Raw genomic sequence first — 112605 nt, 5'->3', positions numbered from 1 at the left:
AAAAAAATAATTCTCCTTTCTGTCCAGCTTCATAGGAGTAAAAATGAAGCAATCCCTCCAGGAGAGCTATTACCAGCCCTGTGCCCATCCAGCCTCCTTGCATGCCCTGTACCACTTGCTCAAGGAGGAAGGCAAACAGGGTGGGGATGCCTTGCGGTGTGATTTCCTTTACCACAGGTTCCGTTCTCAGCTATGCTTTTATTCTAGGGCTTAAAAAAAAGGAGAAGTAAATCCTGCTGTTGCAATTATTCAGAGAACTCAATCCCAGAGTGGTAAGAATGTACCAAGAGCTTGCAAATACAAAGTGGGGACATTTTTCAGAACAAGTTCTCAAAAAACCACCTGAAATACAAAACCAAATAGGCTCATTTCACTTTAAGCTTTTATGTCCTTAACAAAAGTGTTGTCCTCTGATGCCATATGCACAAGTAATATGAGAGCTTTTCCATCGTTTGGAACCTGTTGTTTGTTTTTCTAAACCAGAGATGCTCCAGTTCTAATACAACCCCATCACTGACTGTGCCACGGTCACCTGCAGTGCATGGGTTGGAACAAGTAACTGGGGAAGGATAAAAGCTTGAGTGCTGGCATTACCACTAAGTTTAGGCTTAAATTATCAGATTCCCTGGGACCAGGTGCAGGGACACATGGCCTGGGAGAGACCACCTAAGTCAGGACCAGTATCAGCAAAGGTTTCATAGAAAACAGACTGCTCTAAAACCAAACTACCTCACTGATGTCTCCAGCCTGGGGTGAAGCTGATGCCACACTGTCTTTGCTGTTACTTGTGTGAGCTAGACTGAAGTGATGCCTTTCTATAAAATAGAGGAAGTTCAAGGATTGGGGCTGTTCCAGCTCTTGAAGATATAGAGTCTGTGTTAATAAAACTTTCCCATCTGACCATTCAGATGCCACTCTGACAGTCATACTCCCATCACCTGAGACTTTAACTGCTGAGACTGAAACTCCTTCACAGGGGTAAGTTCCAGTGAACCAAGGGATCCCCCATTTGACTCCTTTCACACAACACACTCACACAGACAAGTCTTCTTTACCCCTCAATCCTAGGTTTCCCATAGCAGAGTCCCAAAAGTCTTTCTCCTTTAAGTAATTTCATTGCGGTGCCGTGACACAGTAACAGCTCAAGCTGGGTAAGAGGGATCCCAAACAAAGAAATCCCCAGAATTTTATACCCTTACAGTCAGTGCACCGGCTCTTGAAGCACCTTTTTGGCCCAATGGTGATTTGTGGTCTGGAGTCTTTTTGCTGGGTTCTGCAGAGTCTTTGTGGGACTGACCACCCCCCAGCCAGCCAGTACCGCAGGTCTGGTTTGCCCTTTCTTAGGATTAAAGTTCGGTGCCTCTGACATTTCCCATTGCACACACAATGTGCAGCTTGCACACCAACCCACCCGCATTAAATGTAATTCTAAGTAATATCTCAACATTTGGCAGAGAAAATCCTGCCAGAAAGGACTTGTGATTACCTTTCTGTAACACCATTTGGAAGCAAAGGCACTGCCTGAATTTCATACTCCTGCCTGCAACATTATTTGCAGCAGCAAGTCCTTATGTCCACCAGTCCCTGCTAAGTGGTGCTCTGCAAGAAAGCCACAGAATCTTGTTAAGCAGTAATTTGTAGCATTTTAGGGACTGATGAAAAGAATACATTGTAGACGAGGGGGAAACACTGAGACTTGGCAGTGTCCTGAGAATGGAAGCAGCTAAGTCAAACTGCCTTAGAGAAATGCATGAATGCTCCTTTGGGAGGGTCCAAGCCATCTCACAACTAAAGCTACCCATCTCACCCACAGTTTGCAGGAATATGAGAGAATGTCTTCAAAAAATGCCTTTGGCAGAGGAGAAAAAAACACATTGTCTTTCAAAATGTTTGGGATCAGTACTGTCAAGAACCATCTCAGAGCAGCAGGAAAAAACACTACTGATTGGAGCTGGAAGGAGCAGAGAAGACTAGGAGAGAAGGCCAACTCCTAAACTCCTTCCAGCAGCTGGAGAAACTGGAAGCACAGTGTACACAGTGAAGATCAGTAAAGTCCCCCAAACTGAATAGTCTACAAGCAGAATTATTAATGTGAAGGATAGGCATTTATCTACAGACATCATTTGTTTGACATTGTGACCTGAGAGTCTAAATTAAATGACCCCGGGCTTTTACTCCAATTCTAATAGTCTACCTAAAGGGGAAAAAAGGAAATTCATATATTTATGGAAATATGGCTAAATATTGCTGTGAATCATGTTGCGATATCCTTTGCCTGGGATGGAAGACATACAGCTGAACAATGAGATGAATTTCTTCCCTGTATTTACTCCAACACTCAAGAAAATACTTGAGTGTTGGAGGGGAAAAAATACTTGATTAACAGGTGCTACGGTAGAGAAAACTGGAAAGGTCTTGTGAGTTTGGCATAGGCATATTGTATAGATCTATTTGGTCAATCATACAATTTGTTTATATTGATAAAAATATTATATAATTGATGCGTATATAAGGTTTTGATGCTTAGCAAGATTGAGCATATCTGTTGGTTATGCTGAGGATAACATGAGCTAGCTTCCTTATTATTATGGTATGCAGATTGCTTCTCTTTAACAATTTATGGTAACAATCTGAAATACTTCTGAGAGAAACCCATGGGATTTAATCATCAAAGGGTGAAAAACCCATCATCTATTCTGTGCTGGTGACAATGACCTCACTGGATCACAGAGGAATAGGTGTGAAAATAACTAGGAAGAAAGAATGAAGGCACAAGCAACCAGACATGAAGATTTCTTATAGAAGGAGAAAGATGGTAGGGATATTGAATTCAGTTGAAACTGCAAAAATATTCCCATCCCAGTCAAGAGCCACTGGAATGTGCTGGACCCCTCAAGCAGTGAGAAAATTTAGCACTCAGGTATGTATCACTGAGAAATAAATCTAAAAAATAGAAATCCAGCATTACTCAATAGCTGCTCCAGCAAAACAGCATTGGAGTCTAACCTCAAGAGACCCCTACTCCCACTGCTCTCCCCTAAGGCAGAATCAACTATTCTTATATTATTCCCAATAGCTACTTGTCTACTCTGTTCTTCAAAAGATTTACATATACTTTGTAAGTTAAAGCAGCACTCTGATTCACTCAGCGCTGACTCACCCAAGCACTCTCTTTTGCTGCTTCATTGTCTTGACTGTTGGGTTTTTCCTAACTTGCTTCTCCCTAGTTTCTGCTAGTTTGCTACCTAATCTGCTGCCTAATTTGCTTCCTCCATTCTGCAGTCGTAAGTTCATGACACCTTGTGCTCCACAAAGGTGGAGAAGAGGACTTGAGTACTGCTCTTACATATTCATCCTCTCTTCCTCAAATGAAGTAGTTTCAGTTTCTCCAATCTTTTCCTTATTTTCCTGTTTCCTAGCCCTCAGAGCAGTTTGGTCGCTCTCCTCAGGACTGTAACCAAAGAGTCTCTATCCTCCTTGAACTGAGATGCCTGAAGGCCATGTCCTGCCTTGGCAGAGGCCTTATTAACCTCAAACACAGTGCCTGAATTACTTTCTGTCTCTCCCTTTGATCACACCTGATGGCAAGCTGCCATTTAGCTGCCTCCAGCCTCCTTTCTGAAAGTGTGATACTTCTCAGCCTGTCTTTGTGAAGATTATTCTTGCTAGAGCATAGAACTTCACATCTCACTCTCTTGCATTTAATTGTTTCCAGACTGCTTCTCCAGTTTGTCACTATTAGCTTGAATTTTGATTCCATCTTCCAGTGTATGTACACTCCTGGGAAGCCTGGCATCTGCAATTGTAATGAGCGTGATCATATCCATTGTAGGATATTAAATACCATCTAGGATAGTAAAGTATATGTTGAATAATATCAGATCCAAGGCCAAGCCCTGCAAAATCATGTTTGACCATTTTCTTATCTTTTAATGACAAACCACTTGGGAACTGTGCAACTGAGCGCAATTTTCAAGATTATATTCGTTCTGTAGGGGTTTCATCCAGGATGGTTTGCTTCCTCCCTTTGAATTGAAATAATATTTTGCTATGACAAGGTAATGGTTTATTTTCATAGGCCAAGCATTAATGGAAAGAAAAAAAGACTATCTTAGGAGGGGCCAAAGTCACCTTGGATGGGCTGGTGGGATGGGCTAAGTATTGTAGATTGTAGTGACATACCTGAATTGACGCAAATACAGCTCACCTCCAGGGCATACAATGCTCACAACCATGGCAGGGAACAAGAAGGGAGACCAGGAGAGCATCAACAACACGTGCTGTGGTCCTGCTCACTGACAATGTGCATGCGTGCTGGGGAATTGAGTACAATGTTGTGTGCAGAGCTCTCCCCAAGCTCCCAAACCAAGGTGTCCAAGATGGATGTGGACAAGAGCTGGGCTGGGGAAGCACCCTGTAGTTCTTTAGCCATCATGCCTTTTGTATAGCTCAAGTGCAGCGAGCTGCATCTTAAACTGGCACTGCAACCTGCCTGGCATAAGAGCACAGTTTTCCAACAAGCCAGCTCCTACACTACCTTGTCTCCACTGTCTAATGTAATACAGGGGAAACACTGTCCTCTCTGCTGCTTGAACAGTTCTTGGAGCCTGCCTTTTTTTTAGCTCCCCAAACTACATTTTACAGCCTTGTGAAGATTTGTGCACAGGGCTCCTAATGTCTGTGAAGCTGTGTGGAGTCAGTCATGTCTTCTACTGGCCTGGCCTGCTGACTCTCCTTCTGGACAGTAAAAGAGCAAAAAGAGCAAATTTCTCCCAAGTTTTCTCTGGAACTGAATATTCCTACAAAAAAAAAAAAAAAAAAAAAAAAAAAGTGTTTAGATTTTTGGAAAAAAAAAATGCAAAAAGTTTCAAGAGTTGGAAAGAAAAAATTGTACTAAGCTCTGTCAGTTACTGACACAGACTGTCTAAACATAGTCTAAGTCCCTGGAGTTCCTGTAACTTGCAAATGAGTTAACAACTAGAAGTTATTGTAATTCCGTTCTTCAGGTTTCTGAGGAGCATGTTTTGCAGGAGGACTGAAACTGCAGCACTATCCAGAGCTAAACTTCTACAACTACTTCAAATCCATGTGAACACTCACTTTCCCAAACTGACCAGTGTCAACCACCTTTTCCCAGGTTCTCTTTCATACTGTCTCCACTTCAGGGTCATCTGCCCTTCCTTTACCTCTTTTTTTTCCCTTCTTGTTTTCCAAGTAGATTATTCCCCCAAATGCAATCTCCATCTTCAAAGGAGCCCCAGAACAAAGCAAGGGACTGACTACCCCTCTGACACACAAATTTCCATATTGTGAGAATCCTTCTTGTGCTGGAACACCAGGAGATGTGAATAGGGCAAAACGGTTTCAGACACCTCCCTGATGCACCAGCACAGCAGGGCAGAAAATGGTCAGCTTGTCTCTCCCACTGCTTGTGGAGATGTTGGTAATTTAGGGTAGGGATGAATTAAAACAACCCCATCCAGCACTTCAAAATGGCACAATTTTTTACACTTCTTTTTCATTAGGAATGTCCTGTATCTGATGATAAAACATCAGAACACTTGATTTTTCTACTGGATCAGACATTCTAATAAAGTAATTTGCAGGGGAAGAAGAATAAGGTTGCAGTAATTTAAAGAAGCTGCTCTAAGAGTTACCTCCTCTTGCTTGATCCACCCTTGTTTTTGACATTTCTCCAGGCTCCACCACTTTTTGTTGACAGGTTCTGAGAGGATGGGTGGTGGCTTTTTCTGAGAGCAGTGTCAGATGTGGTTACATGAAAAATATGCACGTGAGAGCTCTGCAGAGGATGCAAAGCTGATTAGGGGCTTTTTTGCTGGTGAGTGGGGTTTCATTAACCACCAGGCAAAAAGAAAAATTACTGCATTTTAGAACAAGAAGCTCAATAAGAAAAAAATATTTTTGATGGAAAAATATGGCTTTGTTTATTTCACAGAATATTCTGGAAGGAATAATTGGAAAAATTTCTTGGATAAGAGTAATTGGAAGGAACACCCAAAGATCATTGAGTCCAACTCCTAAGTGAACGGCCCATACGAGGGATCTAACCCATGACCTTAGTGATATTAGCACCATGCTCTGAACAACTGAGCTAATGTCAGGGGCTTCTTCTGGAAACAGAGGGGAAAAAAATTGCTGGACATGTTACAAAACAAAGCAAGGAGGAAGGTACTTTGTTAGTCTGGATGCTTGAGATCAGTAAGCAGCAAAAGCACAGGCACACAGACTTCCAGGGCAAAATTATGCCGCCCCAAGGGCAAACATGGAGCAAGGAGAAGGGGGGCCTGGGCATCTGTGTGAGGTGGAGTGTTTTTGTCCATGTTAAATTATCCTGTCTTGAGGGAAAGAGCACCGTGCTCCCTGGGGGACAGGTTTCTGGAGAAACATCACATGCTGCGAGCAGTGTAGGTGAGGTTGCCGTCAAGGGACGATGTGGCAAACGGGAACGAATCAAAGCGACTCCTCTTTGTGCATCTGCAATGGAGGCTGAGTCATTACCATTCATCACCAGCCCTACTGGTGTGTTCATTCTGGTGACAGTTGTTTTCGGGAGAGAGGACAGCTTTTGAAGCCTTTTAATTCCTGAAAATAAAAGAAAAAAGGGCTGTCAAGGTAACAGGCATCCGGAGAGGCTGACTGAAAACAGTGGGTAAGGAAATAACTTTAAGTCCCAGGGAAATGCAGCACAAAAGGGAGCTGCCACAATAACCAGGACAGTGTGGTTTGCTCATTCATGTTTCTAAAGGAAGCAGTAAATGGCTAAAACTTCCCATGCTCAGTTTTCAAATAAGTTTCAATCACAGAACAACACTGGGAAGTTAGCATTACTGTTGTGGGATATTTTCTCTGTGATTCTTCCTAATAGGCTGTCTGTCTGGTTTGAGTGCTCACATCTGTATTTGTAGCATCATTCATTTTGCAGCTTATCCAAATCAAGCCCAAAAATCTTCCTCAGCAGACCAGGAGCCTTTTCTGGCTCACTGCAGTCCTCAGAAACTGATGTACTCCACAGCACCCTGGGGCAGTTTAGCCATTGACTTTACAGGGGCTCAAAATTTCTGCCAAGCACCTCCTGCTGTTTCAGGGAAACCATTCGGCAGCAGCTGCCCATTGCCAGGAGTGGCTTTTGCCGGGAAGCTTTAAGGCAAGATGCACCCTATGGCTGTCTTTCCTTTAGCACTTTTCCTTTCCCTCACCCCTAGCACCCACTTCACGTGCTGGCCCCACAAGGCTTCGCCAGCTTAGCAGTTCCCAGCTCTGAGCCTGGGAGGCAGTGTCTGGAGAGGTGCCGACCTCCTGTGCTGGCATCCCCTCCATCTGGATTAATTCTTTTCCTCTGCAGTTTTCATGTCTCCATCTCTTCTCACGCCTCTCTCCTTTTTCTCTGCTTCCCCTCATCACCCCATAATGCTGTTTCTGCCCTTTTATGACTGTCTCCATCTACTCAGCACCATGGCAGGACAACCTTACTGAGGCAGAGGGATGCTCCCGCGAGCACAGTAGGGAGCAGCTCTAATCAGAGATGGTCCTTTCCTGAAGAAATCACTTCAAATAAGCAGAGCAGGAAAAAGAGTGAGGGGGAAATTCTAGAAAGAAGTGACTTCCCCAAGCCTGTCCAATGGGGCCAGAAACAAGTCCTCTCTCTTACCCTTTGGGACAAACTGTCATCTTTACTCTGTGGGGCCTCAGTAAAGAGTAATTTTAAAGCAAAGTAAAAATCAAGGGGACCTTCCTAGAAACAAAGTTCCTCAAGGAGTCTTGCTGTTGTGGCAGAGAAACAACTGGCCAGTCAAGCCATACTGCCCCACTAAAAAGAAGCCCTAGGATGACCTTGGCTTCTACCACATCTACCTAGGAAAACGCACCTTTCCAAGCCTGGCAAGGCAGCAACTTCCAGGTTGTGCAGCCAAGGCACCTGATGTGACAGTGTGGGGGAGGCACAAGCTCCATGGGATGCAGCACCACTTTCCAGGGACTCTGCATGCAGAGGAAGGCTGTGCTTGAACTGGGAATTTAACTTTCCTGTGATGATCAAAGTGCTGCCACAGGATTTACTAATGAACGTGGCCTGGGCCGGGATTAGGTTAGGTGCTCCAAATGCACCTGTCCAATCTTTTGTCTTGTCTTCCCTAGCAGGAAACCCACTGCTAGAGCTATTAAAAAGCCCAGTATAATAACTAGAGATGAGCTCATTATATCTGCTTGTGATTCATCATCCGGAAGCTGCAGCGAACACAACTGCTGTGCTGGGAGTCTCACTTCCAAGGGTGTGGCGACACATGCAATTGCTAGACTGACTAATCACGGCTTGGTTCAGGTTTACTGTCATTACATTCTAACTTCTGGTAGCAGCGGTATGAGGGACTGCCTGTGCTAGGCTCCACAGCTGTATGTGGACAGACATACACATGAAATATCCTTGAGCGGACTGATGAAGACAGCAGGGCTATGCAAGGCTCAGACACTACACCTGAAGGCCAAGTGTATTTTTGTGTGAGTTTTGATTAAGTTTGTTTGTAGAAAAGGTCCCCTCATAAACTGAGAGACCTGACACAAAGGAGTCAACTTGATGTATAAAGTTCAGGAAACACAGTGACTGAATGGACCGGTGTGATGACAAATTAGTAGTGACAGAGACACTCAAATTATATGCCTATTATTGGCAGATAGTGAGTTTTACTCTGATGTTGTTCTGTTGTACACCTGATCAGGAAGATCCCTAGGTTTGGTAATGTGCCCCAGACTAGGATAAGTCTAACTGTGATAATCATGTCCCTGCTAAGGCATCTGCCCAAGGGACAAATGCCATCACCTTGGCTTTCCAGCTTGTCCAGATGCCCATTGCCATGGGTCACCCCAACATGGGTGAGAACGTGCTGTCAATGCTGCTGTGCTAAATAAAAAATTAGTCCCATGAACATATGGCACTGAGAGAGCCCGGGGGTTTCCTGTTCTCACATTGTCCCTGAGGTGAAATCGAGTTGCTCTGCAGACCCAGTATGGTGAGTTGTTCCCTGGCTCTATCTCTGCCACCAGGAAACATTCACATTCATATGCAAAACCTTTACACTCCGGGCTGACAGGGCTGCACTGTTACAGCATTCAGCAACAGGGCAGGGAGCATTTTAAGCCTGTCCTGCCTGCCACTGCTCTCAAAACAACTTCCCTCTCAACAGTAAAGATATCCGACCTCAAAGCTCATCTCTAAGGCTGGCTGTAAAAAACAAGAGGCGTTGTTTGTATGAATGAGATTGTTTTCGTAAGTGCAGATGCGGAAGCTGTTACCACCAAGATGTTTAGGCAGCTGGTAAAAGGAAATAGTCGAGCTGTAGCGTAGGAACCAGTTCAAGCACTCGAATCTGGCTGCTCCCTGAGCTGCGTCCTTTCAACGATGCAGCACGACCAAGAAGATTTAACTGCACCTGGAGAAGAAGATGATGCCTTTGAGGAAGGTAAAGTCATCTTTTATTAAATTAATCCTTCTCCTTCTCAGTCTAGAGGCCGGTTTCTAGCCTGGGTGGTATTTCTTGAGTAAATCTGAAGTTGTGTATGGGCTCCAAGGTCACAGGGTGACCAGACTTTCTTTTTCTCCTGAGACAATGGAGAACAAAAGGACCACAGATACAATAAAAATACCTCTCCTCAGCAGGGAAGTTACTGCAGAAGGGGACACCCAGTGTATTTTCTACAGTGGCTGCACTGTGCAAAGTAGCACGTTGGGCATTCGACACCACAGGTGCAGCTGTCATTAAAGTAGTAGGAGCTCTTTGCAGGGGCTAAAGGTGATTTGCTACTTAAATTATCTGAGCAAAATTAGCGTCCTCCTCTCCGACTGCCACAACCCGGGGTACAAAGCCAGTGTCATAGTTTCTTATCCCTAAAACTGCTTCTGCTGGTGCTTGATTCCTCACTGCTTGCATTCTGTGCCACCGTTTACATGTGTACTCGGTGCTACTCTGTCAAAATAGCAGAGACACAGATAAGAGGACTCAAAGAAGGAGAAAGAATCTGGCCCATGGTGTCTAATTTCTGCCCCTGCTCACTGCTCCCCTTTGCACTTGAGCAGGGGCCAGGGGGAGAACTAGCTCATGCAAATCTTCTCCCGGCCCCCAGCCCTCCACAGTTTCCAAGGGAGTGGAAGGCACAAAGAGCTGCCTGGATCCACTCCAAAGACTGTGAACCTTTAAACTTACTTTCAGCACAGCTTCAGCAAGCCTCATTTAAACAAAGCTCAGCTGCGGTTGGTATGGAAAACTTAGCAGTGAATAGTGCCAAATCAAGTTATCTGAGCCCCAGTGAAAGGCACCAACTCTGAAAAGAAAGCAGTTTCAATGATGTACTGTCTGTACTCTAATACATTTCTCACGTCTATATGCCCCCACTCCTCACCCTGTGTCCCGGTCTGGGCTCAGAAGGGCAATGAATTTGCAGAAAGGAGAGGGCAGAGCATTTGTGTTATGGAAAAAGTGCTGATAGTCCAGGGAGCACCTGATGCCATTGGGCAAATCAACTAGGTTTGAAAATAACCTGTTGCATTCCCTACAGTCTGCTCTCAGCACAGGTAAGTACTTCTTCCCAGGATAATCATCCACATGCTCTTACTTGATATGGACATTTTTAAGTGCTCTGAAGAGCCAGTGGGATTTAGGCTTCATTGCTGTTTCTGAAACATTTAGCCTATGTTCTTGATCAGAAATGTAGGAAGGAAGGAGAGAAATGTGTGCAAGTTATTTGACATATATATTGTGTTATCCGAAGGGAATGATACATTTGAAAAATCCTTTCCAGCCTCTCAGCTAAGTTGTTTCTGGCAGGGCTGATTCTGCAATAGCTAGAGGAGGCTCTGCTTTTCAAAGGCAGGAACATTTTAAAAACCTCTCTGTGACCCTGCTTGGAACAGAAGGTTGGAACAGATGACCTCCTGACGTCCCTTCCCACCTGAGTTATCCTACAAGTCTATGAGTTGGTGACAACCTCCTCAACTCACCTGCTTGTAACTGGGAAAAAACGTACCCCAGCTTCTCTCTCAGACAGAGGGTCTGTTGGCTCCCAAACCTGCTAGCCAGAGAGCCCAAACAACACAGGCACAGTGATGGCCCTCCCCTTCACCGCCCTCTCCTCTTTTTTGTACGGGTTAGCAGAGAAACATTAACATTTTGGCTGCTATTTTGGGAGGGCTGTTGACCTTGGACAACTCAGCTCTCTCCCCCGGGCTGGGTGGGGTCCGAGCAGGGAGGAGCAGTGCCTGTTTCGGTCATAGGGCAGCTCCCCCCTGCTCATGCTGCAGAAGCCCAGGCGGCAGCCAAAATGTAGTCACAGGCTTTTAGGCCAGGTGGAGGTGTTTGTCAGGTGTTGAACTCACAGCTCAGTGCAGACCACAGCTCTTAGAGCATATGCTATTTTTTATTACAGTCCACATCCAAATTGTAATAGCAGATCTCTGTCCACCTTTTGAACTTGTCCCAGTGCTTAGTTACTGTCATAGTTAAAGATAGCTGCATCTTATTTCTTCTAGCACTGATTGGTCTAGTCTTGAAGTTAGTTTTCCTTCTTGCACAGGGAGAGCTAAGATCTCGCTATTGTTTGTGAATATAAATATCTCATATACTATCTACAGAATGTACTCAGACCACTCCTATCCTTTGCCAAGCAGAATGTTATCATGACAGTTTCCTTATAAAGTTTCAATCTTTTAAGCATTTTCATGTTCTTGAGACCAGTCCCTTGGTGGAAACCACCACAGAGCGTAGTGCTCCCAAACTGCTAGAACAGGGACAAATCCAGAATTTACGTGATCTGTTCACTCATACTTTATAAATATATATATATTAGGATCAGTTCAAGGGCCTGCTTAAGTCTTTTCAGGTCCCAGCATCATCTGAGGGTCTGCTCTTCGCCAGATTTTTCTCTATAATTTCTGAGTCTTTCAGAGTCAAATTTCTCAGGACATAGTCAATGCAATAACTATGGCTTATCTCCTTTGCTCCCAGCTATGCCCTACTAGAGCCAGATGAATCATCCCACTTAAGTAGCCTGTTCTTGGAGTGATTTACCACTTCTCCAGACATCGTGCCATCTACATATTCAGTCAATCACTGTAAAAAATTCCCTTTCAGGTCACTGAAGTGAAAAGAGTTCAATCCCTTAGGGAAGAACCAATCTTTTTATATCCTCACTAGAAACTGGCATCCCTGATGATTTCTCAGCTGTGTTACATCTGTCAAGATCTGATGCAGTACCATGTCTTATTTCTTAGGGAAGCCCAAGTACACTATCAATGCAATTATTTTCTAGAAAATTCTAACAAGCGCCAATCATTGTATTCCATCTCCTTTAATTTTGCTTATATGACTCTAACATCAGGTATTCCATAAGAAGCCAGGACCACTGCCAGGCTATCACATCATTAGTGACACAACATTAACTCATAGCTCTCTGGAATTCCTCTGAGAAACATTAGAGGAGTTTTTTGAAAAATCAACAAGAAGTTCCTTGAATAACTCTTCTCAAAACTGCAGTTTAAAATTCTCCTTTGAGAAAGGTAAAGGGGGAAATACTTTCCCACTGATAAGACTGTAAGCTGGCTGGGTGTGACAAAGTATGCTAGAACTATTTTCAGCAAAAATCAGGTTGACTCTTGCAACAGGTATTCAAGGCTTCAAAATATTCATCCTCAAAGAAACTTTGCTAACTCTTCTAATAACAGCCTTGCACTGACATTGTGCTCTCTCCTTCAAAGGGTCTGTAGAGGCTTTGCAAGTGACTGTGCTTAGGTTCAGTGAAGCACAACTCCCTGTCCTCTGCAGCCTGGCCAGTGTTTAGCAGGTCACAGCTGTAGTATGCAAAAGTTGCGAGAAGAAACTCTTTTAGCCTCTTGAAAGCACAGTCAGTGATAGGTGGTGTTTCTTTTATGGCCTTACTCACTGTGCCAATTCAAGGCAAGTGTCTTCAGTTAGTCTTACATTTTTCTTAGGTCAAATCACCTACTCTGGGGAAAATGTTGTTTAATTTTTAGTGACTCTAAGTGCCTTTAGATTCTGAAGTTATATTTCATTAAAAAGAAATCCCTTCCTCTAGCAGGAGGCTTCCCCTCATCACTGCAGCCAAGCAGGCATGGATTTTCCCTGGCTCTGTCTAAGATGAGGAGCCAGGAACGCTCCTGTGTCTCCCAGGCCCAGAGAGGGAGGGAAATTTGGGCACAAGTCAGCCGTCTTGGCAGATTCTGGTTTCCACGGGAAAAGAACTGAGGGCTCACACAGAGGCATGATGCCATCACCCCAGCACAGCCTCTGACTGGGACTAGAGGTTTGGCACAGCAGGAGCTCCTAGGTCAAGGAGAGGCATCTATGCACAGAATTTGGAAGCACCCAGCAAATGTGGCAAGCGTATGGGTCCAAGTATCTCTTTAGCAGTGATCAACATATTCAAACTGAGAATGCACAGGAAAAATAGAAATTAGGCTGTGATTTATTGCAGATCTTTTCATGCACTTGCTCTGCACTGATCTCTCTTCACATCTCCACTTCTCACCTCCTTTATGTGCCCTCTGGTTGCACCTGGGATAACCACGACCTGCCTCTCAGACCATAGCTGGCACAAAATCCCATTCATGTTTCCAAAGCGTGGTGGAAAAAAAAATCAAAACTGTTCTTTTCCTTGTGTTCAGTAAAAAAGCCCATGCTCTGGGTTCAGTAGACCTGAGCCCCACTTTAGATGGTGCCCTGCACAGTCTCAGAGTCACAGGGCCCTTTCCTTGCCAAGGACTGATGTCCTGTTATGGCATTCCAGCATTGCTGTCCATCAAGGCTCCCAGCAGAACAGTAACTGCATCAGACTTTTAAGGTGTGCTTTAAAAATGTACCAGATGCCTTTACATCCTTGTAAAGCCTGCCTGCTCTCTGTAGGAGAGGAAGGAGTTCTAGCTCTGGGGTTTGGGATCAGCATTGAGGTTTAGCTGAAATGAAAGGTAGCTGCTGTACATGGTTGTATGCATTGCCTGCACATAATGAGGTTAGAGATGTTAGAGAAAAATGAGGATAAAGCCCTGAATGTTGACTTAAAGTTGAGACACACTCTTTATTCAGCAACAATTCAGGTTAAGCCACTTTTCTCTTCCCCTAAAGCAATACAAGACACTATGCTTCTCTTGGGCATACAACTGCAGTGACTTGTCAAAATGTCACGCAGGGACATCCATGTCACAGCTTGTCTGTGACCCATGGGACCAGGTTTTCTTTCCATGCCTTATCTAGCTCTGCTTTTGTGAGTCCCATCAGGCATGACCCCTCCCCACAGAGCACATCAAACTGGCACAACTATAAGGGAATTATATCTTCCAAGAATATGCATGTGTGCATAGCATTACGGGTATTCCAGCAGATGCCTACCTCAGAGATATACAAAGATACTGTTTTTCCCGTGTTTTCATCCCAAAGAGTTTGACATGGCTCATTTTTATCCAGCACACAAGTGCCTAATATCTCAGAAGGCTCTTGTAAGGATGAGCAACCTTGTGATGTATCAAACATAGGAGCTTCTCCTGCCTGACTGCTGGGAGAAAGCAGATCAGTGTCCTGAAAATGTTTACAGGTCCCATCAGCCCTACTTGTCCTTTCGGCTTATCTCACGTTCCTGAACATGGAGAATGCATGTGCTGTACTTGCTGCAGCTCAGAGGATGAGAAGTCTCATCACCAAGGCAACAGCGTCTGCTTCATCCAGATAGATTGTAGAGGGATTATTTGGCCTATAAACTCAGACTGAAGTACCTTTCTCCAAGAGCATGATCAGATCTATTTAACACACAGTACAAGGCCGTCAAGGAAAAGAGGGTGCTCTATTTTGGAGCATTTTTTCTTATTCCTGTTTACACTGAATGCTCCGCTCACCTGCTTCTCGCAGCTGCTTCTTTTTGGTTGTGATCTATGGGCGGACACAGAGTTATGCAGACTGGGGAGAGAGCTTTTTGTGGTTGGAGGAGTCAGTGCAAGACACCCATCCCCACCCTAGGCACCCCCACACTGACCCACCCGCAGAGCTCCGGCCCGTCGGCACTTCCAGCTGTCCTGGGCAGCTGGAGGGCTATTTTTAGCAGGGCATCCTGCTCCATATATGAAAGGAAGGAAAGTTTGAGTCCATGAGGCCCAAAATGAAAAAAAAAAAAAGATTAGAAAGAGAGACATGTTCTGCTTTGTTCTCTCCCTATTTTTTAATTAAAGATCTTTGAATTTCTGGGTGTTTTCTTCTCTGTTTCTTGAAGACAACATTTTTGGTTCATATCTGTTGACAATATTTCTAGATCGCTAATAATAACAACAGTGAGGGGAAAAAACAGGTCAAATAAACAAGTGGCATTTAACCAGCCCTCAGAGAAAAGAGGAAGGTATGTACAAGCCAGAGAGAAACCACTGATCAGGTGTGCTTGCAGCGTCTTCTAAGCTTGCAAAACAAGTGTCTTACTAAAGGCTGAAGCAAAATTGCCTTTCTTTTCACACATTTTTCCCCTCCTGTTTTTACATAGTGTCTTTACAAAGCTCTGTGAAACACAAGCTTTTTGTCGCTCAGTCCCATCATTAAATTCACAGAATAAGTGTGGCTTGGCTAACGTGAGCGGGTGGTGTAAACAACTTCACCCCTTTAATAATTCGAGGCACAGCTCAGCTGCCTGTGAAATGAGTTTCCGCCTGCCGAGATGCTAAAACCAAAGCCTTGTGGTTGCTGTACCAAGGGTGTGACAGGCACAAAACAACCGGGTCAGGAAGTGCAGAGTTAAAAGACGAGGAGTGAAAACAGTCTGAGGGCATATATTAGAGAGAAAGAGAGAGAAAGAAGAGCAGTCAAGCACTTGACAATGCTGCAGAAGCACTAAAAAGTTGGTGGTGGGAAGAGTTCACAATAGTAGGATTTCTCCTGTATCTCAGCACTGCTCGAGAGGGTGAGGGGTGTTGTCAGGCCCCACAGAATTTTAAGCAGTATGTTCTTGATCTGGTATCCAAGAGTGGAGAAATAGTTTGAAGTAGGGGTTTGTGTTTGAAGAGTCACTGGTATTCCTGTGTCTTTGGCAACTGGAAAACAGATGAAGCAAAACCGCTATGGAAATCCTGAGCATACTAGGCTCAACTCTGCATAACTTCCAAGGGCTGACGTTGGCTTACTCTGGTTTAATTGTAGATAGTAGGGGAATTGGAAAGTTAAGAGACTCAGAGCTTGGAAATGATACCTAGAGTTCAAATGGTTGGTAAAAAGATGGGAAGACAAAAAGTGAGGTAGAAAGAAAGGAAGCCACAAAGAGTGAGAAAATAAAGTGGTATTTTGGGGAAACCCCTGGCCTCTGCTGCCTATGTCACGGCATTGCATGAGCCTGCCTAAAATTAGTCACAACCCATCTCTCAGAGAGGAAAATATACTCAAAGTAGCCCAGCCCAATAAATGCTTAATCCATAATCCCAGGTGAAATGACCACCCTGGGAAGCAAAACCCAAAACTGCCCCAAAGACTCAGAGCTCTCTGAAGATAGCACTGCACACAAGGGCTTGCAACAGCTCTCCTTTCATCACACCAGGCTGCTCCCCGGGCCAGCCCTGCCTTCCTGCCTACTCCATATCCACAGGGGAAGTCACCTGCAATGATGAGCTTTTGTGCAATACCAGAGTGAAAAGCCCTCTGGTGTCCCCTGAGAAGTGTGCCTATGGTTCAGGTATGGCAGCAACCAAGCGGTGATCCAGGAGCTTTCCTGGAAGGGTGTCACAACCACCTGTGGCAGAAGAGAGAGGGATAGCCTTTCTTGGGGGGCTCGGTGGGATGGCTTAAATCTCTGTGATTTTATTGTCATTCACATAGACATTAAGTTTTCAGGGACTCCTGAAGGACCTCAGCGAGATGAGCTTATAAAATCTCACATTAGCCCTACGGCTCTCTAAAGTTTGTGATTAAGATGCCAGTGGCTAACAAGGCTGGCCAGTGCTCAGGCTCTACAGCATAAATGGAGCTTTGCTCACATCCTCCTCATTACATGGTAGCTCAGAGCAGTGGAAGGGCTCTGTTGTGAACATGGATGTGACTTACTTGACACTGTGTTCATTTTAGCAGGGTGGTTGTGATTGTGTAGAAGTGCAATTTACCAGCTGAGAGCTCCTGAAAGGTTTGAAGTCCCACTCACTGCATTTTCTCATGCAAGCAGAAGAAGAAAAAGTAAGGACAGGGCCCAGGTAATGGCACAGAGCTAACAGAGGTAGCACCGAGCAAATAAGATCTTTTTCTGCCTCGAACATCACCAGCAGACCAGATGTCACTGTGGTTTCTTAATGCTGGTAATGTAAAGAGCGGAGCAAGCATAGCCTGCTTCTTCTGGGGAACCCCTGAGTTCTGGAGTGTCATGTGGAGAAACTGTGCAATTTTTAAATTGAATGATTGGGGAACTTAGGTTTACATCAGGAATGAAGGATTGGGCCTTCACACTGAACTAACAGATTTCCTTTTCTTGAATGTCTTGGAGAAAAGAGAGATTTTATAAATATAGATAGATCTGAAACTAGATAGCATTTCTGAGATCCTCCTACAAACACATGCAAGGAGTGCCACGCTAGCAGTCCGAGCATACATTTAACAAGTGAGGCACTTTTTTCTTTTTTTTTTTTGAGAGGGGTGGGAATGTTGAAAAGAATCCATACAAAAATATTCTCAAAGAAAAATGAAGCCACAGGAGGAACAGAGCACTCCAGCACTGCTGAGCTCAGCTCTGAAGTTGGATGTCTATAGCTTTTTTTTTTTTTAATTTCCCTGTTGAAAAGCAAGCAGCTCGGGAGGTCCTGATGTGCTCTGCCTCTTCTGGCACTCTGGGGAGCTTCCTGCCCACTCTATTCCTGATGCCTGTTGTGAGCCAAGGAAGAGTTAGCTTAATCAGCAACACCAGCCCCTGATTAGTGCCAGGTTGTTGTCATTAATCACTTCAAAAATCACTGCACTGAAAATAGTTCCCAGGGTCAGATGTTCAAAAACTGGCGAGGTTTCTCTGGTGTCATTTAACTTTAGCCGCAAAGCTAGACCACACCCCGAAAGAAACACTATTTATTTGTTTTACATTACATATTGCTTGTGAATTCTTTTAATTCAAATTCACTCACAGCCCCAGTGACATGGTATGAAAAGCTGCTCTTCACCTTTCCTAGAGGAAAGGATTTCTCCAAGTGGTTAAACACTTCCAGGTGAAGGCAGGCTGGACCAACAAACAACCTGTACACCCCCAAGGCATGCATGGGGGTACTGCTCTCAGGGTTTAGTCGTGAGCTTCTCTGTGTTGTGGACCACCCCCTCTCCTTTGGAATCTCAGTCCAAATACTTGGCAGATGCACTTGGGGCTCATTACATTACAGAGGCAGCATGTTCATTGCGCTCCCCCGAAAGGCATTTTGTGTGTGCTGCACTTGTTTTATATTTGCTATATTTAAGCCACAGAAATATGCGCTGATGAGGAAAAGAGGGAAGTGGCGGGATCTTGGAGGCAGAAAGGGAATTAAAATAATTCCTCAATGCTGCAATCCTCTGTGCAGAACCGTGGACCAGGAGAAGGAAAGAGGAGCGTGATCTCTGACTGCACCAAGGACCTGGCTGGGTCACCCATACTGCTGTGTATCTGGGAATGATTTCAGGGCAAGTCTGGTGTTACAGTAGTGTAACTGAGGGTGGAAATTTCCTGGAGCCTTTGCCCCAGAGCCTCCTCCTGGGTTTCAACTGTGAAACTGCCATGTTAGGGACATTCAGGAACACAGGTGCACAGCACTGCAGGATTCATGCATGGGACTTGGTTTTTTAACTTGTCTGGCATTATTTGTTCCTTTTCCTCCACTCTCAGACTTTGCAGCCTTCTCCTACCTGACCACCATTTCCCCCAGAGCACGCCCATCATCCCTGCAACTTCTCCTTTCTTGACCATGACACGTGGGACAACCACTGAGCAGAAGGAAGGCAGTCCCTGTTTCTACACTTGTGCTGCAGGTCACAGCAAGGCAGGCCAAAGTCCTGGGTGCTCCCAACCTTTCAGTCATGGACTTAGGATACCTTTGGTGGTTGCTGACATGTCCCATATTGTCTTGTCCCATATAATAGAATCCTTCCAGGCCTGCTGTCTGCTTCATAGCATGGGGTGGACGAGTATGGGGCTGGAACAGCCATGTCTGAGACTACTAAGCAGAATGTGCTTGGACGTGTACTAAGAAAGATTTTCTCCTCCTCTGTGCTTCAGAGCTTGCCCGAAATTTGCCTCACAAGTGCACATGAGGGTGCAAGGGAGTCTGGAGATGAACATGGGGTGGGGTCACATTTTAACTGCAGTCCTGATGTAACCAGCAGATTTCAGGAGCAGGCATTACTGTCCGGTAACATGGGTAGAGATGGCCTCAGGCCCTAAGAACCCCAAACACAGTGGGGATCTCAGCCTATTGTCATGCAGGAAGATGAAGGTTGTGGCAAGAAGCCAGGTCTGGGCACTTGAGAGCCAAGAAACAAGAAAGAGGAAAGAGGCAAGAGGTTACCTAGTGATTCAAGAAGATCCAATGAGAAAGCTAGGAACATATTGACTTTCTGTCTACAAAGCCAAATCCATTCCTGGAGATGACCTTCTTGATCATGTTGGTTGTACTGGGACGGGCTGCCCTGAGCAGGTATCTCACATGCTGCAGACCCATGGAAAGCACTGGGTTCTACTCTCTGCCCTCCTCTGGGGGAGGTGGTTTCATGACTGTCCAGCAGCAGGACTTTAAGCCAGCACATCACCAACATGGATGGCATTGTCTGACAGTCAGGCTCCCAAAAAGTAGGCTGACAGCGCCATACTTGTCTCTTCAGATCTCTGATCCCTCCTGTAGCTTTGATCATTGCATAGTGTAGCTGACTTCCAGCTGTCCAGGAAAGCAAAAAATTAGTTCCCAGCAGTTTTTCGTGCGCCTTAGCTAGAAAACAAGGAATGCTCTTGAAAAACAAGAGCAGGAGAAAAAATATCGCTAGAGCTACTGTACTAGACGAGCCATCCGCACACTTGGTGTGCACTTAAGAGCTGCTCAGCCAGCTCTGGTTGCTAAGCAGTCTGAGAAACTGGAATGTGCTTCTCCCTCCAACCCTGCACGAACATTGCCACCCAAAACCTGCCCAGAAGAGGCACTGGGGATGATTTTGAAACAGGTTCTGGGGAAAAAAACAAAAACAAAAACGCAATTGGTGGCTCATTTGTCCTGCTCCCTCAACTTACATACGTGAGGGCAGGCAGGGTGTATGCTTGTGCATACTCCTCCGGAGCTTCAAATGATGCCAGAGGCACAGACCATTGGTGGGAAGTGTTTTTGATCTGAAGGCAGCTATCTCAGACCACCACAATTTCAGTAAAGTGGGACAAAGAAGAGATAAAAGAAGGATTACCTCTGGAAAGGGTTATCTCTTGCAGTATATCAAAAGATAAAGGTGACTCCTGACTCCCCTTTCTGTCCCTAGCCCTCTTCATCTGCATCTATAGCTGTTCCTCAGTATACCAAGTGTGTCCTGACCATCATGCTACAGGACACAACCACTGCATTATTCACTGATCACTCCCAAAGAACATCTGGCCAGAAGTCCCAGAGGATTGAGTTTGTTCCTGAACCACTGCAGAGGATCAGTGCTTGTAATTTTTTCCCACAGAGTGCCCTGGAGCAGCAGGTGGAAAGCTCTGCAAAAGCAACATCATGAGAAATTAGGAACTTGAGGGTGGAGCAGCAACACTATGATGGGAAGTAAAAGGGGGGAAATGGTTGCAGAGTGGTTAGAGGATGTCAGCAGTGAAAAACAACTGGGTATCAAACTCTTTTAGAAGGAGAGTAAGTGTTACAGGATGACAATGAATGCAAGCTAGGTGTATTGGGCAAGCTCAGCTGACAAAGAAGGTATAAAAACCGGAACAGAGTCAATAAAAGAGCAGCATGGGCAGGGTGTAGTAGGAGAATTGTGGCAACACTTCAGTATGTTTAGTTGGAAAAAGTAATGGTGAACTTGGTTATGATCAGCAAGTTAAAGCTTGCATCTTGCCCAGGTTGCTCATGGCAGGCCTCAGACTCTTGTCTCTTACCTGTCCCCTAAAAGTTTTCTAAATGATGGCTCCAGAACCTACCATGTTCCCCACTCTCAAATATGATCATTCACCTCTGGTTTTGGACCAAGATCCCCAGGTAAGAGCAGTCAGGTTTGCACCCTGTGTTCCCACAGGCAGCTTGCCTGGGGGTGATACCTGCTGGAGATGTCCTGTGGGATGTCCATCAGCAATATGAAGATGCCTTGTGCATCCCTTATGAGCATGGGACAGACACAGAAACACAGCATAAAGGAGTTACAACAGAAAAAATATATAAATTATCTTCCATGAAGGCTTGATCAGGCCTGATCTATCTCAGGCACCCAAAACTCAAAGTTGTGGTCTGCCCACCCATCTCCCCACTTCCTTTGGCCTCTTGCTGGTCCAAACATGCTAATGAGATACCTCCATGTGAATTCCTGTCTGCACGGTCTGCTGAGCATTGCCACCCACCACCAGTCCTTGCTTTGAGGTGAATGAAGTCACCCGGGACTGAGCTAAGTCCTTGTATCTGCATAACAGACATACATCCCCACAGCAAGCAGGAAAATTGCATCGATGTCACACATTTTCAAGTGGGTCCACATAGAGTCCTCCCACAGAGTATTTTATGGGGGAAAGAGGGTTTCCCCTACACCTCTGTCCAGAATACTGGGTCCTGCTCCCCTTTCCAAGTCTCTCTAGATACATCTGCAACAGATCTGAAAGCCTCCTGTTCTGTTGATTCAGGGGATTCAGTGGGCTGGAGCCTGCATGGCAGTGGGAAAAGTGAAGTGCTTCTTGTTATATCCACCCCCCAGAACAAATGTAACTGATGCATATCAGCCAGAAAATCCTGCTCAGCCCTTTCAAGAAGCCTTCTGGGTGCCTGGGAGGGGCAGAGCATTTAGATATCCTCTGACTGTAATCTCTTCTCTGATAATCCTGATTTTCTCTTTGGCCTGGAAGCAAAGGCTAATAGAAAGCAAAGTGCTATGGCAAAGCTCAGCAGGTAATTCAGTAGCTCTGGTTTAGTTGTCGCAAGTATAATGTGGGGTTACCATTCCTGGGAACCAGTGTTTGTGAAGGTGCACTGGAGCTGTCAGGGAGATGGAAGTGCAGCCTAATTGGCAATTACTGCTTTGGAAAGGTCACTGTTTTCTGGAGACAAAGCTAGAATCAGCTGTTGTCACTTAGAAATTTCACTGGGGAAACTCATGATGACCTATTTTTAACATAACAGAAGATTACACTGCAATACTGTGAATAATTTATAGGAGTAGTAGCATGATCACAGCCACAATACAATGGCAGCTTCAGTTCCTGCTTGATGATGGAGGGAGACAGAGCTCTCTGGCAATTTCCACTGAATTAGCAAAACAAGACACACGTGGAATGACTGACCCAGCCTTTCAAAAGCATGTGTGTCAGGATGAATATATGTCCAGTAGGCCTAAGTGGGGCAAAGATTTTATCTAGAGCATCCTTAAACCTACTCAGTCTCACAGCTGTTTCAACAAGCTACAGCACTGGGAGCAGGGAGGTGGGAATGTGTGTAGGGTTTGGGGTGATGGAGAGGAGGAGATTAGCTTTCTGTGTTTGCTATGCAAAACTGTATTGAGAAAACAAGAGAAACAGCTCAAGTGTATTTGCATAGGATAGAGGATATTTCCTTGAAAGAAGAGGCTGCAAAATGAATGAGGTATTTGCATCTGCAACCTTAAGTTCAAAGAATCTTCTGCAAGATAAGACCAAAAGTGCCAGAAGGAATTAGTAACAGTTGCCCTGAACTGTAGAAGCCTCAAGGTTTAAGTAAGATGCTGCAATTTGTCTATAGCACAGGAAATCTTTAACAAATTAACCAGGCTTCCACAGTGAGAGCTGCCACCCCCTAAAAGGCTGAAATGGACTCAAACGCATATTAAGTATGCATGATGAGACATTTATAGCTTTCAGCATTGCCACAAATATTTCCTCTCCTCTTCCCCTGGCATTCCATAGCCCAAAGCGCACAGCTGTTTTTTTCAGAAAGCAACTTCTCTGCCTTGGCCTCAGAGTTCATATCCGTAGTGACATATATGAAATGGGTGAATAGTTGATTCAGCCAGACATAGAAAGGTCACCCTTAAAATTTTGCCTCGGAGCTACAGCAATGGCACTATGTTGGCAGAAGCCCCCACACTTTTTCTAGTTGAGAACTGGGTGCCTCTGGAAATGCCACAGCCGTGATTGCTGTAGAACCCATCTGAACTCAGAAACCTTGGAAACAGCCTGTAGATCCCAGAGGTCTGCATACCAGGATGAAGAGCATCCTTTTCTGCTTTTACTGAATCTGGAGTAATTTTCTTTCATTTCTGCTTTTTAAGGCTACAGGATGCTGTTTATTTTCAGCATACAATATAAATAACTTGTGTTCATAATTACTGCTGAAAATCATTCAAGATGATAGGTCAGCTTGGATTTTTTATTCAGGGACAGTCTTGGTTTCTTTGTTTCCCCCCCCCATGCACAACATTCCACAAAAACCTAACTCTTGTAATTTCGTAATTTCTCCATGCAGTATCATCCTCTGTGTGACAGGTCTGTGTACTCCATGAAAAATCTTTGCATTTGAAAGGGTGAGTCTACCTATCCTGACCCAAATGGGGAAAGATACAGGCATATAGGAAGGGTATCCGTATTGCCTCCTCAAGCCACCTTCCAAGTTGTGTCTATTTACTAACCCACAGATTTGCCAGGGATACCCTCCGTTCCCCCCCCCCCCCCCCCCCCCCCCTAAAAAAAATGGCACTTTCAGCTGTCCAAGATGCACATGGGAGAGCTTGTTGAAGGACCCTCTAAGTTTTAAATGTTGGCAGAGGAACAGCAAATAGTATAGAAAATACAACATGGGTGTTTGGTACTTGTGCTGGTTGATGTAAAGTCTACTGTGGGAAAAAAAAATCACAGAAGAGAAATTAAGAAGTCCTAAGGGCAGCAATAAATACAGAATACTTACAACTATAGAGAAATGTATTTATAGTAAGTAGGACTATACATTTTGGAAGGACGATTGAATTGGAAGAAAATACCCCTCAGTCTCTGGGAAAATGTTGTATTCCTGCCTCTTTTTTCTCGAGGTAAGAGAGGAAAGATGTTCAAAGGAAGAAATGTAAGATCCTTTCATTGCAATGTTCTTTCATTTATATTCGCCTTTAACTGCTGTCTTCAGCCCGCCCAATATCCAAATTTAGAGCTCTCACATACACACACACTGCTGAAGGCAACGGAGGGTACAGCGAGTTACCCACAGGGAAGGCAAGCGGCGGCAGCCCGTTCCGTGCACCATTCCACGGGGGAAGGATGAGAGGTATTTTCCGGACGTCCCAGCTGTGGGACAAACCGCCCGAGAGGCCAGGCGCATCGAATCGAAAAACGGAAGAGCTCCATCACCGCCGCCGCTCCCTAAAAGGTGTGCAACCACTAGCACCACAAGGTTCGCCACAACGCAGCAGGTCGAGCCCCCAGCCGGCTCCGCACCCTCTGCCCCGCCCGCGGGGGCGGGCCGCGGCCGCGCAGCGCCGCGCAGCAACGCCTCCTCCTCCTCCTCCTCCCTCCCGCAGCTCCGCAGGGAAAAGCCGGCAGTGGCTGCGCTCGCTGCCAAAGCGGCGGTGCGCGGCGACCGCGGGTGGGCTATCCCCACTTCTCCTCGGTTTTATTATTTTAAAACTTTAATTTATTTTTTAAGACATTATTGTTTGCTGTTATTAATTTTTTCGGCTGCGGACGCTTGCCCCCCGGGATGGGGCACCGCGGTGCCCGAGGAGCGCTGGGCGGCGGGCGAGCGGCGTTCCGAAGCGGGCTGTGAGCACCGCCGGCAGCAACAGGTACCCGGCAGGGCTCCGACACGGGTGGAGGTCCAGGAACCCGCGTGGGGAGGAAGGGGCGCTGCCTGTGCCGAGCGTGGACGTGGCCGAGAGGAGCCCGAGGGCTGCGGGGCTGAAAAGCCGCTGTCACTGGAGCGGCTCCCGACTCCACTCATCCTCCGGTGGCGGGGAGTTAGGCGGCGGCAGGGTTCTGAGGAGGGCAGAGGGACTTCTGTGGGGCTTCCCATGCGTGGTTTTAGACTGTGAATGTGAAGAAAACATTGGTTGTGGGTGCTCGCTGAGGGACACGAAACTGGTTTCATGTTTTCTCACAGCGCGTGGAAGTGCTTAGCCCTGTTTCCATTAAAAAAATCACAGCGTTTCCTTAGGTCTTGTCTTTCTATTTGCAGTGAGATTTTATGGTATTACTGGTTGGAGGAGAGCTTAGACCCTCTTAAGTTCCCCTTTCTGTCTCTGGCTGATTCCCAAGGACTGATGCAAACGCATTAGACATTGGCGTTGCTCTTCAGTTTACCTCTGAATACCCTGGTTACAAAAGGTCATCCTAATCCTGTGATTGGTCTTTTTATTGCTGTGTTAACCGGGCATTTTGCTGTCTCTTGTTCAAAGTTTCAAAAAGCTTTCTGGAAACTGTGTGCTTGTGGCCATTCTGCCTTTGCCCCCTTTCATCCATCTCTCCAGGAAGAGCTGAATGTATTGCTAGTGTAGTTTCAGCATTCATTAATCTGGCCGTGCATTCAGCCACGCTCATCTTAATTACCGTGTTTGAGCTGCTGTCATGCAGCTGGAGCCCGGGGCAGGGAACACACTCCCAAACAGAAACATTACCTCCATCTTCTCCAGTAGCTAATTAGGTTTCACAAACATCCCTCTTCTGCATAAACAAAAGTAGGAACATACCCAAACAGGGAGATTGAGGAAGGAGACGTGGAAGGTCTTTTTCCTGGAATATTTCTGTGCTGGCTGCCCAGTTGTCTTCGAGGTCTTCACACACTGCCAGCATACAGTCGGATCTGGTTTATAGTGGCCAGACTCAGAAAGGTATCCACTGGGATAGGTTGGGAGCCCTGCTTTATAAACATAATGGGCAAATGTGGCAGATTGCTCCACATCTAAGTAAGTGTGGGTGGGTATATCTGTTACACAGTGGGAGTCTAAAGGCACCAAAGTTTATCTTTTTTACCATTAATTCAACATTTCTCAGCTAGCAACTGGAAGCAGGAGGACACCCACTTAAGATGGTGTCTGTGCTGCTTGCAAGTGCAGATAAGCACTTGTGCAGTGTGGACTTTTACAGTCACATCATCCATAACCTGAAGCTGGTTTAACTTTTGGTATCCAAGGAGCACTTCCTTTGCAAGGTGTGAGATTTGGGGAGTTTGTTTATTTGTTTTTGTTTTTAAGAAGCAGCATATTGGATTTCTTTCCGGGATCCTGCCTAAGAAGCAGAGCACTTAGCTTTTTCATGTCTCTATTCTTCTCTAGAATGACGGAACAGTTGTATCTTGGAGGGTTTTCTCTATTCTATTCCATTACTTCAGCAGAATTAATATTTTTTAAATGCTTGGGAATGTGTAAGGGGAGAAGTGTGTGGTTTGTGAAGAAGAATCCATAAGTGAGAAAGGTGCTTTACTACCCTTGACCTCTCAAGGCACATGACAGTTTATTCACCTGTATAACAGAACAAACAGTCACGGTAGGAGTGGTGGGAAGAATGGCCTAAAAACTCACAGCAGCATGTTTACAGGCCACACAGGGTTACCTTTTGCTCTTTGATATTTTTCAGCCTGAACAGGCAGAAAGGTAACTTCCAGACAAACCACACTGCTGGAAAAGGTCTGATTCTGGGGGAAGCTGCCTTGCTTCCCCACTGGGAAGAAGTGGGAGTGAGAACTAAAGGCAGCGTTGGCTTTTTCCAAAAAAGGGATGACTGGTCTGACTTTTTTTTTTTTCTTTTTTTTTTTCTCATGCTATACATGTGCCACTGACAAGCTGCTCCTAGACAACCACTTTACTGGGGTAGTTTTCATCAGGCAAGTTAAGCTGCAAGCAGCAGGAAGATAGACAGCCTGTGGCTGTTCAGCCAGCACAGAGCATCAGCTGAAAGCAGACAGGCAAGCGGGCAAGGAAGTGAGGAGAGTGGTACCTGAATGCACGCTCCTGGCACGGGCTTGTTAGAGAGGGCCAGGACATGAATTAGTATCAGATAGGGGCCTGTCACATCACTTTGAAGCTGTGTGGTTCCTGTACTACTCTATTAACGAAATGGGGGGAAAAAATTGTTACTGTCTCACCTATGAGGAGCTTAGAGGTCGTTGTTCTGTTCACTCGGCTTTCAGTGCTCATTGCTCTTCTTTCAGGGAGGTTGTTAAAGAAGTTTCTTAGTAAGATATTCTCAAAATTAATCAGCAGGAACGCACACTGACAATTTTTTTCCCCCACCAGTTTTGCAGAGATTGTGCCACTGATCCCAAGATGTGCTTGCCTTTTTAAAAGGCAGAGAGAAAGAACTGGGCCCACTGAATTTAAAGTCAAATGTAAAGTCCTTTGACAAAAGAAGCGATTTTGCTCTGGAGGACTTCACAAACCACGGTGGCTGCATTTTGGAAGTGTAACAGTGTCAATGAGAATTTGAGTTGCCAACATCTTTGTTTCCTGTGCTGTCCTTCAGACAGTTTAGTTATACCAGAGCAAAGACAAGGGGGCAGTCTGTGAGCAGAGGAGCCAGGCAGCTGGAGGAGGAATGGTAACATGGGCTTTGCCAACTCCCTGTGAGAGAGCTGGAAGGAGAGCAGCAGCAGAAGCCAACCCTGGATGCAATAAACTGGATCATATTATATCTCTCTGCCTAATGTCAGGAATGGCTTAGCTAAGGCTGGGCAGCCAGCTCACTTTGAGCCCCACGTCCGTCCTTCCCTACACACCCCAAATCAAAGCAGAAGCTCTGCATTTTCCTGGCCACAGCTGTTGCGCAGCTTTATTTCTGCTCCTCAGTGCAAATGCTACTCGTGCTCTCGCTTGTGGGCTATGTGGCTAGCCAGGGGCTGGCTTAATCCTGTCCTGTCCCATGTTGCAAATCTGGTGCTCTGGCTCTTGCTCCAGGCAGGTATTTCAAGGGCAAAGAAAGCAGTGGGTACCAGGTAATCCTCTTTGGGAGATGGCTTTATCCCTGTTTGGCAACTTAGGGACAGCTTCCGTGCCAAAACCTGGTCTGCTTCCTGGGACACCTTGAGCTCTTCTTTTACAGCAAGTGGGCAGCAATTTTATCTGAACTTCCATAGAATCATAGAATGGTTCAGGTTGGAAGTGACCTTTGAAGGCCATCTAGTCCAACACTCCTGCAAGAAGCAGGAACATCTTCAACAAGATCAGGTTGCTCAGAGATCCGTCCAGCCTGACCTTAAATGTTTCCAGGGATGGGTCACCTACCACCTCTATGGGCAACCCGTGCTACGGTTTCATCAACCTCACTGTAAAAAGTTCTTATGTCTACCCTGAATCTTCCTTTTTATAGTTTAAACCCATTACTACTTCCCCTATCACTACAGGTTACATCCAGGGGATTTGGATTCAATCCCCTGAGTTTTTGCTTTCGGCTCTAGCTTTGATGTGCCTTTGCTGCTGGATCTGGTGCTGTTGGGAAGAAAGAGGATCACCCTCCATCCCCTAGTCATATTCAGGTTAATTAGGGAGCTGTAGCGAGGCTCTAGGAACTGGGTTTATCCCAGCCAGGATCAAAAAGCTGGTCCCAGTACACACTGCCCCACAGAATTGTAGAAGGTGTGAAGAAGGGCAGATTCCTCAGTGGTCTTGAATAATTGCTTTTTGGCAGCCACAAGTACAGACCTTGCCTTGGTCTTTGCATCCAGACTCTGCACCCAGTGGCCTCAAGAAGAAGCAAGTCCCCTAAGCATGACACAAGAAATAACTGGCTTTTTTTCCTGAAGTTTTTTTCTTATGTCTTTTTATGTTACAAGGGTATCCTGTAATTTTTAGTTCCCAACCAGCACAAAAGAAATGACGGATTAGCACAGAAATATGTGAGCATCTTTCTTTTTTTCAATGGGAGGAACAAATTGAAGCTGACAGTTCCCTGGAACCAGTGCAACACATGAAGTAGTCACAATAATACATTTTATCTTCCAGCCCTTTTAAAGCATCAGAAGCTCTCTGGTCCCTGATGCCTGCAGTAAGCTGACCTTGGCTAGCAGAGCCAGCCACCTCATTACTGCTGTCCCACTGCTTGCAGCCTGCCCTCTCTCCTGGCCCTCAAACAGCCCGATTAGCTGCAGCAGCTATTGCTTCCAGGGTTGTGTGGCCTGCTGATAACCCTTCAGTGACACCAGACCTGTTTCAAATAATCCCTTCTGCATGAAACTTTTTGGTTTTTTTAACTACAAAAACAAACAAACAAACAACATTTAACTGCAACACCCAGAGATTTGTCAGAAATTATTTTGTCCTGAAAAGCTCACCAACAGGAAAACTTCAAGCCATCCATCAACTCCAAAAAGCAGTTTCAGCAGAGAAAATCTATCTGGTTATCACTGAGGTTCTATTTTTAGCTTGTGCCTTCACCTCTACAAAACACCAGGCTAGGCTGACCCTATCTTTTACTATTTAGACCTTTCTACTTGAGCTAACAAAAGGAAGGAACTCTTTTACAGTGAAATCTCTCCGAGACAGGCAAATAAGCACCTGTAAATAGCTGCAGAAAGCTCATGTTTCCACAGACAGGCAAGGTCGAACACCACAGCTTCCTTTCTCTTTCCCCAAATTTAACATCTTGCTGTCTGAGCAGACAAAACAGATTGATGTGTTCCTCGATGAGGTGTCTTTCTTCTTTGTCAAATTTATCTTGCATCTGCTATAAAACTGAAGCTAAACAGAGGAATAAAACTGTAGTGAATGCACCCCTTGAAGATGCCTCAGAAGTCTTGGGGACAAGGCTTTGCTTGGGGTTGAGGTTGCAGCACTGGTCTGTGGTACTGCTGCAGGCAGGCAGGTAGCGCAGACACTGTAGCTCTATATTCAAAGTCTGATGGACATTTTCGAGTTGTATAACACTAGGAAAAAGGCCTCTTCCATAATTAAGCAACTTTACCTTCTCTGTTGGTGTTTAGCTTTAAAATGTTTGGTTTTAAAACTTTAATTGTGGTACAGAAGTAGGGTCGTATGTTACAGCTTTGTGTAATAGTATCCCTGCAAGTAGCCTTTGGCAGGGAGTCTTCCCTGGCTATGGACACACCTTTTTCTCCACTCATCCCTGCAGGCATCCCTGGATCATGGTAGCGACAGCTATTCCTGTGCACTTTCCCAACCACACAGGCACATCAGTGGGTGATGATGCTGTTGAAAAGATGCTAATGCTCAATTAAGTGTATAATGTGCTGTCCTGCATGAGTGACTGCCCTTTCCTTGTCTTGTTCAGTACATCCGCAAAATGCTGTTAGTTCAAAGAAGGACTTGGGTTTTCACACAGATTTTATTGTGGGATAGGAAGCAATTGGCTCTGAGGCGCTCTTTGATCCATGAGGCTTTTTCCCTGAATTCAGTGTGACATTTGCAGGCCACATCTACTTAGATATACACAAAATCTTTTGAATAAGAATAGATGTCTGCTAAAGTAAACAGAAGTGAATGTTTAGTTTATTAGATGTTCAGATTAATAAAACCAAGAGCTGGAAATGCTCACTAAGTCATCTGTGCTTCACAAAACCGAACCAAAGCTATATTAAAAAAGCAAAGACTCATCAGAGGGCAGAGAATAATCAGCTTAAAATTCTGCCTGCATATACTAAGATTTGCTTTCTTTGAAATCAAAGGAATACATTGGCATCATCTCCCCAGATGGCAGCTGGACCACAAAGCCTTGTTTCCATCATGCAGGTGGCTGGACTGGAAGAGCTCGAAATATATTTGATTTCTGTGCCCTACACTGAAAACATAAGCTCCATGAAGGGATGGCTCTTCATCTGCAGTCATCCAGCAAGAGGTTGCTTTCCCTCCCATTCTTTCCTAGCTCTACCCTTAAAAAGAAAATCTTTCTTCCTGGTGGAGAAGGTGGCAGAAGTGGATCCAGTGTAACAGCTCCTATGTTAAACTGGATGCTGTATGCAGGATTTCTCCAGCCACTATATTTCTTGCAGGCATGTCATGCTGCTACTAGGTGAGGAAGATAATTGGCAAAACAATAAAATAGCCTTCCATCCTCATGAAAAATCGTGATATCCTCCTTTTCCTATACCCTGAATGATGGTCCGTTAGTCAATTGGAAAATGCAAAAATCTCAACAGAGCAGGAGAGGAGAAAGGAAGGGCAGTGGAGGCCAAGGGTCTTTCCTATAAGCTTGTCCTTAGCCTGTGATGGCTCTGGTAGGTCTTTCTTTTAAATGGCAGACTGTGGAATAATAGGGATGTGCCAAGATGTGGTACCTTAATTTGTGCAATGAAAAATTACCCAAGATAATGACCTTGTAGTTCAGCGACAATAAACACTGTCAGATCTGTTCAATTCATGTTCTGTTTGTCTGTAATGTCTCTGTGTCTAGAAGACTCAAATGGTAACTAATCCTCTAGCAAGGCTGGAGCATATGACATTTTAAACTCAAAATTTCTTTTTTTTAATGTCTGCTACAGATTACATTTACCAGTTTAACCTGACTAGATCTACATGCCATAGATTTAAAAGTTTCATCAGTTTTTCATTGACTTTGTGACAGTAAACAACAGGCATTTGGGAATGTTCTTGAGAAGTAGTGGCAACAGCAAAGACCAGCCTGTGTCTGTGGTATTAAAATTCCTTGTCCTTCAAAAGAGGAAAGCACAGCAAGACTGCTTTGGGAATGGTCCTTGGTTCATGCTGCTTCCCAAAATATGCACAGTAGTTGTGTAAGAGGGCGTGAACTGGCCTAAGACAAATCTGTGCCGGTGACTGCTCAGTGTAACCTCCTTTGTCCCAAGGAGCAGAAAGCTATTGCAGAATTAAAAGAGAATAGTTTTTCTGTACTGAGAAATTTAGAGTCATAGAATGGTTTGGGTCAGAAGGAATCTTTAGAGGCCATCTTGTCCCAACCCTGCCCCTGTCATGGTTGGGAACACCTTCCAATAGACCATGTTGCTCACAGCCCAATCCAAGTCAAGCTTGAATGTTTCCATTAATGGGGCATCTACAACCCCTCTGTTGTAGATGTTTCAGTGTTTCAATGCTCTCAGCAGCAAACTTTCTTCCTTGTATCTAGCCTAAATGTACCCTTTTTAAAAAACATTGCCTCTTGTCCTATTGCTGCAGGTCCTGCTAAGAAGTTTGACCCCATCTTTCTTACAAGTCCCCCTCAAGTACAGAAAGGCTACAAATGAAGTCTCCCTGTAGCCTTACCTTCTCCAGCTGAACAGTCCCAACTCTCTGAGCTTGTCTTTGTAGGAGAAGTGCTCCATCCCTCTGATCATCTTTGTGCTCCTCCTTTGTGCACTTGCAGCCCAGGATACAGTTGGCCTTCTAGGTTGCAAGTGCACATTGTCAAGTCATCTTGAGAGGTTCTGAAATGAAATGTGGTTTCAGAAAGTGATGGCAAGGAGAGCAATTCTCCCTAAAATTCTAGATATTTTTTAAGTGGTTGCTGTAAACACTTGTGTGTCTATAAAGCTGTCCTGCTGCTTTTGTGCTGGTAGGCTGCACCTGCTTGGTGTAAGAAAGCAGTGGGGATGGGGCTGAAATAGCTGTGCCTTCTAAACATCTGCACGTTGCAATCACTTTTTTGGTTTTGCTCAGCTGCCCCACTGGTCATCAAGTCTCCAGTACCAATGTCATTAACACAAGCTTTTTCAAGAGGGACTGGCTCCCTAGCATAGACTCCCCTTATCCCTTTATTCTCTTTCAGATGCTTCTTATAGATCCTTTAATGATTCTGGCCTGAGAAGATGGTGGTGTTTTGGGGAAGTTGAGGCCGTTTGGTGGTATTAGATATGTACTCTTGTCTCCTGTACCTTTAAGAGTTTTTAAAGCTTAAAATGCTGTAGCCAAAAGAATAATAACCTCTGCCATAACTTTAAATAAATTTTCTAAAAGTTGCATATGTAAGAATAGTCAAATTTTGAATTTAAATGAACTGAAGCCAATAAAGAAGAGAGTTGCATCAGAGCACACAGCCTCTCTGGGTTATGCATGGACAGTGTTCAACAAGCTACTTGATGTACTGGAAAAGAGCTATAGCCAAATATAAATTAACTCAGGACTATTATGGCAATGCTCTTGAAATGGTCCCACTGGTAAGGTGTCAAAAAGATTAAATGAATAGGTTTCTGCAATGCTTGTCCAGCTTTTAAGATCTTCTGTCCTAAGACAAGTAACGGTGTATCTTCAACAATATTTTGTGAGCAGTGTGCCATTATGACACACCTTGAAATAGAAAGATCCCATAAACATCCAGAGAGTTTAAGTCACCCTAATCCCACATACTTAAATAGGAGCGGCAAAGCATTTTTATCTCATTAGTGACTGAAAGGATTTGACAACAATGATGTTTTACTTTCCTTTCAGGGATGAAAAGCCTGTCTTACTTGTTTAATTTAGCTCGCTCATGCTTATATTAGAGCGCACCTGGAGTGGATACTAAGTACAGCTACAGTTTCTCTGTCTTGGCTAAAGCAAAACAAATAATCTCTGGACCAGCCCACTGGTTACCCAAATCATCCTGCATGTGTTTACTTTGATGCATTTACTTTGCTGCAGATGCGAAGAGAATGGTATCCTTAGCTTGCTGTCCTTGCCCATGCTGCTACAATTTGCATTAAATGAGGGTTGTAAGCAGCAAAAATATTGGTGCAAAGTAATTAAAGAAAGAAGCACTCTTAAGGATGATTTTTCTGTTAAGTGCTGCTGGGTCATTACTTTTCTCTCCTACCACTGGGAAGATTTTTATGTTCATTCCTTACACAGTCTGAGAAAGTGAAGCCACTCTGCTGCTTATACTTGACAAGCAAATTTAGGTCACTGCTCAGAGTCATCATGGATTTTGCCAAAGGACTTCCACTAGAGTTGCATTTGTTGGCAACAGGGCTGATTTACCCACTTGTGCTCAGATGCTACTCGTGGGCTTGCCCAGACGTTATTGTTGGTCAGTAAAGTACAAGGGAGACCACCAGCAGCACTCATGGGTTCCTAGCTGTTCCTTAATGCTAATGCTTTTAAAAGTGGGCAATAGGTTGGCCACTTTTTGTGACATGAGAAATTCAAATTCCACCCAATGTATACGGTCAACCAGTGTTTAGCAGCATATGCCAAAAGACGTAGAGAAGTAGCCAGGCTATTACTAGATGGAGGCATTCCCACAGCCTGTTTTACTTCCTGCTAGTCTGAATACTGCTCACAAGATTGCTCCTTGTAGGTTATCTCCTAATATAGGGGTAGATAACAGAGCAGCACAAAGCCTTCCACCTTTACTACTGTGTAGCACTGCCGAAATGAGATCATGATTAATTGTTTGCGCAGGTCACTCGTGCTGAACTGCTTATTAGAGATTTTGTGCAAGGTGGATTTAAAGCATGAGGAGACAGTTGTCAGTTGGGTTTCAGAAGTGCTTTTTCTTTAGATTATTTGCCAGCACTTGAATGACAGTGAGACTTTGTTTTTAATTAAATCTTGCATTGACAGAGTTATCGATGATGAGTAGAATTAGAGATGACTTCTAATCAAAGATAATTCTGCATACTGGGGTGGGTTTGAAATGAATGAATGTCAAATCTAATTAGATGGTCAGATTCTGATCCCTCAACCACGCTCATATGTACTGTTATAGACCACATTTTGCTCATTTACACTAATTCCAGCTGAATATGATTGCTCTGTGCCTCCAGTGCTGTACAGGAGCAACATTACTGAGGGTTCCACGTGGGCTCCTGTGCGCGCTCACCCCAGCCACGCACATGAAACAAATCTTGGAACTGAAAAAAAAAAAAAAAAGGAGGTCAGCTGCCATGAACCCATCTGTTGTGTGCAGGAGCCATTTAGAATCAAATTTATTTTCCTTGGGTTTATTACAGTGAAATAACTCATTTGCATTTCCTCAGGTTTCTGACATGTGTTCTACCAAGGGGAAGGAGCAGTGTAGGTCTTTTTCTGAGGAGAGCTTTAGCAGAGGAAAAGGCAGTTTGTGGCTCCCCTGGCAACAAAAATGAGGAAACGGGGCATGTACTGAGAGCTCTGGTAAAGGAGTAGCTACAAAAAGGGGAGGAAGAAAGCTAACCATGGTATGAGATGAAAACGGTGCTGCTTTCACCTAGCCGCTGCCAATCGTTATTTCTGCGTTCTAGTGAGGTGAGGAGAATTGGACCCAAAGGCATGTTTTGCAGTAAAAATGAGAGAGGAAGTTAAAAGTCCCAACACTGACTTTGTCACCTAGACTAGTGTGAAAGATGACTTACTGAATTTATCGAGCTATATTGCCATGGGAGCATAAGGTATCAGGCCCTATACATTTACAGCTGCGTATACTTTTTTTTGCTCTTGACCTGGATTGTTAGATTTTTTTTTTCTCTTACTGTTATTATTGCTTTTTGGTTTATGTACATCATCTAGTTTGGGTAGGAGGAGCAGAACAAACAAGACAAGCTATTCCAGATGGTAGACAATTTGTGTTTCTACTCAGGATGTCTAGTGATGAGCTAGCATTTGAGCTGAAAATGTCCTTACCTACAACATTTGAAGTGTTCTTACAGAAATGAGACCATAAAGTACAAGCCTTGCTATTAGTATCGAGTTTTGGGGAAAATATTATTTGAAACAAAAGCTAAAATCTGAAACGCTAACATTTTCAAGCAAATGTTTTCATTTATGAGAAATAGGTAATAACATCTTGTGCTCACTGGCAGAGAGTTCTGCATGAGAAACTAAAGCTCAGAACTTTGTGCTTAAGAAGAGCTTTACAAGATGCATGAGTTGCATAAACATTTCTTTGTGAATTGTAAAAACTGAATCCATGCAAACTGAAGGTATTAAAATATGGCTAATAAAACAATCACTGCAGGTGTCACTGATGGAGATAAAATTATCAGTGAAAAGTGCATGCAAGCCTTCAGAGAGATCCTGCTGGATAGTCAGTGCTGAGACTTGGATATCCATGATGGGGGAAGAGACCTCAGCAAAGACAGGATGAGCTGCAGTGGGCTAAACTAAGGTTCCTGTTGCTACAAGAGATGGGGCAGAAGTTTGCCTTCTTGTACTGGGGCAGGAATATGGGGCTGCCAACGGCTTTGATGCCTACCCAAGCATGTCCCAGGTGTTCCCACATCTCCCTTTTGAAGGAGAGGGATTGGCTATAGCTCCTTCTCTGTGCAATGCTGCTCTCCGCAGCTATGCTGGTAAGCCCACGTGGCTCTTTCTGTACACTAAAATTAACATCTGAAGCTCACAGATCTGCTGGCCTTTCACCGGCTGATACAGACTTGGGAAGTGTTCTTGTCAGTATAGCCATATGCTACTATTTAGGAATATCTCTTAGCCTTGGACTTTGATGGAACAAATGCACATGATTTTATTCCGGCAACCAAGAATAGTTCTTCAGATGGACACACTGTCAAATTTTTATGTTAAAAAACTTCCGAGAATGTCTACGTTCTTATCCAAGATGCATACCTCTGTACCTTCTAGGAGCGTAGGGAACATGGAAACCATAAATTCCAGGTGGTTATTTGGGCTGCTGGCCATGCTGACCTCATAGTGCCAAGGTGATTCGACTGAATCAGAAGGAAGGAGTTGGAAAATAAATGATAAAAATGACTAGACTTTCGACTATAAAAGCAAGCAACACCAACTGAAGGTGCACTGAATGAGCTTAGCATTCAACTGAGCCTGCACAGTTTTAGACTTGAATTGTGCTCTTTGGGTTTAGAAGTGCAAAGCAGAAAGGATTGGCTTTCTTGGAGGAGGACATGACTTCTGGAGTATAATTGGTTTCTCTAGGGTATATTTGGTTTTCTCCCTTATTTAGGTTATTCTTTAGGAAATACATGCTCCTAAATGTCATGTTATTGCATTTGAGAGTTGTTACCTTTGTAGACTGGCCAGTCAGCCCGATAAGCAAAACCTAGACCTTGACTGAAGATGATAACATCTTCTTTTGTTAGTCAAGAAGATATCAGCTCATTTGTCAGACATACCCTGGGTTTGCAGATAAGAAATGTTCCTAGCATGCAAAACACCATCAATTGACTTCTGACTCACATTAATTAGTGGGCCCCCTCAGTTTACCTTAACCTAAATAATTATCACCAATTTTTAACAGACAGACTGCAGACCACAGATCAGCAGAAGAATCAACATACCATCTCACTGTGGGGATTACAGCTCCTTGGATCCAGAATGGACGTTGAATCATGAAAATAGAAAAAAATTACTATCAAGGATCCTTTCAGTCATTGAGACCTACCCCACATTCTCATTTAATCAGAGATAATGTATAACCCCTAAGTGTCCTCAAAGCCTTTGTTCCTTGAACCCTCAGCTGCAGACAGCTCCCTAACACCCTACAGCAAGCCCTAGACCCATAACTGTAGCTGGGGGGTGGGAGGGAGCAGGAGGAATGAAGAGCACCATCACTATTGATACATTGCAGCTTTACGTGGTTGCTAGTGCCTGCCTAGCAAAACCAACTCCCTCTCATTCATGTGGTGAACAAAATATATCTTTACCAGAGTGATCTTGGGGAAGAAGCAAACAATAACGGACTGGACAAAAAGTCAGTCTAGATTTAGCAAATGTGTTTCTGACAGAATTTTCCTTGTCTCGGCTCAGTTCAAAGTCCACACTGTTTATCACATATTTCAGCATTGTGGGAGGTAGAGTTCTGTGCTGAGGGTGATGAAGAGAGGGCAGCTCTGTGGAAGTGATGGGCTTGATGGTCCCATCCCCTCTAATTAGCTCAGGCTCAGCTGTTTCCCTGTTTCCAGACTGAAAGGAGAGCTGAGATAGGGGACTTTTATTTCCTCAGGGACAGAGACATCATCACTTATCTGCCATTCCCTGCTGCAAGCTGTCAGTGAATAGGGTAGAGGAGAACTGATAGGATTTCACCTTATCCCTTGACTCACTGATGGGCTCATCATTCAACTGCCATGCACTTAGCACGAGCAGTGCTAATTACATTAATTATACTTTTACACAGGGCATGCTTATATTAGCAGTAAGGAGACTGGTGTCTTTTAAAATGAAGCATCAGTGGTTCATTAGCTATATAGATTTAAAAGTGTAAGAATACTCGTTGCATCCACTGCTGAAGCAGATCTTAAATCTCAAAAGAATTTTAGATGTGCAACATGCTTTATATTGAGAGCAAAATTTATACTGTATCTAGAAAACAGTAGCATTATATCACATAAGTGCTAAATATTGACTTACTTAGAAACTTGATCCCTGCATTGGCCTATCACCAAAATCCCTTAGTAGTGTTCAGCTGTGGGGATACCAGTCAGGTCAATAAGAGATCTGGGTAAGTCCTTGTGGGCTGAGCCTTACTGAAATTATACTGGCAGCTACATCCATGCATGTAATCAGGATAAAACTATTATTAAATTCAGAGGTAGGTTTATTTAGTCAATAGCACAGAGACCTGTGAATGATTTAAGAGGCAGGAAAATAAATCCCCCTCAACAAGGTATATCACAACAACGTGACCGATACTCATCACTCAAAGTGTATTCACTAGATGTAGGTATCGTAAATAATCCATCAGTGCTGTGCCTGCATGCAGCCATTGTCTGTGTGAATCTGGGCTGAGGGGCTGCTGCTGCATGGCAGAGTCAGTGCGATTTTGTGAGGTTGGTTGGAAATATCTGAGATGTCAGCAATGTAAGTTTAAATCTTAAGAACAGATTGTTTTTGTACAATAGAGTAAATATCTAACCTGACCAGTGGAAAATAATTGAACAGAACTGGGCGATTTCATCAGGTTTGACTCAGTTACCTCCTTTTATCTCAGTTTTGTTCTGTACAGAAATTAAAAATACATTATTCATCAAGATTATGTATAATATATAGGGAGAGGCCACAAGCCTATCTGGGCTCTTAGTTCTGACCATTTTATGCAAAAGCAAAGCAAAAGTAGCTCCAGGCAGGTCTTTCATTTGCATTTCAATTGCACTTCTTGAACATTTCTTTCTGGTATCTTGAGGAAAGTCTTAGCTACTAAAGCCTTGCAAAGCCATTTGAGTGCTTGAGCAAAATAAAGAAAATAAATAAGTGCATTCCTTTTCCAAAATTATTTATTTTTTAAGTTTTCCCAAAGGAAAAGAAAACCAAAACAGTTCAGTTGTGTATGCACCCAGTCACACACGGACACCAAAATTTTGTTCAGAGTGAAATGCATTCATCTGTTCACTTTAATACAGAAGAGACTCATCCTGCACAAAATGTTAGCATTTTGACAACAGTTTTGAACCTAAAGTAATTATGTTTTATAGTCAATGTGGTCATGATTAGCACCCGACTTCAAGTTTTGTTTTATTCCTCTTATTTGTTAAGGAATGGATGGTGTTCATGCAGCTAAATCTCCTCTAACTGTCAGTGTTGTTTAGCTTCTACCCTCATAGGTCTCCAGATGCTGTCAGGGTGTGTGTGTGTGTGTTAATCATCCTGTCAAGCCATGCAAGTGCTGAACACTTGCAGGGGATTTTCTGCTCCTTGGTTCTCTGGACATGACTTTTAATGCAAATCCTTGTGTGTAAATGGGAACATACAGATTGCAGCGTGACTGTCTTAAGGTTATTTGCAAAATCAAAGGGAAATTTGCTGCACAGAGCCCCAGAGTACTGTGATCGTGTTATTTGTGCTGTGTCTCTCAGGAGCTGGTTCTCAGTGGAGTTTGAGCTGTTAGGCATGAGCTGACACAGGGAGACCCTGTGCCGTGTATAGGGACATGAGCTTTGACCCTGGAAGCTGCAAAATGCCTTCTGGCAAGTGCTGTGCCAGATATTGGCAAGCCTGAGCAGAGCTCAGCCCTGCAGAGGTGTGCTGAGAACCTTACAAAGCTAGGGCTGAGTGTAGGGCCAGATGTGGGCTCTCCTTGACCAGACTCAAGTATCTCCAGCTGTGGCTGCTGCATGTTTATCCCTGTGTGAGTTAGCCAGAGCACATCCTCGCTGCGGTTTCTTCAAAACTCCTGAGGAGCAGCTGCTCCTGAGCCTCTCTGGCTCCCACCCTCTCCCTGGTCTCTCCTGCCCGTGGATTTCTGCCCAGTACATGTGCTTGTGATCCTGGTCTGCCTGAGAGGGACTTCTCTGTCCCAAGAGTTTAATCCCTGCTGCGGTTAAACTGAACCCTGAGCTGGATGGGCTACATCCAGGCTATGCTGGTGACAGAAATGGCAGAGTGGAGGAAAAAACTGCCCCTGACTGCACCCCAGGTGATATCTCTGAGGCTGTCTGGGGTGGCAGCCCTCACTTCCGAAACAGAAAGATGTGTGCTGGTTTGGTTGTGCAATAGAGAAAATATCTCAATAGCAGTAGCACTGGCAATGTTGAGACTGGAAGAAGTGTTCCTGGCAGAGCTCTTGCAGAAATATTCCTGACAAAGGCAATGGAGTCCCCTCCACAGAGCAGCAGTAGCTCACCATGCCGCCTGCTGCCACCTCAAAGAGTATTTGTCCAGCTCAGTGCTGCATATTAAACATAACTGGTCAGTGCACAATGTTTTCCCATGTATTTGCTTTCTGCAGTGAGTGTTTGCCGTGCAAGCATCACGTAGCTGTGGTGCTTATCTTTAATAAATACGTTCCATTGTGAAGGCTTACATTGCAAATCTGTGGCCTTCACAAGTGGCTTCTTTTTTTGGGCACTTGTCTGTGGGGATGAGAGTGTGGTTTAGACTCGCTGTCACCTCATCAGCCCTGTAGGTCACAGTTTCACAGAACATCAGCTCTGTCTAACCCCTGCCACACTCTACTGCTTTGGCACCAGCTGTTGGAGTGAAATGAACTGGGGCCATGGGGCAGGCTGGGTGCAGCTTTTAAAATAGATGGAAAAAAACTATAAAAAGCCCCCTTTTTCATTTCCTGTCAGATTATTTTTAAGCTGGCCTAGTTTCTCAGTCCATTTCACCGCATAATGGCGTCAGCAGCTGTGCTGACATCCCGGGAAGGATGGAGGCAATCAGAAGATTGGTCATGTGGGATGGGGGAGCCAGTGTCTGGCAGTGCCTGCTGACCGGTGTACTCTTCTCCACCATCCCCCTTCCCCTCCTGTTCCCTGCCCTGCTGCCTAGCCTCTGCTGGCCATGGTACTCCTCATGCTGATCAGTGAGGCCATTCCTCTTGCCAGAGCAGCACAAAAACAAGTCACCAGAAAAATCAGCTTAATTGTCTGCTGAGGGCAGAGGCAAGGAAAATGGTTGATTAAGGAGGAAATGAAGAGGGAGGCATCCCCCTTCCCCCTTCTGGTAGCTGATGGAGCTGCTGTGAACCATAGCACTTTTCTATTTCTTTGTGGGTGTGGATTGCAATCACCTTGCTTTGGTGCAGATGCCAAGCTGGGCATTGGAAATGAGCACACACAGAGGGCTTCCTCCCTGCTGAGGCTCCACTGGACACATGAAATGCAGAGCATACAGTGCCTGGAGCTTATTTACTCATCTCTTTTCTTGGTGGAGAGCATCCCTCTCTCATCACAGCACATCACGGCTGTGCATACAGCCACTGCATCTTCCTTCTCAGCAGCCAAGTGGGAACAACCACAGGGAAAATGAGCAAGGATCTGAAGGTAGCTGCAGCATTTGATTCATGCTGAATGAACCCTCATTTTTTAAAATTATTATACATAATCAGACTTTGCAGTGATAGCGAGTGCCCCCTAAGAGCACTGCATGCTCCCAAAATAACTTCCAGGACCCCCTGATGTAGCAAATGGAGACACTGGGGCTGGGGGTGAAGCATGCCAGGCATGGCAGAAATCAGGGATGGCATTGGGGTTATTACGCTGAAGTTGTTTCTAGTGCCACATCCAGACCCTCTGTGTGTCTCTGTCACATTTTCAGTAGACACTGTGCTGTAAGTCAGAATTAAAATAGGACCAATTTGTTTTTGAGCAGGGATGATTTGGCAGTTCAAAAAGATTCATGCCTTGGGTCACAGAACCTCGTGGGATTCAGTTACCCCTTACCATCACTGGTGGACACCAGGCTATCTCAGGCTCACTACCTGTCTCTTACTCTCTCTCCATTGTTACTGACATGCTTTCTGTTGTTTTTCAGGAATATCTTCCAGGCTCCCTGAAATCATGTCAATAGGATCACATTCATTCTCCCCAGGAGGTCCTAATGGGATTATTAGAAGCCAGTCCTTTGCTGGCTTCAGTGGGCTTCAGGAAAGACGGTCCAGGCAAGTGCCCTTGTTCTCTAAGGGGAATTTTGAAATCAGGCCCTAAGGGATCCCTGGGGTTTAGGCGCTGAAGGTGCACAAGAGGTGAGAGAGGACTTCTTTCTCTCTGACTTGCCAAATAAAGTGTCCTAGGCTTAAATGTCTCTGTATATTGTTTGTATAACTAAGCTGTTACCCTCTGCCTGAGCTACCAAGTGCTTGTTTGCCTCTCTCCCATTAATTCAGGGCTTCCTCACATGCCTCAGAGCTGTGAGAGAATTTCAGAGAATCATTTTAATTTACTAACTTATGCAGTGATCTTTTCAACATGTGAAATGTGCAGGAATATGAAACACTTCCCACTGCCCCCAGTTTAAGACCACTGCTACCTAAAAGACAGTTTTCTCATTGCTGCACTGCTATGAATGTAAAACAATGCCATTTCCCTGAGCTTGGCTGTGGAGCCTTTATATGTACCACCCTTCAGCTAGACAGGACTTACGGCTTTGAGTCAGGCACCTGCCGAATCGTTCAGTCCCTGATGCCCTCAGAAGCTGCTTTACAATTAATTTTGACGTGTGTAATTACCCAGTGCCAGACCACCACTTAGCAACTGAGGAGAAATGGAGGGCAAATGGTTGCCTCCCACTGAGAGCCCAAGTCAGTCATGGTTGTTAAATGCTGACCTACCCCCTAGTAAAGTCACCAAAGAGACACCAAGCGTCCTCCCTTTGCCATGCAGAGCTACCTATGGTCCATACTCAAGACCAGTGGTCTGATACTATCCTCCAGAAATGCTCTTAACCAAGTGCCAGACTTTCTTAGGAGTCCCTAGGCTTTACACCTGAGATTATCTGGGCTCCCCTTTCTTTTTAGCAGCTGGTTGTAGCTCAGCCCTCTCATGGCTTTGGCTAAGCAATGAGAGTTAGGACAGGCATGGTGTACGACAGAAAAATGTCTGATGAGATTCAGACTCAGCCTGGCATTTCCAGGTGAGCGTTTGTGTCTAGGGAAGGCAGTGGGCACATTAAAAGCTGGCAGCGCATGTCCCAGACTACTCAGACTATTAAACAGTATACAAATGCAGTCCTTTAACTGGCAGGCACAGAAGCAGATTCCTTTCTGCTGGCAGATATAATATCAGAAGATTTCTTCAAGCTATGCTCCTTTGAGATTTCTGTGATTTATAGGGATTTCTTCCTCTTTGATGTTCATTTTGCAGGTGTAATTCCTTTATTGAAAATTCCTCTGCGCTCAAGAAGCCCCAAGCAAAGGTGAAGAAAATGCATAATTTGGGCCATAAGAACAGCACCACACCCAAAGAACCCCAGCCTAAAAGGATGGAAGAGGTCTACCAAGCCTTGAAGAGTGGCCTGGAGTAAGAAACTTTACCCTGCTTGTTGATTGAAGCTTTCTGTGACATTTTAGAGCCTAGAGAAGCATATCACAAGAACAGGAATCCTTCCTCATGAGAGAGGAACATACACACCTCTTAAAGCCTGGATTGTAAGACTTAGGATCTGAAATATTTGTATGGGAAACAGGAATACAGGAGGCAGAATCCCATTTCCATTCACATTTCATGTAAAGCTCCCAAAGCCTATGATTTCAACATTAGAGGTTTTTTTGCCCTCCGAATTTCCTAGAGTCCTATGAAAGGCCTGTATCACCTTTAAGATAACATCACAGATGATAACAGGGCTTTTATTAGCCAGATACAAGGGCAGCGATTGGAAGGCACCAGCCCATAAACTAAGCAGCAGATTAGCTTACTTGAAACTGGTTGCTCAGTGTAAAGAGAAAACCGAGTTCTTATACACAATTAAATAAGTGGCTCCTATTTATTCCCAAAAAGGCAGCAGGGAGCTGCTTTTAAGACAGATCAATGTAAATGAGTTTTTGTCTGTAAACACATCCAGTGAGGAAAACCATACGTTGGGAAGATTTTCTCTTAGGATGGTCATCAGCCAGCTTGGTATGTGCTGCAGAGCTCATGCATCCTTCTCTGGTTTGTGTTTGCAGTGAGTATCTGGAAGTTCACCAGACAGAGCTGGATAAGTTGACTACTCAGTTAAAAGACATGAAAAGAAACTCACGCCTGGTATGTGTCATGCTTTGTCATCGTGTAGATGCACAGTGACCTTCTTGTGGTGCTGGAGCAGCCAGGGGATGGGAATGGGATATAGGGAATTTGCACTGGTGCTCTTCTTCTCTTCCAGCCGTGGTCTTGTTTGTGATTTCTGTTGACTGACAAACCTTACTTTTTTGTGGTGTTGCAAAATTAATAACAGTTTCATGTTTTCTGTTGCAGGGAGTCCTGTATGATTTAGATAAGGTATGTTACTCCCTTTGACACTCCTTTTGCAAGGAAGCGTTAGTAACCATACTGTGTACATAGCCGGCATGGGAAACCTCTCTCAGGCAGATCTACAAGCCATGCCAGCCAGCACTGTTGAGGAAGAAGTTACCTTGTTATTTGCACTTTCAAAGGAAGAAGTCCTACTCCCCTTCTCTTCTCAGGGGCTCTGATATTGCCTGGTACTTCCACCAACTAGCTGTGCTCACTAACCTGGCATCAAATTTACCCCATCCATCACCTTTCTGAGGACTGCTGGGTCAGGCTGGCTCTGAGATGGGCACAGGGAAAGAGGCAGACCCTAACCAGGGAAGGAAGGAAGTGGAGGAGTAAGACCTCCTGTTTCTGCCATCTGACAGATGTTGAATCCTTGCCTTTTGCAACCTTGCCCAGCCAGCTCCAGGCAGATGGGGGCTTGCAAGGGCACACTGGGGGGCCTGGGGGCTGGGTCAGGCCCCAGTTCATTCCTGCTTCTGTCATTTGAAAATATTGTTTCCCTGCAGGAAAATTTGGGTGAAAGAAAAGGAAAACTTTCAAAAATATTTCCTGAACAAGTCTGACTTCTTTGGTTTTTTTCAGTCAAAATGCCAAGCGTGGGTTTACGGTCAAAACCAGTTTGCTAAGGATGAGAATGGATTTTGAAATGCAGAACCTGATCAATTTTAATACAGGATTTCTGAGTATTGAAAATATTATTTTTTAGGCTAAAAAAACCCCCACCTCTGTTTTTTAATTTTTTTTTTAATAATTAGAAAAACCTAGAGAAATCTGACCAAATAAAAACTCTTTTTTGATTAAAAATATATGTTAGGTACAGAAGTCAGAGAGATCCATTGTCTGCAGCAGCTTAACAATAGCGAGGTGGGACAACTGATTCCAGATTCGTGGTATGGTGTGTTTTAAGGAGGAGTATCTCAGATCCACAGGGACTAGGAGATCTAACGTGACAGTGTCTTACTGATTTATTTAAATGTGCCTCACCCTCAGCCTTTTCCTTTCTTTCAGCAAATCAAAGCAGTCGAAAGATACATGAGAAGGCTGGAGTTCCACATTAGCAAGGTAATGAGCTCTCCTATCATCTTTCTTCTGCATCTGTTCCTATGTTATTAGGAAAACAAACCCTTGGCCTCGTGCTACCCCTCTGCACTGGGGAGGCCGTCTTGACAAAACCTCTCCCAGATTTGGTATTTTTTTCCATGATAGGCTGGTGGTTGGAGCCAAAGAAAGGGTTTTCACATGGTTTGTAAACCCCAAGGTCCAGCCATGCCCTGAGACACTCCTACACGCTTTTAGCTCCAGAGAGAACACAGGATTGGAGACTTGCTGGGAAAAAATCTATCTCACTGCATGCATATAGGTAGAAAGAGAGTTGCATCTGAAAGTAATTTAATTCAGCAGTTATCTCTAGCACACACAGCAGATAGTTTGGATTTATTACTGGATTCACTGCTAATGCTTATGCTGCATGGTTTGGGGCCCACATCCACTTGAATACATCGATGAGAATATTCGGTAGAGGTACTTGTGATTTACACTAATACGTTTTAAAGCTGGACAAAATCCATGGCATGTATTCTCTTATTATAAACATATCTGCTAGCATTTAGTTACTTTTCTGAGCCTGACAAAGGAATGAATTATTTTTGACAGATGAAATATCTTTTGAGAGTCATTTGAAAAGCGTTTGCGCAGCTTCAAGTGCTCCAATTATGACAACCTATCCAAACCTTTTAATTTCAGTCTTCTCTTACTCTTGGAGCCGAAAATAAAAATATAAATCATAAGGTGATAGACTAAAATTTTGTTCCCCAAGCCACCTACTCTCTTGCTGGCAACATGAATGGCAAAAATTAGTACTTGAAGAACATTTCCATTCAAGTCCTTCCCACTCCAGCCTGCTCAGAGCTAATGGTTTCTCGGCTTATAATAAGACTGAAAAGCTCCAAACACAAAAGGTTATGCTGGTCAGTATTACTCAAGCTTGTCGAGCACATTAGTTCACTTTCTGTAACCCACAGCAACAGAGACAAAAGGAGCCGACCTGTGTGGTATTAAAGCTTATAGGTTTGGGCAGATGAAGAAAAATCTTTCTAATGATAGAGAAGATCTTTTTCAGCAGTACATTTTCAGGGCCACAGGGATGCCTTCTGTCCTCTACCTGCTGCTGCTCTGTAGAGGAACCAAATTGAGGAGAATGGGATGCACAGCAGCAAATCCCACATATTTGGGGAGCAGATGACCATGCCCTAGCCATGCTCATATGGATGGGAGCAGGATATCAATCCCGGGCTAATGCTCCACTCTGATGGCAGAAGTAAATACCAAGTGACAGCTATTTATAGTAGCTGTTCTTAGCTTGCTGACTTGCAAGAGAAATAAGAGTGGGTATGACTGCAGAAAGCTTTTTTTATAACTTCAAATTGGCAAAATTTGCAAAGCATTCCCTGTTTTGGTTAGGGTGCCCTCAAGTCAGAGGCTTCAGCCACTGGGTATCCAAGACTGCCTTGTAAAAATCAACCTAAGGCTTTGAAGCCTTCAGGAAGACAAGTCATGTTCCAAACAAATTAGCAACAGCATTTTTTGTTAGTGGTTAAGCAGGCTTGGAAAATGGGATTTGGAACATGTCTGGATTGTCACATCAGGCTCATCTCTAATGCAGCAACATGAAGTCATAGACTGATGAAGTCAAGGCGCTGGATTTCATAGGAGAAATTCTGATATGAAAATCCACTGCTCAGCAGAAGCATCACGGGGCACAGGGTGATCTCTTGATGTCAGAGATAACAAGGGAAAAAAGTTATTTTAGGTAAAAAAATATCATCCTGTTTTAGCAGGGACTTCAGTAACAGAAAAGAGGCAGCTTCCATTCCTGTCCTTCTCCTTACCCTGATAAAGACAGGTTAGAAAACCCACATCTTCTGTATCTGACAGATTATGTCTATAAAAATACATGTTACTATATATAGCTGGTGTATATGTTTACACATACACATATATATATACACCATCTATACCACTGTAGACTCCTAGCAAACACTTGGATGGAGTAACTGCAGGGATGAGAGGGAGAAGGGAAACCAAAGCATGAGACATGTAAATCCATTGCCTTCTGAAAATAGATCCAGGTGAGGCTTTAAATATTGTATGACTATGTTTTGCAAAACTGCCAGAGTGCTTACGAAAAGTTGGGTGCCTAAGTCACATTTAAGGAGTGTAAGAGGATGACTTAGGAATTATGTAAATGCCTGGGGGGGTTGAAGTTCAAAATACTGTCTTACTTTGACATCAGCTGTTTGTAAGCCCTTTAGTGGGCTGATTCGGAGTATGGCTTCCAGTTCCTGGAGGATGGACAGTGAGGATTAAAAAAATCATTGCTGGCTTCCAATACTACCTGTTAGTCAAATGTTGTAACGGCCTCGATCCTGACATTAGGGAAACTCAAGACACTGCTGGCCCTGTTAAATGTGTCATTTACCACTTCCAGACCCATTTGGCAGTGTGGACATTGCAGTTGCCTTTGAAAGAAGTCTTCCACACCAATGTATTTGAGAAGCTTGCTGGATGCCTGCCTCACCGATACAATTGTACAGGGAGCACAATTGTACTCTACCAGAGGGGGAAATGGGGAGTAGCAATGCTTAAAGGCATGCAGGGCAAGCAGGTGAATTGCTGGCAGCATCTAGTGTTGCTGTATTGAGATTTTTGCAGTGGAAGTTATTTTTATCCTGTGTTTCTTTCACATAGACTGAAAGAGTATTACACCTTCGTTTCCTCAGCCCCTCCATTGGATCTAACGGTTTGGCTGAGTTTCCTTTTAATGCAAATTGCTTCATTGCATTGACTTTATTTTGCTGGGTTTTATGTTTCTTTTTTTTTTTTTTTAATACGTGTTCCCACTAGGTGGATGAGCTTTATGAAGCCTATTGTATCCAAAAACGTCTCTGTGATGGTGCCAGCAAAATGAAGCAAGCCTTTGCGATGTCTCCTGCCAGCAAAGCAGCTCGAGAGAGTTTAACAGAAATCAACAGGAGCTACAAGGAGTACACAGAGGTACATCCTCATCAGTTTATTCTTTTTACTCTCACAGTGTTTGAAAACCACAGGAACTTTGTCACTGATTTCAGGGAGAGTTTCATCCAGGTAGAAGAAGTAAGAGCAAACTCAGTGAAGAAGAGTAATTACTATTCGTTTATCATCAGGTGAATACTTGATGACTTACAAAGGCATGGGCCCAAAGAGTTGCTTGAAATAACAGTTTATGCTCTATGAGCGCTGGGTTATACCCAGGAACTGCAGCACAAGAACAAAAACGTAAATCTGCGCCAAACCCACTTACACTCCAACTACCTCCTTCCTGCCCACAGATTTAGGGATGGACTGGAACTCATGTATATACAGACATGTGCTGCATCCTACCAGTTTTACTTGCTGTGATCAAGATTTATTTTATTAAACAGGCAGGAGATTAACAACAGAACGATGGTCTAATAGTGTTGCAAACATCCCAGCACACATGCTGTGACAGCCTTTCAGTATCTGAAGGAAGAACTGTAAAGGATTTGATACCCATCTCCCATAGTCTTTTTTCTTAATGTAATCCATGTTTCTTGAGAGATTAAATCATGCTGGGAGCCACTTTGGCATGGAGCTGCTGCTGGCACATGTCCTAGCTAGAGTGGACCAGGACAGTGACCAGGTTATGCTCCAAGGGCCACAGCTTCCCTCTGCCAACAGGGGGATTAGCATGCAGCAGCAGAAGAGCACAGGATTGTATTCAGTGTCAGTGCAAGCAGGCATAGCTCAGCTGCCATTTTTAGGGTCAGACCTAGCTAAACAGCAAAGATAGCTCTGAGACTGATTTTACTGCAGAATATCTTTCCTTTGTGTAACAGAATTTATCCTTCCAAATACACATTTCAAAAAGGAAAAAAAAAAAAAAAAAGCCCAAAGAGAGTTTGTCTGACCTCGCTGTTCTCCTATCCAACACAGAACATGTGTACCATAGAAGCAGAGCTGGAAAACCTACTGGGCGAGTTTTGCATCAAGATGAAAGGTAATTGCCTTTTCACCTTCCCCTTCTTTCCCCGTAAGCAGTACAATTGCTGCAGATTTGTGAGAGTATCAACACATGCTGTGTGACGTGTATTTATGACAGGTGTGGTTTCCCCTGCACACATCCATTGCTTAGACTTCAAACCCCCAATTTATTTCCTTGTCCAATGGAAAGGATCACAGAAACGGGAGCACCAAAGCCTACAAAGAGACCTTCTGATATGCTGCTGCTGGTTTTCTAGGCTCATTGCCTCACACTCCTCTCAACAGCCAAAGCAATTCAGTTGTGAAGGCTGATGTACTTTTTGCCTCTGTTTCAGTTATCCTTTAAGAAGATGACCAGGAAATTCCATGAAACTTCGTGGAGCTGAAGTTCAAAATACTTTCTTAATTTGACATCAGCAGTTTCTAAGTCCTTTGCTTTTGCTAATTGTGACTAATATTATTTTTGACCAAATGTAAAAAAAAATCAAAAAGCTGGGGGTAGTTTACCTAGGTAACTCAGTGGTGGCATTCACCTTTCCATTATATTCCTTGTCTTTATGACAGGATATTTTATGGGTTTGAATACAGTGGAATCAGTTTTACCTGAAGCCTCAGTGGATCATCGGGTATTGCTAATGCTGTTATCCCTTTAAGACTCAATGTCTTAAAGAAGAGATTGTGGGGAGATATCTTTTTTGGATCTTCAATCACTGGTATGAAAATAGTTCTATAAAACAAAACCAGCATCTAAATATTCATGAACTTCTAATTCTTCACTTGAAATCGTGCCATTTAAAACATCCATATTACTCCTGGTGGAGCTTTCAGAGCTCACAAATCTCATACAGGGTTTTGATTCTGCCTGCCTTGTCACAGTTGTGTCCTATGGCTGCAGTGCATAAGATTAGGATTAATCTTAGATTAAGTTAAAATAGCTACTCTGTGCTCTTATATTAGAGAAGACAACTGCAGCAGCTGTTGGAGTTTCTCCTAGCTCCATCCCTCAGGTTTTAAAGCCCCCACTCTTCAGTGCTGGAAAGGCAGTCAAAGATACATAGATTTAAAGTTACAAGATGGACACACAAAGACTGAGCCAGATATTTCTGAAACCCATAGCAGAACCACAGCATGGGCATGCTGAAGGAAACACAATGTCACGGAATGTATAAAGGGAATTGCATCAGGTCAGGTCCCTTGGAGCATTTCTTTATTTTCTGTAAATGCAATGCACAGTTCCTGATAAGCAGGACATGTTGCAGAAGGTGCCACAGTGTCACAAATGGCTGGACTGAAGAGGTCTCGCTCCTTCTCTTTTGCATGCTCAGGTCCTCCAGCAAAACTCAAGGGCTCTCTAGAAGGCAGGTACTGCACTCACGTGAGGGAGCAGAGCACAAACCATGAACAGCAGCTGCTTCTGAACAGAGTTTTCACAGTATAAAGAAGCCCAAATTAGAAAACAGCAAAGAGAAATGGCATGTCATTAAGTATTCTCTAATTAGGGCATCTAAGATTTCTATCTAGATAGTTTTCCCTAGGAATAGGAATCCAGTAGGACAATCGACCCTTCCTATTGTTAAGGCTCACCACAGCTCTTGCACAAAACCCTGCAGATCATGCAGCAAGTTTCCCCCTTAAGTTATACTGCAGCATATCCAGCTAACTTTAGGATCTAATTTAAAATCAAAGCATTCCTCTCCCCAAAGCTTATCTGTTCCTAGCCATTCCAGTGACAGTTATTTTTATTTTATGCCCTCTGTCACTTACACTGAAAGCAAGCCAACCTACACATTGTCAGGAAGCAGGGGAGCTGCACTGTGTTTTTGTGACTGATATTTAAAGGAAAAAAAAAAGCCTAATCATTTTTCAAAATTAAGATAATAAACTTGCCAGCAGGCTTAGTTTACTGCTCAGGATTAATCGGCTATTGAAATTAAATAGGCAAAACCACTGTGGAAATTCCTGTATGGAATCAGATGTCCTGTTGAGATGTACAGGGAAGCGCCCCTGTACATGTGGAAGTGCTCCTATACCTGTTTGATATGCCAGGACAGCAGAAGGAGGAATGTCCATCCTGTTTCACACAGGAGGAGCAATATGCTGGCCTGATGCATGAGAGGCTCTGTAACAGGGAGCCCAGCACCAGCAACCACAGTCCATGACTCCAGCATCCTGCACACCAGCAGAGCTGTATGTGCTGCATGAACTGCAGGTGGCCCTGCCACCTTACCACAGCCACCTACTGACCCTGTCCCCTAATTGCTTATGCTGACACACCAGGAGCAATCTCCCGTCCTGTCTGCATTTACAAGCCCAGTGCTTTTACAAAGGTAATTTGAAATTATATGATATTTGAAATTGTATGATAGAACCATTGGTTCCTATTATTTGTTTAGTCCCCATAAGCCATTCAGTCACCAAAAAGTTGTTACCTGTGAAAGTACTTATTCCCTGTTGTCAAGTCAGAACTAAGCCCCCTCTTCATCAAGCTGAAAATATTTGGCCAGCCTGGTTGGTCCGGCCACTGTTCAAGATCTCGGCTCCAGAGAACATCAATAAGGAGTTTTAAAGCTGTGTTTCCTCACCCTCCCACCCCATCCACTGGGCAAAGAAAGGACCTTTTATTTTCCTCCGATACTTTTGGAGATGGGTTCCCAACAGAGATCAAATTCACTTACAAAAGCATGCCTAGGGAGAGAGAAGCAGTAGTGGAGTGCTAGTAATCTTAAATTATTTATAAACAGTAAATAAATTAGAAAGGAATCGGTAATATGAGCTCCACGCAGGGGCCTCTTTGTTCTGCTAAACAGTAAGACGAGCGAAAAAAACTGTTTTCTGGTCAAAGAAATGGAAAAGGCAGATAAGCAGATCACAGGGACCGTCCATGACCGAATGCAGGGATCTAGGTGTTCCTATAGTCCAGCTAGAAGGACTAATTCATCCCCGAAAGTAAAGACAACACTAGGATTCCTCATACTTGCCTTGATTTTAACACACCTATGCATGTTCACTCATGGCATTTGAGGATAAATGCAGCCCAAAAGCCCCAGCAGGTTTGTTTTCATTCCTTTCTCTACCACAGGCTTTGTATGTGTCCTCAAGGTGGTTTCTTTAGCACAGCAGCACTAGAGGCATAGTTTAGATTCACCCAGGCAAAGCTGGGTAAATTTTTATACCAAAACAAGTGCAATAGCTACCTACTGAGGGGATTTGTGAGAAGGGAGAGGTTCCCTCTCTGAGAAAAACAACCAGTTGAATACCACAAAAGAGCAGGTCAGCAGGCCAGGAGAGGGATGGTAACTTCCCTAGGATTTCACTGTGGTCCCTCAGGAAACTTTCATTTCACATGCATGGTGCCAATATAGAAATAGAATCATCATGTCCTACCTTAAAAGAACACCCCAAAAAACCAAAAGCAAACATATATCACAGCTGCTTTGCTGTGCTCTTTGTCCCCCTATGTGGAAAAATGGGATAAATCTCATATTACAGATGTCAGTCATGATTTGTGATGCACTTACTCTCGAAAGCTATTATGGGAATGATAATGTTATGGAAGCACCAAGCAGGAGGAGCCCCTCTCACTTGCTGTGTCTCTATGAAGATGCACTAAAAAGGATTCTGTGTAAAGTGTATAACTCGGTCGGATTAGTGTTAAGCAGCAAGCACGTGGTGATCCACAGCTCGCCTACACTCATGATAGTAAGAGCTTTGAGCTGAGTTTCTGAAGGTACGTGACATCAGGAAGCTGTTCTTTTTCTATAATTACTATGTAAAAGAAAACTGAGCTCTTGTAGGGAACAAAAGCTGGAAAGTATAAATCTTCCATACACAAGAAACCACACTTTATACCAAATAAAAAAGAAAATAGGAAATTAAGATGGAGAGGCTGTCTTGGTTTGGAGAATGCGAAGGCAACAATAAGAGGGGGGATGTAAACAGCAGCTGGGGCACTGCAGGGTTGCTCTCTTCTGTCCAAGTATGGCAGTGGTGGCCCTGGGCACTCCACTGCACCCCATTCCTGGGTACAACTGTGCTTGGTAGCCCAGGCCCTCCCACAGCCCCTTCATGTCTTTCCTTCTCAGGTCTGGCTGGCTTCGCTCGGCTCTGCCCAGGAGATCAATATGAGGTACGTCTGGTTTGGTTTATCATTTACTTAATAGCAACAGAATCAAAAGGAAGGCAGATTTATGCTGCTTTTTACATTGCAATCAATAAAACCTTTTCACATCAGCACACCAACTAACAGCTGTTATTTTTCATGTATGTGCTCTGAAAAAACCTTGCAGTTTTCTGTATGTCTATTTTTGTCAGGGCATCTGTCTGAAGACCTGGAAATTATATTCAGAGCACTGGGTGATGAGTATTCAAAGAACTACAAGCCTTTTTTTTTTTTTAACTTTTAAAAATCTTATTTCTGACAAACATTTTTAATTCCCCTGGAAGAAGGCCTATGCCCCATCTCATGCACGTAGAACAAACTGAAAACGTTCTTGCAAGCATCCTTTAGTGGATGCTTGGGTTCTACTTCATCATAAAGCAGAGCAGCAGAAAGACACTGAATAACCATTTCTTGAGACCCAGATGTTACCTGCTGTAAGGCTGTGTCACGACCTTTGGTCACTGCAGCGTTTCAGTAGAGAACATCAAGAGCAGGTTAATTAGAGATGGATTAAAATAAAAGCCTCTCACTCTGTCCAGAGCAGAACCAGCTCTGAAGACATTTACAGTGACTTGATAATGTATCCCCCAAACCAGTACTTCCCAGCTGTCTTGATCATAGATTCATTTGTTGCCGCTCTCGTTCCCTGTGACGAATGCCTCCTGCTGTTCTTATGCCTACAATGGCATGTGCTTCCCCTGTGGGGCCAGTTATTTGGAGCAGATCTCTCCCAGTCAGCCCTTCAGCCCAAAGAGCCTGTGGGTGTCATTCATTTCCATCACCAGCCAGCCAAAACCTTGCAGCTGGCGAGGCCTCTGATGGGAAATGGCCAAAAGCTCACCTACCTTCTCTCCCACCTGGGAAGACAGGAGATCCAGCCAGTTGTAGACATTAGGGAAGACCATGGGGGTTTTCATCCCGCCCTCCCAAATCTCCCTCCCCCTGCCACTTTCCCTGTAAATAGAATTAAATGTCTTGCAGCTTTGTTATGAGTCTTCCAGTTACATGAAGGGGAAATCTTGAGTGAGGGGTACACTCCCAAAGGGAGCAACTGGGAGAACTGAGAGACAGAGATCCTCCAGAACAGACTTTTCCCTCTGACTCAACAGGAAGCAGAACAGCAGTGCCTATGCCACTTACTCTTCCAGCCTTTTTCAGACCCTCTGTCCTCAGTTCTGTTTGTGATATTTGTGCATCATGAAAGCAGATTTCCCAAGAAAATAAGAGGATTTCTCTCTTTTAGATTTTCATGCGTTATGGTCGCCAGCGATGGAAACTGAAAGGGAAAATAGAAGTGAATGGCAAGCAAAGCTGGGACGGAGAAGAAATGGTTTTCCTCCCTCTCATTGTCGGGCTGATCTCCATTAAGGTATCTATGGTGACTTCTTTGCCTGTAAGCAAAGCAGCAGTCAAGAACCTGTCTTTTGGTGCACCTTTAACAAAAACAAAGAAGCGGATTGTTTAACTCTTTCTGAATGAGCCATCATTAGTATTTCTGACACACTTACTAAAGTGAAGTGCTGTAGATTGTTAAGTTTTGATACAAGTCTAATCAGTTTGTCAGTGCCATGGGAGAGGTTCTCCTCCCAAAATGGAGTTTGGGAGCAGTTCTGCCACTGCTCCATCCCTTCATTGCCTCTGGCCTCCCAACACACTTTTCTCCTGGCTGAAAGTCCATATCCTTTCCTTCCAACTAGTCTCTAACCTAGAGATACCTATTCTCTGACCCCTGTCTAGAAATTGCTGCTTAAAACTATTCCAGGTGACTCTGGTTAGGCAGCTTAAACAGAGGAGCACCTTGGAAGTCTTAGGGAAAATGGCCTACTTAGACACTGCAAAGACTTAATGAAGAAAATACATGTGATTACAGAACCCCCAACAGAATAGTTCCAAATGTGTGAGACTGTAGGTTTTCATAGAAAGGCAAGCTGTGACAAAAGGTGAGTCATTCTCCCCAGTTTAACAACACTGGTGGAAAGTTAGAAGAGAACCTGTTCTGATAGTGCACAAGAGTCCCAGTATTATTAAGGTTAAAGTGTATATTCTCTCCCCTTTTTGGACTCTCTCCAAACACTTTCACATAAAAGGCTCAAGAACTGACTTTAAAGCAAACAGCCAAAAGCTGGTTTGTGTAGGAGCCGCAAATGTAACTGTTGCTCTGAATTTTTAGGCAAGTGTATCTTTAATTATGAATAGTGCTGTACTCTTACTATAACAACATATATGGATGTAGCTCCTCACCACTGAATCTGTGGAAGTCTTCACCAAAGGCCAGCACTGGTGTAAACAATTACATGGTTTTGGAGGTACAAGAGATGAATACCAGGAAAAGAGCCCCCTTGGTAATTATGAAGTAGGCAGGTTACATCAGGAGATTCCCAGTCAGGAAAAATGTCAGCTTCTGAGAGGCTATATGCTCTCCTTGCTCTCGTTCTTCCCTCAGGCTCTGCTTATGGTTACTGCAGAAGATCAAATAAAAGATTGAAAAGCCCCTTAGTCTGAGCCAGTATGGTTGTTCTCTTCTGACACCCATAAAGAAACATAAAGAAAACTGTAGAATCATCATCATATTCAACTATGAATTTATTAAAAGAAAAAAAAAAAAAAGCAAAACCCAACAAAACCACAACCAAACCCCAGATTTTTCCCTTAAGTAAATCAACAGACATAATCATATTTTAGAAGCCTTTTGGCAAGGAGTCCAGGTCAGAAAATCAAAACTATTGCCTTGTGATTAAGGATGTCCTGGTTTTGTCTCTTACAGGTCACAGAAGTTAAAGGACTTGCTACTCATATCCTTGTGGGAAGTGTAACCTGTGAGACGAAAGACCTGTTTGCAGCTCGGCCTCAGGTGGTTGCAGTAGACATTAATGACCTTGGCACAGTAAAGCTGAACCTTGAAATCACCTGGTAGTAAGTAGAACTGGTTGCTCAATCAATCAATCAATCAATCAGCTGTAAAGCCTCAACCAAAGAGAAAACGTCCATCCGTGGGGGGTATTCTCTCCATTTTGCTCCCTCCTGAGGAGAACTGGGAAGGACTTGTGGCCCAAGTTTGGTGTGTAAGAAATAGTTCATGATCAACCTCAGGTTGCCTGTGTTACCTGTGGCAAAGGGGGTTGTGCCTAATTTCAGCTGTTGAATTAGGTTTGGTAAGTACTGACATTATGAGGCACAGGAAACAAATAGTGACAAGAGAGCTCAGAATTGCCTAAAGCTTATACTTCTTCCCCAAGATTAAAAAGGGAACATAACTGAGTGTTCGTATATTCATTAATCTTATTTAATATTAATCTAAAAATCATTGCTGGATTTATGGATTTATGTTATCATAGTGAAATTCAGAACTTGGCCTATCTTTAAAAGCTGGCTTTTAAGGGCTTTATGTACTACAAAGGTGGTGGGAAACCTCCTGGCAATTTCTATCCACATTGGTGAGTTGATGGCATTAGGATCCAAACCAAATTCTCACTGCATTTTAATGAAATAGGTAAATGTCATTTCTGAAGAAGCGTTGATGCATTTAACTTTTACAATCGTGTGTGCTGTTTCTTGTAATGCAGTAAACATGAACTCAGCAATAACAGCTCTGGGTTTCCTTTATAATGCAACAGTTCTATTAATAGTAGAGCACCTTTCTCATTAGTATGTGTGACACTTGGCAACTCAAATCCAAGAATACTTTTCATGTGAGAAGAATAACATCAGACTACACACATAAACGATTTCTGAGTGAACACTTTTATCGGAACTGAGAACCACACTTCTGAGACTGCTGTCTAATTAACAACATTTTCTTTTAAACACTTCTGTTAAAAAAACTTGCTATACCTCTGGGTTTTGATGTGCTAATAAGCCACCTCTTCAAAAAGCCTTTCTGTGGACCTGAAAGACCTTCTCACTCAGCCTAACAACCTTTTTTTTTTCTTCTGCTTGTGTGTCCGTAGCCCCTTTGATGTTGAAGACTTGACCCCGTCCACAGGAAATGTGAGCAAGGCATCTGCTCTCCAGAGGAGAATGTCCATGTACAGCCAAGGCACTCCTGAAACACCAACCTTCAAGGACCACTCATTCTTTGTAAGCTCTGTTCAGCTTCATGTTTATGTAATGAGAAGCCCTAGAGCAGTTCAAACACTGCAAACACTTCATTGCTTTACACGTCTAAGCTTTTCTTCCCTGGTTCCAGCAGGTTACCTTTACAAATGCTTATAAATCAAGTGCATTCCTAGCTGCTAATCCGAAAAGAAGGTGGCTATGATCCTGGCATCTTTGAAACTATGTGGCCAATTATTGCATACCTCTTCTTCTTGCCCGACTGCTATAATACTTGAATAATCTTTATAAAATGTGTTTTCATTTTGTGACAGTAGTCAAACAACCATTATAGCAGAAGTATTTTTAAGTATCCTGTGATAAGATTTGCCCATATACCAAAGATATTCACAGGGTGCTCCTACGTTTTGCATGAATCGAATTCTGAATGCTTAATCAGGCCATCTGTACAGAGATTAATTTTACAAGTGCTGCATCCCATGCCTGTACTTTAGTACACTGCTACAAAGCATTCATTTAACTTGCCGTTCCTCACACCCTCTTTGCTTTAACTGTTGAAGAAATGGCTGCATCCTCTGCAAGACAGGCCAAAGTTGACAATCTTAGATGCTCTGCAAGACACTTTCTTTGACAAGCTTCGTCGCAGTCGCTCTTTTAGTGACCTGTCATCGCTCAGGTTAAGCCCAAAAGCAGGGCTAGAGCTATATGTGAGTCCTGGTTTTTGTTTGGTGGAGGATTTTTTCAGTCTCTGTGTGGCATCTCCATTCCCATGCATGCTTCATGTGTTGCTCTCTGTTGCAACTCACTTATTTTGCTGACTGATTAGAGGGGAGGACATAACTCTCAGCCCATGCGGCTCACATTAAATCAAATTCCTCTTGGTTTCTGCAGAGATAATGATCAGAAGTCAACTATCTGTGGGCAGAGAGCAGGGCAGGAATACAAGCCAACAGTGTTCTTAAAAATCACCTGTTATACATTTGCCTTGTAACATGACTTTCAGATGCTAAAAACATACCTATGTCAAGGGAAGGAAGAAATAAACCTTTGACTGTAATTATGTTTAGGGGAAAAAAGCTGGTAATGGTACTGGAAAAAAAAAGTTGCAAGTTTTGGGCATTTTAACCTTATGCAGCTTAACAACATGTGAATGCCTGCAGTTCTTTCCAGCAAATTGTCAGCAAAATAGTAGTTGCTTTCCATCTATGCTGTGCATTTCCATGAGTTGGCCACATAACAAAGGAAGATCTGTAGTTCAGATAGGCAGATGATTTTTCCCTGTAGGTCAGTCAGAGATGAATATGTATATATATATTCACTGATCATTCTGGAATCTGTATAGGCTGGTTTTGCTTCTTAAATGATCAATGGCCTGCTCAATACACCACCACACAATTTTGCTGTTTCATTTCAGCAGAAACTCACATTGGATGTGACTCCTGTATAACTCTTGTTCAACAATTCTTACAGAGATCCATGCCACATGCAGAGCATACTTTCAACAGAAAAGAAATTGCACAGTAGTATCATCATTAAAACACCATGACTCTAGAGAAACTTTTGGAGCAAACTGTTACAGTGTAGGGATTGCCACTTTAGAAGTCAGAAAATAGAACAGAAATCTATAATGGATAGGAAAGTGCCGACAAGATGGCTTAAGTACAGCCCCATTAAAAACAGCCATGCTACAGGAACCAGAGCAGTGCACTAGAAGAGCTGTCTGAGGAAATCTAGTAGGATGAGTGGAATTTGTGTCTCTCTTCTGGGGCTCACTTCCTAGAGCTCTCTGCTTAACAGAGAGATGCTAAGCCCCGGTTTTCCAGCAGTTTTCCTGCTGAAATGAAGAACCATGCCAGATGAAAGCAGAAGTTGGATTTGAAACATTTTTCTCCTCTCTCTCAAATTTTGAATGCTTATTTAATATTTTTCTTTGCCTTTTTCTTTCAAGGGCACATACTTCATTTTTTTCTTCTTTCCAATGCTGCATGAAAAACATTTTATCTCTGTTATCTTTTCAGTCGAATTTGCCAGATGATGTCTTTGAAAACGGAACAGTGACCACTGAGAAGCGGCCTCTTTCCTTCACTTTTGGTGACCTGCCTTATGAAGACTCCGTGCCCCCTGCCAACTCAGCAGAGTCCTCTTCTGCACGTGTCAGCTCCAGCCCTGACATCACTGCGGCGCCCACCCAGCACCGAGCTCTGGAGTCCTCCAAGAGCTCAAACCTAGACTGTAGCAGCAGTGACTCCCGCAGAGACTCTGTCGCTGAGCCGAAGGACCTGCCGTCCCGGGGAGAGGTAGCAGTGGCTGAGAACAAGACCACCCCGAGAGCAGCTCCTGAAGTTTGCCAAAAAACCTCTGATGCTGGAAGCGATCACGTCTTCATAGAAACAAGCGTCCCAGTGTCTCTCCTGCAGGACACGGATGAAGTTTCAGAGCTCAAGCCTGTGGAGCTGGATACCTATGAGGGCAACATCACGAAGCAGCTGGTTAAAAGGCTTACATCAGCAGAGACACCCCTGACCCCAGAGAGGCTGCCATGTGAGGGATCAATTAGTGGGGAATCAGAAGGATATAAGTCTTATCTTGATGGAAGCATTGAAGAAGCCTTGCAAGGGCTTCTCTTAGCTCTTGAGCCGCATAAAGAGCAGTATAAAGAGTTTCAGGACCTGGACCAAGAGGTGATGCATCTAGATGACATCCTAAAAGTGAGTACATTTTCAGAAAATGCTACCCTAAAGAAAATCTGAGCAGGTAGAATCTCCTACCCTGACTTGCAAACATCAAAGTAGGCTTTTGGGGGAATAGTAAGATTCCCCCAGTAGCAGTAGACTTGCTCCTACTTTGAACATCCTTTCACAGTGTTGCATTTTTAAACTTTTGTTGTCAGTTATGTGCTTATAGTAGCCTTATATCCTCAAGCAATGGATCTTTTTATCAAAACCCGGGGGAAAGAGAAAAAGGTGCTGTGGCAGAGGTATAATTAAATTATACCCTTTGCTTGTGCCATACTGGAGATCAAATATAGCCAGGCACTTGCCTTTGAAATCTATGAGTCACAGCCTCAATTGGGTGTACTTTAGCATATTACTCCTGAACTCCATGGAGCTGTGCAAAACTATGCCAGCTGAGGATCAGGCCTTGTAGCCATAGAAGCTCAGTTTTCTAAATTGCCAAAGAGATTGAAAAGCTCAAGTCTCAGGGAAGCTTGCCATCCCCACATCACCTAGACTTCTTCCAAGCCTTTTCCTTTTTCCCCCATCCATTTTTATAATGAGAGATATCCTGTCATTACACCAGGATGGAGAGAAAATGCTGAAAATCAGAAGAAAAGGGATTTGCATGTGTATTGTTAATATGTTTACAGCAGATCACTGTGACTTGTATCTCCCCCATGAATAATAACTCATGACGCATTACTGTGCAAAGGGTATTATATGGGAAATAATCATTTCAGATGCTTCATATTCATATGCAACTTGCCCTGAGAGTCATTTAAGTCTCATCATTCAAAAAAAAACACTGCTGAGGAGGAAGGAGGGAAGCATTTATTCTTCTGCATTACCTTTTTACAAAGAAACTCTGTAACTTCCTTATTTCCATTGAGGTTCACAGCCACATGGTACTTTTCTAAGTTGAGTGCTTTCTTTGACAGCCTGCAGCCCCTGTTTCTTGCATTATTTATTTTCCAAGGAGGTTCAAGCAGACAAAGGTACCATTACAATCACTTTCAAACTTCATGGCTGCTCTGCAGCCTGTACAAAGAGGTCAACTATCCAAACAGCAGAGGGACAATGGAGACTGTTTCTTTAGACTCCTTTGATCAGAAATTACAAACGGATGGATATGGGTTGGGGGGGCAGAGAGGATGGACGTGTGCAGACAGGATTCCTGCACACTTGGGTTGGAGGCCTCTTCCAGATCTGTTAAGGTGTGTTTGCCGCCCATTGTTCAGCTTGCAGACTGACACAGCATCACCAGCAGCCATGCTGGGCTCTCCACGAAAAAAGGTTGAGCTGTGGCAGAATAAAACTCTCCTGGCCATATTAGACGAGCAGAGAAAAGGAGAAGCCCACACATTGCTGTTTGCTTTTGCTTGAAGAAGCTGAACTACCAACCCTAAAGGAAAAGGTAGCTTAACCCTTCAGTGCTGCACAGGACGTGGGATACAGCACTCACCCATGTCACAGATGTGTGTTGGGAAATGTATTTGATCAGCTGATGTCATCGTAAGTGCAAATGTATGACCATCATTGCATTTGTATTGTGTGTAAATGAATTGGAAATAGAACTCTAACCCTCTTCAGCTCCACCTGATGCTGAATCTGAACTCAGAGGCCATTGCATTTCTTTCTACAAGCTGAAACAAAGTCATGGCTCCTGCCTGGGACTGGAGGATGCAGCTTATATAATGGCATTGTTGGCTCATGGCTGCTTCTGATCAAATAATCACGTAGTGTGAAAGATACTGAAGACATTGAACCAACCAATGGAGATGATCCCTCAAGCTACATCTGATCCTGCAGGGTGACCCTGAAAGCAACTCTGTGGGCATATCTGGATGAACCGCCACATGGGGCGAGGGCCTTTGATATTTCCAACAACAACTGCAAGGTTTCTTTTACATTTCTTCCCAGCAGCAAGGTGGGATGGTTTCCCACCTCTATAGCACTGTTAATTTCTGAATTACAGTATTGCCTTTCTCTGTCACCTAGGAATCTGATGCCTGATTGGCTTTTCCTTGATTAGCCATTTGGCTTCAAAGGCCACGAAAGTCCTCTCATTCCATTAGTAAATCTGCAGATATGGATCCAAATTAATTCCTGGCTAAGGTCTGTTGGAGTTACATCTAGAATAAATCAGATAGTGCCATTGGATATGTATAAACTGGCTTCTGTAGCTAGAACAGCAATTATGGACTGTACCTTCCCCTTTAAACTTCCACTGCATTAATTGCCACCTTTCCTTTTGGAGAACACCAAAAGTTGCGAAACTTGGATTCAAGACATACTTCACACTTCTATGAAACACAATGAATTTTGCCTTTGAGGGTTTTCCTTTTGGGGGAGAGAGTGGGTAGGATGGGGAGGGGAGGAGGGATGGAAGGATTTTCCCAGTTCTCAGGCTTTAATTGTATATGCTATGAATATGAAGGCTTGAAATGAAACACCCAATAAAATGAAGTTTTAAAAATAAAATTAAGAATTTGAAAGTGTTAAGCTTTATCATTTTTTTTTCTTATCTTTCAGTAGTAGCTAATATCTGGGGTTTTCATTGGTTCGTTCTGCCTTTGCAGTGCAAGCCAGCAGTAAGCCGAAGCAGGTCCTCCAGTTTAAGTCTAACAGTTGAAAGTGCTTTAGAAAGCTTTGATTTCCTGAACACCTCTGACTTTGATGATGAGGATGGTGGTGGTGTGGAGGTTTGTAATGGTGGAGGAGGTGCAGACTCAGTATTTTCAGATACTGAGATTGAGAAGAATAGGTAAGTTTGTAGTAACTGCCAGCTGTGCTTACGCCAAACTGATACCCTAGCTCTTTGTTACTAACAGGGGATCCTGGTGCACAATTTATTCAAGGAAGACTGACTAATCCTTGATGAGTTTATAGGGTCAGAGGGTTCCCTGTGGCTGCTGCATTCAAAATCTTTAGCTTCCAGGACCATTTTTTTCTCTGTTCAAATATATGCAATTTGTCCTTCAAAGGAAAAGGGTAAATTAAATTAAGCTGACATAAATACTGGCAGAGCCTCTTCCTTGACATAGGTTTGGACCTGGCCTTCCTTGGATGTAATTACTAATTCCTCTGTGGTTTTTCCCCCCTCCCTTTGTCTTTTCTCTCTAGCCGAATGAGTCTTTGCAGTGGATTAAGCTTGTCAGTAACAATAACACAGGGCCAGATTTAAGCAGCATGATGTAGGTTTCCTTTGGAATGTAAGAGTGATGACTGGTACTCTCTTCATGGCCCTGCGTGTTACCTGCCCTTCTTTCATCACTTTTGGTCTTTCTGAGAAAAAAAAAAAAAAAAAAAAAAAAAAAAGAAGCAAAAATCAAAAAAGCTGTGGTGTTTGTGCCGTGGCCTGCCATTGCTGTGTGACTTTAAGATGCTGTGCTTCAATCATTAGATCCTAAAAGCATGTTTGCATACTTTGAGCTGACACGATGCCTAGCAGGCACGTAAGCGGCACTAGAGCTGGAAAAAAGAAAAGAACATTGTTCCCTCACACCCTGCACTTTCCAACCAGGGAGCAATACTACTCTCAGCTTGCTTAAAGCAATTTTGAGTGCAACAAGCACCTACCATGCAGTTCCCATCATCTCATGTTCTCTTTCCAGAATAGACTTGGGAAGAAAACTTTGGGAAATTGTGTTGCTTGCTAAACTGGCACTCTGATCTAGCTTTAACCAGTTAAAGTAGAAATGAAAATTGCTTTTTTTCCTCTCTGGCTCATCCCCAGACAGTACAGATTCCCACTTCCATTTTTAGATGTGTAAGTGTGTGACTCAGTGTAAAGATTGCAAGTGTTGAAACTTCTGAACTTGGAGCCAAACACACTTGCCATCTTGGGACTGACCTCAGGCTTTGCATTTAAACATGGGGAGGACCATTTGTACAGCAAGACAATCTTGGAAATAATGATTTAAAACACAGTGAGACTAACTCTATGCTCTTGCAGAAACAATTGGCAAAGTAAGCTGTACGCATTGTGCCTAAAACAGCATAAGAAGACATCATGTCTCTTACTTCAGCAGTGGTTTTCCTTTCCTTCTGCAATGAGCCTTAAATTTGGCAGTAGGAGAACACGGAAAGCATAGAGCTGTTCTTAGCAGCTCAGTGCTAGGAGTGGCACAAATTGTCACGGTGCTTAATCCAGAGCAACTGGGCAGGTGATTCATTAACAGATGGGAGAAAGCTGTCACGACCAAGGGGCAGTAACCACGAGTTAACAAGGCTTGCCTGGGTGTCACATCACTCAAGGCAAACCAGTCAGGGGACAAGTCTGTCCCCTTGGTGGGTTTATCCCTCCTTGCCCCAGCCAGGGCAGCACTGATCCTCTGTGATATGATGGTGTTCATCACCAGGTTTCTGGCTGCTTTCAGCTCTTCTGCCGTGCTCTTTGCTCATCGCCCTGTGTGAGCGTGCGTGTGTGTGTGTCTGCTGTGGCAGCAGTCGGCCCTGCACTGACCTCCTCCTTCCTCCCTCCCTCCTCAGTTACAGGACAGAGCACCCAGAAGCCAGAGGCCACCTGAGCGAAGCTCTCACCGAGGACACGGGTGTGGGCACCAGCGTGGCCGGCAGCCCTCTGCCCCTGACCACAGGGAACGACAGCCTCGATATAACCATAGTTAAGCACTTGCAGTATTGCACCCAGCTCATTCAGGTACCAGGCCTGCCTCATTTGGGGCATATATTTTAAAATTGCCTGCCTGCAACATGGGTACAAGCAAGCTGGCAAGGTCAGCACTGCACTGTGTGGGAGCAGGAGCTCAGGGCTGGGACAGATGCCATGCTGAGATAGGATGGTGACCACCCCCAGGCAAAAGAGCCTCAGTCTTTTCCATCCTGGCCCATTTTTGAGTTCATCTAATATGTGAACTGCGGGGCACTTTGCAGGAGCTGCCCTTAAGGACTGAGGGGCAGTGCAGCAGATGACAGGGGCATCCCCTGCTCTGGGTTACAAACAACTGCTGGCTTCACTGGGAGATCCTCAGTGAGGCTGGTCTCCAGTTAAGGCAGCCCACGTCTTCAGAGGTAAAACAGAAGCCCCTGTCCCCTCTGTTTAACTGAGTCTCAGCTGAGGCTGCAGTGTTCAAGAACAGAAATTAATTTCTACATGTGAGGCAGAGAGATTGTCTGCAACAGACATGATGAAGGCAGCACATGACAGCCCCTCTGGGACATCAAACTTGTCAGTTCACACTCATAACTTACTGGAGGGGAGTTTTTGTAGGTTTTTTTTTTCAGAGCCCATGCATAGCAAATATGACTTCAAACCTCCAGTAAGAGAGGGCATCAGGGTTTTCCTGATGAATCAAAACATGCTGCAACATCTGCTTTACAGTTATTCACTCTTCCATCTTAGATATTATTATTTTCCCAAAGGCCCAGTGAAGCAATACAGAGTAAACCTGATTCCAGCACTCTTGGTGGTGTTCTGGACACTCTGCTGACTCAAAAGTATGAGAAAAAGGGAGGGGTTTGGTTTAAATGCAAGAGTACACTGTAAGTATGCATCTGGGGGAGTCAAGCCTGAACTATGTTCACACACAGAGCAGATTTGATATGAACAATATTTACAAGAACTGCTGAAGAAAATGCAGATGTCAGCACCAGGGGGTATTAGCAAGGAGAAAGCAGCACATTAACAAAGGCACCTGAGTAGATGATCAGAGCTGAAATGTAGTGAAAAAAGAGCAACCTGTGGTCTGCCATGGCCTGTGTTATGCAAAATTCAGACTAATATTCTTTTGTGGCTTTAAGGCTTTTGATGATGGGTTTCTTTAGCATTGCAGAGTGGGAAAAACAGAAATTACTTATGCGAATGGGTGCTTGGATACTCAAGTGTCTGGGTCTGGATGTAGATGTTAAAGTTGTAAGCACCAATGCGTATCAACCAGGACCATAAAATATTCCAGACAAAAAACTTTATAAGTTAAGGAGATCTTGTGGTTCCAGGCAATGAATTTGCTATTTCACATTAAGTGTTTTAGAGGTTTTTGTTTTCTTCTGAGGCTGGGTTTTTTTTTTCTTTCAATGACTCATTTTCCTCTCTGCCCATTTATCTTCACCAGCAAATTGTGTTCTCCAGTAAAACACCGTTTGTGACAAGAGACCTCCTGGATAAGCTGTCCAGGCAGATCCTCGTGATGGAGAATATTGCGGAGATCAGCACTGAGAACTTGGGAAACATCACCTCTCTTACTGATGGTAAGAGACAGTTTAGGGCCTTTCCTTGTGGAAAGGGTTTGGGCATGCACGCCTGCTGAAGTAGTCACTGTGCAGAGCTCACCATCGCTGCAGAGCTGCCGCTGTGGGAAGGACAGACTCAGGGTTACCAGTAGGTGTAGCAGTCACCACAGCCACGCAGGTGCCATCTACATCTGTGTTCGACACTGGTATCCAGAAATAAGCAGGTGAGAAGAGAAAGGACTTCTTATCCTGCTTGATGTGCAGAGGATGAATAGATGTCAGTGGTGGGGTAGGGATGTTGCCACCTCTGAAAAGCCAAATTCCTCCACCCTTCTTTCCTGAGGAAAGGCAGGATCTGCCTTACACTATCAGAGGGAACTCCTTGAAAATTTTCATTTTTAGTCATCTCTACGTTGAATTATTTAGTTATTTTTCTTGTTGTTGCATCTGTTTTAATACTTGGAAGAGTCTGACAAACACATAGTTACTCACCCTCCTGAACACTTTGGCAGGATAGCTAAATACAACGTGGTGTATTTATCAGAAAATTGAAACAAAATTGAGTGGCTTACACAAGGCCACAGAGCAGTGCTAGGACAGGGATCAATCTTGTGCAGACCATTTGCAGTATTCCCCTAGTATTTTTTGGTATTTAAAAGGATGGGACATCAGTGCCAAGAACTGGATCTGGAACAGATTTTCTCGTATGTACCATGGGAAAGAGAAAAAAATGTGTTACAAACCTGAGGTGAACACACAGTCATGTTCTGTGAAGGTAATGGCATGGGCCAACCCAGCTAAGAGTAACTGTCCATCAGTGGGCTAGGGTGAGATTTCCTCCACTCTTATGGTCTTTTCTCTTCTGGAAGTCGATGCTTTCAGCATGGCTTTGTTTTATCGTTCATTTTGTCTTCTCCTCCAGCAATTCCAGAGTTTCACAAGAAACTGTCACTTCTGGCTTTCTGGATGAAGTGTACTGGCCCTTCAGGAGTGTATCACACATCTGCAGACAAGATGATGAAGCAGTTGGATATCAATTTTGCCACCACTGTGAATGAGGAGTGTCCAGGACTTGCAGAAACAGGTACTAACTGCTGCAAAAAATTGTGTCACTCATCAAAAAGGAGAACAGTTGTGTACTGGACTTTATTCAATCTCCATTGTTTTGTTTTCCAACTCCTTGGAGGTCTGTTTGGGCACAGCTCCAAGACCTCATTTGAAAACTAGTGCTACAACGCCTGAAACAGTTTTGGCCCAAAATAATCAGATTATAATAGGAGAAAAAGGCAGAAACAGAAAAGTAAATACTATTTTAAGGTTTATGACCTAGTCAGAAAGTAAGTCTATTCACAAACACAGGTTTGTAAATGATTCAATGAAGTAGGAATCCTCACACTTCATTTTTTGTATCTACATAATGATCATGCTCCATTACAGTGCACTAGAATGAAATTAATCCACATTCAAGTGAGTTTGTCTGAGCACAGATTCCTGTCTGGAGTGGGATGTACCACATCTCAAACTCCAGCTCTACTGAGTAGGTCTCCTTTGGACCTACGGGGATGTAGGCTGACCTGCTCAGGTGTTGGCACCTGCATTGCAGATGCCTACCCAGGGCAGTGTTCTCCTTTCTGCTCCATGCTCCAGCTCTCACAGACAGTGCCTCAGACTTGCTTTCTGGATGCCACATGCTCACGCAGGAACATAAAAAGCAGCAAAGCCAAATCCTGCCTCTGTGCACGTCTCCCTACCTCAGAGGCATTGCAGAGATGTAACTGGCAGTGCATGTGGAAAGGTGTTTAGTGATTCAGGATATCGTTTGGGTAGAAATGATGTTGTGTTGATTGGATAGGAAGCTGCACTAGCCATCCATAAACTGGCCGAGGTTCATCCTTACAAAGACGTCCTCTGCTATGAGACCTAGACAGGGGGAAGGTCAGTCTAGCTTCTCACCTAACCCCAGCTGTGGTTAGAAACATTGGGAAGCATCTGGATTTGCGGATACAGTTCGTTCTTTCTGGTTTTGAAGTGTACTGTGGCATTTTGCCAGCACCTTTTGCTCCTACTAACCTGACCCTTTGTCCATGGCTGCTTGCAGTCTTCAGGATCCTGGTCTCTCAGATCCTGGACCGGACGGAACCTGTCCTCTACTCCAGCATGTCCTCCGAGATCATTACCGTCTTTCAGTATTACAACTATTTTGCCTGCCACAGTGTTAATGACCTTGGAAGTTATTTGCTACAGCTCGCAAAAGAAGGTAGGGTATATAAATTCTTCTGGCTAATTGTGTCCTTCTGAGCTCTGCACACAGCAGTTCAGCTCTGAGGCTGATTTTACAAAAGGAGGAGGGAAAGGCACAAAGGCACCAAGAAGTGCCCTGGCTAGTAAGTGTGAATGCACCTGAATGGTTGTACGTGTCAAGGGAAAGGACCTGATGCAGATAGACCCTCAGTCATTTCTATTTCCATATTCAAATGGGAAAAAAACTATGTTGAAAGCACTGTTTTTTAGGAAATGGCTGATGGTGGTGGTCTGGGAAGTTTTCTGGGCCCACAGCTTGGATGATGTTTTGGTCTTTCATCATCTGTTATGGAGACACCTTGTAAAGTGCTGAGCAATTCTCAGGAGCCAGGGGATCATAGCACTTCAGTGTTTTGCAGGCTCTGCCACCAAGAGCTAAAGAGAGAAGAAGGCGCTTCACAAAGTGTGCTAGACTGCAGCCTCTGGCAAGCCAAGTTTTCTCTGTTTAAGAGGGAGTTTGAGGAACCTTGCCTAGTTTTCCTTTTTGTTTGGGCATACTATGTAACTTTTGCTCAAAAACACGAAAGGAACGAGGTATTTCAGCCCACCTCTGAAACACATTAGCTCTGGCTCTTGGTGGCAGACATCAGTATGCCTAGGAAAAGCTCTCATAAATATGCTCTGAAAGTCAATACACTGACAAGGATATTAGGTTTCACTTGTTACAGGGACAATTTACATCTTCCTGCAGAGAGCAGTGAAGATTTGACAAGTAGACTCTTAGCTCTGGGTAGATGTGAGTGCTGCACTGTCCCACAGAGCTCATCTACTCATCTCCTCCTCCTCTGATCATTGGAGAAACCAGCCCAACTTAAAGCCCAGACAATTCCCTATGCAGACACACTGTAATGTTACAGTTGCTCAGATGGGGATCTTTTTCATGTCTTTTGTGTGTATAGTGTAAATTGAGGATTGCTAGTGATAAAATGAGCAATCAAAAATACTGAGGATAAAGTAACAAGGACCTTTCTCCTGCACTTCCAGCGTCTGTGGTTCAGGTGCTGCAGTCAGTGAAAGATGGAAAACTGCAGCAAAATGTGTCCAAAATAAACTCCAATAACCTTCCACCACAGCAGGAAGTTTTGAGAGCTTTGGCTTTACTTCTCAATGAAAATAAAAATGAAGTCAGTGAGACTGTGGCATCACTTCTGACAGCAACTGCAGAAAACAGGCAGTTCAGGGAGAAGGTAAGTGTCAGGAAATCTCCTGTTGCATGAGAGACCTGTATCACTTAACTTTTTTTCTACCTGTGTGTCTCAAATATCTGTGCATATAAAATAACTTACCCAAGCTTGATTTAAACTGATCCAGAGGGATATCTTGTCTAATCTTTCTGCAAATATGCAGGTCTGTTTCTGTCTTTATGCCAGTCTGCTTCTGCCTGTCATTACACTAAACAGATACTAACCAAAACTGCAAATGTTGAGTGCTGTGCTCTCCAGCTATCTTCCTCACTTCAGCATTTCTACTGCCCTGTCTCAGACTTGGCTTCAGTCCAAGGCTTCAAGGTAACAGTTTCCAGCATCACCAACATGTAAAGATGTAGGTCTCAGATTTTATTTTTTTCTCTCAAAGGAGACTGCCATCTGTGGAACTTCCCACTATTTCTGGAGGGAATGGACTGCCTTGGGCAAACACAGCTCAGCTTTGAGATCTAAGATTTGAGTCTATCACAGATACCAAAAATAACAAGCAGGGCCAGGTTAAACACAGAAATTAGAAAGAAGGGAGGAGCAAGAAGAAATTAGGGATTGGCTTCTACCCCTTCACGGCAGATCTTTCCCTACTATCCTTCTTGTTCTCTGTTAGGAAAGAGCAAAAGAAAAGAGAAAGAGTGGAAGCAGTTGGAAGAGAAAGAGTGGTAGAAGGAAGGCAGGAGGACAAAAAGGAGCTAACCCTTTGCTTCTGCTTTGCTCTGTCAACCTAGTTCCCTCTTTGCCTACCCTCCCACTCCATCTTCCATTTTTGCAGCCTCTTAGTATCTCACACCAGCCTTCTCCATCCCCAGCTTCATGGAGGCAGCATCTCAGGGAAAATATAACCACCTCCTGGAAAAGACATGGTTAGCTGATACCTGGTTCATTGCCTGCAGGAAGAACCTTAGTGTGCCTTCTCTGAGGGTATTGTGCAGCTTTATGCTGCAGATGAGTTCACTGCACAGCTGACTGCCACTGAGATTTGCTGCTCAGCAGTAGCTTCTAATTTCTAGGGCCAAACAGTACACTGGTCTAGCAGCTCATGCTAAACTTGTAATCATTAAGTCTCCTGGGGTACATCCTGACCTGTTCATTACCATCCGTGTGTTAGAGAGACCATCTCAACAGTCAGCTCTTCAGATTTTTAGACTCCTAGGCCCATGGTGATGTATGGTGAAAGGCCTTCAAGGGTGACATATTGTGGGTCTCACTTTAACATGAACTTTTCCTCACCAAAAGCTGGCCTGAGACTGCTAAGTTATGACTACTGGCCTGGCATGGATCTATTGGAGGGAATTATCCAACCCTGTTAACTGTAGCTGTCAGGAACAACAGGGAGGAAGGTTGCAGTTGCTCACCTTTTAGTAGGGTAAGAATACCTCCATGCTCCATTCTTCTGCTCTACAAAGGCAAAAACATTCTCATTGGTATTCTCCTTTATCTGTTTTCAGGCCTTGATTTATTACTGTGAAGCACTAACCCAGCCCAACCTCCAGCTGCAGAAAGCAGCTTGCTTGGCTCTAAGATACCTCAAGGTAAGAGACAAGGAATTCACTGTGGCACTTGACTTTACTTTGAAGAAAAGACATTTGATAGGTATAAACATCAAAACCAGAAATTGCAGTAACAGCAGCAGTAGTGTTTCTGGTTTGCATTGCTGCACTCCATCTTTCTCAGATACCATGCTGTTTGGGAATGGTTTACAAGCTTCGTTGCACAAACACCCGGGCTCTGTGACAATGGCTGAGTTTATCTTTCACATACCATCTTTTCCTCCCTCTCATATTGACTTCAGGAGACTTAGTTCCACATCACAGAGAAAAAAATATTCATCCATAGAGTATTGACTGAGGAGGATGAAAAACATCCTTTCACAGGATAAAATTATAATGCATGTGGATTGCAGTAGCCAAAGAGAGATACAAAGGTCACAGCTTGTTTTATGACAAATAACTGGTACATCTGGGCACTACAGCTTCAGCTAGCATCTGATACTATCTTTGCACTCCAGCTTATGGCAGGACAGTAAAATGCACTTTTGTTTTTGCTGTATAGAGCCATGAGAAACAGCAGCCACCCACTAGTATGGGACACTGGGGCAAAAAATGGGTTCCATGAGACAGACCCACTGTAGACTGACTTCTCCCTGAAGAAGACAGCTCCAAAATGTAACTTCATCCCAGTCACAACTGATGCCATCCAATACGTAATCCGATATTGTTTAAATATAAAAAACTTCTCCCTTAAACGAGATGCTGGAGGCATCCCTGAGAGGCAATGGTGAGGGACATTACACCTTGGCTGCATGCAGGTTTGCAGTGGAGTTTTTGATCACTCAGGAAAACTCAAGAATAGGTATCAGTGGTGGGAACTGGAGCTAGACGCTTTTTTACCTGAGCGGTGTGGCTTCGATGTGTCTTGAACAGTGAGAATGGCAACTGCTGGGGAAAAAGAAGCAACTGAGGGAAAGTATCATCGTTTGCCCTTCCTTTTACTCATCTCCCTTCTTGTTGTATTAAATAGCCTGCCAGAGATACTATGGCAGCTGCTCTCCCCAAAGACCTGACATTTTTGTAGCAAAGAACAGGATTATTCCTTGCTTTCTACCCAAAATAGCAAAGGCAAGGCGAAAGTGTAGAAATGTTGGTGTGGAAATGAGTGCAGGTGTTGGTGAGGAGCCTGCAGTGAAGTGACTGGGCTGGCCAGCGTCCCTGTAGACACAGCTGGGCTGGCAAAAGCAGCCTTCTCAGACCTACCAGGTTTGACATGATCTGTGTGAAACTCATTCCCTAGATCCCTGTCTCCTGTTTGTCTCCTTGCTACACCCTTGCTTTGGCAGTTTTATGGCCTTGGCCCAAAGCCCATCACCCATCCTACAGTCAGAAGCTGCAGAACAGAGCTGGTACAGAGCTGGTCAGCCAGGATTATGTATGTAGTGCACAGGGGAGAAAAATTAGAAAGGGTCCACACTGACAGCAGAAAATGTGACTTCTCCAAATGCTTCCCATCATGGAAACCCCATTCCTTGTGTCTCCACCAAGGCCCCCTTCCCTTGGAGTAGGAAGGACAATACAGAGGATGGTTATTTCCATGCAAGGCTGTGAAAAAAACCTAGAGCGTACTGTGTGGTGCTAATGTGGTTCTTTTTGCACTTCCCAGGCTACTGAGAGCATTAAAATGCTGGTCACACTCTGCCAGTCTGACAATGAAGAGATCAGAAAAGTGGCGTCTGAAACCCTGCTCTCCCTTGGTGAGTTGCCTGGTTTGGAGCAGTATTTAATTTTATTTTTTAACAGTGAAATGTGTAAGACACCTGAGTTATGCAAATGTGATACTCCAAATTGAAACAAAACTTTACGCAGAGACTCGAACAGGTTAGAAAATATAAATTCTTAAAAATAATTCAGTTTGAAAACAAACCAGAAGACAGAAATTGAATTGTGTGAGTCTGGAGGGGGAAGTAGAAAAGGAAGAATAGCAAAGGCGAAGTTGAGAAACAGAAAAAAATTGATAATGAATTTGAAAACATAGTAGCCTTGCGGAGTCAAGACCAGCACAGTGTCTGCTGTGTCTTATACACCCTTCTTTTGGGGATCCCCTCCTATCACCCCTGTAGTGCCATAGTCATACTCTCATGTGCCATTAGCACTGTCAGTTGTTCATTTAATCTAAATTACCTTTATATGTTTGTTTGCACAGACCCTAGTCTGCAAGTCCTCCTTCACACAGTATCTCAACCACCATGCGCTGACCCTCATTTGTCTTTGAGACAACAGAACACCCTGTTCATTAACCTGTAATTTAGCTGCATTAGCAGTATGCAACTGCAAGTGTGGCTGCACAGTTTCCGGGCACCAGTACTTTGGTGGCACAGAAAAATGGTATTTTTCTGCCCTTTAGGCTAGGCATGAATTTCTGTCTCACGGGGGGGTATGTCCATGTGTGATTTTAGTTACACAAACTAAAATATACTCTCTTTCATTCACCAGTTCAGCAGGAATTCACTCTGCTGTTGGATATGTTATTGCTCAGGTTATAAAACAGCTAGCCCAGGGACACTTTCACTCTGAGAGATTGTTGTGTCATTTTTCTAGACAACATACAGAGACCATTTTGGTTCCTAACGGCTAATTCAACAAGACTCAATGCTGTCTTCATGAAGATGCATATAGATGACAGTACCTAAGAAAAAAGGGTTTGAGAGACACAAACATTTAGCAAATATACTATTTCCTCTTTTTCAGCAGTATATAAGTAAAGATGAGGATAGACTCACTTCTTTAAAGTGCCAGGAAGTAAGAAGTGGATAAACTTTTGTTACGATCCAGTAAATAAATATTAGAAATTACTAGAAATGCCTCTGCCTGAATTAATGTGCAAATGAGACCATATGCCGAAGCCAATAGTATGGATTTTATTTAGTAGTAGATGTGAGGCAGAGAAAGAGAGAGAAAGAAATAGAAGAAAGGAAGGAGGGGGGAAAGAAAGAGAGTGAGAGATTAAAATAGAAAATGTATCACCACTCTGTGGACCAGGTGGCTTCTCATGGGTCTACTTCTAGCCTTCTTGGTGGTGAGGGTCCTGCAAATCATAGTGTCCAATGGATTAATATTCGTCCAGGAGAAGCCTAGGCCCCTCTCCTGGTGGCAGTGGTGGGGGGAAGCTTTGCGCTCTCTTGCGACAGGCTCTGGATTTGTTGCCTCACTTGGATCACCTGCAGTCCTCTGGTGGTAGAAGGCCCCAGGAATGACTCCAGGGGACGCTTTGAGGGTCTTTGATGGTTTATGACCCTTCTCAGCTGCCTCTCACGTGAATGTCCTGTGTGTCCATGGTCTTTCCGGAGGGAAGGAGTGGGGAGGTTACTCTGTTTGGTGTGGAGAGATTTCACCATCACACACCCAGACCCCTTCTCTTCCACCACTTGATAAGCCTTGTTTACTTCTCTTCAAACCTGAGATAATTAGACAATAGTCTTATCCTGTCACAGTTCCCTGTCACAGTCCAAATTCCAATCAGGAGGCATATTCCAGAGGGTGGGGATGAGGGGAGGGGTTCTTGCAGTTTGACAAAAAGGCTTTTTATGATTTTGACAACGTTTAAAACATTAACATTTCAGTCCATCACAGCTTTGTGTTGTCCAAGGTAGAAGTGGATAAATATCATCTGCCTCAAGTATATCATAACTGCAGTTGAGACAAGTACTTTAGGTCATTCAGTTAGACAAGTGTACAGATACTGTCTTCTAATTATGCAAGCCACATGTGCTGCTCTTTTGCTTTAAAGAACCAAGCAAATTACCTGAGAAAATTTAAAAAAAAAAAAAAAAAATTGAACAATCAGAACATGTTTGATTTGCCAAGTAATTTCTGAAATTGCTTTCAACAAGATAAATTTTTAAGAAGGGCAAGAAGTTACTGGCAAATCACTACTTTCTAACAGCAGAGAACCCAGTATTTAAAATGTTATAGGGCAATGAAGTAATACATTATTATGCTTTAACATTTTGCATTCAGGTGAAGATGGGAGACTGGCATATGAACAGCTGGACAAATTTCCCAGGGAATTTGTTAAAGTTGGAAGCCGCCGTGGAACTGAAGCTGCCACAGCTTTTTAGATGGAAAAGAACCTGCTTATATTTAACAGGTTTTAAAGTAGGATGGAGCTGCACTTCAGTGTGGGGAGCAGGAGGAAAACTTCGAAGTATTCTAAAAGTGTTCCCAAAAGTAGCAATTTACAGACTTCTTAAGGAAAAGCAAAATCTAAAATCCAGCTTAAGGGTTCCTATTGGCTCCTCGTTGCAGCTCATGATGGAACAGTTGGATGGAACACCTGAGGAACAATACCTTCTCGACTGATTCATAACAAGTAATGTAATTGCAGTTATTCAGCCTCAGCAAAGTCCTGCGAGGTTTTTAGAATTTGGCATCTTCATATATTTTCCTGTTATATTTACTTCCTTGAAATTGTTGTGAAAGCTTGAGGTGTGCGATACCGTATCTAACAAGGACAATCAGGAGGCCACCTGAGCAGGACTGCAAAGCAGCTCTCCCTTCAAGAGGGTCCCCAGCAACACTCCAGTGGCAGGAAATGCTGCTCAGCTTTCTCAGTTGCATCTCAGTAATGAAATAGAGAGCAAGTTTCTTCAAGTTTTGCCTCCACAAACAGCATGATGTAAACCCTGGGAGGTGTCACTTTGGTGACTCATTCTGAATGCCTCCACTGGTCTTTTATTCCCTTTCTCTTGCCCTCCAGCAACAAACTATCATTAACCCAGAGATTTGTGAGGGGGAACTAAACAATCACGTAGGTTTCTAAAAATTAAATGAAAAGGTAAAGTGCATTTATTTATTCTGAGAAGGAGTGAATACAGCTAATTGCACAAGTTCCCCAAGCCATTTTCTCCTGTAAGTCGCAGGCAGGATTGGATTTCATACACTCTAATTAGTGGATCATAGTTTCTATAGAGTGATTTCAATATAAAGAACTAGAACAAACTAAAGTGGACCTGGGAGGCAATAATAAACAGAGGGAGAAGTGAATGCACCTCTCCTCCCTGCACTGCAAGGATGAAAGACAGTGAGTGTTTCAAACTGTTGATTACAAGCCTTAAGTTAACAGAGGAGATGAATAGAAATTAACAGAAGAGTGTTCCTGTACTGTGTTCATTATGCATGAAATGCTATTTAGATGTCAATTGAAGTATCCAAATTTGCATAGACGACATAGAAAATATTGCAAACAATTCACATCAAAAGGAAACCTTGTGAGCCAAACACGTTGGCAGGCAGGGGTCATTTTTGTTTGGTTTTTTTACTGTGAATGTTACAAGAGTGTACATATCTGTATATTTATAAATATATATATTCTTCCTTTAATTAAAGAAGTACATTTTGTACAGTGCAAAATGCTTACTTGTTTACTGAGCAATATAAACTCTTTTTGCAGAAGGTGAAATAGCCATGTTACGGTTTTTATACCACACTTGTCCCATCAGTTGAATCCCTTCAAAGTGTCTTTTTGTATCAACCTCTGCATTGTTTTTTTTTTTCAGTTTTTTTCTTTTAGTTTTGTGGCATTTGTACTCACCATATTTCCTATCACATTTAAGTTATAATAAAGATTATTTTTTAATTACTAAGCACATCAATCCATATGTATAGTCACTCTTTCCATAAGCAGCCTCTCCAATGTCACGCTCATAGTTTAAGTTCAGAGCAAACCAGTTTTGTGTATCATTCAAGATACTTATCAAGAAAGGTTCTACAGGGTCTAGCAGAAATATGCTGAAGAGGCTCCAGGATTGTTACCAAACTTCTGCTGATTACTCTTCCCTTCTGTGAAGACAGAATCTCCTCAAACAGAAGACATTCCTTCTCCTCTTACAAACATCGAGGTTTACAGCACACAGCTCAGGGAACGCAGAACTGCGTATGGACGACAGAGCTAAAGCTGCAGAGAGCATGGGGCAGCTCACATATAGAGGTACCATGCCAAAAGGAGTTTATATCTCATTTCATTGTAGTTTAAAACCACCCTCGGGGAAGTTCATTAGCCTAAAGCTGATACCCTACACCGTTATGACTATTAAAAACCATAGATACATAAGAACCAGATAGGAAGGAGCAAATCCTGCTCTCAATAAAGTCACTGAGGGAATCCACAGGAATTTTAGTAGGACAAGCTTGAACCTGGGATACAGATGTATAGAGGCTAAATTTCACTTTGAGCCTTAATAGTGTTTTAGAAAACTAAATAAAACAATCATCTTCTAACATGATTCATTACAACCTTGAGAAAGTAAACAGACCTTAAAACTTCCAAAACCTGAAGGCAAATAAAAAGGAACAAACCACGTATTTGTGTAATTACATGTATGTTTTTCTGCTGACAACGCTGCCTTTTCCTAGCACATTAGTGCAAGAGCTCTCCTTTATGGAGAAGGAAAAACCAGATGCATAGAGGTGAGTGTCAAAAGACAGATGCTTACCGATTGGTAAAGAAGGAACGAGCAGGCAGTAATTACAAAACCTCTTTCTTAGGGCTGCAGCAGGTTGACTAAAGGTCTGGGTCACCCCAGGAAAGCACGTTAAGAAAATGTTCTTGTACCAAAGTAGCTCAGCAGCAGTGCAGATGGAAGAGATAGGGAGCTCACCAAAAGTGCACTAGTGAAAGGGGCTTACCTGGTGGTGGCGTTATCCTCACCTCATGCTTTCCATGAGCCATGGTGGTTTTCACTACCCCTGCCATGCTCTCTCTGCCTCTCTGCATTTTGCCCAGTATATAGAAACCTATAGTACCTCTATACTGCAGCAGCATAGGTTAGGCTGCACAGAGTTTCACACTGATTTTGGCAAGACTCCTCCTGTGCCTGCTATACCTTCAGAAAAGGTATCCTCTATAGCTTTACCCTATCTTGCAGCCCAGTATGTACAGATTAATGCTGACTTGAAGCATTCAAAATTAGGAGTCAGTACAACTGCCAGACTATGTATGGCTCCCTGCTTTGGTGATTTGCAATGGAATTATCCAGATAGGATGTGCTGCACCCCACTTCAGATGGCTGTGGCACCCCCGAGGGTATGATAGGGGTATCCTCATACCTAGGGGTTTGACCTTGAACATGGCCCAATCACATTTCATTACAGGCACTTGCTGGTAGATCAACAAACAGCAGCAAACCAAGGTTCCTCAGAACACCATTATCATTTGCTGAACTACTTTGTGATAAGAATGGAAAGAGAAATCAACAACACACAATAAACATTTTCTGCTGAAGAAAATGCTGATGGCAACAATACAATAGTCTTAATAACAGTGGAAACATAGGAAATGCATGGCCTTGGCAGATTTGCACACCTTCTGCTCAAATCCAGTTATGAGACGAACCTGAGATGGCCTTTGAGGAAAAGTAAATGAATATGTATCATGCTTCCTTGGGAAAAAAAGGAAAAAAAACCTCTGCATTACTTATGCAGAGGTTGCAACATAAACTGCAACACACAGCAGTGCTGCAGGCACTCACGTAAGCAATCCAGTGCCAAACACCAAGTGAGTTTCAGCTGCCCAGCCAAGAAGTTATGATCAAATTTACTTCTCCACATGTTATCTTTACAACAGGTGTTTACACTAAAATTGTTATTTTTGCAAAATCAATTTTGAGTGCTTCCTCACATAAACTATCCACCCACCCCGTGGTTTGCTTGCCCCTGCTAGTCCCTGCACAGCTGTTCCTTCTTGAAATATGTGACACCTGCAAACAGCCCATCTCCCCCCACTTTTCCATGTCTGAAATTGTCCTGTTTGGACTTGCACATTTTAATAGAAGTTCTAGGACATAGTAGATGCAGCCTTAGGATACTTCAGTGAAAGAGAAGATTGTGTCTGTACCCTCTGCAGTGAAAAGGAGTCAGCATGCTGATAATGGTGCATTATGACTTCTTGGAAAGAATTACATTCTGCAGTTAGGTTATAGAACTGGTAACTTTATTGTGCTAGATAGAACATTCTCTGTAATTTAGCTGGATATGAAATTTGTCTTTAGTGATGTTGATTTTCAGCTGTTACATAGTTATGTTCCAGTGGTAAATGATAGTTTCCATATATACTTAAATAAAATGTCAGATGGTTGTAAGAGAACTAATCACATCTGTATAATTTCCACACAATTGACATGCCTTTCACACATGAACACAGAACTCCTAGACTTACTGTGTAACAATGCTACTGCTTGCATGCTTAAAAAGCGCTCAGCAATTTTCATGACAAACAAAACTTGATCCTTTTAGAACATTTTCAAACAGCAATTAATGCAGTATCAAAACTTCCAACACCACTTTAATACATTACTATAACTTCTATGATAGGCATAGACAGTGTTTCATCAAGGTTTAATGCATCTGTGACAAAGACAAAGCACATATATGGGTTTTATCACTATGGCACAGTTTGGCTCTCTCACTTGGCCTTCTCCTGTAGCATGGCTTTTTTCAGGAGTTTATACAGCAAACTCTTCTCTCTGCTAACAAGTTAGAGTTAAACCCCAGTAGCCTTGGTTGGAAGCAGTAGGATTTATTACTGAACGGCACATGCCTTTTTGATGTAAGAAGTTATTCCATTGCAGGTGGATCAAATGCTGCAATACATCCATAAGCCTACTTGAGGAACTCCCATGTTTTATTCCGTACACAGTCAATTTCAACAGAAGCACAGTTCCAGCTTCTCAAAGGACTATCTTGTTTGTTATTTAAATAAAATCAATCTAGAGAAAGCACAAGACTTAAACCTAATAAGGATTCTTCTTGAGCAACCTGAAGATAAGACAGATAGAAATAGTGCACACAAATTCTGGATTTGTTGTTTTCTGGCAGTTCTGTGTTCCAACAAAAGCACCTGTATTACAGCAATTCACAGAGCAAGAGGTGAGAGAGTGGAAGAGTTGCACTTGCTGTCTGCTGTATTGGTCTGCCTGGCCTGCTAGTTATGCCATTGTGCTTTCTTCCCTTCTAAAGTCTCTGCAAAAAACCTCTGGAAAAAATTACAGTTAACCATGAACAACCTAAACTAAATTGAACTGCATAAAAACTATTATATCAAGATAAAATTTGTTTATTTACTATAGTTGAACTACTTTGTCCCGGAGGTTGCTTAGAATCTGAGATAAAGGTCTAAGTCACTTTACAAGTATTATCTATTTCCTTTGAAGAGATAACCCAGGATTCTCTACAAAGCAATTACCAAGCATTCAGTTGTTTTTCTTAAGGAAAACAAAAGAAAGTTAAAGTACACACCTTTATCACCTTTTCTGATCTGTGATGGAAAGGAATATGTCTAAGCACCTTCTGGAGCACAAATTGGAAGGTGTAATCTTTCATTTACAAAGTTCCCAAGAAAACATTTTCTAGTTACCATACTTGAGGTGAAATGGAAGCCAGAAAGGACTATTACTTCCTGCAATGGTTCTGACATTCCCTGGATGTCACAACTGGAATCAGTTGCAAAACATCTGTTAAGTTACCAACAGCTAGAGGGAGTAAGACAGAAGGAATCTAAAGGTGCCAATCTGATAGCTCCAAAGACTCATTCATACATACCCTGAAGCAACCATCTTTGGCAAGGCCAGATAGATCCATGAATCAGGATCCCTCTCTGCCTCTTGAAAGCCACTCATCTTTAAGCCCTTCTCAAGCTATGGCAATGGCCACCGTTGTCAAAGCCTATCCTTAGAAGACCTTGTTACAGGACAACTGCCACTGGAAAACCTGTATCCAACTTAACTCTCCAGCCGCACCCCATACAGGTGCCAGATAAAGTGCTCAAGATTTTAAAGAGTGCTTTTTATTCCTGTAAATTCTTCAGAACCTAACTACCTTGGTAAAACGGTGTCTCATCTCTGGGTAAATACCAGGCATTGACTTTGCTTCCAGCCTAGCTCTCAAGTGCAGGCTGCTTTGTCTCTACCTAATTTTCAGCACAGCTGCCCCTGTGATCAAGAATACTCCACCTTCTCTTTATAAGCTAATGAATGTATTAGTAAAAGAGATGGTCTAATACTTTCTGCTGAAGCTCTCATCTCTACAACTTGCAAGGGGCTCCCTTAAAAAGCACAGGAACTTATTTAGACACCTGAAAAGCATAAATCTAACTAAATTTGAAAGTTTGACTCTTACTACTAATTCTTGTCTTTCTGAAGCCTCACCAAAAAAGCATACAAGTTTTTGCTTCCCCCCCCATCCACCAAAAGTCACTGTTCTCCAGAATTCTGCAGGTCTAAAGAGTTAAAATCTACCCAGGCACTCCCTAAAAAACTTGAAAGACTATCTACAGTAGTCACAGTTGACTTAAACCCAGAATTAGCCATTTCCCACTCAATTAAGAGGCTGTTTTGATAAGGCAAAGATTTATTTATAAATGTTCACGAATTATGTCAGATCAACTTATAAGGTATTTACACAACAGCTGAAATTCACAGTATGTGCATTTCATACAAGCAACTATGGACAGCCTGTAGTAAGTTTTCCATGCAGGATCCAGATACTCCCACTGCCACTTAAAAACACCAATATCTGTAACACTCCCACAAGAGTTTCTATACCTGAGAACGTTTAGTATATCCTTTTAAGAGGAAGTTTGCAATTAAAAGCCACATACATAAGCCTATTTAAAGGTTGTCATTCCAGTTGCAAGTGCTTTGCTTCCTTTGAAGCAAGATCTGATCTATTCTCCCCTAAGCCAGATGATACTTGTGACAGCCCTTCCTCATCTCCACAGTTATGCTCTTCGTTTTCTCGTCCGAATTCCCTCAGAGTCAGATTCTCCCGTGTCTCAAGATTCTCAGGTCCTTGCCCAGTTAGCCTCTACAAAGAAACAGAGGATGGTGAACTTAATACTTTTTCTACTTAATAAACAGTGAAATAAGACTGCATACTGAATTAAGCAAGCTAATCACTTTCATTTGGAGGTTGTTCATATAATTAAAAACCCTCCTCACTCACAAAAATCTTAATACAAGTTCAACTCAAATTACTACCTCTAACTTGCAGACCACATTTGATTTGTTGACTGTTAAGTCTTCTTAGGTTCTTCAGTAGGATGGGTTACCTTAGGCAACCTAAAATATGGGAAGCTGCTTCCCAGGTTAAATATTTACTGTAGAACCATATAGGTTTAATTTTAGAAAAAATTACTGTACAACCAATTAACTCCATAATTTTTAATCAGAAATAATGAAGCTACATTAAGTCTAAATGAACTGTAAGACTCAGAAGTTTGTAGCACTTCTAACTAAAAGTTTCTAACCTAACCTGACCTAAGGAAGATAAACAGGACTGTTAGAGGCTGTTTTTGAAGCTCAGAAGTGAACTTAGCAGTTGAAGAACTGTATGGAAGTTTCTGACTACATTAGTTCAACTCTTCAAGTAATGTAATTTCAGCCCATGGGTTTATCACTAACAAGCAGTACTCCCTCAATATTAAAAAAATATTAAAGTGAAGCAAATTAGCAGAGTCTTTCAAGGCTGATCTAAATAATTGCATTACTGAAAATTAATTTGATGAAGGTTACTTCTGATTAATCAAGGTGCTTTCAATAATATTTCATTTTGTTTCCATCTCCCCAGTCTAGTCATCACAGATTTAAAATATTTGCCTGGTTTTACATCCCAGCTAAGAACTGCAACCCCGCAAAAATAAACTAGCTGATAGCCGTGGAAACTTGATGTTCAAGTTATCTATATATTTATTACAGCTTCAGAGGCTGTTACAGAGAATCCATTCCTGATAGAGGAGCCATGGAATTAGTAACACAACTACCTATCCCCAAGGAATTCTCAGAGGGAACTTGAGATTTTCAAGTTTAAGAACTTTACAGACTTTATGCCCAGCCCTTTTTGGACCACAAACCTGGCAATGCCTCAGTGAAACCTTGAGCATGGTGCTCCTTTCTTCCTCTCACTGCTCTACTTTTTGTTCCCGTTTCAAGTTTAGTTCCTTAAAGGATCAGCAAGTACAGGCATTTCATTTAGCCATCAGCCTCACACAACCTACTACGCATATTTTATATATAAATATAAGCATAATTAAGTCACCTCAAAGTGAAGATACACCCTTTCTTCCCTTGTCACCATCTCCAACATGCAAATCCTGTTGTGAGAGTAGGCTGAATCCCCCCTTCAGAAAGCATTTATCTTAGTATTTTCCCATTACTCCTGTAGGTTCTAAAGTGGGAAAAACTCATCCCCTAGAAGGAGCTTTATGCCTCTAGAATTAGAGCAATCCTGCAAGAAACAGTCAGGCAGCAATTTAAAATGAAGAGTCACATGAGAACACAGAACAGAAGTCATGATTCATTATAAAAACCTTTGCTGGTTTCTCGCTTTTTCACTTTACAACAGTTAACTGATAATTGCTTTAATTACCTCAATCACACTGGTCATGTAATGCACATGTTCAGCAAGGGACATGAGCTCTTCATTTTCTTCTTTTAGGCGGGCAATTTCACCATCCTTCTGTTCAATTTCTTTGTGCAACTGAGTTCAAATAACAAAATGTTAGAAGAGGAAGACAATAGCCAGTACTGAAGTAGTTAGTTACCTTTCAGTAGCTACCTTTTCATTTTCTTGAAGCACTTCATACAGAGCCTTCCTCCTTTCTTCAGCCACTTCTTTCCAATACTGAGAAGAAGGACTTCCTGAAGTAAGAGGCTACAGTAAGTCTGTGCTAAGACTGAATTCTTGAACACCTGACAATATCTGACATATACAAGTATCCTATGAGCTGTGATATGAAGAACTCACTCCATATAGCATTTTCAGATCTTAGCTGTAAGACTACAACTAAAGACATAAGCTTACAGGAAACAGATGCTACACTGCATTAATGGCTATACAGACAGCACCTTCACAAAGCTGCCTCAAGCATGGCAGCAGGCTCTGCAAGATGGTCACATTTGCAAATGTTGGTCTTAATGTGTACTTTGTGGGAGACAGAAGCCTTATTCCCAAGTCACTGTCCATGCTGGGCATAATGGTTCTGAGAAACTGCACACACAGCACACTGTGCTAGAACAGGCCTTCATTTCAACTTAATTATTAGTCACTTGAAAACTTATAGCCCAGCCAAAGTAACAAACTAAAAGACTTAACACTGCTGCACACAATGGTTCTCAGCTACTGGTTGCCATAAACTCAAATATTAGATATCTACACCTGATGTATTATACTATAGAAGACAAGTATCATCAATTCCTGCTAGGCGTTACAAAAAGCCACAAAGCCCTAATCTAAATGACAAAAACTGTTTCAAGTTGTACTCCAACAGCAGCATAGCATTTAAAGTGCAAGAAAACATTTCAGAAATTACTACATACCTTTCATCATGAGATCTACAGCTTGAATGACATTGTCCTCATTTTCTTGCTCCTTGTCCACAGACAGCTCAGCATTACAAGCCTTTGAGGCAAACTTATTATTCCAGAGTTTCCTTTTGACTGAAGATTTCTTCTGCATAAAACACAGGCAGCTTTAGGTTCAGAGCAGCATTTCAGCTTTTATAGAAATACAAACTTCCAAGTCTGCTCACTTATGACTGTAAGTAAGTCTCTACAAGTCCTGCTTTCTTCACATTATAGTTCTAGTTTACCAACATCTTCCTTGATACCCACAGATTTAACAAAATAAACGTCTCAAATTTTCTCAAAGTACTGGGAAATTGCTAGTTCTTAATATAATTTATTATTAAAATAATAGAAAGCTTAAGCTATGTCACACTAGTTAGCAGATTACATTTTTTCAGATATATTATTTTTTAGCTAAAAGCTCAAAAGCATTTGACTATAAGTCAAAATAATTACACATCTACAGATTATCTTTTATTTCATACCTCATTGTATCTGCCAACCAGGCTACCTGCTGCTGAAGGCTGAATCATTTTAAGAGTCTGTCTTGGGGAAGCAACACATGTGGTATCTGTGAGGTACTTCTAAAAAGAGAAATATGGTTCAGACAGTTGCCATTCCTCTTTGTACAAACTGAAAATTAGGAATTAGTCACACTTCCATTACGATAACCCATGGATATTCTTTTCAAGATATAGATATGACACTCTGGTCTATATTAAGGCTATTGTAAATAAGGGGATTGAGTTATTTGTAGCAGAGAGAGCTTAATTTCATGAAGCAATGCTCAGTCCCTGCCTCTTAAAAAACACCTTCATAAAAGAACTTGAACAGATCTTACAGCAGTAATATTCTGACTATATTTCAAGGCCAGTTACGGTGTTGACTTTAGCTAAAACTCTTAAACTTATATTTGAGAGCAGCAGCATTAGACTCTTGGGGACAGAGACAAAAGTGACTGCAATTGCATGTTTAGGTGGTAAAGTCACAGACATCACTTCAGGCAGTAGCTGATTTTGTTACCTGAGGACACACAGTCAAGTGGTGCTCATTTAAACAGCTGTATTACTTTGATTATCCATTAAAATGGATCAAAAGCTTCCCTGCTTCGATCCAGACAGACTATTGTTTTGTCTAAACGGTATGTTTATCAACCCTCCTATCATGCATAAATACCTCTTTCCGGCACTAAGGCTTTCTGATTGGGTTGGTTACACTGCCACCATGGGATAGCAAACAATGGCAGACAACCAAGCAAGAATAGCCAGAACACAATGCCACACCAGCGTGAGAAAGTTACGATTCACACCGTGCTTCATATGACACAAGTTCGCCTTTCCCACGGTAGTTTCTGCCACCAATTATCCTACTGTTCAACTCAAGGACAAACATTAACTGCTGTGGGAACAAGAATCACACTGTGTGTCAGACACCGCTCGCTGCTATTGAAGGTTAGTTAAGTACATTCTGCCAAGAAGTTATTGACCAATACTGGAGTTAACCCGTTGAAAGTGCAAAAAGCCACACCAAAGAATTTATACAGTAGAGATACTATGGGACAAGACTGCCATGTGTGTAAGTCAGACTTATCAACCGGCAATTTTCTTTAATACCAGAAGTTTTCATTACAATCAATATGCCTTCTGATATGAGGACTACTAGCCTCTATTATATATGGTATTTGTACAATTCTGATTAGGGCCTACATTATAAAGTTTACACAGGAATTGGTACAAACTTTAGTAACTTATCACTCAACCCTCAAAAACATAAATCTTTTAAGCGTTTCCACCAACTCCTCCTATGATTCAGGAGGGTGCCTTTAGGAGCCAAACTGCCTGCTTGAATACTTCAGTTAAAGCATGCTCAAGTCAAGAGAGACTTAACTCACTTTGTGAGTTCATGCCTATAAAGGACAGATTACAGAAACTACTCTACAACCCCTCAGCAGCCAGACAGATTCAGTGGGCAATGGCGCATAGCCAGCACCAAATAAACCCTGAAAAAAATCACGTGGAGAGACAGTAAGCTCAGTGTCAAAGTAAGAAGGACTTACTGAGCAATAGGAAAAAAGTAGTCATAAGCACATATGCCCAAGAAGGACAGCATGTTCCCAAGCCACACAGACAGCCAGGAGGCTGCTCAAGCCAGCTAGACATAAGCCAGGTGGAAGCACATTGCAACAGATTCCTCTGTATTTCTTCAGTGGATATAAGGCTTGTGCCAGACAGCAGGTACTAGGTGCTAGGCTTTAAAGCCCATACCTGCAGAGATCCTGATGATTTTTCTGCAGCCAGTTTCTGTTTCATTTTGGAATGCATAGGATCACCTGCAAAGCAATTAAAAAAAATAATATAACATCCAGCTGCAACCGAAGTTTGGGGGACAGTAGTTACAGACCATTACAATTTCGGTTTATCAGCTTCTATAACGGCCGCACACCCAAAACTGCTGGGGGAGGGGGACGGGACACGCGGGACACCCACGACACGCCCGCCCCGCCCCTCCCTCCCTCCGCGCGCGCCGCGGCGGCCAATGGGAGCAGCCGGGCAGGAGCGCGCCAACACCCAAACGCGGCTGGGAAAGCACGCGCGCCCCCCCACCCCCCACCCACGCGGCTCAAGCGAGACGGAGAGCCCCGTCCCTTCCTCTCTCTCTCTCTCTCTCCCTCCCTCCCACTCGTCTCCCGCTCCCAATCCCAGCGCCCAGCACCACCGCCGTTTCCCTTCCTCGCTCGCTCCCTCCCTCTGGCCCTGCTCACCGGCGGCCGCTCCCACAGAACCTCTCAGCGCGCGCTAGCACCACGAGCCCTGCTCTCGCGCCCGGCCCTCCTCTTTAAGGAGCGCGGCGGTCACGTGAGCCTCCGGCCGCCTTTCGAGCCAATCACGGGTCACGCTCGCCCCTCGCTCCGCGGGCGGAGCCCCGCCCCTAGGGCCTTGGCGGGGGCTGAGCTGTGTGTGGGTTTTTTTGGATTTGGGTTTTTTTTTTTCTTTCTTTCTTTTTATTTTATTTCATTTTTTTAATAAAGAAGTTCTACCAACGCAAATTTAATCACCTCTCCGCTTTCTTGTCATCACAATCTAAACACAGCACAACCTGCAAACCGGGGAAGAAAATTTAATAGTGTTAAAGCCGCCACACCTGTTACACAGTAATAATTTTATACATGATACAGGCTACAGCTCTTATTAATTATGACTGAGGTATGCCGTTGAGTTTGTTAGAGGCCACTTGACACTTATGTTCCTTCAAATATTTGCACATTTATCTGTTATTTATGCTAATAGTATCTTTTGCTGACTCCTAAGTAAACATTTGTAGAGTTAAGGACGTTCCTTGTGTCAAGGTTTCATAGAGCAGCTATCAAAATTTTTTCCAAGCAATACGATGGAGCTATTAGAAATTAGGATAATTACAGAGAGAAGTATTTATTTAGCATGCCACACTGCTAAACCTCTGTTTGGAAATAAACTGTATGGCACTTATCAAATGTATTAAGCATGATGAAAGATGAAAGGCAGAACATAAAAAATTATGCATTAGGAAATATTTAAACATGAATAAGGAAATAAAGCTGATCTCTCTTCCATAAACTTGTTCAGTCTCCCATTGACCCATTTAAATTTGCATTGTCCACAATATCCTTTGGCAAGTCCTTCTAGAGCTCAAATAACCATTGTTTGAAGAACACCCTCCTTTTTTTTTCTCTTTGAACCTGATTCCTATATTGGCCCTCAATGTTCTCTGTCCTTGGACTGGAAGAGACAACAAACAATCTGTCCTTATCTAGGCCACAATTACACAGACTGCCCTCCAGTTCTCTCTCCCAGGTCTACTTACATATTCCTTACATGAAAGCTGTTCCATCTTCCTGGTCTTTTGTGAAATGTATGCCATTTGATTTCCCTTTTTAAACACTGCTGAACACTGAGACACACTTTTGTGGAAAAATCTGCCATAACTCTCAGATCCTGTTCTTGAGTGATGGTCAGTTCAGAGTCTGTCATTTGATATGTGAAATTAAAATTCTTTTTCTTATGCTTTGATATATTCTTTGTTTATCCACATTGATTTTCATTGCTGTATTCATGTGCTACCCAATTCCATAATGTCCTTCTGCAGTTTTTGTCAGCTTTGTTCCTGCTATCTTAAATACAATAGTGTCATCAGCAAACTGTCACCTCAGTTAGCTTTGTCTTCTGTCAAGATAATGAAAATAACACATGCAGAATGTCTATTTTAATTAATATTTTTCTGTTACATTACCAAAACAAAGCTCATGCTCCTAAGTTAGTTTAATTCTTGTGGATTCTGGAAGAAAATTTGAAATGTCCATGTTTCAAAACACTAGTAGATATGCTAAACTCTGGTTAAATATATGCATAAAATCTTACCAGCATTAAATCTCCTTCCAGAAAAATCTGGATACAGGTAATGTGTACATAAACACAATATAAAAACATTCCTGGGTTTATATTTTATGTATTTTTATACAGAAATATAAAAATGCAATAAAAACATCATATGAAACATTGAAATTAGATGCAAGCTTAGATTTATATGCACTGTGTGTATTTTATGGCTGTGATACAATTTTTGTAAATACTTTGTTTTCAAATAAAACTTTCTCAAATATTACCTTTTCAAAATTCAGGTTTAATTCACAAAAAGTTTTCCAGTGGATTCACAGTTCAGAAATGGAATAGCTGCTTTTAGAAATGTTGGTAATTGGAAAGGGCCAAGGTAATGGGAGATAGTTCTGATGTGACAGTTCTGTTTGTTTTCCCTTTTAATTTGTTCCTTGCTGGAGGCATACAATCTGGAGGTTTATTACAAAGCTGCCACTCCTTCAATTTATCCATCTGAAGAACATGTCCTCTTATGAACCACCACGTCTCTGAGTTCAATTTCTTCAGTTTGAAAGGGTTGTAAAGAACCCTGTCACCGTTTCAGAAAGAACACTCAGAGTTTATTATTAGCAGCCTATTCATAGTCTTAATTGTGTAAAACCAGTGTAATTATATAAAAATCTCACCAAAAAAATTACTTTATTGTAATAATTCCCATTTTGGTGGCCCAAGGTTAAATTTAAATAGGGATTAGAGTATTTTTATATGCAAAAATCTGCCAGCCCAGTGCCAGCAGAATATATTTTTCTTCAAATTGAGTGCAATATAATGCATTTCAGCTTGTTTCATAAAAAATAAAACTCTCTGTCATGAATACTTATGACTATTTGCACTTCAAGTGAGCCTAAGCAAACACCCCGAGGTTTCCCATAGAGCTCAGCCAGTTTGTTAGATTATTCATGGTAGCAGAGAATGTGTACTTTTTAAAACTTTTATACTCCATTGCTACTGATAAATGTTATCAGATTTTATAGCAAATGACAACTGGGGAAAAAAAAAAGCTTCTTGGACGACTTCACATACCTGGGAACATGGAAATAGGTGGGAAAGCATGATTCGGTCTCCAGCAACTCAAGGGTCCTGTCTTGCTTAGATGCCAGTGTGTGGAAACTTCCTAAGCATTGCACAGAGTTTGGACTTGGCTATGTGAATCAAGTGCTGACAAAACTGTATTTCCTCTTGACAGTCACACTGTGACTTTTGCCAAGGCCTTTATTTTACTGTGCAGATAATGTTCTCTCTCTAGGGTGCTTAAGGACTCTTTATTTCTACCTGCTACATTAAGTATAGGTAAACAACATTGCAATTTTTTTGTGTGTGTTATATTATTACATAAATATCATAAGTGTTTTCCTATTTATTAGTATTTAGTGTAAGAAACAACTGTAACTCTTTGAGATGCAGAGAACCACCACCATGCAGAGGGCCAGGAGAGCCAGTGCAGTGCTGAGCCTCTGACACTCATGAATGTCTCTTCTCAGTCCTGCTCCGGGTGCAAGCGCTGCAACAAGGTCAGGGAAAGGAAGACCTAAGGCCGGCTTTGGGCTCTCTGAGTCAATAAACAAGACCTGTGGTTCTTACGGTGCCTTTCTGCTGTTCCCTTGGCCCTTCTGTCCAATATTTATATGAGGGATGAAAGGGCTCCCAGCCATCCGCCGGGCGACAGTAGATGGCAGCGTGGCATCATGCTTCTCCTCCCTCAGCCTCTTGTTTCTGGGGTGTTTCATCGTATAGAGGAGTGTTTCGTGTGTTACCGAAAAGAAATTAAAGATTTGCCTTCTTTTCCCTAGGTTAATCAGTACGGATGGCTGCATGCTAATGAAACTCTGCATAAAGAAAGTATTATATACACAGCACAGTCCAGGTATAATTCATAATGCAAGCCGGTTTTCAATTAATTATTGATTAATTGCTATTGATTAAATATCTCCAGAGAGTACACAACTTTCTTGTATTAGAATGAAAGATTGTCCTGCGAATACTGATCCTTAGTGCTCTGGAGGTGAAAGGTTAAAAGAAATATCTACATCTAACCTAGTGATTTCTTCCCTAGTTAAGAACCTTGTGAGTCACTAAGACATCCCTTAAACACTGTTAGGTCCTAACCTTCTCAGCGATTGATTTACCTTGAAAAAAACCATCATTTATGTAGTGCCTTAAGATTTAAAAATTAAACATTCTCTATAAAGGATAGGATTTAATAATCTAAAATACTTCCAAATTTGTTGACTAAAAATAAACAGATATTCTTTACAGACTGAACAAATAGAACAAGTTGTTTCAAATTTTACCCTTACTCTTGCAAGCACCTGCTGACAAACACAAACCCTACATCGGAAAATGATTATTTTTGTTTATTATAGAACAAACCAGGCTAATAAAGTCAAATGCATTTTGTACATCACTAACTGAAAACATAAGTTAAAGGTGACACAGCACAGTGAAAAAGAGCCAAAAGTCTTTCAGATACCAAAATACTTTGTCCAATGGAAATTGAATTGCAGGTATATGTACCAAGTACAGGCAGGGATCCTTGTTTTTAATGTATATTTCAGACATTTTAAAAATAAATGCAAAGTTTTAGAGACAGGACATGAATTTGTTACACCAAACAAATGGCCAAGCTATTAAAGAAATCATAATTACCATACTCAAAAGTGGCACTTGATTTGATATCTTGTTTGGGGAAGTCATCATCTCAGCAAAGGCACTGAGAACCTATAGTTACTTTTAGTTATATTCCTAAATGTCAGGAAAGCACAAGCCGGACAAGCAGAAAATGAGAACACAGATAATCAAGCGTATTTAAGTGTGTATGTATATATATACACACAGACACATAATTATTAAGATGTAACAAATCCAGCAAGACAATAGTTAAACTTTAGCAAAAATTTAGGATCAATACCCCTCACATGTTCAAAAACATGTGTCCCATTTTATGACCACAGCACCCTGCAACTATAAAGTGGGACATAGGGAAGTGGTGAATGAAGCTTAATATCATACCAACAGCTGTGCAGCGGTGTGCTGGTTTTGGCTGGGATAGAGTTAGTCTTCTTCTTTTGGGACAACCCAAACCATTCTATGATTCTGTGATTCTAAGTGTATACATAGTTGTTCAGTACATGATGTAAAGAGTGTTGTATGCATTAAACGCTGACATTTCTTTACACAAAAGCATTCCTGTTATGCCTTAGAAACCAATGTTTTCTCTGAAGGCAGAAAAGAGTTAATTATTATATTCTGAAATATATGAAAGTTTTAATTACCACCTAATTTGTCTTGTTTGAATTTACAAAGAATACTAATTTATTTTTGTCTGGTGCATAAATATTTGGCACTGAATTAATCAGAGTACTGTTTTTGAAGCAAGCAGCTTCAGGGCTGTTACTTCTTCTAACATTTACAGCCAGTACAATATGTGTGGAAAGTATAAACAGAAAGATAACAGAATCTCTCTCATCCCTTCCTAGCTATGTCTGTAACATCCATACCAATTTGCTACACTCTGTTAAAAACTAATTATTAATTAAGAATAATTAATTTTTAAGTATCTTATTATTAAGCCAGAAATTAAGAGCAGAGGCATTAGAGTACAATTTTGCCTACAAACTTGTGAGTAAACATTTAATTCTGAAAACAGGAATTAGACTCTGAATTACACACATTTTAGAAAAAAACCCCACAAACCAAAAAGATATTTCTATAAAGTTACCAATCTTTTTTAATTTAGAGAAACAAACCCACAAGCTATTATGTAACTGAGTGTTTTATTTAACTGAAAACAGCAAGGAAATTATAACATAGTGACTAGAAAATGCAAGTTTTTCAGAGCAGACAAGGAAAAAATATACCAGCAATGACATATTTTGAACTTGCAGTGCTTCTCAAAACATGACTCACTTTCTATCCCAAGGAATATAATTTTGTGACAAGGTCTTTCCTACCTTCACATGGGGTGTTGCCCATGCTGCTTGGTTCTGTATTTCTCCAGGATGACAGCTGGAGAGTGTCACCCCCTGCTGCTGAGACCCAAGTCCCTACAGGTCTGTATGCATCTGACTCCTCAAAGACAACAGGACTGCAGCTACCTGGTATGGTATCGCCCTCCTCACTCTGGGGGGAAGCCACAAGGACACCAGCTGATTTGTCTGTGCTGTGCTAACCAAGCAGAAGCTGACCCTCTCTACTGACTGTTTTGCTCAGCCTGGATTTAACATGTGCAGGAAACACTATTTTTGCTGTGCTAATGGGATTGAAGCCTAAAAAAAGAGAACTATTACATATTTTGCATCTACTGCCACAATCTACTTGTCAGGTTTGTTTTGTATACCATGCACATTCCTCTCTTCTTAGTGATAGATCTTATATTATTTTAAATTAGATTTCAAGAGAGGCAGTCTGTCATTAAAGTGTTATAATTGCAAAAACACACCAGCTTTCAGGTCCATAAGCTTGTCTTTTAAATGCTACAACATTGCATAACCAGTAAGAAGCATAACAATAATATACAATTATCTAGTCAAGAGAATTATGGATCAATAGCACATAGATATTTATTTTGCTAAGCCTTAACTCTCCCTTCAGTACGAGATGTTACTTAATATGTTTAAATAAGCTGATGATATTCTTCTACCATATGAGCTTCATCATTGTGCATGATGGAGGAAAAGAAGCACAACTATATAAAAGTAGGACAAGACTCAGCTATTACTCATTGCTTTAATGGCAAATATTTCTGCACATGTATGTATAATAAACATACTTGGGTTGGTTGAAGTACTCATTTGTGTAAACATTGTCAGGATACCTTTACTAGCCAATGAGCCAAAAAAAAATCTTCACTGAGCTTGGTAAGAGAGGTAGTTGACTATATAAGGAGGAGCAGCAATCTTTACAAAAGGAATCTGCAGTGATTTCAGCTCCTCATCCCCTTCTGAAAGGCTGTGGAAGGATTTGAGTAGCCTGAGTTTGCAAAAGACAGCTGGTGGCTGCTTAACACGTAATACTTTGTACTTGATCTCCTGCTTCCTCTACATATATATATATATGCATATATATATATATTCTAAATATATGTATTCCTCTCCTCATAGCTCTTCTAGAAAGTCCTCCAGAAGAAAGATTGTTCTCATGCCAGAATTTTGGCAAAATTTTTTGAATGCATTCTTCATCCTGGGGCTGGGCAGCTACCCGATCCCTTGTGACTACATCCCTGCATTCAGAAGGGCAGCTGGAGTTACTGGGCTGGAAGAAAACTCCTTCCTTTCTCCTCCACAGGCAGGCAAGGTGCCAGTTCCCTCCGAGGGCCTTCTGTGCTGGGGCAATCCCCACGTCAAGCAGCGCTGCTGTGCCGAGCCTTCTTTGCATCCGCTGTGCCGGCACAAAGAGGGTCACAGGCCAAGTGTGAGTCATGGCTTAAAATAGCAGTGGGCACAAGACTGCAGCACAAAATGTCGTACGGGGCAGTATGGAAAACAAAACTGGAAAAAACTGGCTGGAAAAGCAGTTATCTAAACGCTGCTCTTGTTAAGGACAGACTGATGTTATAGTTAAAAAACTCTGGCATTTTGAAATAGCCCAAGCAGTGCAGAGCTAATGTTATCCTCCTATTTAGCTGCCTTGCTTTTTTACCTCCAAATAAAAGGTTATTCTCAATAGGCATTGCCATTAGGAGTGAAAAGCAATCTATAAGTAGGTAAAAATTATCTGTTTTACTCTGTTCTTGTTCAGACAACAGAGGAATGTTGTGGGCAATGCCCATGGCAGGGGAGACAAGATAGTGTGTTCACATCAGAGGGCCTGACTATTGCCAGGGGGAAAGACAATAAGGTCCAAGGACTGAAACACAACTGCTACATACAAGACAAGCAAGAGAGAGGTGTCCCAGGGGAAGAGTGTAAAGGAAAGGTGTGCTATAGGGAAATAACTAATAAGAAGGTCAGGAGAGAACGCAGGGAACCAGCAGAGATGAGTAAGAGCAGCGACTGGGGGAAAAACGACTGAAATCTGTTGGAGTTACTGAAAGAGTGCCACTGCCAATGCTGCATGGGCTTTGAAACACAATCAAATGGGAGAGAACAGTGCCTGCACTTGTCTTCTGCCTGTAATCTTTGTAATATCGTTGCCGTTCCGGTGAGTCACAGGTGCCAGCTTCCAGGGAAAGGTGGCAGAGATGCCTTCACCCACCCTGGCAGCCTGTGCCTCGCTATAGCCACACACCAGCAAGTCACCACCCCCTTGGCTCCCTGGCACCTCCAGTCTGGGTAATGTTGGACAATGAGGCTTTCCCTGGCACGCCTGAAGGAAGGTACGAAGGGTGGGCCAGCAGGCACTGAGGCCCAGTGCTGACACGGCAGTTCTGCCTTCTTGCCCTGGGCCTTCTGACAGGGAGAGCACAGATTGCAGCAATTTGCGTCCTCACTTCGCTTCCATTGCTTCCATTCTAGGTGTAAGCCTGTCCTTGTAGTGCAGAAATAAAAACGTTTACTTCTCTCAAAGGATTGGGTTTGCGTCTCTGGAACAGCAATTACTTATTTATAAACCGTAGCCAGCTTCCTTGGGAAGTGCTATGTCCACCACAGAGGAACATGGACTGTCACACAGGGGCTGGGTTGTGCGTAGGCAAGGTCAGTGCTGGGGATGAGCCCATCGCCATTTCAGCTTCAAATACACGTTGGACTTTTACTGTTGTTTTATTTACAGTTTTACTTTGCGGGCGTGTGATGGACGAAATTACACAAGATGGGCCACTACAAGACCCATAACATCACCACGCTTAAGGCTGAAACAAGTTGAGGTATTCCCTTAAGGTGACGGAATTCGGGACAGGCTGACGGAATTTGGGAAACAGGCGTTTATCGGGGATACAGGAAGGCGGGCTGGCCCAGGCCGATACCACCTCGGGGCAGGGGAAGGGAGGGGAAGGTGTTCCCTCCCTCCCCCTTTGCCTCCCCTCCCCTCCCTGCCCTGCCCTGCCCTCCCCCTCCGAGAGCAGCGTTGAGCAGCCCCATCCGGGTACTTGGCCCGCGGGCAGTTACACGAGGAGTGATGGGGAGGGGGAAGGGAGGGAGGGAAGAGCATAGAAGTAGGGCCCAGATTCCTGGCGTGGTGAAGGCTCGGAGATGCTCCGAATCGGTGTCGTACTCTCCTTCCTGCCTTTTCCGAAAAGGCTTGCCCGTGGCCACGGAGGCTGAACTCTTCTGCAGCCAGCACACGATTTCCCCCCCAGAGACGCAGGCACTTGGTACGCGCTTGCAGAGCGGTCAGGGCGGCGCCTGTGTGACTCAGGCGCTGCCATTTTGAGGGGTCGGTGGTGGCTGCGCAGGTTCGCTTGGCGCTCGCTCCGTGCCGAGGCACAGGCGCTCCCGCACCCTCCCGTCCGCTCCTGCCGTCGCCTCCGAGGACGCCTGGGCGAAGAGCTACTCTCCTCAGCCCTTCTATCCTTCTCCCGGCCGTACGCGTACTCCTCCACCGCCTCTCCGGGATTTCTATGCCCTCCGCCCTCCTCCGTAGGAGCCGCTAGCGCAGGGACTGCGTCCTCCTCCTCGTTCCACCGCCGCCTTCGCCTCTTCCTCCTTCTCCTCTTCCGCTCTCCGCCACCATTTCCCCACTCCCCGGACCCGGGGCGCTGAGCTAGACTATGGGGACCAGGTCGGGGCCGAGCGGCGGCAGAGCGGGCGGCCCGGTCACCGTGTCCCCTGCGGCAGGGATGGGGGGGCTCCGCGGCTTCGTGGCTTTATCTTGACATGGCTCCTCTCCGTGCTGCCAGCAGCGCCGCCGCCTCCTCCTCCTCCACTGCTCCTCCTGCGCCCGCCGGCTGCGGGTAGAGAGCGGCCACGGCCCCGGGCTCTCGTCGGAGCCTTTCAGTCTCTTGCTTAACTGGGGGGGGGAAGGTTTCGGGAGGGGTTCCTTTTGTTTTGATTTTGGTTTTCCTTTCTTTCTTCTCCTTTCTCTCCAGACAGAGAAGGGAGGGGAATACTTTTTCCCCCTGCTCTTCTTAACCTGGTCCGACGAATTGCTTAACCTAAAAACTTTTTAACCCCGACTAATTAAACACCTGTGGTGGGGGAAAAAAAAAATGTCTGGAGAGAGGAAGAAAATAACCTGATAATTGGGGATTTGATTTTTTTTTTTTTTTTTTTTGAAGGGCAGGGGAGGGTGTTTTAGAGGTTTAAAATTGCAACGCAGATTTGCAGTTGAACAAACCTCGCAAAAAAAATTTTCACACTGAAAAGCAGGAGCAAAAAAAAAAACAAAAACAAAGCACTCCATGTTTTCCGAGTCGTGGCCATGAAGTGAGAGGGGAGAGACGCGGTGCTGCTGTGGGTGTCCCGCCGCCCCGGGCGCTGTCGCCCTGTTTGCTGAGAGGGGCCGAAGGGAGAGCCAAAGAGCGCCGGCCATGCACAGCCTCGGCTGACCGTGCTCGCAGCCGCAGAGAGAGAGAGAGAGAGAAGGATCCCCGGGGGATCAGCAGCCCAGGGAGTGTATGAGGTGTCGGGGGATGTAGGGCTTTCCCAGTGTTAGGGAGCCCGGGTTTGGGGCACCGATTCGGGTTTTAGTCTCTAGGTGAGATAATACTGTCCTTCGAACCCCTGTCCGCCCCTTGTCAATGGCCATCATGATCCCTCTCCTCTTTGGCAGCAGTAGCCTCAGGGCAATGATGAGCAGGATGAAGTTAGAAATGACTCCGCTGTCTTTTCTCTTTGCTCCCCTGCGAACCAGCGCTGTGTTGTCTGTAGCTGATTTTGTTGTTGTTGGCAGAGAAATGTCATACTTCCCGGGTTGTGCACTCTTCCTTTGCACCCTTTTCTCTGCTCTCCACCAAGTGTAATAATTCTAAAGAAAAAGACGGGCAACATAGCAATAGTGGAAGGCTGAGAATAATAATCAGTAGAGTCATGAATCTGGCTGGGGTAAAACGCAATTTGTAATTTCAGCTTCGGGATTTTTTTTTTTGTAAGCAGAGCAAAAGTACCCCCCCATGGATTGGGCTTGTGCCAGTTGCTTTTTATTGTACACATAAATTGTGATAAGATTTGTTTGGGGCTTGTTTTTTTCTTTGTTTTTTTTTTTTTTTTCATTCTTACCCCATTATTCCTGCGGCTAAACTGTTCAAATTTTTGTCTTCAAAATTCTTCGTGTTTTTTTCTTGGTTTATTGTAAAACCTCTTCTCCAGCCATGGCTGGACAACTACTCACTTTGTTTCCTGACCCCTCCAATACGACATTTTCTTAAAATATTGCCTGAGGTGCGGTTTTGGGTTCCATTAGCGTTTGATCTATTCAGTCGTATTAGCAGGAATCAAAACGACTTGTTTCTGTTGTACTTGAGTCTTACGAAAAGGTGCCCATAGTTTAGCGACAGTTTCCAAAGGCTTTAGTACCACCTGTATTACAAAATGGGGGACCCAAACTCCCGGAAGAAACAAGCTCTGAACAGACTTCGTGCTCAGCTTAGAAAGAAAAAAGAATCTTTAGCTGACCAGTTTGACTTCAAGATGTACATTGCCTTTGTGTTCAAAGACAAGGTAACTTGGTTTTAATGTGTCTCTCTGTGTTGCCTGTTGCATATTAAGTGTGCTGTGCAAAGTCTTGCTGTCTGATTGCATCAAATGTTTTATCCTTGATAGATTCTATTGACTTCTTAACATTTTTTTCTTTAGTCGCTAGTTGCTATAATATTTACGAGCGATTTCGGCTCTTTGTATGTTGTAGTTTTGTAACGCAGAGGCTGCCAGTGCCTTATTAAATGGTTACTTGTTAACTTCTGCATTGGGTAGATATTTTTCAATGTTAACACTGTAACTTGTTAACTGTAATTGGGCTCTCACTTGCACCATTGTTGGCTGTCAGCAGTTGAGTTGTGAAGGGAGAGCTGGCTGGGGCGATCGCCGAGTTACTGCTTTTATCTGGTGAAAGCAGAAGGGAATACCTGGCATTTAAAGGGAGGAGTTGCAAAATGGGATGTGGAAATGGCCCAAGTGCGCACGCATATGTGAAACTGCTGCTACCATTTTGAAAGGGAGCGGGGAGGGCACAGCGGAAATCTCCATTTGCGTGGCTGCCTCTGCCGCTGGATGCCGTGCATCTGGGTGGGGAGCCGGGTGATACTTCTAAAGCCAGCTACAGACCCACAGTTGTAGGAGAGTTTCCATCCACAGATGGTGAAGAAAAGTAGGTGCTTGTAGGAAGTGAGTGCGCTGAAACAATGATGAGGAAGTGAAGAAAAAAGCAAATGGCATAATACACGAAATGCACGTAGTACAGAATACACGAGATGCACGTAGATGAGCACTGGAATCGTTTAATCCCCTCAAATGTATAGTTTTTTTGCATTCCCTGTAATAATTATGTGTTTTTAATAAAGAATGATCCCTGAGAAGCTTTGAAAATTTTAAAAATTTCTGAGTTCAATATGCTTTTGTTAGTCAGTCCTAGTGCAAGCAGAGGTGGATATGTTTGGATATAATTTCCAGGTGTTGACTCATAGTAATACAGATATGACTGTAAGCAGTGCCAACAGATTTTCTTAGATGACACAAGTTTAACGCTTTTAGTTGAAGCATTCATACAACTGTTTGGCTGCTTTGTAGAAATTTGTTGCAAATTCCTTTGCTTATATCACAATGAACTTGAAGATGTCCATCCCATACCAGATTGCTTTAAGTAGGAGTTGAGGTTAGCTTGGTCAGCAAATAGTTGCCTGCTATGTTTGTTCTGATGAGGGGGGAGTGGAACATTATTTGGTAAAATATACTTTGTCTGTTATGTAGCTCTTAAGTAGGTCAGGATTTCTCATAAGCTGTAAGAAAACTGTTAGAAACAGAAATACAACTTCAGGTGATTTTATGTACAGCAAAAACTTATTTCACGTTCTCATGATGTTTTGTCCTTGCTTGAGATACTGCAATATTTGTAGTGAGTACAGAAGTTACTTAGCAAATTAAAATAGTCCTTCCTTGAGAGGATTATAGTTTATAGCTAACTTCAGATGGGATCTCAATCACCTCCTGTCACCAAATGTAGCATTGAAAGTCTTCACTTTTCATAAAAGGCCAACTATAAAAAATTGAAAAGGAGGGAAAAAAGGTATTACTTGATTGGCAAAGAGAAGCTTGCACAGGGCTCTTGGTCAGCCCAAAGTCAGGTACTCTACTTGATGAAGCAGAAATTCTATTAATGTTTAGATACAGCTTTAATGTTTCCAAGATTAGTATGCAAATCTTTTAAGACTACAAAAATGTGTTCAACTTTTATAAAAAGTTGTTGATCTGATTCAGTTTCATTTATAAATATTTGCATGTAAATTTTAGTGTGGTTTGTGTCAAAGTCCTAACCTGTGTGATGTGATCTTTATACCTTTATAGAGAAAGGATTGAAGTCTTTATGTAAGTTGTGATTTTTTTTTTTTTTTTTTTTTTTTAAGAAGAAAAAGTCAGCGCTTTTTGAAGTGTCTGAAGTGATACCAGTCATGACCAATAATTATGAAGAAAATATCCTGAGAGGTGTGCGGGATTCCAGCTATTCTTTGGAAAGTTCCTTAGAGCTTCTGCAGAAGGATGTAGTACAGCTCCATGCACCCCGCTACCAGTCTATGCGCAGGGTAGGTCTTCGTTTTACACTTGCTGAATCTGAGTTTTTCAACACTTGTGCTTTTCTTAGGGAATCTTAAGGCTAGTCCTGCCTTTTTTTTATCTTCTCAACACATTTGCAACATGAGGGTTCTTCAGCCTTGTGTTTATGGGGTCTAGTTTGAAGGGTAACAAGAGCATATGTGTTTTAAAACAGTTTAAATATACAGTGCTTAAGCTTTATCTTTCATTTGTCTCATTCAGAGACATGCCTTGGGAATTGTATCTTCTTGCCTTCTTTGTTTTTTAGTAGGCATGTGTTTATAATTCTTACAGTGCTCCTGTTGTACAACTAAGTGGGTTTGCTTTATGAAAGGTAGCTTTATTGGAAGGTAGGCAGTCTTTGCTAATGTTTTCTTAAATTTGTAATTTACATTAACTGGCTACTGATACTAAAATTCAGTGGAAGGCAATGGAGACTATAGTTGTGCTATGACTAATACTCATAATAAGTACCACCTCTAAATTACGTGCCTGTATAAATAAGTTGCTTATCTCGGTCTTTGATTATTGAAGGGAATATAAATACAGAATTTTACCATTCACAGGATGTGATCGGCTGTACCCAGGAGATGGACTTCATTCTATGGCCTCGCAATGATATTGAAAAGATAGTCTGTCTCCTGTTTTCTCGGTGGAAGGGATCTGATGAACCCTTTAGGCCTGTTCAGGTATTTGGTTTGGGTTTTTAACTTCAATAAGTAACTCACTCCCAGAGGGGAGGATAAGTGCTCTCCTTAACCAGTAAGCTGATAAGGTATGTGACTGCTGTGGGTATTAGAAAGTATGCTATTTTTATTTATAAAGAAGTCAGTGTTTTGAATGCCAAATTCTGCCTCCTGTCTTTATGCACTGTTATATTAGTCCTTCCAAAATTCAAGCTTCCAAAGGACCTTTGCAAACAGTGTGTATGTAGAAATGCACACAGTGTGCTTGTATTTGTAGAAGTGGGTTAGCCTCTTAGTACAAGTAAATCTTTGTGTAAATATGATGGTGTCATTAAGGTTCTGTGAGCATCCTATGTTGCTGTATTTGGTTGGATGAAAGAGGGTCTGAGATGGATGGAACCTTTGCATTATAATTTTCCCTAGAATTTGATGCACAGGGATGTTCTGCTACAACAACAAGGTAAATTGGGTATTATATCTGCAGTTAGAGTTGTACCTTTGAAGTGTTGTGCCTTGAATATGTCATTGCAATGAGTAATGTCAGTGTTGGTAGAATGAAACTCGGGAATTCTTTAAATGGTGCCAAGACTCAAGTATGTCGTTGCTCTGGTCCCCAATTTCTGCTTTTCATAGATCAGAAAAGGAAAGAAACTAAAGTGATTGTAAAGCCCCAGATTGAAAGAAATTAATATGTTACATGAGCTTTATCTTAATAAATATTTTACTCCCCTCCCTCACACCATGTAGGCCAAGTTTGAATTTCATCACGGTGACTATGAAAAACAGTTTCTGCATGTTCTGAGCCGAAAGGACAAGACTGGAATTGTTGTCAACAACCCTAACCAGTCAGTGTTTCTCTTCATTGACAGACAGCACTTGCAGGTAAGCTTCTTTTGTCCTCACCTTAACAAGTGTGTTTTAATCATAAAAAGCTTTTTCTACTTGGGAACATCAGTGATTTTGTTGGAAAATACTCAAGTGGAAAAATTGATCATGCATTCATGATTGTGTTTTGGCAGTTTCAGAGGAAACTTATGCTATAAATAGGATTCATACATGCAAAAACTAACTATGGGCCCCACATGCATTCACATAGAATTAATGTTTTTGTATTAAAAATTAAATAAGTTCTAAAATATACCTAGAACTGTTCTGGAAAAATGAAAACATTGTTTTGATTTGGATGATAATACAGAAATTATTCAAGTGAAGAATGAACAGAATAGCAAAAACATTTTATTCATTAGAGGTTGCAGACTAATTTTAAGTTCGGGCTGTTTATATGTATGAAACAGTGAATTTTAAATGTCTGTGGGGTCTGCCTATTAGTCCTGAGTTAACTTTTAGGTTTAATAGCTTGTCTCTGGGTTTTCTTTGCCTCTAGACTCCAAAAAACAAAGCTACAATCTTCAAGTTATGCAGCATCTGCCTGTACCTGCCACAGGAGCAGCTCACTCACTGGACGGTTGGTACCATAGAGGATCACCTCTGTCCTTACATGCCAGAGTAAGGTACTGGCCAGCAAAATGGGGAAGATCACAGAGTGCAGCAGTGGATTTTCACTTTCCTCACCACTTTATTCTTTCAGAATTTAGAAGAAAATGGACTCATGTTCAGAACACTGTACATTGTGAAACTTGATCATCCTGGATTTTTTTAATCATTTGTATCTCAGAACTTTGCAATTTTTTTTTTTAGATGTTTTCTGCATGGACCTTGTGAAAGAAAGGATGCTCTGCACACTTCTGCACTGCATCAGCATCTTGCTAAAATGTGAAATGAAGGGACTGTACATTGAAACAAATGTATCCGAAAGCACAAGGTGATCATTTGTGGTGGTGTTCCCATTTGTGCTGGTCATGCCCCCTAACATCTACAATGTTAACCATCAGTATTTGGAGGGTGAGAAGTGAATGTAACGGGTATAAAAGCCTTATAGCTTTGCTATTAATGATTGTATCGAAGAGCACTATCACTTGTTTTAATGAACGAAAAAGTGTTTATTACAATAGGACATAAATGTGGGAAAGAAATCTTTCTTAAAAAGAAAATGCATCTCATTTAATGTGTAGGCATTTTTTGCCTCTTTTGTTTTGCTTGGCCATGTCTAAGTTTACTGGCACTTTTGGTTTGGATCTCTTTCCCCAAGTTGCTGTATAACTGTATGAAGGTATTCTTTGAGTTGGATGCATTTATACAGATGAGGCAGACCTGGAGTCTGAAGTTGCTAAAGCAGCTCAAAAAAGGTAAAATAATAGCTGCAGAAACAATGTTGGTAGAGGATTATTTTTTCTTGAGAGTTGAGACTTGTAAACTTGCAGGTGAACTGTGCAGGAAATACTGGTTTCTAAAACATTTCTTATGGAAAACCCATCGAGGTTTTTTTTTTTTCTTTTGGAATAGACATTATAAACCAATGTAAAATAGTGTTTGGAGTGTCAAAAGTTGGTTCTGGCAGAACACTTTAAGATTGTGCAATTATAAAAGGAAGACTACTGTATAGTTTTGATGACAAAGAAGGCTCTGCTTAAAGGTTGAGTACTTTACTGGAATAAAACTGCATAAGCCTGCTCCCTTTGGATAAAACTAGTGCTTACCTGTTTAAAACTTGTATTTAGCTTTTGTTTGGAATTGGAAAAAAAATTGGAATTTAAATAAATTAGGTGAAAGATGACTGGGTTTATTTATGAAAATCCTGTGAATTGAATTTCAATAATGTCTTAGGTCTTAATAGCATCCCCCGTTGCAAACACTGAAAATGTACAGACTGTAAAATGTTTATGAAGATAAGCAAAGATTAATGGCAAAGGTGTTCTTCTTTGTGGGCTCTAAGTTTTTAAAGTACTTGCCAGAAATAATGGAATTACTTGGCATACTGTTGTGTTGGTACATGGGTATTTTTACTTCTTCATTTACAAGTTCTTACAGGTTAATCTGAAGCACCCTAGAAACACATCACATGGGAGCTTCAGCTTCACTTTCATAGAAGCCATAAATTATAAAGAAATATCTTGAAAATGCTGTTCTACAGAATGCTAAGACTTCCTAAAATATTTAGTAACTACCACACCACCTAAAATCACTGAAGATTTCCCAGCTTTAAGTGCCTCGAAGCTTGAGATAGGAAACAAATTCTAGGCTCCTGAAACTTGAACATTCAAGACCCTACAAAACCTAAGTGCCACCCTTTGTTCTTAATTTGTCATTTTGGACACCATCTCACAGGAGTGAGAATAGGGCCATAGTTACCTTGGTTAGCAAAGCAGATGATGTAGTTCTTGCATTAGGAATTTTGGTTTTCTTCATTCTGATTTCTCTTAGAAGAAACCTCAAGATGTGTACCTGAGTGGCTGTGTACAGTGCTTTTCAAGTGTCAGCAGTGGTACGATCCTTAGCTTTAATTCTCTGTATTACAGGAAACAACATTCAGTTTAATCGCCTAAGACAGGCTGCTCATTTGTTCCCTGTGACAGTGATCCCACAGTTCAATAATACCATACTTTCTTGGGAGAACACAGTAAATTGGACAAAACAAAAAACTGAAATACCAGTTTTGTTAAATGTGGTCCATTCTACCCAGCTAACAAACGTCATGCTTTTGCTGTGCTATCGGATTGAGTTGATAGCCATCTGCATTGTCTAAGTAGTGGGGGGAAAAAAAGGTAAAGGGGACCAACGGGCTTCAGAGCATGAGAATCTTGGGGAATGTATGTGAGTTTGTTGTGCTTTGTCTTTCTCCCCTTACACAGGATGGCTTTTGAGGGAAGAGATTAAACTTGTTCCACTCTTCCTCAGGGGAGCTTTCAGGTTGATCTTAGACTTCTGTTTAGTTACTTCAGCAAAATGCCTTTCAGAATTGAATGAAAGCAATTCATAATATTTAGCTTTTGGTTTCAGGCCCTCTTTATATCAGCTTAGTGGCTTTCTGGTAGGCTTTCTTTAAAGTGTAGGATTTATTTCAAAACTAATATTTCCGAAGTACAGTTTGTCATAGTGTGCTCCTAATTTGGTGTTCAGTGGAGCTGTTTGTAAATAAAGGGCTCTTGTATAGGAATAATAGTTACTACCTGCTGTTAGCTGCTTGTGTGGCTACTTTGGATATGCTAATACCAATAATTGAAATACACTCAATAGGGCACCTGAATATGGAGTTTTAAGAGGCTGTTTTCGTGAGGATTTGTCCTGAGAACTCGGTAAGTGCCAGCGGGGCGGGGATAAATTAAGTAGGTAGAAGCCCGTTAAATTTCTTACATCTCCATGAATTGTCTGGTGAAGGGAAGCTTGTGTCGGGTGCTTCCTGCATGATGAGGGGAAGCTTCTTAAATGTTGTAGTTGGTACATGTTTCTCACTTTTCAAGATGCTTCAGCTGCGCAAGAGTTACCAAAATATGGTAAGATAGAACTGCAGTAGAAGCATTGCCAAAACGCAATAGGCCTGTAGCTAGTTTGCAGCTGATGCCCATTGTCGTGTCTGTCTCAAACAAAACAAATTCATTCTCAAAAGCTGCTTTGTCACACTAAAATTGATCTGTTAAATGATAGATCAGATAGTAGAAACACATTGAGATTATTCAGTGTTTCTCTTTTTTTTTTTTTTGCATCACAGAATGTTAAGCCTATTAAAAACAAAACTGGTGGAGTGGAAAGATGGTAACTTTACAAGTTTTAATTTTGTAGGCTCTTAAAAAATTGGCATTTCTGAAAGACCTACTTGATTTGTACTTAGAAAATACAAAAGAGAGAATCACTCTTCACTGTGGGTAGGTAGCCATGGTCCTTGTGAATTACCATGTCTTTTTCTTGGCACACTAAGATGCACTGTATTAGTTTTGAAATTACTTTACAACCCAGCAGGAGTGCCATAAACTCTTGCTCCTTGCACACAGTCCCAGCTTGCAAACTCTGCAGGCATTCTTCCCTTCCCACTCCTGTTCCGCTGCTGAGAGAACCCTTCTTTTTTTTTTGCACTTGTCGTGTACTGAGTCATTAGATTACTTGTCGTTATTGAACGCCAGGTCATGTTAAATCTGGATCTCTGGGGGTTGAACAGTGAGAAGAGTCACTGAAGGGTTTTTTGCCTCTTAATGCAGGGATTAGTCTAATGGACTGTTGGAGGCTTCATTTAAGATTACATTAAGGTTCCCACCATTGAGCATGATAGTTGTTAAAGTCAAGAGTTACTAGAGCATATTTACATCCACTGAGCAGAGGGACATGCAGAGTGAGTTTACGTAATTGCTATTTACTTCTATTAGCCTGCTATTTACTTTTATTAGCTGGGTTTTTCATTTTGCATTTATTGCAGAAGCAAATTCACAAGCTGTGTAAGCCTACAAATTCTGGAACACCTCTTTGGAGTGAAGTAACAAGATAAAACTATTCAAACCCTTTATGTAAGGGGAAAAAAAAAAAAAGATTAGTGTGGATGTTTGAGGAATGGTACTAGTCTGAGTGGTGTTCATTCTAGAATTCATTTTATGGAAATTTTCATTTTAGTAATCTTAAGTGGTAAACAACTCTTTCCCAAACCATAAGGCCAATGTTGTAATTTATCCCTTAGTATCATTAGTACCCAGAAACGACATTTCTGTGCTCAGGTTTTGCTTTCATTTGCACCTGCGCTACTTCATGGCCTGCTGGTGCTGTGAGTGCAAGGCTTCAGCTTGTAGGTGTCATCTGTACCTGCTGGGCTGTTGCACTTCAGATGTTGAGACGAGCAAACCTCTACACTACAACTGGAAGTCCCCTTAAGCTTTCCCTGCTGTCATGCACTGGAGCTGGGTGCTTTGTCTTACTTTAATGTTTTCTTCCTTGATGTGGTCTTGGAGTAGAAATGAACTCTGCTGTGAGGAATACCATGGAGGAGGCTGGAGTTCTGTCTGCAGCAGTAGGTGCTGCTTCCTGATTTGTGCACCACAGCTGGGAGGGAGCCCAGGAGCCTGACTGGGCAGTGCAGATGCTGTGGAGGGCTGTGTCAGTGCTACAGGTTAACTGAAGCTAAATGTAATTTCTCTTCTGCATGGCTGACTGAAATGCTTTTCAGGGCTGAAGATATCCGTGACCTACTTCTGCTTGGAAAGGATTTACATATGGAAAGGTCTCTTAATTTGAGCACAATTACAGTATGCTAGAGCACCCACTCAACAAACTGCTTTTCAGGACTCCTGAAATCTATTCAAGCACCTACTGCTTTCAATCAAAAGAAATCAAAGATCCAGAATTTTACTACAGTGGTACAGCGGCAGGTACTGTCTTGGTGATTGCTGGGTGGGGTTTGTTTGTTTTCCTGAAGGGATAGCAAATGTGTCTTTTTTGATAAAAGCTTGCAGGTAATTTAGGTCTGTTTTAGGCAAGAACTGTGTCCCATAACAACAGCAGCTTGGGATTGCGATCTGGTGGTAGCAGTCATTCAGTGAATGCATTACAGAATCACAAAGGTAATAACTGTCATCGTGTTGTCCCTGAACTCAAGTAGCAAAATAGGAATCTAAGTGCTTTTTTTATTCATTCCATGGACAATGAGGTAAGGGAGAGGTTTGGGGGTTTCTTTCTACTGGCTAAATGGCTTCTGTAGATAGAGAATTCTAAAATGGTCAGTGATATAATGCAGTTGGAAACCTTTCTCTGTATCCCATGGCAGTGGCTCAGAGCCACTCAATAAAGCTGAACAGATTACAACTGCTGTTTAGAATAGTTATTTAACTACCTAATTCTCCTCACATCCCTGCCCTCCCTGCACCATCCTTTTTAGGTGGTAATGTTTGTCAGTTTGAGAATTGTAAACCAGCCAGCTAGCTCATCCTTAAACTGGCAGATTAACCATCAGCTCAGCCATGAGACCCCTATGATGGGCTGGCTTGACCTGAAGGAGTAACGAGGAGTCCTGATAGTTTAATGCCTATTTCAGCAGTGATGTCCTTCCTTACCCATTCCTCCCCTCAGTTAATCACTGATAAAGTGAGTCTTACTGAGAGCTGGAATCCTTAATGACTAAACCCCTCCTCACTGCACCTTAATCTGTGATTGGTATTCGCCCTGATAAGTATTTGGACTCCTGGTTTTAAATGCCAGAGGGAAGAAGTCTTTTCTTAAGGCATCTGTAATGCACAGTTGTACATGGTGCAAGCCTCTGGGTGTCAGTCTGAATGCATTCATGCAAAAGTCGTGATGTGAAACCAGCATCAAACACTTGGCTGGCCAATGTATTCTATGAAATGGGAAGCTGAAGTTACTTTCACTGAGAAAGACAAACTGTTCCACAACATATGGCATACCAGTATGTGGTCCTTCGTGAGGACAGACGTCTAGACATCAAGTATGGTGTAGGTGTTTGGTATGTTTAAAAAAAAACCCCGCCCAAAACACAACAAAATACAAATGGGAGGGCTGGTCTCACTTGAAGCTGTAAAATATGGAACTTTCAGTTGTCTGTCAGTTACTGGATATGTAATTTGGTATACTACTAAGGCTCACAAGATGGTCTCGAAGTCACTGTATTTGCTTGCTTGTAAGAGAATTATGCCTAAATCTGCAGTGATGGAACCAGGTCAACCCCACAGGAGATCTGTTTGTTCTGATGCCAGGTGGAGCCATGTAGCATTTGTCGTTATTATGGTAATTTTTTCCCAATGCTTTCTTCAAGACTCAGCTAAGGCAAGATACAGAATTTTAATGTGTATGTTGAAGTGATATCAGCAGAGAACACTTCCAACTATTAGGTCTGATGTTTGCAGTTCACTCCCAAAGCAAGGCAGGCTCAATGGGGACAATTCCTTCTAAGGTCATCTCTGTGCCTAAGTTGTGAAATAAATTACAAGGTCAATATGCTGCTGGTAGAGGGATAACAGACAAGGTTGTCTTAAAATAATCAGTTCAGTTAACTTCTTCTAAAATAACTGGCCTGCATATTAATGATGTCCTTCATTAATTAGGCAGCACTAAAATAATGTGTTGAATAGTCTGTTGTAAGGGAGAAGAGAAATTCACTTGTTATTTCAGGGAATGTTTTTCCATTTCCCTCTCAGACTGAAACAGTCCTTGCCAGGCTCAAATGGGAACAGGAGGGTACTGTTGTTTCTGCGTTGAGGTTTGCCACTCTCAGTTTGCCTGGACGCTTTTCAGTTGTAATTATGTAGATATGACGAATGCTAAGTGATAGAATGAGACCACTTAACTATGGGAGGTTCCCGAGGCAGCCAGTGTTGATTGAGGGAAGTCATGTTAAGTTGCAGTGGGACAGTTACACAAGGACAGAATTGCCCAAGCACACAGAGCTGAAAGCATTCTCAGTCTTTCAGCACATATCGAATTTGGCACCTCCTTTTTTCTCACCCTCTGCCTTTTATTTCAGGTAATAGTCAAAATCAGTCTTGTGTTCCAGTGAACGGGGAGAGGGGGTGTTATAGCAATTGAGAGAGCAGTTTTATTGTTCCCTTTTATTTCCTGACACTGTACATGAGTAGTTTATGGCAGAAATCTGGTAAACTTAAGAATGAGAAAAAAGATGACTGGAGATGCCAGAACATGTTTATAGGAAGACAACCAGATCAGCAATTGCCAAACTCACTAGGTGTGTCCACTTGCTGTGATGGATCCTCTCTGTCTGCTCATCCTAGTAATTGTAGAGGAACTGGAGATGTGTGAGTCTCGTAACAGAGCTCCAGGAAGAGGGAGCGGTAACATGAGAATTTAATACAGTAAAGCATCTAGTTCTGCTGAGTGAAGATTTAAAAAAAAAAGCTTGCTCCTGTAGGAAGCATCTTTACAGAACTGCTTTAGCAAAGCATTGTGTTCCTTTAAGAGGATTTGGGGGTGATTCTGAGCATGAGTGAGTGCAAGTGCTGAGGAAAAAGCAAATTATGAGTGTACTGCTGAAGAAGAGATGCTGCTATTAAAAGTTCAGTTAGCCACAGGCATGTAAGAAGCCATATTTGCTTCTGAGACAGCATCAGAAAAAAAGCTTCTGTTGGCAATGTATATACCATGAATAACTGTTCATTTTTCCTGTGCAGGAAAAATACATGCTGATAGCGTGAGCCCACTGTAGGTATGTTTTTAGAGAACTTCCACCGAAGGGTCATCAGCTACATCACCTGTTTAAAAGTCATTTTGGAAAGACTGATGACACATTAGTAAACTTGTTCAACTTTATACTGAAAATCAGTCTGCATGAACAGGTCACCTAACTCACTGAAAATTATTTCTTTAGGTTGAGGAATACGCAACAAAAAACCCCAAGTGCACATTTCATCACAAAAGTCAAATGACTGAAGACAATGAGTCAAATTCCATACCGTGCTCTTTACTTGTGTAGATTAGCTTTTTCAAATCTCCCACTAGGGAAGAAAGATATGCCCTGCATATGTAGCATTGCTGTTTTATTGCAGTTTGATAGCCTTGCCATGTATAGCTTGTCATCAGTTTGAAGAAAGCAGTTAAGGCTGTCCAGAACAGTGCACGAGAAGCCCAATCTTCAGCTGATGGAACAGCAGCTTATCTATCACATTCAACCCATGCCAGATGACTTGCAGCCTCAGCCTGATCAAAGGTCACCAAATTTATTTTGAAACATCTCTAACACGCAGCTGATGAATTTTAAACAAATATAGCCAGAACTTCAGGTAGGTAGAGGTGAAAAGCCCATATGATATAACTGCATTTTCACATTTAGGAATGAGAGGAAGATGATGACACCTGAGGTGAGTTTGTGTACAAAGGTTCCATTACATCCTCTCAAGCACCTCATGTTGGCAAGCTTTTACTCAGTGCAAAGAGGTTACAAACCCACAAAATAATCTTTAAAAAGGTAGTTTCAGAAAACTTTATTGAGTACTTTTGAATTTGTTACAGCATCAGTAAATTAACATTTTGCATTAGCCTGCTTTACACTTTCAAACCAGTTTTGCACTGTAAGAACTCTGTACTATCATCTTACAGAACAAGTATAGTTTATAAGCATACATAGTGGTGTTTGAGCGTGACTGTGACAGGCCAGAAGACAGGGCTGCTTTGTCACATGGCACCACAGGGAAAGAGAATGGATCTCTTAAAACTCTGTCATGCTGGCAAAACATATGGCTATTCCAAAGGCTCTTCTTCCCTTCTGTTACCTTGACCAAAAAAAAAAGCCAAATCCATCTCTATGCTATCACACTCTGTTGTTCATCTCAAAATAGGCACTAGTTTTAGGCTTGTAGCAATTCTGGTGGTAATTTAAAAATTCATTATGGAAGTGAGACAAATTCACTTTCTACAGAATAACACAATTTTGTGCAGGTATCTTATTTAAGTGAGAAAATAATAATGACATTCTGAAGTCCAACATTATATTAATGTTCTAGGAACTTTGTGTGTCTGCCTTGTGCAATTAACTTTCCTGTTGCCTTATTTGTTAAATCCACGGTGGCAAATGCAAGACTTCTTCCTTGCTTCAGAATCTGAGCTGTAATCAATATCTCTTCTCCAATCTTAGCAGCAGAAGTGTATCTTGAAGGAAATAAAAAATGAAAAATTAAAAGAAGCTGTATACAGGACAAATCCAAGAATATTCCTGCATTTTAGTTTATCATGAAGGGAATTAGCAAAAGTGGGTAATAAAGACACGTGTCTCTAACTGCCTGCTTGCAAATCCTCACTGCTTAAAGAATTTGAGCTCCTCTAAGTACTGCCAGTGGAAGTAAGTTTAAGAGTTCTCT

The 112605-nt window shown here is 42.8% G+C and overlaps 4 protein-coding genes across 8 annotated transcripts in view; 2 read left to right on the top strand and 2 right to left on the bottom strand.

Annotated features, from left to right (window-relative positions):
- The first annotated feature begins 9280 nt into the window (after nt 1–9280).
- On the top strand, nt 9281–77449 carry RIPOR2 (RHO family interacting cell polarization regulator 2). Its single transcript, XM_027886865.1, is given in 23 exon segments — nt 9281–9473; nt 42195–42321; nt 43523–43678; nt 44323–44401; nt 44612–44635; nt 45662–45715; nt 48557–48706; nt 49646–49709; nt 53776–53819; nt 55096–55221; nt 56617–56765; nt 57800–57929; nt 59924–60613; nt 63202–63386; nt 65114–65282; nt 66694–66829; nt 67734–67895; nt 68910–69068; nt 70097–70299; nt 71760–71843; nt 73468–73558; nt 75822–75856; nt 75858–77449. Coding segments are annotated over 23 exon segments (3384 nt in total). The 5' UTR covers nt 9281–9412; the 3' UTR covers nt 76164–77449.
- Nucleotides 77450–79769: 2320 nt separating this feature from the next.
- Nucleotides 79770–88030, bottom strand: GMNN (geminin DNA replication inhibitor). 4 transcript variants are annotated; one of them, XR_003571554.1, is made up of 8 exons: nt 87960–88030; nt 87463–87527; nt 85684–85782; nt 85172–85304; nt 84411–84493; nt 84222–84332; nt 82400–82661; nt 79770–79905 (listed from the first exon to the last, which is right to left on the bottom strand). XR_003571554.1 is itself a non-coding variant. In XM_027886891.1 (7 exons), exons 2-7 carry the CDS (start codon nt 87517–87519, stop codon nt 82476–82478), a joined length of 669 nt encoding a protein of 222 aa, XP_027742692.1. In that variant the 5' UTR covers nt 87520–87527; nt 87960–88030; the 3' UTR covers nt 82194–82475. The 4 variants fall into 4 exon arrangements, 3 of the variants coding, with proteins under 3 accessions (XP_027742692.1, XP_027742694.1, XP_027742693.1); XM_027886891.1 differs by lacking the exon at nt 79770–79905 and having other exon boundaries at nt 82194–82661; XM_027886893.1 differs by lacking the exon at nt 79770–79905 and having other exon boundaries at nt 82194–82661; nt 85172–85301.
- Nucleotides 88031–96894: 8864 nt separating this feature from the next.
- CUNH6orf62 (chromosome unknown C6orf62 homolog) lies at nt 96895–104585 on the top strand. The gene is made up of 5 exons (XM_027886863.1): nt 96895–99140; nt 101039–101215; nt 101792–101914; nt 102659–102793; nt 103296–104585. Exons 1-5 carry the CDS (start codon nt 99012–99014, stop codon nt 103419–103421), a joined length of 690 nt encoding a protein of 229 aa, XP_027742664.1. The 5' UTR covers nt 96895–99011; the 3' UTR covers nt 103422–104585.
- A 7122-nt stretch (nt 104586–111707) lies between these two features.
- The window catches only part of ACOT13 (acyl-CoA thioesterase 13), a 7249-nt gene continuing 6351 nt past the window's right edge, over nt 111708–112605 (bottom strand). For both annotated transcript variants that reach the window (XM_027886877.1, XM_027886879.1), the window contains exon 3: nt 111708–112396. In XM_027886877.1, coding sequence (XP_027742678.1) covers nt 112240–112396 — 157 coding nt within the window. In that variant the 3' untranslated portion in view covers nt 111708–112239. The remainder of the gene's footprint in view (nt 112397–112605) is intronic.

The sequence above is a fragment of the Empidonax traillii genome, unplaced genomic scaffold, assembly GCF_003031625.1.
Source record: "Empidonax traillii isolate 1590-97213 ecotype Southwest subspecies unplaced genomic scaffold, ASM303162v1 scaffold196:size3368384, whole genome shotgun sequence".
In the NCBI taxonomy this organism is placed as follows: domain Eukaryota; kingdom Metazoa; phylum Chordata; class Aves; order Passeriformes; family Tyrannidae; genus Empidonax; species Empidonax traillii.
The sequence above is the reverse complement of the archived record's forward strand: the minus strand, read 5'-3'. Positions and strand labels throughout refer to the sequence as shown.

Bases quoted from the DNA above. Each gene is read 5' to 3' on its own strand.
- GMNN (XM_027886891.1), bottom strand. From the start codon at position 87,519: ATGCATTCCAAAATGAAACAGAAACTGGCTGCAGAAAAATCATCAGGA. The intron at 85,305-85,683 runs GTATGAAATAAA...TGTTTTATGCAG, and splicing joins TGGTTGGCAGATACAATGAG to AAGAAATCTTCAGTCAAAAG. The intron at 84,494-85,171 runs GTATGTAGTAAT...CTCTTACTTCAG, and splicing joins TGTAGATCTCATGATGAAAG to GAAGTCCTTCTTCTCAGTAT.
- CUNH6orf62 (XM_027886863.1), top strand. From the start codon at position 99,012: ATGGGGGACCCAAACTCCCGGAAGAAACAAGCTCTGAACAGACTTCGT. The intron at 101,915-102,658 runs GTATTTGGTTTG...CACACCATGTAG, and splicing joins AACCCTTTAGGCCTGTTCAG to GCCAAGTTTGAATTTCATCA. The intron at 102,794-103,295 runs GTAAGCTTCTTT...CTTTGCCTCTAG, and splicing joins TTGACAGACAGCACTTGCAG to ACTCCAAAAAACAAAGCTAC.